Source organism: Musa acuminata, chromosome BXJ2-11 (genome assembly GCF_036884655.1).
Source record: "Musa acuminata AAA Group cultivar baxijiao chromosome BXJ2-11, Cavendish_Baxijiao_AAA, whole genome shotgun sequence".
NCBI lineage: Eukaryota > Viridiplantae > Streptophyta > Magnoliopsida > Zingiberales > Musaceae > Musa > Musa acuminata.
This window is the reverse complement of record NC_088348.1, coordinates 27,348,539-27,470,000: the sequence shown is the minus strand read 5'-3', so window position 1 is coordinate 27,470,000 and position 121,462 is coordinate 27,348,539. Positions and strand designations below refer to the sequence as shown.

The window sequence follows — 121,462 nt, the reverse complement described above, 5'->3', positions numbered from 1 at the left end:
GCCCAGTCTCGCTCGGAGACTGAGCCCTGGGCGGTTGCACCTCTTGGCTGGGGCGGTTGCACCGCCCAGTCTCGCTGGGAGACATAGCCTGGGCGGTGCTACCTCCCTGCCTGGGCGGTTGCACCTCCCACAGCAACCTGGGTCCGAATGGGTTAAACCATTCGACCCAACTTGAGTTCTTCAGGGGCCCAATTGCCCCAAGATTAAGCTAATGGGATCACCTCCCATTTCTAACTTAATCAAAGTGCTAACTACGATTATTTCCTAAGACATATTCTGCAGCTTGCTTCGGTGCGTCACTCGTTTCTTCCGGCGAGTTTCCGGCGAACTTCCGTCGATCATCCGATGAACCCTCAGTGATGCTCCTGCGGACTTCCGGCAAACTCCTGGACTGCGACGATCCACTTGGCAAGTTCCGACGAGCTCCTTTGGCAAGCTTCTGGACTTCTCGGATTTGTTCCCGCAGAACCTCCGACGACTGTCCGAACTTCCGTCGAGCTCTCGAACTCCCAACGTGATCATTGTCATGACTCCCGCGCAACTCCTGCTGCATGTCTTACTTTCATCGTAGTTAATCCTGCACACTTATCTCAACACACTGATTAGACAAACAATTGTCAATTGACTTCATCATCAAAATCCGAGATTCAACAATCTCCCCCTTTTTGATGATGACAATCAATTGATAATGGAGTTAACCTTAACTCCCTCTGTCAATATGCCATACTTCTTGAATTTAAAAACTTTATAAATTCAGGAGACATATTCCCATTATGATTCCTATCATAATGTATCTCTTTGAAGATGATGTCAAGGCTTGACATACATTTACAAATTTAACAAGTCTGAATGATTGTAATTGTAGCAAATCATCATATTGTAAGATATCGATATGTAAAGCTGTGAAGCAAGATTTTGATATCATTACATGATGTACACATTTCATCACATGGTAAGATGTCAGTTCGTACGATGCAATTTTTTGTTTGATATCTTGATACAAGGCATATGGCAATCATATTTTTCTTGGTGATGCAAGTATGGCCTAATCATAGCATCAGTGATAGCAACCATATCATCAAACATATCAGCATCAGTGATCATATCATCATTAGTGATAGCAAACATATCAATTCATATATTAGCAAACATATCAATTCATATATTTCTCCCCCTTTATCATCAACAAAAAGCATGGTAGCATTCGCAAAAAGCATGGTAGATGTGATTCGCAAAAAGGCTTGACATGCATTGAATATCTCTTCTCCTTGTTATGTTATAGTTCGTTGCTTGAAGGAGGAAACTCATTTTTCAAAAGGTTTTCATAAGAGTGTACAGGAAAATCCTATTTCAAACCGAAAATAAGATGAACTTCTTACATGCATTCGGATATGAGTAAGCTACTGATTTTCAAAAACATTTGTCACATAATTTTCAACATGTTATTTGATCAAGTGATACCAAGGCATGTAATAGTAATCAATAACGTCCGAAAAATAATTTTAACTAGTTTAAGTATTCGGACACATCAACATTCCTAATTCTCTTCTTATGAGATCAAATTGTTCTTCACTTAGTGGTTTTGTAAAGATATCAGCTAGTTGATGTTTCGTATCAAAGTCATATTGCTGACTTATCAACTACATTGGTATGTCACTTTATATTTATCAAGGCATAAGGTTTACAAAACATTTAGTTTTAATGTAAAATCCGAGATAAACAACAAGAGGTGTTTGTGACTTTGCATATGCTTAAAGAGTAACACATGGAGTTTACAACATAGCAGGTAATCATATTAAAGACAAAATCCTTCATGATGAGTAACATAAGGAGTTTTCAACATGCCATATCAAAGATAAAGTCCATGAGGAGTTTACAACAACAGCGGATGATAGTATTCATACAAGCTCATTCATGAGGTGGAAGATTAAAGTGCCTAAATAAAGAATCAAATTGTCGATGTATTTGCTGCAGCTCAGTTAGGATTTGATCTTGTCGATGTTCAAGTCGTTCTTGTCTTTGTTCGAATCGATCCATCCGAATCCCGATGTCTTCGACAGATGACGTGTGAGTTTGCTCCAATAGATGTGTTTCCTCAAAGGGACAGATCGGAGGAGATTGGGTACCCCTAAAGACAGGTGTTTCCGGTTCTGGTTCAGGTTGAGGGGGATCAGTTCTTCTTGGCATTCTAACCCAGTTACCGTTTCTATAAAAACATCTCAGTCGGTGAAGTAGATTTTTATTAATTATGCTGAATCTATCTACTTTTATTACTTCTTCTTCCGGTGGTATTAGAATATCATAGGCTTTCATTATTCTAGTTATCATACCACCATATGGGAGCATCATGTCTTTCTTAGATAGTTCTAACATGTTTTGTTGGATTAGATAACCAAGGCAGATGTCATGTCCTTTCATGATCATATACATAGTTCCTAATTCTAATTGGCTTACTTCATCATGATGATATTGTTTAGGAAGAATGATGCTAGTTAGGATGTGATGAAGTACCTTAGTGTTTAGAGGCAGTAAATGTTCACAACTTTTAGGAACAAATTCTAAGTTCGGATTAGCAAAAATTGTTTGTAGGGCATCAACATATGTTGTTCCAACATTTTCATCATCCCATGCTCCTCTAAAGTAAAGTCCTCTACTTTTCATGGGAATGCCTATCATGTCGCAAATGAATCTATCCGTAATCGAAATATGTTGTCCTAAGAGATAGGTGGACATCCTTTCTTCTTCATCCACTAGTATGTTGTTGTAAAACAATCTTACTAGTCTTGGATAGATGGGTTCATTAATTTGTAGGATAGGGAGTAGATCTAAGTTTGCAAACCACTGGATTGTTTCTAAGTCTCTTAGCTCACTTAAATCTACGTATTTTCCCTTGTTAACATTCCTAAGTTCAAAAGAGGAAAATTTTTCAGCATGGTATTTTGAGTCGAAAAGGGTGGAATCAAAATCTTCTACTAATCTCCTCTTTCCCTTGTCCCTTGAGGATCTTCTAGATCCCATAACTACTGCTGTTTAGAATAATAGTGATGAGCAAAAGCAAATGAATCAAGAAACAGAGTTTTAGAGATTACCTTAATGAGATCTTCAAGAGAGGGAACTTCAAGAGAGGGAAGGAATGTTGATGCTTTGCTTCGAAATGAAGAGTATTTGGGATGCTAAGATGAGGGAAATGGGGATGGAGAAGACTTAGGAGAGTAGAGGAAGGAAGGAAATGAGTTGGGGTCGGTTTCACCGCCGGCCCTAGCTTGAGTTATAAAGAGGGCAGAGTTGCGGGCGGTTGCACCTCTGGCTGGAGCGGTGCAACCACTTGCAACCCAAGACAGCTGGAGGTGCTGGGGCGGTGCCACCGCCTGGTGAGCACTTGATCTGAAATTTTTTCGTCTTGAGGAGAGTTTTCATTCAACTTCTCCTACGTAAGAATTTTCATTTTAAGATAGGGACTTTGGTACGATCAAGGTAGATTTTTAACGTGCACATTTCCAATGTCGTACACAAATTTGTGATAGTTTCTTCAAGTTGATAAGTCTTGCAAGATCATGACAGAGTTAGTCATTTCATGATACGAGTTAAGTTGGAAGGTTATGAAAGGATGAAATTGATGGGTTCGAAAATCCAGGGATATGTGAATTTCAGAATCATACGTTTCTAATTCTTGAAAAGTTAAACAGGATTGTATCTAGGTCGTATTTGTGATTTTACCCTTGTTGTTGTTTCCGAAGGTGACATAGCCTTCGTCTTTGCTAGTGAGCTTAGAGAGTTGAGATGGATCTCTGGTCATATGCCTTGAGCATCCACTATCATGGTATCATCTCTTGCTCCTAGCTGATGGTGTGGGTTTCTACAAGAAAGGATAATTTTTAGGTACCCATTTGCTTTTGGGTGCCTCAAAGATAGATCTACATTGTTTATCATGTTGCATAGAGTTTATCATGGTTCCTTTAGGAACCCAAATCAATTTGTTTGGACTAATTTTCTTGAATGAACAATAATGTGTCTTGTGTCCAATTTTGCAACAAAAGTTGCATTTTGCTTGGTGTTGAACATGTAAGATGGAGCCTTTTATAAAGGTGGTTGGATTTAGGTGAGGACTTCTCACAAATCCAATTCCACTTCTTTTTGGAACGTGACCCTTGTTTGCAAGGATCATGTTCAATGACTTGCTACCAACCTCGAATTTCTTCAAGGTGTCCTTGAGTAGCAGGTTTTCTTTTTGGAAAGTTTCTAAATCATGACATTTGATACATGAATTTAAACTATCATGATGTTCAACTTTTAACTTGTCAAAATCACAAGTAAGACTATCATGCACCTTTTTCAGCAATTTGTATTTTCTACTGATACTCTTGCATTCATCAAATAAGTCATTGAAAGCATTTAATAATTCATCGAAAGATAAATCAGCATTTAATGAATTCGTTACCTCCTCTCCGATGGCCATTAAGGCGTAATGAGCAACTTGCTCGGTGTTGGACTCCTCTTCCTCAGATGTGCTTGAATCATCCCATGTTGCTTTGAGCGCCTTCTTCTTTGTTGTTCTCTTTTTGGCTTGGGGACAATCACTCTTATAGTGTCCCGGCTTTTTGCACTCATAGCAAATAACTTGATCCTTCTTGGGTTCAAGTTTATTTTTAGTATCATTCTTAAACTTGTTTCTTTTAATGAATTTTTTAAATTTTCTTGTTAGAAGTGCCAAGTCATCGTCACAGTCCTCATCACTTGAGTTTTCTCTCAAGTGATCTTCCAAAGTTCTAAGTGCCATATCCTTCCTGTTCTTTGGAAGGATGTCTTCTTGCTCTTCATGAGCTTTGCAAGTCATCTCGTAGGTCATTAATGACCCAATTAGTTCTTCAAGAGGGAAGTTATTTAAATCTTTTGCCTCTTGAATAGCAGTGACTTTAGGATCCCAACTCTTAGGAAGAGATCTTAGTATCTTATTTATGAGCTCAAAATCCGAAAAACTTTTTCCGAGTCCTTTTAGACCGTTGACAACATCCGTGAAGCGGGTAAACATGTCGCCAATAGTCTCACTCGGTTTCATCCGAAAAAGTTCAAAAGAGTGTAACAAAAGATTGATTTTTGACTCTTTCACTCTACTTGTGCCTTCATGAGTCACTTCGAGTGTGTGCCAAATATCAAATGCAATTTCACAAATCGAAACACAATTAAATTCGTTTTTGTCAAGTGCGCAAAATAAGGCATTCATAGCCTTTGCATTAAGAGCGAAAGCCTTCTTCTCCGAATCGTTCCAATCGATCATTGGAAGAGAAGACTTTGAAAAACCATTCTCAACAAGATTCCAGAATTCAACGTCCATAGAAATAAGGAAGATCCTCATTCGGGTCTTCCAATAGGTGTAGTCCGTCCCATTAAACATGGGTGGACGTGTAATGGAATGGCCCTCTTGGTTTCCGGCGTAAGCCATCTCTCTTGGATTTTAATCCGTTTGAGAGTTAACCGGGCTCTGATACCAATTGTTAGGATCGAGAGCACTAAGAGGGGGGGGGGGGGGTGAATTAGTGCAGTGGAAATCTTTCAGCGATTAAAAACGAAAGCTGCGTTCGTTTGATAAAAACTATTTTGATGCAAAAGCCGATTCTAAGATTACTTATGATTGAGTACAGTTTACGTCTAAACACAGTTTGCGTCTAAGCGCAGTTTACGCAGTTTGCGTCTAAATGCAGTTTGCGTCTAAACACAGTTTGCGTCTAAATGCAGATTGCGTCTAAGCGCAGTTTGCATCTAAGTGCAGTTTGCGTCTTAGGCTCAGATTGCGTCTAAGCGCAGTTTGCGTCTAAGCGCAGATTACGTCAAAGCTCAGATTGCGTCTAAGCGCAGTTTGCGTCTAAACACAATTTTACGTCAAAACGTAGATTCGGAAAGATCTGAACTTAGACACTCGTTCGTAAAAGCGCAAAAGTCAGTTTGCAGTTATAAATGGAATCAAAACGTAGACGTAAACTACAGAGGAACTCGTTCATAAAAGCGCAGAAGACAATTTGCAGTTATAAATAGAATCAAAACGTAAGTGTAAATCGTAATGTAGAGATCGTACGAAAACACCGATTTACGTCTGAATGCAGATTCGGAAAGAACAGAACTTAGAAACTTCTTCGTAAAAGCACAGAGAGCAGTAGCTATGTAGGAGGTTTGCAGTAATGATAAAGTGCTCAAAATGAAAGCAAACCAGAGATTTAGAGTGGTTCGGTCAGTCTTGACCTACTCCACTTTTGGCTTCCTCCGCCGACGAGGTCACCGACGTCAACTAGAGGCCTTCCTTCAATAGGCGAAGGCCAACTGCCCTTTTACAGTTTCACTCCTTTTGACGGGCTCAGGAGACAACCCTTACAGAACCTTTCTCTCCTCTCTTTACAACTCAAGACTTGAAGAACAGAAAGAGGAGAACTTTTGGACTTAACACAAATTTGAGCTCTTAGAATCACAGAAAATATCAGGAATTCAGTGTGGTTATGTATCTTTTCAGTGCTGAACGGGTGGGGTATTTATAGGCCCCAACCCAGTTCAAATTTGGAGCTCAAAACGATCAAATCCCGGAATTCCGGGATCAGGCGGTTGCACCTCCTGACTGGAGAGGTTGCACCGCCTGGCAGAGCTCGAAGACTGAGCCTCTGGGCGGTGCTACCTCTGTTAGGGGCGGTTGCACCTCTCTGCCAGGCGTAGTCCAAGGGGATAGTGGTCTCCGAAACGAAGAGAGATGTTGCTCTAATGGGACAGTTATCCAGGAGGGATAAGTCCCGGCTCTCCAGAGGGAGAATCATGTGAGACATACCTCACATGTTGAGGAAGAGTACCTCAACAAACAACAACTCCACGAAGCTCGATGGACTGAGCAAGCGGCGAGGAGTCGTCGCATGATCTCGCTTGAGAGAATGCATTGGTGGATGCATTGCGAGATCAAGTGGGGGAGCGACCCAAAGCAACTTAAATGAAGGCATACTTGGAGTCAATGTGGAGATCGGACTCAAGGGAGGGCTGACCCGTGGAATGGTGGGCGCGAGGGCCACCATCGACTCAATGCAAAAACGAGGAGCGGAGCAACTTGGGTGTAACTTGGCGAAGTACCCAAGCCGCATAAAGGGAGCCAGCATAGAAGTTGGAACATGGAGCAGAGGCACAGTGCTTTCCGTAGACAGAGGTCAAGGACATGAACTCTTGCAGAGGCAAGAGTAGGATCATGTTATTCTATGGGTCCTTCATTCTAACGGAGCGGACTCATCTTGCATGGTGCCAAAGACGAAGGGAGCTTCTGGGCACATGCACCTTATCTTGGAGGAGCATTTGATGGAGGAACTAAGGCGACTCAATTTGCGAAGGCGAAGTTGGGATTCAGAAGGCCTTAGCACGAGGCAAGAGGACGCAGAGGCGGGTACTCTTGAAGAATATGCCACAGTGTTGCCATTCAAGTTGCCATGAAGGAAGCAGTGCGTAGCGGAGATTGTGTTGGTAGGGGCAGAGGCCCAGGATCCAGACAATGGTGCACAAATTATAGTGAAGTCGGTGTACTTCGGGAGCTACTAGGCGACAGACTGTCCTAGAGCGGTGCTTCATCTAGGTGTGACCCAAGAGTGGGTGGATGAAGGTCGATTGCCAAAGGAGCGAACAAAATCGAAGGTGGAAGAGACCCTGCGATGTGTTGGCAGAGGCCACACATGGAGGGTTCACAATTCAAGTTTATTCCACAAGGATCAGAATGCAATGGAGATGTCACCAGGAGGCGACATGGTGCAGCGGATCGTGGTGGAATAGTTCGTGGCAATGCGATACACACGACTTTGTCCCGTGAGGGACTAGATCATACGGAGGTATGATCAGGAGCTATTGGAAGCTCCACTTCGGTGAACAACACGACGGCAAGAAGGGCTATGGATTCAAGGAGTGAAGGTCATGGTACCGCAGAGGCGGGTCTTCCAGGCATGCATCGAATTTTACATCGAATGAAAACCTTGGTCATCAGCATATGGGGGTTGTGTTCCACTAAGGGAAAAGTTCGAATGCAAGTACTAGTGAGTCCCATGGGAGGGACTTGATCATGCAGAGGTATGATCGAAGCAGCTGGAGAGTTAGACTGCTCCAGAGCTCATATTCGCTTAAGGGAGCCCGACAAGTCAGAGGACAAGGCCGAGTAAGCGAACGTTGCTACCAAGGAAGCTAAGGAGAACAGAATCGGTGCACACCCTACAACGTGATGGTAGAGGCCATGCATGGGAGTTGCAGTCTGTCTTTCCATCGACCAAACGGACTGCTTGGAGAACACAGAGGTATTGAAGCAGGGGGTCGAAAGGGGCGAGGAAGCGACGACGAGTCCAGAGGGACTTAGCTACCCAAAATCAAGCAATCAGTTAGAATGGAGGTGGACTCGAAGGAGTGTCACGGAGGCATATTTACTGATTATGAAAGAAAAGGGATGTAGATGCGAGGCGACGGATAGTAGTGTCATGGGCATGGCAGTGCCATGGTACCGCAGAGGCGGGACTTCCGTGAAGGTCATTGATCCCTTGCTCTTATGGAGGGAGAGCGCTTGGTCGTGAAAGGGGCCGAGGAGGTGGAGAATGTAGAGGCAATCTCCAAGTACCGAGACAAGGCTGAAGGGCAGAGGCCGAAGAACTTCGTACGACCGGTGTCAATGTGCTTCTCATCAAGATAGCCGAAAGTGAAGGACTTCGGGTCATGCAAGAGTGCATAACCAAGGAACGAAGCAGGCAGTACGCGATGCTATACCTTTGCTACTCAGTGGAGTAGGCGGCAGGGTTGATGGAGAAGACGGTACAATCCCAGATGCGACCAAACCTATGAGAGAATTACTCCAAGTCGGGGTGAAAACTTCCTGCATTCCAGAAGTTCAATGGAATTGAGAAGGTGAATCACAGTAACTAACTCAACGCAAGAAGTGCAAACACTTCAAGTGCTTCAGAAGTGTGAGTAAAGAGCATGCGAAGGCTAGTAACCAGCTCGATGCATGGAGTACAACCTCGAGGAGGCAGGCGAAGTCAAGTAACCTTTTGCCTTCTCAACTCTTAAGAGAATGGGCGAAACCGAGTACCCCAATTCTCTTATCTATCCAGCAGAAGAGCTCTGCACAAGTTCAAAGACCCTTCGAAGATAATGGAAGACAATAGTTGTCAAATCCTCACCAATGGTGATCAGTGCTACTGTGAGTAGATTGTCCGCTTCATTTCCCAACGAAATGCCAATCGAAAGCGGAAGTGATGCGAACCTACTTGGATGTGACAACTAAGTGAAAGAAGAGCCAATGAGCAAATTTTGTGGAGGAAGGACCCAAAACTTCAGAAGTTTGCGAGACGATGCTCGTTAAAGCTCCAACAAGCATCCACCCAGTTCAAGCAGCATGAGGAATTTGAGAGACTGGCACAGTAAGGATGGTCTTTTCCTTCATCTGGGGGATCTGCAGGAATCAACAAGGATCAACACAACTCAGCCAACCCCACACCAGAGTCAGAGTCATTGGTGAGTTGAAGCAGCATGGCGGATCAAATGTTCGACTACTCAAAAACAACAGCGGAGAGCAGTAAGGAGCCAAGAGGCGCATTGTAGCTAGAGCGGAAGATTGAAGACTTAACAAAGGCGAGGAGTTGCAGTGTCGACAAAGGCTTCAACGAGGACGTCGAAGGAATAAGTGGGGGAGAATGTCATGGACAAACTTCGAAACAAGATGTTTGATGTAATGCTTATGTATGTCCGTGTCTTTTGGCATGTTCATGCCTTGTACAGCATGTAGAGGGGCGGCCGAAGGCTTAATAGTCCCATTTTAGTTGGGTTGGTGGCCTCTTTAGGCTTGTAAATAAAGGTTGTGTCATGTGGACACGTGCGAGAGATTTTTGGTCTGTAATGGACCATTTTACCCTTTGTTGTGCCACTGTTCAGAGCTTGTAAAGTCAGTTTATAATTTGCATTGTCTATGAAGTATTTTTCGGAGATGTTTGCTTGTGGATCCCGATTGAGGCGTTCTCTCTAACTCGTTCTCTCTTTTGTTGGTCCTAAGGGACAATGGGAGGCTTCGGGGAGGCTGACCTTTGCGGACGGACACGCAAGGGTGCCGCACGACTTAGGCAAAACTAGCTAAGTCCGTGACAGCTTAGCGACTTTGTCCTATGAAAGGCCGAGGTAAGCGACCCAACTCACTCTTGAGGCAAGCTAGCTCCGAGCTGGGAAGGATTTTACGAGGTAGCGATAATGGTCCGAGACGGTACTTATCGCTTGGCGACATAGGAAGGACGATTAGTGCCGAGGACATGACACATATCAAATTTAGAGAAGATTTACGTCTGAAAAGTCTGTCGGGCAAGAGCCCTATCGATAAAAGAAAGAAGGAAGGACGTGCGAAAGTGGCAAAGGGAGTTTCATTAATAAATTTTTTTTTACATTGCCCAATCGGTCGTGGCATACAAGACAAAATGGCAGTGAGTGACCATCAAAAAAGAAAGAGAAAGGAAAGGGGGATGCAGCCTAGGCCCTGGGAAGCTCCGCACTGTCATCGAAAGGAACTTCCCCGGGCATCTCAACGTCATCATCCTCGGGAAGACATGAGAAGGGATCCACATCAAAATGCAGGTCAGGAAACCGAGCCCGAAACCGTGACATGGTGACTTGGTATCTGTACTCATACGAGACCTACCCCGACCTTTGCAGCCCCAGCTAAAATCCATGGGACTCCTTGTATTCTTCAATCAGTTTTTGGTTCTTTGCAGGGGCCGCTTGGGTTTCCTCCGCGAGAGCCTCCTTAGCCTTCTTCGTCGACGTGCGAGCCTCTTCCAGGCTCCAGAATAGGTCCAACAGTTCGCCCTCCATCAAGTGAACCCGTTCATGAGACTCCTTCAGCTGCTCCCGAAGACTCGCCTATTGTTGGCCAGCACCATTGAGCTCCAGCTTCAGCCATGCAACCTCCCCCTCCAAGTCGGCGGCCCTCTGCTTGGCCATCGCCACCGCCTCCGGCACCGCCCTCGCTTTCAATTCTTCGATTTGGCCACGGAGCTCAGCATTCTTATCCCCTAGACTGCTGATTATCCGACTAACGTCCTGAACACAATCTACAAGCACTATGTAGTAATGTAGGTTCTGCATAAAGAAATGATCAGGTGTAAGCAAAGAAGGCCGAACGAGGACCGAGAGGGAAGAGGATATCCATACTCAACCAAAGACTTGACAGCCTTCTCGATCAACACCTCAGAAGGTGTTACGGTAAGTAACTTTTTTAGCTGTGGCCTTGGGGCCGTCGCGGCTCGGTTCGGGGGTCCGGATGTCGGGGATCTCGGGCGGCGTCCCTCGGGGTCTCTCGGCGCCAATCTGTTACAGGAGGTCGGTTCGGCAGGTCGGGTCGGCGGTTCGGGTCGAGAGGCAGCTCCGTCGCAGCTTCGGGAAGAGGCGACACTGTCTCGCACCTGCACACAGGTCGGGCCGGGAGCTCGGCCCGACCCCTCCGACGATCAAGTTAGAGAAAGATGTGGAGGGGATTGTGGATGAGGGAGAAGAAGAGCCTCTGAGTGTTTTGTGTCTGAGTGAGTTCCTCCTTTTTTATTCTCTTTAGAGTTTGGGGGTATTTATAGATGAAGTTTGATGTTACTGATAAGACCCTAAAGTCTTATCGTAAAAAGAAGAAGGGAAGGGGATGATCACTTCGAGGGGATCGGCCTCCTTGATCGCTTCGAGGGGATCGGCCCTCCTTGATCGCTTCGAGGGGATCGGCCTCCAAAGGTTTGTCAAAAGACAAAATAGTATTTTTCATAGATAAGCGAAAAGAAGCAGTTACATCTCTATTTATAGAGTTCCGACTTTAGCTAAACTAAACAGACTTAATAAATATGCAGAAAATAAAAGGAAAGCACAGAAAATAAAAGGAAAAATAAAAGGATCCTAACAATCCCGCCTCCTTCAATTCAGCCTTGTCCTCAAGGCTGAGCAGCATCAAATTCTGGAAACTTCTCCTTTAGCATGTTGTAGGACTCCCAAGTTGGTATCTTCCTTTGGTAAGTTGGCCCATTGCACCAGCACTTCAGTTACAGGATGTCTGCGGTACATGACAACTCGTCGATCAAGTATGACCTGTGGTTGAGCTTGAACTTCCCCAGTAGTAGAAGTGTCTGGCAAGTGGCACTGAACTATTGCATCGTCACCCAATTTCCTTTTAAGGCATGCAACATGAAAGACTGGATGTAGTTTAGAGCTAGTAGGCAAATCCAAGCGGTAGGCCACTGGTCCAATGCGTTCTAATACCTTATAAGGCCCAAAAAACCGAGGAGATAGCTTCATGAAAGATCGGACCTTTATGGAAGTTTGTTTGTAAGGTTGAAGACGAAGGAAAACCCAATCACCTACAGTAAATTCTCGTTCACTTCGGTGTTTATCAGCTTGTTTCATTCTTGCTTGTGCGGTTGTGAGGTTATCCTTTAAAAGCTGAATAATCTTATTTCTATCTATCAATTCCTTGTCCACTTGATCAACTTTAGAAGAACCAGGTACATACTTTGTAATTGTAGGTGGGGGTTGGCCATAAACTGCTTCAAATGGAGTCATTTTAATAGAAGAATGGTAAGAGGTATTATACCACCACTCTGCCCAGGGAAGCCATTTGACCCATTCCTTCGGTTTATCGCTAGTAAAACATCGGAGGTAATTTTCGAGGCACCTGTTTACCACTTCAGTTTGCCCATCTGTTTGTGGATGATAAGCAGTGCTCATATTCAGCTGAGTACCTTGTAAACGAAAAAGTTCTGTCCAGAAGGAGCTAGTAAAAATCTTGTCTCTGTCACTAACAATTGAACGGGGACTCCCATGCAATTTAGCTATGTTGTCCACAAAAGTACGAGCAACACTTGCAGCAGTATAAGGATGTCGTAAAGCACAGAAATGAGCATACTTTGTAAGTCTATCCACGACTACAAGTATAGTACTCTTTCCTTGAGATGATGGGAGACTGTCAATGAAATCCATAGATATGTCGGTCCAAGTAGCATCAGGAATAGGGAGGGGCTGTAGTAAGCCTGGGGTGGCTATTGTCTCACTTTTGTGACGTTGGCAAACATCACATTCAGCAACAAATTTCTTGATAAAATTTTTCACACCTTTCCAGTAAAAAAGTTGTCGAACTCGCTTATAAGTGCGAAGAAATCCTGAGTGACCAGCAATTGGTGATGAATGGAACTCCTTCAGAATTATTGCTTGGCAAGAAGAATGTGGGGCAACTACTATTCGGCCTTTATAGCGCAAGTCCACCGAATCCCAACTATAATTTGAGATAGAACCTGGGGCTTCTTCTAAGTTTTTAATGATGTTTTGGATCTCAGGATTATTTGACCATTCCTTTCTGATAACTTCCAAAGTCTCGCAAATAGGAATAGAAATAGCTACTAGTTCAGCTTGTTCTGGAAGGCGTGAGAGGGCATCGGCTACTAGATTCTCACTCCCCTTTTTATAAATGATCTCATAATCGAATCCCAGTAGCTTTGTGACCCATTTCTGTTGCTCTGGAGAAGAAATCTTTTGCTCTAGAAAATATTTGAGGCTTTTGTGATCAGTGCGTATTTGAAACCGTCGACCAATTAGGTAGGGTCTCCACTTTGTGACTGCATGTATTATAGCTAGCATCTCCTTGTCATAAATAGATAAACTCAAATGGGAAGGGGAAAGAGCCTTACTAGCATAAGCGATAGGCCGACCTTCCTGCATTAATACAGCCCCTATTCCAGCTCCAGAAGCATCAGATTCAATTACAAACATCTTATTAAAATCGGGCAAAGCCAGCACGGGTGTAGTAGACATTGCAGTTTTCAAGAATTGAAATGCCTGAGTTGCCTCTTCTGACCATCTGAATGCATTTTTCTTTAGAAGTGACGTCAAGGGGGCACTAATTTTGCCATAATTCTTCACAAACTTTCGATAATAGCCGGTTAATCCCAAGAACCCCCTTAAAGCTTTGATTGACTTTGGAATTGGCCAATCTGTCATCACTTGGATTTTTGAAGGATCAACTGCAACTCCCTTTTGAGATATGATATGGCCAAGGTACTCAACCTCAGGTTGCCCAAAACTGCACTTGGATTTCTTAACAAAAAGACCATGCTCATGAAGAATATTAAAGACAGTTCGTAAATGTAATAAATGACTTTCTAAGGAATGACTGTATATTAAAATATCATCAAAGAAAACCAAAACAAACTTACAGAGATGAGCCCGAAATATATCATTCATTAAACTCTGGAAGGTAGAGGGCGCATTGGTTAACCCAAAAGGCATTACTAGAAACTCATAATGGCCATTATGTGTCCTGAAGGCAGTTTTCTGAACATCCTCTTCATGTACTCTGATTTGATGATAGCCTGATCGTAGGTCCAATTTAGTGAAGACCTGAGCTCCTCCTAATTCGTCCAATAGTTCATCCACTACTGGAATAGGATATTTATCTTTCACTGTAATGTTGTTAAGTGCTCGATAGTCGACACACATCCGCCATGAGCCATCCTTCTTTCTGACTAGTAAGACTGGGGAAGAAGATGGGCTAACACTAGCTCGTATAACTCCTGTTTTGAGCATCTCCGTGACAATCCTCTCTATCTTTGCCTTTTGGAAATGTGGATATCTATACGGTCGGACATTAGTTGGTGCCTTCTCGGGTAATAGTGGAATCCGATGATCATGACATCTAAGAGGTGGAAGTCCGTGTGGCTCTGCAAATATATCTGCAAACTCTGTTAGCAATGATTCAATATTTCCAGCCGGAATGTTCACTATCATTTCCTTTTCAATGTTATGCAATTGCACCAAAAATCCGGTGTGTGTCTTCCGAAGGACCCGCTCCATCCGATGGCTCGTGATAGTTGTAACCTTACCCCCACGTCTTCCTTTGAGAGTCACCTGTCTTCGATTAATAAAGAACTTCATAATCAATTTAGAAAAATTCCAGGAGACATCACCTAGGGTTGATAGCCATTCAATTCCGAGCACCACTTCATAGTCTTCCAAGGGTAATAAAAAGAAATCCACAAATAATTCTTGACCTTGCAAAATTAGTTTTATCTTTGAGCACTTGCTGTCACAGGTTAAAATCCGTCCATCAACGACCTTGACTTCAAATTTGTCACAACATTCAATGTGGTAAGCTAATCGGGCTGCAATTTTTCTATCCATAAAATTATTAGTGCTACCCGTATCAATCAAAACAGTGACAGACTGGTGTTTAAGAGTTCCCCCAATTTTCATAGTTTGTGGATTAGAGTAGCCAGTCAATGCATGCACTGTATGTGTGACGGCTTCAACATCATCATTAATTTCCACTTCTTCATGATCGGAATCTGATACTTCTACTTCCGGTTCCTCCTCGATCGGTTCAATCATCAAAAGTCTTCCTTGTTTGCATCGATGCTCCTTACTCCACTTTTCATCGCAATGCCAGCACAAACCCTTCGCTAACCTTTCTTTGAGTTCTTCTCGGGTTAGTCTGCTAGTGTTATAGTTTCGACTTGGAGTAGATGAGGTAGGTTGCCTGCTAATCACCTGTTTATTGGCACCTCTATTTCGACGATATTCCACACTGATTTTTTCTTCATGTAGGCGTGCAAATGAAATCGCAGCCATCATAGTGCGAGGTTGACGAGCCTTAACCTCACACCGGATCTCGGGAATAAGCCCTTCAATAAATGTACCCAGAAGTTGTCGTTCTGACCAATCTCTAGCTTGGTTGGACAATCTTTCAAATCTACTCTGATATTCCAACACTGTAGAAGTCTGACGAATTTTGGCGAGTTGGCCATCAACATTCTCATATTCGGACGGGCCAAAACGAACAAGAAGTCCTCTTTTAAACTGCTCCCACGAAGGAATTCCATGGCAAGTTTCGTACCAATCATACCATTGGATTGCATCTCCATCGAGCTGGATTGAGGCCACTTCTACCTTAGATTCTTCTGGAGTTCTGTGAAAACGAAAAAAAATTTCCGCCCTAGAGATCCAACTGGTCGGATCCCCATCTTCCCATCGTGGAAATTCTACCCTGATACGTGGGTAGTGTGTGTCACCATCCTGGGGACCTTTTCCTGTATCTCTCGATCTGTTTAGCGTAGAACTTGAGCTTCCATCTTGTTGAAACCCGCTAAAGTGCTCTAACAAGCTCTTTTTGAAATCATGAAGAGTTTCTTGTAGCCGATTTTCAATTCTGGTTTCCGACGCTTCCATTTGTGCCTTCATTGAGTTATCGGTAGCCATTGCGTACGATTGTAAGTCGGTAATCCCCTGTTCTTGTTTCTGATGTTTAGTCAAGGGCATCTGCACAGTATCCGGGCAATAGCAGCGACAGTGGCGACAGCCGGCAGCAGCAAGGGAACCCACGCGACTGTGGCGCGACTGAAACAAGGCCAGAGCAAGTGTGCTCTGTTTCGGTTAGATGCACAGCAAGGTGAAGCGCCGGCAGCTGGGAGACGAGCGGCGGTCGTCGCACGGTGGCCCACAGCGGTGATGGGTCGGCTGGGCGGCAACGGCACTCGAGGGAAAGAGGAGTGCTGGAGGAGGCGCGGCTGGAAACAAGGGCAGCAGCGGTGAGTTGCCCTGTTTCGGTCGCCGTGAAGAGGAGGGGGGCAACCGGCGGCTGCGACCCGGGGTCACGGTGGCAGAGAAGTTAGGGCAGCGTCGCCGAGAGTCTCAACGACGAAGGGGTGGTCCGTTGGCAGGGAGACGGCGCCAGCGATCCTTCTCGCTCGAGCGAGACGGGAAAGCGAGGATGAGAGGTCGCCGGCTGGGGGGCAGCGGCGGCGTTGGTCGATCGGCTGGGACGCAGCGCCGGCGGTGGAAAGGAGGCAGCAAGGAAGGGCGCGGCCTGCCGGAGAGCAGGGGCGGCGGTGGGCTGGCCGCAAGCAGAGGAAGCAGGGATGCGTGGCTACGGCTGCTTTCTCTCTTCCTTTCCTTCTAATTTTTTTTTTTTTTTAGTTACGTTGCAGCGGGAACGTGCCAAGGATCGCTGCTCTGATACCAATTGATAAGACCCTAAAGTCTTATCGTAAAAAGAAGAAGGGAAGGGGATGATCACTTCGAGGGGATCGGCCTCCTTGATCGCTTCGAGGGGATCGGCCCTCCTTGATCGCTTCGAGGGGATCGGCCTCCAAAGGTTTATCAAAAGATAAAATAGTATTTTTCATAGATAAGCGAAAAGAAGCAGTTACATCTCTATTTATAGAGTTCCGACTTTAGCTAAACTAAACAGACTTAATAAATATGCAGAAAATAAAAGGAAAGCACAGAAAATAAAAGGAAAAATAAAAGGATCCTAACAGTTACCTGACGTGGTTGTCTGCAGGGCAGGACTGCACCTTCGGTGGCATCTGACATTGCCACTAGGGTTGCGTGGGAGGCCGAGCTGCCGCAGGGTATGGCGAGCCTCGGGCAGTGTGTCACTCAGGGGGTTGCTGTCATAGCATGTCACATCGCCATTTTTACCCCTATCAGAAGGTGAACCATACAACCGTCTGGCAATATCGGGGAAAAGGGCACCCCGAGCATAAGTCGTAGAGGTCACGTCGTCCATCTAAACTCAGCTCTCGAGGGTCAATCCTGACCAACGCATCACGATAGGGTCGAACGCTTCCCCCTTGGGCATCTCCCCCATAAAAAGAGCCTGGAAAGGTCCTTGGAGCAAGCTCGGGTGCGACAGAGATCACGCACCATGGCAGGACGGGCTGCTTTGGCCGACCCCACCTTCCCGATGCGCTCCTTGCCCTGCAAGCTCCCAGTAGTCTCCCTGGGGGCAGGACCACTGGATTGCCCCCCGGGCTATCGTCAGCTTTGGCGGCGGACATTTGAGCCACGACATACTCAGGCATATTTGGTGTCTTGGTTTTCGGCTTCTTACGCTGGCAGTCAGGCTCCGGGCTCCCCAGCCGACCCGAATCTCCTACGGGTTGTGCGGTGGAAGGATTAGACTAAGGAGCCATTGAGGCATGGGGCATCCCTCGCAGGTGCCCAAGATTCACCATATCTATCCAAGAAATCAAAAAGTGTTAGTAACGTCAAACAACGCCAAGACGACTAGTAAAAGGGGATTGGCCCAAGCCATACCCCAGGGCATCGGAATAAGGCCAACCTTGACCAACCACTCCTCGGTCATGTCCCTAATGGCCCATGAGGTAGCGAGAATCCCCTTCAAGTGCCCTAGCTGCTCGTACTCATCGTTAGACAACCCGGGGCAATTGTTGTTGATCACTCGAGTTGACCATATGAGGCTAAACCCCCACCCCCGATGACAGATAACAAAAAAGTAGTGGCTCTTCCACCCTTTATTGTTGGAAGGCACCCCACTCACCCTAAATCCACCGTGAGAGGATAGAAAGTAGCCGCCCGACCCCTTAGAAAGATGGAAGTAGGACAGGAAAAGAAAGCGGGTTGGGGTGATAGCCGCTCCTCAGCACTCCCTGAGGAAGGCCACTATATACCTCCACGAGTTCGGGGCCATCTATGATGGCGAGATCCTCCACCAAGAGAGGCAAGCCTTGATCACCGAGTGTAAGGGAAACCTAAGCCCGACCTCAAGGGCATCAAGAGTTAGTCTGAACCCACCCGAGAATGGGTCGTAGGCCTGTTGCTCGGACCAAGGGATGTGTAACTCATATTTGCTCGAGATACTATAACGATCGTTGACACGACCGAGTAACTCCGCAGTCACGACAGAATCGAAATCGTGCAGGGATTTCATGACCTCCAGGGCCCGAACAATTTTTTCGCTCACGGGACATGTCCCACCCAATGACAGACCACTATTCAAAGTTGACGTTGCAGCCTCGGACCCCGACCTACCGGAAGAAGAAGAAGAAGAAGAAGAAGAAGAAGAAGAAGAAGAGGAGGAAGTGGACATCTTGACTGACCTGAGGCATTTACTGCCCAAGGAGAAAAGGAGGGAACGGGAACTTGGAGCACAGGAATGGACTTCGCCAAGCGAATAGAGAGAGTGGGAAGGGGGTTTTATAGGGCAAAGCCCCACCAACCGAGGCGACCTTTCGCCTCCCCCTAGAAGGGCAGTAGTCCCTTTCCTCGCCATAATGACCCCTAAAGAAGCATAAGTCCCGAGGCAAGCATCTTCGCCATGGCGAGAAATTTCCTGCCATGGCAGAAATTTCCCGCCAGTACAGAAGCTTGCCGCCAGGGCAAAAGCTTCTCGCTAGGGTAGAAATTTCCCGCTAGGGCAGAAACCCTCCGTTGGCATGGAAGTTTCCCACCAAAACTAACGAGGCGAGAAGATTCCTGTCTGATTCATTTCGACCGAGGGCAAAGCAGAGCCGCTCGCCCACACCAGTCACACAGTGCCTGAACTGTGTTGCCCTGTCATATCAGTCATACAGTGCCTGAGTCATGCTGCTCGACCACATCAGTTGTACAGTGCGCGAACCGTGCTACTCGATCACATCATTCATACTGTGCCCGAATCGTGCTGCTCGATCACATCAGTCATATAGTGCCTAAATTATGCTGCTCGGTCACATCAGTCATACAGTGCCCGAATCGGACTGCTCGGTCACATCAGTCATACAGTGCCCAAATCGTAACGCTCGGACACGTCAGTCATACAGTGGCTCGACCATGTCAGTCATATAGTGCCCGAGTCATGCCGCTCGACCACGTTAGTCATACAGTGCCTGAACCATGTTGCTCGATCACATTAGTCATATAGTGCTCGAACCGTGCTGCTCGGTCACATCGGTCATACAGTGCTTGAATCGTGCTGCTCGATCACTTCGGTCATACAGTGCTTGAATCGTGCTGCTCGGTCGCATCAGTCATACAGTGCCCGAATCGTGCTGCTCGATCACATCAGTCATACAGTGCCTGAATCATGCCGCTCGATCACATTAATCATACAATGCCCGAATCGGAGTGCTTGGTCACATCAGTCATACAATGCCCAAATCGTGTCGCTCGACCACGTCAGTCATATAGTGCCCGAGTCATGCCGCTCGACCACATTAGTCAGACATTACCCGAACCATGCTACTTGGTCACATTAGTCATATGGTGCCTGAACCATGCTACTCGGTCACATCGGTCATACAGTGCCCAAATCGTGCCGCTCGGTCATGTCAATCTTCAGTACGCGAGCCATCCAACTCGGTCACACCGGCATATAGCGCCCAGGCCTTGCTTCTCGGTTATGTTGGCCTTCAATAACCTGAGTCGTGACACTCAACTGCATCAATCCTTCAGTATCCAAGCCAAGATGCCCACCGATTTTGGCCGAATCACTACACCCAGCATCGAGCAACGTGACTCGCCTAGTCAAAATCCTGACAATCTTTCCCGATAGACCCTGTCTAAGGCCGATCTTCGCTCCCAGAGGTCCATGGCAAACCACCTGCTGTACCACTAGTCATTACACGGGCAGGCCTAACTTATGAGATCACACCGTGCCATACACTAGGTCCCTCGGGGTGCGACCCGACATAAGTCGCTCTCTGAGGGGGGGAGAGAATGATAGGGCGCATTTTGGTAACCTGCCCTCCAACCACTATTCATAACCACATAGCATCGATGTCAATATACCGGACCACACCCCTCGGTCAACACCGTTCTGTAAAGGTCAGATGGCACCGACCAAGTATAGCGTCATCTCGCAAAGATTAGGACAGTGCTGATTGAGTACTGTGTCGTCCCGCAAAGGTCGGACGACACCGACCGAGTACAGTGCCATCCTGCAAAGATTGGGTCAACATTGACCAAGTACAGCGCCATCCTACAAAGATTGGAATGACGTCGACCGAGTACCGTGTCGTCCTACAAAGATCGGGTCGGCACCGACCAAGTACAGCGATGTCCCGTAAAGATTGGGACGGCACTGACCGAGTACCGTGTCATCCCGCGAAAGTCGGGACGACGCCACTTGGGCATAGTGCCGTCCCACAAAAGTTGGGATGGCGTCGACAAAGTACAGCATTGTCCCACGAAGATCGGGGCGACGTCGACCAAGTGCAGTACCGTCTCGTAAAGGTCGGGATGACACCAAGTACGACGCCACCGCTCAAACGTCGTGACACCGAGGATGCCCAACATCCGCCTTAAGATTAAGTCCGCCACTCGGTGGGTCAATAACCATAAATATGGTAGGTACGAATGGTCTCCTAGCGGAGGGATAAAAACCAGTGACAAAGGCGATTCTTAGCTCATTTTCCACCCAATTCTAACAAAATATTTGGAGAGGTCGAAGTCGGGAGCCCCCTTCCCGACCCTAACTGTGTGTAGGGACAAGTGATAGAGAGGGAGGTGACCAACCAAGGGGAGTTTCCAGACCTTGAAGCCAAAACCCAAGCCCGACCTCACCGGACGACGATCTTCGTCGCTCGTGCGCCGACGTGGATGATCTTACGCACCCGGGACTGAATCAAGCCGTGCTGACTCCCTCTGCCACAGCATAGGTATGTTACGAGACACATTAAACATATATATTTGATTTATCAATTAACTTAAGTATTAGAGGAGGTATTGTCCGATATAGTTTTGTATGATTCAAAGGAGTTTATCTTGGCATCAAAGTGAAAAAAAAAAATCAGGTTGACTTAAAAAAAAAATGATCATCATTTTTAAAGGAGTACTGATTTATAAAAATAAAAATATGAAAGGAGTTATTGAAAACTAATAGCTGTAAGGTTAAAAAAGAAAATAAACAATTGATCAGGATATATATATATATATATATATATATATATATGTATATATATATATGTATATATATATGTATATATATATATGTATATATATATGTATATATATACATGTATATATATATATACATATATACATATATATATGTATATATATATGTGTATATATATGTGTGTGTCTATATATATATATGTATATATATATATATATATATATATATATATATATATATATATATATATATATATATATGTTTGCATATATGTATGTATATATATATGTATATGTATATATATATATATATGTGTTTATATGTATGTATATATATAATATAATATAATATAATATAATATAATATAATATAATATGATATAATAATGTCGAAGGGTGTTGATGCAAAATAAAAGGACATTTTTAACGAAAAAAAAAGTACAAGACCTACATGTAAATATTCCTGCCCCTTCAGTTAAATAGACAGAACGGCAAGAAGGCCCCTTTGGAGAGATTTCTAGGAGGCAAGCGGTGGCAGTGGTGCCGGCTGCAACGGCGACAATGGCAGCGTCGGGTGCTGGTGGCGATCAGGACGAGTTCTACCTGCGTTACTACGTGGGCCACAAGGGCAAGTTCGGGCACGAGTTCTTGGAGTTCGAGTTCCGCCCCGACGGCAAGCTCCGCTACGCCAACAATTCCAACTACAAGAACGACACCATGATCCGCAAGGAGGTCTTCGTCTCCCCCGCCGTACTCCGAGAGTGCCGCCGCATCATCGCCGACAGCGAGGTTCCCCCCTCACCCCTTTCGATTAGGGTTTCGATTTCTAGGGTTTATTTTGGATTTGTTCCTTTTGTGATGATGCTAGCCCTTTGTGCGGTTGGTTTTGCTGCAGATCATGAGGGAGGACGACAATAACTGGCCGCCCCCGGATCGGGTCGGCCGGCAGGAGCTGGAGATCGTGATGAACAACGAGCATATCTCCTTCACCACTTCCAAGATCGGGTCCCTCGTCGACGTCCAGGGTAGCCAGGATCCCGAGGGCCTTCGCGTCTTCTATTATCTTGTTCAGGTTTGTGATGTTTCAATTATTGTTCCTTTTGGATTGTTTGTTCTTTCCGGTTCCTACTTGTTGCCCAATGAAGAGCGGGCTTGAAGGTACAATGCGAATGGGAGGGGTAGGAGAGGCTTAATGAAATGTGTGTGCATGTAGAATAATAGAAAGGATCTTAGTTGATGAATGTTCTCTTAGCTGTTCAATTTCTCTCCTTTTCTTTTAAAGCTTTGTTATTCTTCTGCCCTTCAAATTTTTTTCAGCGAAAATGTAAAAGCTTTAACATGATGTACATAATCTCCGATGATATCAGAGTTCAAAAATGTTGTCTTCAATAAGCTATGCGCTTTTCCTAGTCATATTAGTCCTTTTTCACCCAAGCAAAATTAACAAGTCAATAAACTATGTGGTTTTATCCTCTATTGATATGATTGACTTGCACAATGTCTTCCTGATCTCCAATGATTTGCACTTCAGAATCTGCACCAGGATTTGAGAGTCCGGTTCATCGTGAATCCTTTTCAGATAAATGTTCTCATAGCTGTTTGAATCTTTTTCCTTTTTTTGAATTCTCATTATTACCTGACCTTCATACTATTTCCTTAAAAAATGTAAAACTTTTATGGTTACTCAACTGAAGTATGTATTAATCATTGATGGAATCTCAGTTCAAAATATGAAGACTCTTTATAGGATAATTAGCAGTCAATGTCAGATCGGTCCTATTTACCCTAGTCAAATTAGTGGGTCAATAAGCTATGTCTTTTGCTTTTTGATAGACATGACTGACTTTTACGATTCAAAAATACTTTTGTATCTCCAAGGAATTTTGTGACTTCAGAATTTGCACCAAGATCTGTAAGCTTCAGCAGCTCCTACTTAAGAGTATGTGCTTGGCTTCCAAAACACCAACATTTTGAGCTCTTAATATTCTCTCTAGACAGAGATCGGTATGATAGGTGATGATAGATGTCATGATGTAGTTTGCCTGATGTTGAGTCTAAGCCATGATGATTCATGGGTGAAAAAAATGAAAGAACTTGGTGTTGAGATGTGGTGGAGGTCGACAGTGATCAGGATTATGCTATATACACTTGTTGTGTGTGCACTATCATTTAGATAGAAGCCCATTGTATATCCCATTTTGTTTTTGGTTCCAGCAAAGTACTATTAGTTTTACTATGCCTTTTATAAATCTGATTTTGCTATAGGTCCCTTAGTTGTGTAAGGCTTTCCATCCATCTTAAAAACAAGAGTAAACTTCAATTTTTCATCTTCTGCTGTATAACCATTGTGTTTAAGGTATTTGTCCGTCAAACAAGTTTTTTATTACCTTCCCAGACATATTTATGCTTGTTAATTTGACGTTATTTTTTCTAATTCTGATGTGAAATTATCATGTTCAGATTTAGACAGATTTTTCTGGTAAACTGGTATCAATTGGTTCTGTTTCATGAACTTTCAGTTACTGCTCTCTAAAGGTAGCTTTGCTTCATTCTCCAGTCATAAGAAAATATCTCAGGCCATGTGATCAGCTTTTTAAATGTAGTTTTTGTAGATTTTTTTTAAAATCAATTTTTTTAGGTATTCACTCTTAATGAGTTGCAATGGTTTATACTTTTTCCCCTCACACTAAGGGTTTGCAGATTGAATTTACTTTTTCAACATGCTGTACATATTCTAAGCTTAAGACTTGTTGATTATTATGCATACTTCTCATCCTTTCTACTACTTGATAAAAATTTTGATGTCAATGAACTAAAATATTTCATTGACAATGGTGTAGAGTGTCTAATTGTGTATTACGATTTATCTTTTCTTTCTTTTGTATCTCTTTTTTGCTTTTTAAACACTGTTTGCTATTTTCATTGATTGGGCTTATAGTGAAGAAAAAATTGGTGATGACTGAATATTTTCTCTTTTATATAGTGGCCATTTTGGAAAGAACTTTATTATTGACTATCTTGTTGTAGAGAATTATGAAATGGATACACTTCTGGATGATACTGAATAGCTAATTAGTATATGCAATAGATTCCACGAAATTCTTGGGATTCTTTTTGTAATAAAACATAGTTGATGTTAGTAACATCTTTCACTGGCAGCTCATAATAGGTGCCTAGGATTTTTTTGTGCTTTCGTATTTCTACTCCTTTGTTAGGAAAAAAGAAGCTTGATTGTGTGATGGCTGGGGATATGATCAGTCACAAGTTCTTCTGATGTATGTGGATTATAGCTCAGATTTATTCAGGCTCTTCATAAATTCTATCGTCTCTTTGGATACATCTAATAAAATTGGAATGATACAAAGAAGATTAGCATGACCCTTGCTCAAGGATGACACACACAAATTGAGAAATGTTTCTCCATAAATTCTATTTACCTTTTCTATTCTCTCTGAAGTTTTGAACTCAAAATCCAAGACATGACATTGAAGCTTGTAGACTGGTTGCATACACAGGCAAGATTAACCTGATAAAAAATTATCAATCGCAAGGATAGTATTGGTACAAGATAATGATTTTAATGTTGTATATTATGTTCCTATGATTGGTATTTTGCTTAATCTGATTGGATTTCTGGGGATGTCAGTCCTTATGTAAGATGTTTGGATAAATTTCCTTTGTATCCAGCTTTTGTAGTTGGCTAGTTAGACGAAATAAAAGCCATCTTGGAGTTTGAGTTGTCATGGAATGGGTTCTCAATGCCATTAATTTTTGGCCACTGTATCATTAGCATTATTGAAAATAAATTCTTTAGGTTTAAATAGGTACCAATAAGTTTCTAGAACAGAAAGATGTGCTTTTGTTTGTGATCAAAACATTAACTTTATCCTCTACATGAGCATGGTTGTTTTATGAAACTTTCTCACTTTCATGGTGGCTCAGTGTTAGTTCAATTTGTTGGGGCCGATTTGGAGTAAAATAATTGGTATATTGCCATGGTTTAGCTCATTTTACCTTTTGTTTCATTATGTATACTCTTCAGGAGTCTACTTAAGACGCTACTTAGTTCAGAAAATTTAACTCTAGGACTTGACTATATTTCATATGGATCATAATAGCTTTAGTCGATTATGAGGATGCAGCTTTAACTTATCATATATTAAACTTCTACATGCAAAACCTTTTGTAAATGTGTTTAGCTTGTCTGTTTCTCCTTAAGGCATGGATCTATTTCTGCCTTTGAGGTAGTTTTCTTTTGTTTCCTTGAAAAATCTTGTTCGCTGATTGTGGTTTGTTGAAATTTTAAACCACTAAGCAGTGATCTTTGGAGGAGGAATCTAAAAATTGAACTTTGTTGAATATGGACTATGAGCAGGTTGATGGTTTTGCCTTGCCTTCTCTTTCTTTCTCATGTATTAGTAGGCTTACTGTCTAGTGTTTGAGTAACATTAAGTTCACGACAAGTTGTAGTTCTGAACAATTACATCTGAGGTTTCTTTCCTTTGCTCATCACAAGTTTAATAATTCTGGAATTGACTACCTCATTATACTTTGGCTTTGTACTAGCAATGGCACAGGTAACATCTCTATGTTGTTTACTGGATGAGTCTAGGCCACCAAAATTCTTTTGTGGCTTTCTTTTGTCAACATATTATGTTGAGGAATATACTCTGTCTTTACTGTATAACCGGGACAATAAATTGTAGCTCCAAAGAAATAGAACTGAATTTATGTTCTCACATCAAAGAAGCTCAGATTCCACAGATTACAACTTCTCTATGAAGCAATAATAGCATATATGTTCTAGTTCTAATATATATTTATGCTCATGTAATATGGTGACAACTTCACAAGTCATTACATATTTGAAAGTTTATATTCAGTTCTTCACCCTTGTTAAAAAACTCACCAATCATGTTCTGGAAGTTGTTGATGGTTAAAGTTTTTAGATGAAATTCATACAGAACTTGAGAAAGTTGATGTAGCTGATCATGCGGCAGTTTAGTGGTCTTGTACGATTCTCTGATTAATTTCCACCAAAAGAAATAGGTTAAGTTGTTTGGTTCCATCTGCTATTTTGCGGAATTGAGTGCACCAATAGAAATCTTATTTACGCATTTCTTTGTCCAGGGATGCTGGTGTTGTATTTCTAACTCTTTTTTCAGCTCATTGTTCTAGGGATTGTAGAATGTTACGTCGAGCAGTATATTCGAGATATCTCATCCTGTATTTGGTTTTTGTCGCGATTAATAAGTTTTTATTTTGCTTGTTGCAGGATCTCAAATGCTTTGTGTTTTCCTTGATTTCTTTGCACTTCAAGATTAAGCCTATTCAGTCATAAAGTTAAATCTCCGCATTTCTGCTTCTCTAGACTTGGATCTATGCTCCCTGTCAGACTTGAGTTTTGAGGCACACTGTTGATGAAACCTTATCTAACCAACAACCCTTGATGTGAGACATTGACCTGTAACGCCTTATTGATTCTGTTGGTTGTACTCTTCATATATGTTGTATTTTGAAAAACTTGGTTGTGTGAGTTCATGAAGCTTTTTTCCAATTCGAAGCTCTCTCTTATCATTGTTTGTAGGATGCGGTTTTATCAATTCAGATATAAATAAACTATTTTTATTGAATTAAGAATAATAGCATACAAAATTGAGTTTTATATCAACTATAATGTTTTTAAATGAAATTATAATATTTGTTATTTATATAAAAATATTATAGTCGAGGAACAATGACTCAAATTATAATACAAATTTTAACTATGATTTTAAATATATATTTTTATATCGAGTTGGGAATCAAAACATATAAAACCCTTCATTTTTATGCTAGTTGATAATATTTCTAAAGAAGGTTACAGAGAACTTTAACAAACATATGCTGTAAGTATGTATGAAACTATTATAATTAAATCGATTTAACTTATGGAACCCATTCGATGTGAATGACGAGTGGGTATCTATTTGAAAAAATGTTCAATAGAAGGGGTTTTCTCAATAATTCACCCATAATTTTATTATTCAAAGTCGAAAATTGTTATAAAAAATAATTATATAAGTTTATATTTACGTATATGCTAAAATTAAGTTTAGGAGTATATAAATTAAATTATGCCATATTAGATAATTTTGATCAAATATTCATTATTTCCTATTTCACGACATAGTAACGTGCGGAAATCGAGCACGAGACGTGAAACACGTTCGACACAGCCTTGCGAATCTGGATTCCATGAACCGCTCCAACCCGACATGTCGTACCCGAGACACGAGTCTCTTCACGGACCAGGGCTATATGGTAATTTAGAATATCCACTATATGAGACCACCAAGACGCCTTCTCCCCGAGCTCTCAAATCTCCTCCAGGCAACCTTCGCCCCAAAAGCGCTTCTCCGCGCCGAGGCACCAATATATCAACTGTGTTCGAGTCGAAGCTCGAATCTGCCATCGACTGTATTCAGGAGGTGGAGGAATCCCTTTGATTTGGCTCCCTTTTTCTTTTATCCACTCAGATTATGATTAGGTTTCGGTTGTGGTTCAGGGGAAACCCTAGGGTTTTCCCTGTCGGCTTGTCGATCCTCTTCTTTTTCTTGCTTGCTTTCCTTTCTCTTTTCTCTAATTCTTACCTCCTCCTTCCCGCCCTCTGCCCTTTTCATCTGATTGCTTGGTATGAGCTTGAGATTGTGACTCAGCTTGCATTGACCACTTTTGTGACGACTTCTTAGGTTCAGCGTGATTGGATTGTGAACGATGGAGAACGATGTTCCGCTGCAGGTAACCAGCTGATTATTAACTTTGTTTTTGCTATGTATTTTAATTTTGCATCTCCTTCTTCTTTGACGGGTTCTTATGTCATTATATGCTCAAGTTTTATTTGTGAATCTTGTGAACAGGAATTTTAGATATAACAGTGACAAAGAGCTACATGACAGTGATGGCAAAGCTATTTCGACTTTTGGACGTGATTCGTGTACTTTTTGTACAATAATTGTTCGTTTGGTTCAGTCATGATATGGGTGTCATTATCTCTGACTGTGAGATATTAAAAAGAAACTGTTTTTTGTTAATTGGTAGTACCACGACATCCTCAAGCATGCCTTGGTGGGTTTCTTGTGACTAATTTGCACTCAGAGAGGTGAGGGATGGAGTTAAACTATATAAAATGGATTTATGACAGTCCAAAAGTATGATTTTTCTATTCCTCGGTTGACTTTTATGAATATCTAAGTATGATCCGCCACATGTGAAATTGGTTGCTGGATAGATGACCTGGTGATGAAATTAAATGATAGTTATTAAGGGGAGGGCTATTGTTTGGAATTTGCTTTGTATTATAGGTAGATAGGTCCTTCTGCAATGGTGTAAAATATATATCCTTACCAGCCACATAAATCTCTTCCGCAAATCGTGACCCTGACTGTTTATGTTAAAAACAGTGTGTTTTGTTGGTGAATAAGTAGAAATCAAAACTATTGTACTGTGAGATGAGCATGCAAACTTTAAATGTATCCAAAGTTATCAATATGTACTGGAGTAGGATGGAGAAACAGCGCATTCTAGAAAAGGAATGGCACACGTAGAACTAGTTACGAGTTTGACATGCTCATGGAAGAGAACCTTTGTAAGATGTCAGTGCTATTCCTGGAGTAGAATTTGGCCTGATCAGAAAGACTTTATAGCAATTATCATCTTTCGTTAGATATTTGATGCCAGTGATTTCAATAGGCGCTTGGGCGAGGCGAGGCCCGAGCGCCTCGCTTCATGTCCAGGCGGCACGCTTCAAAGAGGCGTCGCCTGGGCGCTCACCCGAAGCGCTCGACGCTTGGGCTCGGGCGAGCGCCCGGGTTAAACCAGGCGACCCTAGTGCTTTATTTGGTTCAATCGAACCAACTAAAGTACCAATATCAGCCTCCCAGCATCCCTCTCGCGACTTCCCCAACCCTAACCTTGCTCGCGATTTTGCTGCCGACATTTCCTCTCCGTTGTCGTTGCTCTCCGCTGCCACTGCCATTGTCGTTGCTCACCGCTGCCACTGTCGTTGCTCGCCGCTCCCGTTGTTGTTGTTTGCTGCTACCGCTGTTGCTGCTCTCAGTCAGCAGCATCGGTCTTACTCTTACGTTGCACTCTCGTTACCGTTGCCGCTGCCACTATCGTTGCTCGCTGTTGTTGTCGCTGCTTGCCAGTGTTGTTGCTTCCCGCTACCACTGCTCGTCGCTCGTCGCCGCTGTCTTACTCTTACTCACATCGACTCAATAGTATACTGTTAACAGTATATTAACAGTATACTAGTAATAGTATTTTTTATTTATTAGATTAATAATATATTATTTTAATTTTAATACTGCTATTTTTATTTATTTGAAATTATTGTTACTGATTTGAATTTTAAGATTTTTTGTTAATGTGATATTGTGATTTTGCAAGATTTTCTTAATTTAATATCATATTTTTATTTAAATAATTATATTTATTAATTATATTATATTTTTTATATTTTAGAATCTCGTTTCGTTCGGGCGAGCGTCTAGCGCCTCGGGTGTTTTTTGACCTTGGTGTCTTTTGACGCTTAGAGCTTTTTAAATCACTGATTTGGCATAAATAGCATTGACTATTGTTGGAGCTATTAATTTTTTAAGGAACTTATTCTGGAAAAAAAATGAATGTTTGCTGTTTGTGGAGTATAATCTAATGACGCTTTTCATTGCAATACATTTTAGAGTAATTCCATGAGATTGAGCACTCATTACCTTTAGCACATGATATGCTGACCAATGCCTATTTCTGGTCCAGGAGATCATGTTGGAATTTCGTGCAGGTAAGATGGTCCTCGATGGTACAAGGGTGGTACCAGATACCAGGAAAGGGCTTGTTCGTATAGGAAGGGTATGCCTTGTTCTTGAACCAGTTATTTAAGCAATTTTGTTTGAGATCCAACTATATGAGGTTACACTATATGTTTTCATCTTTATCTTTCCTAAAGTCAATTTGTAATTTTTTGTGAAATTTCATCATTAGAGTGAGGAGGGATTAGTTCACTTCCAGTGGATTGATCGAACCCAGAACGTCGTTGAAGATGTATCCTTCTGAAACACATAGCAAGACATTTTAACAGCTACTCAATTGTTGATTACATAATGCGCATAATATAATTACATCTCTGGTTTTCTTTTTTTAGTAGCATCTGTTTGACATTTTAGCCGTGTCTTTTCAGTTTCCTTTTTGAACAGGCTATGCTGGGATTCCTCTGGCCTCCTTTGTGTTAATTACTTTTTTTTTTTTTCTGGTAATGGTTGTTTTTAATGTGCTAGCTGTCTCCTGTTGATTCTATCCTTTCGTGATTGACTAGAATTTGCATAGGTGTTATCTAGCTTTCTGTTTGGTTAGCTGCTGGCTTTTATCATCTCTTCATGTTCCACTTTCTAAAGAACTTTTTGAGCATTGCTGTCATAGATTTTCTTGACCAGATAACAGGATCAGATCATCTTCCCAGATGAAGCTGTTTTTGAGAAGGTTCTTATTTCATGCCACCTAGTAATGCCTTTTGGTTTTATTTTTGCGGGACCTAAATGATTCCCCTGGGTATCAATGTCTTTCAGGTGTCTCAATCCTCTGAAAGGGTGTATATTTTGAAGTTTAGACATGATAATAGGAAGAGCTTCTTTTGGATGCAGGTTAGCTGACTTGAATACTGTGAGCATTTGAGAATTTCTTTTATCATTTACATCAAGCCTTTGGATTTTCATCCAAGGTTTCAAGTACTAGTCTGATACTGGTTTTGGCAACTGGTTTGTACCTGTACAGCGGGTGATATCGACCTGTACTCACCGCTATTACTAAAAAAATTAAAGAAAATAAATACCAATTAGTACCGGCCTACACGAAACCTTGTTCTGAACTATTTTGTACCAATGAATCTTAGGAGCCAAGAGCTGATGAGGACTCACAAATATTCACCTCCGTCAATTGCTACATTAACCAACCTTTAGGTATGTCAAAATCCTTGAGGCACACGTTTGTGATGTTTTGTTTTTCTGATTTATTGTTTTCTAAAGTATGACTCTTTATCAGATCTAATGGGAGAAGATGAGGCTGAAGCTTCAGTTCCACCTCAGATGTCTGACATGTCTGACAATACAGTGGAGGATGATTTTTCATCCAGGTGTGCATACATTTAGTATCATTCTGATGCATAATTATGTAGTCAACTACTTTTAACATACTTTGTCTGTAGAAAAATTTAATATCCTCTGCTTTATTTTTTTGTGTAAAACAATTTTCTTTCATAGTAATTTCTGTGATTACTGTTACTATTTAATGTGAGCTAGAAAATCATTATTATTTTATGTTGAAGGGATAGCAGCAAATAGGACAAATTGGGGTTCAAAGTCATTTAATAACTAAAAGTAGATGCTTCCAACACAAATTAGTACCTAACAAATTTTGAAATATCTGATTACAGGAGTAGGGGATAAACCTCAATACTATATATAGCGTAGTAAAAAGCAGTTGAAATCAAAGTTCTAGATTTTGGGCCCATCCACTTGGTATCATTCTGCAAAACTGGTTCCTATTTGTTTGTTTGTTTCTTTTCTTGTAGGAATTATTGCATGTAAACTCTAATTGCGGTTGGACATTCTGCAAATTTTTACATCATATGTGCCCCTAAAAACATTGAACACCGCTGACAAGGTACATCTGGGTATTTTCTATGTTATGTGCTTAGATGTTTTTCTATCAATTTTGCAATAGTAATATGAAACTAATTTTTTTAATATATATATATATATATATATATATATGTATATATGTATGTATATATGTATATATACATACATATATATACATGTGTGTATATGTACATTTTATGTGATTACCCCTTTAGTTTCAAAAAGCATTTTATGTTTCCATGAGAAAGAACTGTGGTATTAAGGGTAGTCCATAAAAGGCAATCATCGCCTTTGGCATGATCGTTGACTAGCCGAGATACTAATTGATTACCATCTTTAATCTTGCCACGCCGAATGGATTTTTTAATTGCTCATGCATAAGTGGAGCATTGTAAAATTGTTATTTGTTGATGGCTTGATAGCTTCCTTTTGAAGACTCCTTTGGGATCTTTTCATGTGTAAGTGAGATCCTTTCAATTAATTCACTGTCAATTGCCTTACAATTTCAAACTTATCATGTCCTGATAATTCAAGTAATTTATTTGTTTTAATTAATTATTGGCACTATAAACTTTTTTTTCCTTCGTCTTTGGCTAGCTGGCGTAGTAACTGCGGTAGACTTGTGAAAATTTGTCTCTTCATTTTTTCACAACTGTCTCCTTTATGGCTCAACGTGCTTCTCAATTGGTTGAACAGAAGTAAAGGTTGACCTTCTTTCTTGTTGTATTGCTGGGCAATGGTTGGTGTATAAAAACTGAAAGTTACATCCAAATCACCAATCAGAACAGAGATGGTTACACATAGATGATTGTTAGGAACTGTAGTGGTTGATAAGTCACTGTTTCCTTCTTTGGAACTTGATAATATATAATTTAGTTCTTGGATAAACTGATCAGTTGTCTCTTCCTGTAATTCACTTTTGCACAGGGATGAAAATAGAGAATTCGAGGTTCTGATGAAGTCATAACACAGAACTGAGGCATGAAACATGAGGCCATATAAGTTAGTTAATAGAGGTCTGTTCAACTACCATAACAATACATTAGTGAATATGGAGGAGGATGCAATTACCTTTTCCCACCTTATCTGGCTGTTAGACAATTCTAGCAATTTGCAATGGAGTAGACCCATAATATGATTTTGCACATTTGTTGAACCACTTGGCATACCTGTGGTAGGTCTTAATTTATAGTTCTCCGCATTATGATGCATTTAAAGATAGGAATCTTGGGGATCTTATCCTTCTATTGTAGATAACATTTAATTTATATGCTTATGGTTTTTGATAATTTTGGTTGGTTATAATGCTGATTGGAGAAAGAGCAAGTGATTTAAGGTACTTATACAACTTACTGTAGGACCTTGGGCATTTCCCTTGAGCTGTTTGTTGGCATGAGTTGTGATGGTAGAGAGAAGGGAAAGGTCAACCTTTGCATGAGCTCAAACTGAAATGTAATGTCAGAGGTAAAATAGACAGGGGGAGGTCATAACAGATTGAGGGAACGTTTAAGTCCAAATCTCATACATGATGGAATTCATGTTCATTAAGTTGGAAATAACATGTGATCATCTGTAGGGTAGTTGACTAACAAGTCTTACCAACATGTGGGATTTGGTAAAGAAATTCTGTTTATGTGCCTGTCTTGTCACTTGCGTATTCCATTGGATGCCGTGTATTTTGTTGTTCTGCTGCTCATACTGCTGTCTAGTAAGTGAATGTGTATTTGTTTGGATCATATTATATTGGAATTCTCAAACCAAGTCCATTTGGAATCATGCTTAATTAGCATAAAATAAATACTTCACTTATTATATTTGCTTGTACTTAATATCTTCATAAACTCATTCCCTTATTTTAAAAGATGTTCATGATCTAACTTATTTGACAATAAAAAGAATTTTCACTCCAGTGGAGTAGAGGTAAAAGTTGACCCACTTGTTTTAGTTTCTCCTTGAGATAGAATGTAACTCTTCCAAAAGACCTTTTTTCCCTTCAGTATATCCTACAAATATATCCCAGTGTTTAAGTTTTAGTATTTTGATTCTTAATATTCAAACAATTTTAAGCAAATTAGCGCAAGGAAAAAAATAACAATGCACATTAATTTATTTAAGTTTTCATTATTCTGAAACATGTTTGATTGAAGAAGCAAGTTTTGCTCTCTAAATTGTACTAAGTGGAGCTTTTTTTTTTTTTTTTGAATTTCTCACTTAAAAAGTCATTCATAACTTTACACAACCAGAGGCCAATTAGTTGCGCTAGCATCTACACATTCTTTACAATATCATGTCTTCTAGTAGTTCCAACTTTCTATTTAAGCCTCTTTCTGGGTCATTGATGTTTTTCTTTTATCATGTATGTTTAGAGCTGGAAACCTGGTTGATCAAAACATAGCTGGTGAATTAGGTGGAGAAGTAACCTCCTCTGCCAGACCTGTGCAGTTGGCAGACCTGCAGAGGATTTTAAGAAGCATTCAGCCAGCAGGTATCATTAAGTGTTTAAGTTCTAGTTGAGGAATCTTAATGGGGACCAGACCCTTTAGCTTTTCTGCCTTGTTATTATAACTTATTGTCCTTTGTTTGTGTTCTAGATGCTATTGAAGATCCTGATGCAGGTAAATTTTAATCATGGTTCAATGTTTATTTTGTACAGTTACTTTCTGTAATGCTGCTAAAATCATGAATTTTAGGGTTGGGATTGGGTGACATTTTAAAGCCCGATTTGGTCTTGCCTCTAATAGAAACATTGCCAATTGAACAACAGTTGGCACAATACTTGCCTGAGGTACATGCTAATAACTACAATATGTAAAAGTAGTGCTTTCTTGCCTGTTGCACTCCATGATACTTTTATTATTATTAGGGTTCCTGGAGTCCTGCTGATCTCATGGAACTGTTGCAGAGTCCACAATTCCGTCAACAAGTAGACACATTTACTCATGTAAGAAATTGCCTCCATTTGGAAAATATGACTTTTGCCTAGTTTCAAAAAACGTTGCACTTTTGAATGTCAAACAGGTGCTTCGAACAGGACAGATAGATCTGTCGCAGTTTGGAATCAACCCGAGTAAATGTAAGTTTCTTTGTTCAACTTGATGACCATTCTTCTGCTTGGAGATTATGTTCCCTGTTGCCTTTATCGATCAAGCTCTTGTGTGCCTCACTTGTTGGAAATGTTAATTCTTTTGATCTTGTGCATAAATCAAGTGTCTTTTAGATTTTCTGTTCTTACTAAATTTATGGTAATAGAAATTTGCACACTGAAAATATACTTCAACATGGTTATGAAACATCACTGCATGTTGCTGCAAGTATATAGTTGCGCTGGTGCAATATTACTTGGCCTGGCCTTTTCAGTGCATTATTGTTTGCTGCGAAACCTTCTGTTCTGAAGTGACCAAGCTAATCAGCAACCTTTCAGCACATACAATAGTCTTGATGATGAGAAAATAAAACCATGAAGTGCACTCAGCATCTGCACCTTCAACTTGTAACCCGAATAGCTAAAATCATGTTGGTAGTCCATTTAGATAAGATTTCTATTATGATTTGCTTTGTTTTTGTTGTTGTTGCGATGCTTGAAGTGAAAGCTGAAGTTAAAAGGTTTTGCAGACAAATTCACCGTCCTGTCTTTCCTCGAGGCTCTCGAAGACTCGGTGGCAAAATCATCGGAGGCTGCAGGGTCCAACTCGGCGCAAGATGAGAGCAAGGATTCCCAGTCGCAAAGGTGTGGTAGAGGTGACGCCATGGACGAAAGCTGACAGCACCAGTTGCTGGTGATGGGCAACATGTTTCTTATGTTTAGCTAGAATCTGGGCAATTTTGCTTTGTTTAAGTGGGAAATGCATGTGAAAATTGGATTGTTCATGATGATTGTAACATTTTTCTTTAAAAAAAACATTGATTTAGTTGCATTCAACAATAAACTGTCATTTATAAAGCATTTTATATTATGCATGCCAATGAGCTTGTAAATATTGATCCTTGTGCAGTTGTCCAAAGTAAGAAGCGAATGGAGATGGAAGTAAGCTGCAGCATACACAAAAACAACATCCGACGTAGGCGATCTCGTAAGCCTTCCATACAGTTACAGGATGGCAATATCCATAGACGCCCAACTGTTTCGAGTATTTTTCGTCCACAGCAAACAAATTAAAATTGGTTTGATCATTGAAAGGGGTTTGTCAAATATACTTCTAATGAAGTCTTGAAATTGAAATGTGACCTTTGTGCCTTTTGACAGAAGGAAGATACGAGTGCTTTATATATTACAACATCAATCTTATATGTACATTAAAATTTATGTTGAACTCTCTTTCCACACGATAAAACTAGATTAATTTGACTGCATATCGGATGCGTCATGAGCATCTCTACCTCACGAGAACATCTTGACAAAAGGATGCCTCACCAGATTGGGCTTTCACAATATTATAGGCAAAACGAATAAACCTCACAAGAACATCTCGACAAAGAGATTCCTCACCGGATTGGGCATGAATGCTCGATCTCACCAGATTGGGCATAGAAAGTGCGACCTCACCGGATCAAGCAAAAAATATTTACCTTCAATTACCAAAAAAAGAAAAGAAAAAAAGAAAAGGCTAAAACCCAAACCAACTTGATGCAATTTACCGATCCAAATCAATCAGTGCACAAATTAAAGGAAAAATTAAAAATAACCAGCCTAGATTTAAGGAACAGTATTTTTTTTCTTTAAAAAGTTAAAACTTTCCTACCAGAAGTCACTTTTACAATATCAATCATAATAATAATAACAATAATAATAAAATTATAAGTCTCGATTATTTCATATTAACTATATGAGTTTTTTTTTATGTTATTAAATTTTTTTTAAGTAAAAATAAATTGATTAAGTGTGAAGTTTATACAAATAACTTTTTCTATCACTAAAGCTTGATATCTCATTCAGTAGTTTAGGATAGTGGACCCCACCTCAAAGGTAGAATGGTCTCACTCCACAAACTCATCTCCAAGAGTAATCAAACAAAGAGGTAGTTATGACTACACATATCATAGACTATAATTCCTAACTGTAGCCAATAAATAAAGTATAGTTATGACTACACATGCTGTAGACTATGACGCATAACTATAGCCAACAAATAAAATGTAATGTTCAGATATGTCAAGACTGCTTGTGGGTACAATACATTATTAAAACAGATAACTACGGGATACATACAATTCTTCAACATCATTCCCAAGATCTTTAACTAATAGCAAAATTGAATATGATAAAAATATCATTCTCTCTTCGTGTAAAGTGCTCAATTTTGAGATCGTGCTCCATACATGATCTTGAGTCTCTAATAATCTCTGTCAAAAGCTGAGCATTGTTTGTGTGTCGATGCTTAAAGATTTTGTTACATCTCTTCTTCCACATCCACTAAATAACGTATTTGAAAGTAACCTTTGCTAATTGAGGCCATTTTCTTAAGAAACATTATATGAGTTCGCATAATTCATGATGCAAGTTTGGCTACGGTAGCCTATTGAGTTCAAATCGTCGAATAATCTCCTTCCATATCCATTTAGTATAGTTACAAGCAAAATAGAAGTGGTCAATAGTTTCTTCCCGTTGCATACAAAGGGAGCATCGATTAACAAGATAAATACCTCTTCTTTTTATATTGTCTATTGTAGGTAGTTTGTCAAGAAGGGTCTGCCATGTGCATAAGGAATGTCTTTGTGATCCCGATCGATCCCATGTCCAACTACTTGGGATCCACTTATTGTTCCTTTGCTTGATCTGATTCCATGCTGATATAGTACTAAATTTATCATTATCATGAGACCAAATAAGCATATCAGAAGAGTTGTTCATGATTGAAATAGCTGTGATAGTCGGCCAAAGTGATAACATTTCAGGAGAAATAGGATTAGGGAGACACCATGTACCGTTAGTAATGAACTCAGAAACCTTCCAATCTTTGGGAGCTCTAAGATCTTTTTGTATTATGTTACCATATAATTGAAATATATTCTTCCCATTCACCCAAGAATCGTACCATATATCAGTACTGGTTCCGGAAGAGATTGCATAGGAAATGTGTTTGATTAGCCAATTCCTTACCTTTAAAATTCCTTTCTAAGCTGCAGAGTGATACGTTTTTGCTAAAACTTCCCAAATTGATTCCTTAGAAAATTACCTAGTAAGAACCCATTGTAACTATAAGGAACATTTGTTTTGTAAAATATTCCACAATTTCTATACCAAACATGCTTTATTCCAATCTCCAGTATTTCTCAAGTTTAACCCTCCTTCATATTTTGGTTTGCAGATGTTGTCCCAATTTACCATATGCATTGTTTTACCATTTATGTCATTCTAGAAGAAGTTCATAAATAACCTTTCAATATCTTGGAGAAGTCTAACAAGCAGAAGAAATGCATTAGACCAATAAATAGAGTAAGCGTACAATACCGAATGGATGAGTTCAAATGGTCTTGCTTTTGAAATAAGCCTATTTTTCCAAGAGGAAATTCTATTCTTTATTTTTTGTAGGATAGGCTGATAGTGGATTTTGTGAATACCAGTGAATATGAGTGAAAGACCTAGATAAGGAACTGACAGAATTCCCTCACTAACCCCCAGAGTGTGTGTAATAAAATCCTTATCCTCAATGCAATGACCCATATAGACTTTACTTTTTACATGATTTAACTGAAGGCCAGAAACTATACCAAATCATTCAGAATAGTAGTCAGGTTCCTCACTGAAGTTGAATCATTCTGAAGAAAGATAAAAATATCATCTACAAAAGTTATATGATATATGAATAGAACCAGGATGAGGTACCTTAATGTTGCCATCGGAGACTTCTTATTCTAACATACAGCTGAGTCCTTTCATTGCAATAGTAAAGAGATATGGAGAGAGTGGATCACCTTGTCGGATGTCATTCGTGCTCCCAAAAAAGCCAATAGGTGAGCCATTGAAGAGTATAAAAAACTTTGGAGTTTCCAAGCAACATTGAATCCAATTAACCCATTACCTAGGGAAGTTCATACCAAGGAGCATCTTATAGATAAAGTTCCTATTAACTGAATCAAAGGCTTTTCATAAATCAGCTTTAAAACATATTTTCGTCCCTCTTGCTTCCGAGTGTAGATCTTTGACCAAAGTCATTAGCAAGAAGAATATTATAATATATACTTCTTTCTTTGATGAAAGCAGCATGATTAGGACTAATGATCTTGTGTATTACCCTTTGCATTCTATCTATCAATACTTTGGAGATGATCTTATAAATAAAGTTACATAATGATATGAGTCGATCGTTCTCTAGTGAATCAGCCCCTGTATTCTTACGAATTAAAAAAATAAAAGTGTAATTCATCTATTTAAGAATATGACCCGAAGAAAAAAAATGTTGGTAAGCTTTAATCACATCATTACCAATAATAGACCATGTAATTTGGTAAAATTCAGTTGGAAATCCGTTCGGACCAGGGCTTTTGTGCTTCGATGACTTAAAGACAACTCTTATAATTTCGTCATCTGTAATTGGGGCATTGAGGATTGAAATGACACCCGAATCAAACTTTCTAGTTAGCTCCACATGAATGTTATTAGGTTGCACTGCTTGATTGAGTAAGGAATAAAAAAATTGCTCAATGTGTGCTTTAACCTCATCTAAATTCTCAATAAGATTATCATATTTGTCTCATTTTCTGATGTGGTTAATAACCCTTTGAGTAGCAATGGAAGTATATAAAAACTTAGTATTGGAATCCCCTAGAGTAAGCCAATGCTATCGAGACTTCTGCTTTACAAAACTTTTCTCTTGCTTTAAGGCTTGCATGAAGTTATTTCTAGCTTCTGTCTTTTTATAGATAAGATTCTCATCATGGGGCTGAAGTTGCAGCTCATGTTGCATTGCTATTATTTCCTTTATGCAAAATTGAACCCATGTGGTAATATTGCTAAAGACGTTTGCATTCTACTCCTTAAGTGTTGCTTTATAGGTTTTGAGCTTTTGACATAAGATGTAAGGGGGGGAACTATGCACATTAAGATTCCAAGCTGATCTGATAACATCAAGGAAGTGAGGATGAGTACTCCACATGTTAAAGAATCTAAAAGGTTTCTTACCTTTGGGTGTTGCTTTGTCTGCGTATATATACATTAAAGAATGATAAAAAAATAATGGAGCATCATACTCAAGAAGTGAATCAGGGTAAACTGTTAACCATTCTTGATTAATCAGATACCTGTTAAGTCGAGCTATTATTTTTCTGTTAGCAACACCTTGATTACTCCACGAAAGTCACTTACCCACATATTTCATATCAATCAATGCGGTAGTAACTATGTAATTATTAAAACTTTGAAGTTGGCTTTCTGAAAGCTGTCTACCCCCCACTTTTTTATTTGTGTACCGAACAAAATTAAAGTCACCAAGAACAATCTAATGTACATTAAGATAGTCATTTGCAATGTTAGTCAGATCAGTCCATAGAATATTTCTTTCTTGCATATTGTTTGAAGCATATATACTAGTGAAATTGAATTGACAACCATTCTTTTGGTCCTCCACCTTAAGATGAATGAATTGATTAGTAGCAGAAATAAACCAAGCATTAATAGAGTTAGGATGTCATAAGACCTATATTTTACCAAAAGTTTCATGAGAGTCATTGGTAAACAGTTCTACGTCCAGCCATATTAAATTCTTTTGAGCATGAATGTGCGATTGTTTAATTTTAGTTTTCACAAGAATAATAATATCATATGCGGCAGACTTGATTATTCTATTGAGCTCTCGATATTTTTCAGGCTTATTAAGTCCACGAACATTCCAGCAGGTTATCTTCAATAGAACAAATGGAAAATGAAATAAGGTATTCATCCTACGACTTTGGATGGACAATATCATCCTTTTTCTTATCTTTAGATTTTACATTTTCCTCCCGCACAATATCCTTACCTTTGAAGGCTTTATTCCTATATTTATCCACTTCATCCGCAACTTTAAGGCTTTGTTGCTGAGGCATATGACGTGGCCAGTGGACCTTAGTGATCGGTTTCGAAGTTTGCTGATAAGCTTCATTTGCATAGCTAAAAGATAAGCAACTCTGACATCGTTGTGGCCTCTAAGAATATGAGACATGTACCTTACAAGTGTTCCCATCAAGATCACGATAAAAGACCTCATTAGGAAGATCTTCGTTGGAAGAAACTAGTACACATGCTCGTGCAAATGTTAATCTCATCTGCGCAGCTGTTGCTTTGTCGTTGTAGAGTGGTTGTTTTAGAGTGCTACATAACTTTGTAATAAAACGTCAACTCTAAAGATGTAGAGAAAGACCTTGAAAGGATACCCATAAGGGAATAGATTGTAGGCTGTCTAACTACAAATGAACATCAGAAGACCAACGTTGTAGAATCATTGGATGGTCGCGAATAGTCCAAAACCCTTCAAGGACCTGCTATAAATCTTCTTCAGAGTATAGTTTGCAAACAAAGAAACCGTTCTCCAGCATATGAAGATCAAATGGCGATGTTCCCCATCTAGTTTTGATAAATAAGGATAGTGGGAAATAGGATGTTTTGAGACTTGCCACATAGCCAACAATCACCATAGACCATGTCTTAATCAGCTCTACGGAATCAGCAATCTCGTACACAATAATCTTCTTATCAGCCTGAACTTCCATAGCAAAGAAATCTAAGCTGAGATATGGACTTCCAACCGGAGTCTTGAAGAGGCTTATCCAAGGCTGAGGGTCACTGGAAATGAGAGCAGGAGGCCGCGATCTAGAACACGACTTGCTTCGATGCTGCTTCATTGAAGAAGCATCTCGCCAGAAAGAAGATAGCAGAGGAGCAACTTAAGAGGTAAGGGCATAGAGCCTTGCCATCGAATCTACCCTCCCGCCACCATCGCCAGCCCCAGGGACCATCGTTGTCGTGTCCCTACAGCGTTGAAGCAACCGATCTATCGCTGGAAGGGAGACGGTGGACTTGGCTATAGTCGTCGCCTCTTCCCTCACCTTGCCGCCGCACCTAGGGAGAAGCAGCTGCTGCAGGAGATGACTGTCACTCGCCCTAGGGGTATGTAGTCGCTATAGGATTTTGATCCCTCCTCTGGTCGCTCAGAATTGCACATCAACGATCTCCTTCCAGATCTAGGGAGAAGCAACCGCCACCAGCCAAGGAGAAATAGCCGCCATCAACTTAGGAAGAAGTAGCGTTGCCTCCTCCCTCGCCCTAGGGAGATGCAGCCGTAGTCACTCGCCCTAAGGAGAAGGAGCCGCTACAGGAGTCTGATCCCTTCTCTAGTTGTCACTACAGTATCGTCGCCCTTGGGAGAAGGAGTCGCTACAGGAGTCTGATCCCTCCTCTGGTCATCGTTATAGTATCGTCGCCCTAGGTAGAAGCAGCCGCTACAGGAGTTTGATCCTTCAACTTGTCGTCGCTATAGTACCGTCACCACTATAGTACCGTTGCCCTTAGAAATATGTTTATGTCATTAAATATTGAAATCAATTAAGATCCATATTCATGAGATCTAATATAATTTTACCTTGATTATCAATGACATTATCCTTTACCTTTTTTATCTTGATTTGAGATCGACATTAGTAATATTAGTGTCCATATCAATCACTAAGCTTTAACAAACTATGATCAAGTAGAATCACTCTACCCAACCCAAGCCCAATCTTCGCATGAACTTACTTGAGTTAGACTATACCCAACTTGATTAGAATATATTTTGATTGACTTTGTCTAACTTGATCATAATTAGGCCTAGCTTAATGAGACTAGATGTGCAAAATCAATGAACCTTCATGAGTGACCTTAGCCTAATCAACCTTAGGTTATGATATTGTGCATGACTAGTTTGTAAGTTATTTTTTGAAAGAAGTATTATTATATGTGCCTCCTTAATGTTTCAAATCTTTTACCTAAGTACCACTTATCCACTTATAATAAAATTGAATTAGTAAATTTGTAAAAGATACACTTACACTTAAAAGCATGACTTGACCTTCCAAAATTCTTTTTAGTGCAATATGATATATCCGCTCATCACCAAAAAAAAAAAATCAAAATACTTAATATAATTAAAATATTCCTTCTGAATGTGATATATCCATCAGCAGCTAAACAATTCTTAAAGCGTATGAGATGATCACGTTATCTTTGTTTTTTTGCATAAGGTGCATCTACCTCCGATGATAAGTATTTAAAGTACCATACTAAATTAGATTATCCTCTTTATATATAATATATCCTTCTATAACAAAAAAAAAATTCCTTCGCCTGTGATAATACTCTTTACATGTCATATTTTCACAAGAAATAAAAAACCTCTAAAATATCAGATGCAATCAAATCATCCTCTTTATACCTAACGTGTTTAGTTAAGGAATATATAAAGCATTTGACATAATCAAAGCATTATTTTTTATGATTATTTGAATTTCTTTATTTTTTTTAGATTTGATGATATAAAAAAAAATTTAGATCAATTTAGTCATATTGATGTAATTTAAAATTACTATAATCAAACATCAACGACGGGTTTGAATCATAATTTATTAAAAAAAGTATGAAATGGACTCCCTAAACTAAAAATGTTCTTTTTTCCTTGCCCTGTCTATATAGTAGCCAATTAGTAGTGGATCTCAAATTGACACCGACGCTAATCAAACCGGACTCGGACTCGGACTCGGACTCAATGTGGTTCTGAACTAAATCTGATCGAACACCTCCGGGTCTAGTTTGGCCCGATCGCAACCGTGACTTCTTCAGCCGTTCATCATCCTTGATGGCCGCCCGACCGTGGAGATCTGTCCTCAAAGCGCGAGAAATATCTCCCACTCGTCGACTATCCACCCACAATGATCTCATGATAGATGCAATAGGTTGAGTAGGACCCACAAAACTACCCAACGGGGTCATGTTTCGGGTTTGCATACCGATGTGGAGAAAGTATCGCTGAAGCCATATTTTCCATATTTAAGGGACGAATTATTAGCAGAAAGCGGTAAGGAAAGGCATCTTCGAATCAGGGTTTGTAATCGAGGCGATTTCTTCGTGTTCCTTCTGCTGTCCTGCTTCCCGAGGTTGGGGCTCTCTGCAGGTCTCACCGACCATTGTGTTCTTTATGGTTGCATGTGTTCTTTGGTCGCTACATGTTGAATTGACGCTCGGAGAGGCTTGTTCGTCTCCAGATTTGCTTTTTTTTGGCTCGATCTGGGAACGATGAGGCCCGTGTTCTGTGGGAATCTCGACCACGATGCTCGCCAGTCGGAACTGGATCGGCTGTTCTCCAAGTATGGAAGGGTGGATCGCATAGACATGAAGTCAGGTAAAGCTTGCACATACTTTTCGTTTACTTTTAAGAGGGCTTTTTATCACAGCAGCTTACTAGATGATTAAGTTAGGGCTTTGGGTTGATATGTGGTTGCACAACGTGGGTGTGTTATTTGCGGTTCATTTATGAGCAACATCGTACTTTGCCTAGATGTTTTTGTTTCTTTTTTGCATGATGTAATAATTCTTCTTGCTCTCCTTTCTTGGGGGTTATATGTTTCCAGTTAATAGCGAGTTGTTGTAACCTAATAGCATGGAAGGTTATTGCAAAATCAGTAGAAGAACAGGTTGAAAGCGAATAGTTGGGATCGTGGTGCGTATTCTAGAGAACGGAATTTCAAGTTGTCCATGTAATGTCCTTGTGAAAGTTGGGAAGTCTTTTTTCCTGGGAAATAGTTATCATTTTGCTATCATATACACGCAAGTTTGGATATGTGCTGATGAAGACCCAAATCTTATTGTTTAATTTATTGCTTATGACATACATGATTTAGATGCATCTGAGCCTTTCCCGCTTTGAAAGTTGAGATTTAAGTTTATGGCTTTGATTTCATGTGACCTTTTTCTGGTATTCATTAAGTTAGATTTTATGATGTGCCATTATGAAAGTTTAAAGTTCTGTTCTTTGCAGTGTTCTTAAACAAGTAAGAAAATCACATGTTAATACTGTTTAGTCATGGAACTTGTGTGTTTTTTGGTATCCTGCAGAATTGATGTCACTTGAATTCTTGTTTGACTTGGCAATTAATTACTTTTTTTAAGTAATTGCATAACTTTTACATAAATATTGTGACACAGAGTCCCTTTTGAATATGGGAAACAATTATTGTTTCTGCAATCTCTAATTAGATTGTCATTTCTTGTATCAAGCAAATAGCTGGAAATGCTCCTTTTCTTTCTTACGTATGCATTTAAAAAATATGAAGTATTAGTTCACCAATAATCCTATTTTAACATCAAATTCTGAAGAGATTAGCATTTTTTTTGTGGTGTAGCACAGTTTTGTGGTTGGTCCTGACAAGACCAGGCCTGCAATTTTTGTACAAGAAAGTCCGTATTTAAAAGTTTGCTTTGACGCAGGAACTACTAAGGGAAGCTGAGCTCTTCGTGGGCTCTCCTACCTCATTGAAACCCTTCCATGATGAACGAAACCTTCCTGCCAGAATCCAGAGATTCATGAGCTTCTTACATTCACTATGGAATTCTTCATTTTCTTCACAAAATATCAGTTTCTCTGACATGCACCACCTAAGTCGCTATTGCCCAATTATGAATATTGAGGACTTGTGTCATCATGCCATGCCTACCGACTGTATACCATGCCTTGCCTTCCATGAACTGAACGCTTGCTCTGTTTATGGTGAAACATGTTCAGCAATGTCTTCTAACATTGGATTTAACGTATACGACATCATGTTTTAGTTGCCATTATAGAAGAGCTCCCTTTTCACATTCTATTTGTTCATCAGGCCTACAGATAATTGCAGGTGTAGTATATTTCTGTTTTTATTATGAACAAAGAACCTAATTACTTCATGGCAAGAGCAAAATGGAAATAATCCGGAGCTCTGTTTATGCTTCTCGTGTTCTTATTTTAGTTCATGTTGCAGGATATGCTTTTGTTTATTTTGAGGATGAGCGTGATGCTGGAGATGCCATACGGGGTCTTGATGGTATACCTTTTGGTTATAGCAGACGCAGGCTTTCAGTGGAGTGGTCAAGGGTATTGTTTTGTTTGATAGCCTTTATTGGAAAATGCATGTGTAGATGGTTTATTTTTTATAAAGTTGATTGTTTCATTCACTGTTTGATTCATTGCTGCTTTTTTCTTTGTCTGCTTATCTATATCTTGATTTAATTGTTTGTCTTATGTGTATTATTTCAGCAAGGAGATCGAGGACCGAGATATCACGATGGTTCTAGGTCAACGGGAAACACGAGGCCCACCAAAACTTTGTTCGTTATCAATTTTGATCCCATTCGCACAAGAGTGCGGGACATTGAAAGTCATTTTGAACCATATGGAAATATTACAAATGTCCGGATCAGAAGGAACTTTGCATTTGTCCAGTTTGAGACCCAGGAGGAAGCCACAACAGCTCTTGAAAGCACCAATATGAGGTTGTTCTTGCTGTCAAGCTATCTTCTTATAACCTTTTTCAATTTTAATTTCTTACACTAGCGGAATGAGGATTTGATGGTCATGATTTTGGTTTTAGTAGCATATATTTATCTTAATATAAGGCTTAATCTATCTTAATATAAGGTATCTAAGCTGCTCTCTTGCTTGTGCTGAGACCTGCATATAATTCTATTCTTCTAAGAACTTGGAACATACCATGATAACATTATGGCCTATGAACTCATCAGTGCTCAAAATGTGTCCTTTTTACTTATTTTGAACATGACATGGAACTGCATGAAGTATATCATATTAGATCCTTTATTTCTTAATGTAATCCTTTCTCCTTGATTTTTCCTGATTTTTGAACTTATTTTTTTTTATTCCTGATTTTGATTTCTTTTTTTTATAGAGTTTATTTTTAGTTTCCTCCAATTGTCAAAGTGATCCTCTTTCTTAATCATTTTCTTTTTTTTTTCCTCAATTTGTGGAGCTCTTCTATTGCAAATGTGCATACCTGCATGGAGAAGATCAAATTGTTGAATAATATTAATGATAGTGTTTCAAGGTTCATTTTGATGGTTAAAAAATGTGATTATTCTCTATATTTGCCTGGTGTTTTGCTTTATTAATGCAATCGCTATTCGTTGCTGAATTCATGTTTTAATTGTGTAGAGATCATGTGATCATACTGTTGGTATGCATAGGCTATTTGAATTTTCTTTCTCTTATTTTGGCTGTTTGATTTAACTGAGTGTGCGTAGGGATCATATGATGGTACTGTGAGTATGCATACGCTATAAATCATGTGATTTAACTGTTTCAAGGAACTTTTTCTTATTTTGGCTATTTGATTTTGCAGCAAGATATTAGATAGGGTGGTGTCAGTTGAGTATGCCTTTCGGGATGATGACGATCGTGATGAGATGCATGGCAGCCCTAGAAGAGGTGGTCATGGGAGACGGGATGATAGCCCTTGTGGGCATTCTGGCAGCCCAGGCTACAACAGAGGCAGCCCTAGTCCTGATTATGGCCGTGCAAGGAGTCCCGTTTACACTAAAGACAGTGGTTTCACTTATGATAGGAGCCGAAGGCCTGATTATGGTCGTCATCGAAGGTGAGGAAAACATGCATGTTTGACTATTACAGAAAAAATCTTTTATATATGCATTTGGCCTGTTAAATGATGGGACTAGGGGGTGTAGGCTTAGTTAGACGCACCTCATTTCAGTTAGCCAGCTATGGTGTGCATGAATAGGGTTTGTTTCTTTATTGGATTGAGGTGAAAGACAATCAAATGCACGAATTCTGGTGCAGCATTTGAATACCTGTTACCAGTATGTGGTCTTAGGTCAAGGGACTGGTTTATTTTAAGTTGATAATTATGTTTCACTGACAAAATGCCGTTTGACGAAGTTATTTTGTTTTCCAGTATGTTCAGCTCGTTCATCGTCCAGATTTTTTTATACATTTGCTTTGTTACTGAACCTGTGTTGTCTTTCTTGTCGACAGTCGATCTCCTGCTCGAAGGTCCTGAACCCAAGGCTTTGCTTCTTGTATGGCAAATACCATTACATGTTCATATTTAGATGGTGATTTCCTGTTCTTAGATCTTTTGCTCTAGAATATTACTTCTTTCGGAAGAACTGTTTTATGATATGTAACACAGGCTATTTTATGATATGTAGATTTACATAAAAGTGGCTATGCCTATTACATGTTACGTGAACTTAAATTAGTTACAGTATATTTCAGCTAGTAACTCGTATGGTTCTTTCGATGTTGCCGTCGATGGCTACATTTATTAGTTGTGTGCGCTGTGCTGTTTTTGTTAGAGGGTGGTCAGAGGGATATACAAAGATTGATTCATTGCTGCGTCGTTTATTAACATGCTGTGGAATTGTGCCTTGGTGAGACCATAGCCGAGGGTTAAATCCAATCTTTATTTATAAGGAAAATTTTAACCCAAAAACATTTTTGATCGACGGCGGGAAATCAGGTCTTTGCCTTAAGTCACCCGTGCCCTTTTCGTTGTTTGACGTGTAGTATGGCGGTGCCGAGATCGGTTCTTTGAATCTTCCCAGATTTCTTCCCTTCGGCCTTTCTCTGGCTACCGACCATCATCTCTAGCCATCGGTGGTGCATCCCCCGGCGTGGCGTCGGCAACGGATCCGCTGGAGTGCCCGGCGACCGCTCGCCCTCGCGGAGACGGCGATGGATCCGTCTTCTTTCGGAGTCAGCAGGCTGGGAACAAGACGCACACGTGAGGCCCGTGGTCCCGATCGCCACCTCGAGCTGTGGGCGACGACCTTGCAAGTGGTAAATGGTAAAGCGTTCTTCCTGATCGATCCGATTCCCCTTTTTTTCTTGGCTTTTCGGACGGTGTGCGCTTCTTGAGTTCTGCTCCTTGCGTTGATTCATTCTTCTTGGGTTTCCTGGCATTCGGTTGTGCTTCGTCCGTCGTGATGGTGAGTTTGCGTTCTTCCCGATTGATCAGATTCCCTTTCTTCTGGGGTTCTGCTTATTGCGATGATTCGTTCATTTTGGGTTTCTTGGCGAATGGTTGTGCTTCGTCCCTTGTAATCATGATCATGGCAGTTTGAGTTCTTCCTGATCGATCCGATTCCTTTTCTTCTTGCCTTTGCGGATGGTGTGCGCTTCTTGCGTTGATTCGTTCTTCTTGGGTTTCCTGGCATTCGGATGTGCTTCGTCGCTCGTGATCATGGCAGTTTGCGTTCTTTCTGATCGATCCGATTCCATTTCTTCTTGTCTTTTCATTTCTCGCTGTTTTTTGCTACGGATGGAGTTCTGTTTTCGTTTCGAGGTAATAAACGAACGAATCGGAACAAGAAATTGGTACAAAAACACTGCTTGAAAAGGGGAGAATAAATGAGAAATTGATTCGATTGTTCATTCCTCTGCCATTAAATCAAAAGATAGGTATAGGGTAATCTTGCTAGGTTTGGCTGCCCCAGGAAGCTTTTTTAGTGTAATTAACCACCGCATAACGTTTTTTAGTGTAATTATGAAAGAATCCAATGCTGCAAGATGCTTGTGTAAATTAGTTCGTGTCAAGATACATGTATGATTGTTCTTACTCATGAAATCGTTGTGTTTTTTGAAATTTAGAATATCTTCATTTATTATACCCATCTTTTAAAGAAATGTTTCTGTATTTTGTTAAACAATTAAAGTGCTCTGTTCAATTATTTTATCATACATACATACATACAAACTATCTAGGAATGAATTTAGCAAACATTAGGTTGGGGCACAAATGCTCTGTTCTGATTCCAGTGTCAAGATACATGTATTATTGTTTTTTTATTATTTTAAAGTTTAAGACTACTTTGATTCATTATTTCCATGTGTTCCTGCGGCTTGTCAGACGATTCAAGTAGCTTGATTCAGTTGAACAAATGGTGGAAAGGGTGAAGAGTAGTCCAGTATGAGGCGATATCATTTCTTTCTTGGCAGTTCACATTGGTGGTTAACAAAGAACAGCCTGCTTATTTTATTAAAGGAATAATGTTAATTAAATGGGTTGAGCCTGGCCATGAGGAGCCATGATTAACACCACTGTAATGGTGGGTGGTACTAGCAAGAGATAGTTTGTCTTTCACTATTTTTTTCAATATTCACCAACACATACATGCTGCGAGTATGACAGGCTATATAGGTAGACTTGAATTTAAATTGTGACTTGGATGCTTGTGGTCGACCCACCATATTTCTTGGGTAGAACAATGGATATATATAGGGCAGTAGTTACTCACAATCTTCAAACTTGTGATGATACTAGTTTTTGGAAGGTTTGTCTGTCCCGGTAACCTTTACACATGGCTTAACATAGTTATTTAATCATCATATACTTTAGTGTAATTATGAAAGAATCCCATGCTGCAAGACGCTTGTATAAATGACTTTCGGTGTCGAGATACACGTATGATTCTTCTTACTCATGAAATTGTTGTGCTTTTTGAAATCCTTCTTCTAAAGATATATTTCTACAATACAAAAAATATTTCTGCAATACATATATATATGTATATATATATATATGTATATATATATATATGTATATATATATATACACACTAATTCTCTGTCTAGTTTATATAAACATATATATAAACTAATAAAGTTGTCAATGCTCTGTGTAGCCATTGATCATCTATCTGTGGTATGCAGCATGCAGCCCCAATTAAAATGGTCATTGTGAATGCAGCATTCATTCCAGCAGGGAGAAAACAGTTGCATTGGCTTTCTAGAAGGAAATGCTGGTCCACAATAAGGAGGCTTTCTCGCACTCGCTTGAACCTCCTCAGATGAGGTATGGTAAAACCTCCTCAAATGGCGACACTAGCTGTTGATAGGAACCAGGATGAAAGGAAACATTTATAACAGAACTACAGAGGACGATATTACATTCACTATAAAAACACTAAGTTTCTCATTATACTACAAAACCGTGGTGGGATCAGGAAACTATGATTAACCAGTCTTATTTATCGGGAATTATTGCATGCTCTAATTCACAGAAATCAGATAAGTAAAAAGTAACCAAGACGACAATGGCAACATAGCTTTGGAATAAATTTTTTAATTCATGAATAAAAAAAAGAGTAACTAAATTCAACATAATTTAATTGAGCAGGACCGTATTTAGTATTTTGAATTGAATGCAGCTGAACAAATGAAGATATTTGAGGATGATAAGAAACCCATAAGGAACAACAAGAAATAGTATGAATGTTGACAGCTAAGCCTCCTGAAAATGAAAATGATGCTTATTTGAACCATGGAACAATTGATGACATGTTTGAACCATTCATTTGGTTACAGAACTATTTGGAAGCATGCCAGAAAAAAAGATTAGGCAATTGGAATTTGGTAAAGTAGTTCAGCAAAAGAACGAGAAAAGGTGAGCGCTGCTACTTCAGCACCTCACCTCAAGTGGAAAGTGCAGCAACACACACACATACACACACGTCTTTTTGATAATACAGACACATGTCTGACAGCTAATTTGTAGGCAAAACAAAAACGAAAAAAATGAAGATGTTTAGGCAGTTAGGACTCAAAGCTGTGCCCTGTAAATGATCGGAGTAACAGCTAACATGTCGTCAACCCACAAAGCAAAAAAAAAAAAAAAAGCAAAAACAAGCAAATATTAAGCATAGTCAAACCAGCCAAAGATCATGCACCTCAGGTGGATCACTGCCACTTTCCATCATGATTTGACAAAAAAGGTCCTCATGTCTCAACTTCTTCAGAATATTCAATTTTGACGACGAAATATGTACACTTTGAAAGTTGGAGCATATATTCTCCAAATGTTCCATCCTATTTTGCAAATGAAATGGATAAATCACATCCCACACATTATAAAAATCATGGATTGAGGTGCCATTTTTACTTTAATCCATTATAAAAATCATGGATGCACTTCCCACAAATTATAAATATACCATAAGTGCACCAAAACCACATGGCATTTTGCATATAATTTCTCATGCCAAAACAGGCAGCATGCAGCATGCTAACCCTTAATGTAAGCCGTAACCAAGTCTTGATAAGGTTTAGAAAATTAAATATCTGCACACATTCAAATAACTATAAAATTAAGGCCACTTGTTGTGCAAATAAAAACCCGATTTGAACCAACTTCCAGCCAAACTGATATTAAGTAGTACAATAACACCAATTAACTAAAATGTTTGGATATTTTAGTTAAGAAGCAAAACATAACATTCACATCAACCTCAAGAGCAAAATGGTATAATATAAAGTTACACACTCCAGGTGTTAATACTCGATGGCCAATTCAAAAATCAACAACAAATTATCCAAAAGAGCTTCAGCATGTTTTGATATGGGATGATTAATTTGCAAATTTTTTCTTGATAAAGGATCAGATCATTCTAGCAAGAATATGGAATTTTTATGACTTATGAGTGGCTTCAAATGAGAGCTTCATCAGTGCAAAGGGAATAGCTATGCATAAGAAGATGAAATTACATTACATATAAAAGGAATCAAGGTGACACACCTGCTCTGCAACAGCATATAGAATTGCAAAAACGCATTGCAGACAGCAACAAACAGCAATACCAATCACACAAGCCAGAGACAACAGAGAACAACAAAGAACACATCAAATGCTAAAAAGACTATGTACACCCTGCAACGTAAGAAACATTTAAACTTAAAACATTGCCAGAAGTGCAAGATATGATACAAACTTAAACATATCTGCCAAAAAAGGGCAAGATATGATAGAATCAAGAATCAAGCAAGGTATCAATGATAAAAAATGGAAAAAAACAATATACAAACTTAAACTATCTTCTATCCCTGTAGGACATGAATATTAAGACAGAAAAGAAATGTACGAAGCTACATAAGAATCAACTAATTCATTTATATCATAAACACGATCTTTGTCCTTTCAAGAACTGTGGTATCCAAAGCCAAAGAAAAATTGTTTTATGCATACAAGAACTAAAGCTAAATCGTAGCATACTGCAAAATGCAGAGCTAGACTCTAGACACGCCTTTTCAGCAATCTTAAATTTGACTATATCCCAAAGTCAGAATTTGACTTTTGAACATGATTTTTTTTTTGACAATTAAAAGTTAGTCTATCAAGTTATAAAATTGCCTAAACCACTATTTCTGCCCTTTCCATTTCGAATATGACCGAGTATTTATATAAGTCATACACAAGGGAAATTGCTACTTGAACAACTGATCTCTGACACAACTGAGCTAGCGACTACATAGAGCCATTAAGTATCTCACATCCTTCTCATGTCGGCCAAATGCGGAAACTACCTCAATTTCTTGATTGTTCTGTCTTGCTATGCCTGCACCTTTAAAGAAGCAAAAGAACCTAGACGGTAGATTTAACTACTAGGAGTATATATGACTAGAAGAAGGTGAATGAAGAAGATGAGATCAAGCAAAGCTTTTAAAGATTTTGGTGCATCCTGAAGATCTTGACTACCTTGTATTTCTTATAGGACAAATTATTTTTTTTTAATTTCTGTAATATTTCAGATCCAAATTTAATGTAATAGATAATTGAGTTTGTGCTTGCGCTTGAGTTTGATTTCAGTTATGAATTTGCTTAGAATAGTTTGGCTAGCTCACTTTTCAAGTTTATTCATGTTGATTGATCTTAAACTCTATTTTAGGCAATCAGCTGGTTATTTGTAAATTTATATAGCCATTTGTTTTCATTAAAGAGGTATCACTAATAAAAGAAAATTATATGTTCGAAAGAGGAGGGGGATTGTAGGTTCTCTTTCTATACACTTTTCTGCCCCTTTTCCTTCCCTTCTTTCTGGTCTCTTCCTTTCAATGTTCTATTCTTTCTGCCACAAACATGAAACCATCAGAAGCAACCAGCAAGGTGTTGTCTTCCTGCTAGATAATTTGCTAGAATAAACAACCACCAGCAGATTTGTCTTCACACAAGATTGTTAGATTAGATCATCACTAGAGCCATCTTTTGAAACTTTTTTCAATTAATCTTTAAAGAGATCAAATTCTAATCTACTCAGACACTGAATCAAATCAGATTGGTTATGGTGGATCAAGATAAGGAAAAGACACTGGCATCTAAAGACATTCTTTTCTAGACAAAGACTTGGAGAATGAATGTTCTACCCCAACTGATATTGCACAGAAAAGCTTATCTTTATACATACAGTCTGCTTCCTTCTCTTGAAGCTTTGGTGTTTATTGATATTGATCTGCCGAAAGTGATAATAATTAAACATGAGTAAAAATGATACCAAAAGAAAACCTTACAGTGGTGTTATGATTCTTTATGCCGTAGCTTGGGAAGGGGCATGGCTTGGTTCGGTCCCGATAGTGTAAGGTCGTTCGTGTGGTTACTCGAAAGAAAGGCTTCACGGAGAAGGGATGAAGAATCATGGTCGTCGTCTCCTAGAATGTTTTTTGGCGAATCTGCGAGTGGCTTCTGGTCCTGAATCGCTGTGCAACAGGTCAACGCCGAAGATTGAAGTTCTAGCTTGAGCCCTCTGAAGCTTAAGTCAGTTTTTGTAGATAGTGAATCCACTCCCCTGGCATCTACTTGGGAGTGGTTTTTATACCTTTCGTAGGGAGTCAGCTCCCCCTATGCTTGCTGGCATCCGCCGACATTTCCGACGAGCGGTTTGTCTGTTCCGAGGCCATCCTCTCGACCCCATGCCTTGCGGGGTTATATCATCGCTGGCAAGCATCGCTTGATTCCGAACGGCGTGGATTTGCTGCGTGTCGCTTCGAAGCGAGGCAGCATCGCTTCTGAGCTGAGCTGCGTCGCTTCATGACGCAACTGTTCCTGAATCAATCTGTGTCGTTTCGCACTGCTTTGAGATATGTGCGTTACTTTGACTGGAGTGGCACCACGTGTGATCTGAGGTGGTTGCCAGTTGGGTGGTGCCAAAATATCCTTTATCAAGTGGTATAAACAAAATGTTCTTTATGATAAAAGACCATGTGATGTTGTCAAATCAAATAATGCATATGTCCTGAACAATCTCTCCAGCGTACAGCTAAACTAAATCTAACACACTAAAAGAAAGCCCATTAAAATCATGAAAGAAGGTAAGAAAACCAACTGATATCTAATGATTATTTCTCCAAGTACAAATAGACAGGCCAATCGGTCACATAGCTCAAGATAATTGCTGACATGAGAATTTGTTCAAGAATCATGGATATCTGTTCAAGAAACATGGTAATTTGTTCAAGAATCACAGTATTTGTTCAAAATATCACAAAATTTTTCAAGAATCATGGTATTTCTTCAACAATCACAATATTTGTTCAACAATGACGGTGAACAGTGATTCTATATGCATGTGAATAACAAGAAGGCGTACAGTTGTGCTGTTTTGTCAACATTGCAAAGGAAGGCAGATGACTGTAAATTAAGTAGGCACATGATGCGTTCAAAAGCCAAAAGAAAACTAGCGAACCGTAATAATAATTCTACACGAGTGTTCATAGCAAGAACTTGCAATATTTTGTTACCATTCTGAGGGAAGATTAGTGACAGAAGATCGCAGTTAGGCTTTAGCATTCGGAAGGAGAATTAGTGAAAGCTAACATTCAGAATCCTTACCTGGTACTATCTTCATCTTGGTACTTTTCCGCAGCTTCTCCCACCTCCCTTGGTCAATTCGAGCCTGAGCTCCTTCCACTTCCACCCTCTTCCTCGTCAAGAACATCTCCCTCAGGGTCTCATCCCGCCTCAAGATCGAGACCCCAACAGCAACGCCCAAGAACGCCAGGGGCTTCGAGTAGGCGCAGTCGCTGCGTCTCCCGCACCATCATCTACGGCCCCCCGCTTCATGCGCCGGCTGCTCTCCATCCCATCCCGAAACCCTAATCGCGCGATCCCTTCGCTTCCGGTCATCGCGATCTCCGAATCAAGATCCTAACCTTGAAACCCCAGGCGAAAGAAAGCAACGAGAGCTTTCGGCTTCAATGAGGAAGGAAGGGAAAAGACCGCTCAGGCTTCGATGAGGCCTCTCATGGTTCTCGATCGCGAGCGACGGTTGGGATGCAGTGAACGCGAGGCGGGACAGGTATTAACATATGGGTCCTGAGTGGGCCGGCCCAATAAGAGTAGGCCCGATGCTATGATGAGACCACTAACAACACCACGTCTCTCCTTGCATCCCAAACATGCTTGATTACAAATGATTCACATAGTACACACAAATGTATGACATTGATAGGGAACTTTTACATAACTGTATAAGGAACTCTTGCAACCGTGGAATCGATACAACAATGTACACGTTAACTACAAGAGACTCAGCCCCGTCGTTTGATATGGATGAGCAAAATCCAGTTGAGAAGCCAGCCAACCCACCCACCGCTAGCCATCTCTCCCACTAGTACCACCTGATAGATGAAACATTCGCAAGCAGAACTCAGGCATTGATCTCCGAATTGCACTGATGCTCTCGGTGGCAGCTTCTTCGACCCCAGAACATACCTGAGCAGCTCGCATCAGCCCTTTGCTCTTCCATTTTTTCCAGCTCATCTGAGGTGATATGCGAAGAGTGGGCCGACTGTGCTTGAACTTCTCCCTGGGATCCATTCGATGGGCACGGGTCGTCATCGCAGTTGCAGGAGGGGATGACACCCGAGGTAAATGGGGCGCAAGTAAGAGGGCAGATGATCTCTGACGATACAGCAGCCACCCGATTCCTGCGGACCTCCGATCTGCACGCCACAGGAACATCAAGAGCACGAGGGTGTAGAATGCAGGGGTTGCAGAGGCTGAGTGCTAGGTTGGGTTTGAAGCCTTTCGCAGGGGTACTGGGCAGTTTGACGAAAGAGACTATGCCATGCCGGCAGAAAGGGCATGGAATTGAACCAGGTGGGCCCACAATTTCGGATGGAGTGTTGCTTGTCGAGCAAAGATAGAGTGCGCACTGTATGCAGAGCTCATGGCCACAGCCTGAAAACAAAGTTAAAAGGAAAGTAATATGATTAGATAACATATAATTACTTTCTGGTTAACCAAGAGCAATAAAAGCACAAGGGCTTCTTATATGTGCTAATGGGAGAACCTAGTTTCCTATCAATTTCAGAAATAACATTTTCGATATCAACCGAGGCCCAAACAATTAATCCACATAAAGGAACAAATAAAGTCTCCTGGATGTCACTTATCATGATCAGGTACCTCAATAGCTCAAAAGCTTGTTAAGAGTGAGCCTAAATAAACACATATGGCCTACTTGATTTAGTGTCAACACCACATAAAATAATTATGCTACCCATTCAAGTGCAAGACCATTATGGTGTCACTCACAATTTAGTACATATATTTGGCCAGTGTATTTGTCATGCTCTAGTTGATCAAGTCAGGGAATACCAATATATTCCTGTCAACTACGTTTCTTCAGCAACAGAATCTACAAGTACAGGTGTGCAATTACTTTATATTTATTTTCCTTTTTAATTTTCTCTATACAGGATTAGTTATATCTAAAAAAAATTAATGGTGAAAAAAGATCCATGTAGCCATCATCAAATAAATGAAACAATACAGCTTATTGTTGTGTATATCTAAAATCAATTCTGAGAAATTGGGTGGCTATTGCACCTTGTAATAGAACTTACAGTTATCTCTTACAGTTATCTCTGAGAAATTGGGTGGCTATTGCACCTTGTAATTGGGTGGCTATTAAACCCCATGATAGAGGTTCAATGATACAAAGTAGAGAACTGGATACTCATTGTGTTAATGTACATATGATTTGTATCATGCAAATTGCAAATTTATTTATTTATTTGAACTCTCTCAATGGTTTCCTTAGTTATCTCTTCATTCTTTCTGAAATCATCAATCTTTCAGACTTGACACAAAATTCAGAATACTAAGATGCTGTTAGTTAATTATCTGCTCAATTTACTAATATCTGTTACATACTAAGCATTTGCAAAGCATGTGCAAGAAAAGTATATATATAGGGGTAGTGGAAATCTCTGAAGATCCATGCACCCCAAAGAACAAAAGAATGACGGAAATAAAAATCAAGATCAGTTGCTACAAGCCATCACATAGCCCACAATGGAAAAAAAGGACATAAATTCTTTGAACTCAAGCATTTTATTCTTCAACATGAAAAGTCTCAAGTGCCTATTTTGAAGTGTCATTGTCATGGTCAACTTCTTTTATCATCTTAAACCTACCAATCATTGGCTTCGGTTCTAAAATAAAGTAAGAATAAAGTGTGCCTCTATAGAGCGGTCATGTTTGTAATGCCTACATTAGGCTATGTCCATCCATGTTCATTGACCAACAATTAATTTCTGTTTGACCCTGCTTAAGCTATATGGGGAATAAGTGTGGATCTGGCTCACCTTCTGAAGCAACACTGCAGGCTCTTTCAAGGCATACAGCACAGAGATCAATATCATCAACGGCAATTAAAGACTGTAACCCAGACTCCCTGCAAATAACATGTGAATTATACTAAATTACATCGCTAGATAGGTGGGATAATTACAACCAACAAATAAGAACACAGGTTTTAGCTCTTAGATAATCCAGCAGAAAGCAAGAACCCTTAAATCATGGGAATCAAACATATAACGGGAGGTATTCCTAATTACAATTGGGATTGAGAAGCCAATCCAACCAAATACATGAAACAGTATATTTCACTATATAAATTTCTGGTATTAATAAAAATAACAGCTGTAACATGTAATTATTTTAAGTGGATATATATTGAGCATAAAAGTTTCAACTTGGTAGAGTGATCCCTACTACACTTTGGGATGAATTTATATGTCTCTTTTCTTTTGGTTTTTTTTTCTTCCTGATTTTAAGAGATATTTCACATATTGGATACTTGACATATAATCTTGATCAGATGAAAACACTCGGCTAATCTTCTTTTTTTTTTTCAACTGCTCATGAAAGTTTTTTCATGTAAAATTTCCTCATAGTTAGGTTACATTGAAAAGGACAATAATTTGAAGTGTTCCATGTGCAATCTTATTGTCTTACAGAACCTAACATATATAGTCTATGCAATCTGCTAGGCACATGAAACAAAAATTTTCAATCATCTGATCGCTTTATTCAAACAATAATGGCTCCAGTAAAACCACAAAAGCTATCACGTATCTTTGAAAGTATCAAGAATCTTATAAGAACCTTTCCTTTATTGTGATAGCTAACTTGTGATCCTTCTACCACTAGAAGTGCCAAATTGGTGCTTCAAGAATGCCTTTGAAAGGAAAACAGAAAATTCAAGACCTTTAAGCATATGTCACTCTTCCTTTAGCTAGAAAGAAAAAACTATTTATCTTGGCATAAATTACGCCTGCTGTTATGATGTATATAAGATAAGGAAGAACTGATGCCACATGAAAAAGAGATGGTAGCATTATTAAATGTGGTTGGAAAGAGAACTTTCGGCACTGACAGTATATGAAATAATATTTCTCCCAGAACACCCAAAATGTTATAATAAAAAACTTGTCGTTAGTTACAACAGTCTTAAGAGACATGCTACTTTCTATATGACACATAATCAAGTAAACAGAAACAGATAATCTTGCAGTACCTTGCTATGTTCAGTATGCTCATAAGTGGCAAGGAAAGATAATTTGAGAGTGGAAACACAGGTAAAGACAATTCAGAATTGGGATTCAGTAATGACTCCAAGCAACGACGTCGCCATATCCTTGCGACATCATATGGAAGCCATCTGAAAAAGAAGAGGTAATGACCTTTTTGATGAAAATTAATTAAGGAGAAATTTGTGATCAAGTGAACCAACAGGAGCGATTAAATTTAGTGGGAAAGGAAAGAAAAGTTACCCGTTGCAGTTCAATGTCAACCTGCTGGCACCTCTGGCAAGAAGCATCTGCCAAGGAAATGGAGTCACGTTAATAACTGGTAAATTCTAACAACATAAGAAAAATAGCCACAGGCACACATCCAGGGAGTATAATAAGGACAGGATAGTGTAAGTATTGCCTGGCAACATTTCAAATTCCCTCCACAAGCTGCATAATGCAAAGGAGTGCTTCCAGCTCCTGCTTCATCCAAGAAAGTTAAAAGAAACTACACCAGAGTATAGCTTTAGCAAGTAACAGGTTATCACTTGCAAGAGCAAAACATACCTATCAAGTTTGCAGACGTGCCATATTGAAATGTAACTGCTGAGACATTGGCACCTAAATCGAGTAAGAGTTGCACACAATCGAAATAGCCATTCAGGGCTGCCATGTGCAGAGCCGTGATACCTCCATCAGCAGGCTTGTTTATAAACTTTGTCAGCGCACTGCAACAATAAATTCAAAATAGAAAAATAATGAAAAATAAATGCCATGGAGTGCTTATTTATTTCATAACCATTGACAACACACAACTGATCGTGTTTTCGGTCCAAAGAAGAATCCGAGCTGCTTTCGCTGCCCGCACCACCAATCACTTCATAGGGAGCACTCGGAATGAAATCTGCAACCAACAGCCTAATGCACCGCACATGTCCCCCCACGGCTGCAAAGTGCAGCGCCGTCCTACCGCTCAAATAGTCCACTCTTGTCACCTTCAGAATGCGGGAAAACGATTCATTCAACTTGTAAATTCTGACTTCCACAGCCAGAAAAGATTCAACTTGCTTCCGTATGAAAATGGAAATCACAAAGAAAAATATAATTTGAACGCATGCGCACACACATACAACGCTTCTGAAGATGAGCAAAGTCTGCACCACCTCCCAGTGTCCGTAGCGGCACGCTTGCATCAACGCTGTCTTTAAATCCAATTTCGTTCAGCAGAAATATAAAAGGTGAATCCCTCGAAGATCTACCCCAACAAAAAGGGCACAAAAAATAAAAGGGATCAAAAGAGAAGGCGAAAAGAAGAGGGTCGCGTACTTGGCCGCAATAGTTTCTCAGATTCACGTCGGCCCCGTTCTCCAGCAGCAGCGTGACGATCTAATCGGAAGCCCCCGACATAAGCAAGCCAACAGAAAAATAACAGAACAAGAACATCGAAATCTTGGATCTCGCATCGAAGAAAGGCGGAGAAAGGGAATCCTCACCTCGTTGTGGCCCTTGGCAGCGGCGAAGTGGAGGGGGGAGTTGAGGCCGCGGAACGTGGAGTACTTGGCGAGGCTGGGATTGAACTCCAGAAGCATCCGCGCCTCCACCAGGTCGCCGTCCCTCGCGGCCGACACCAGCCGCTCCCCTGACGCCGAGCAGCCCAGCGAGTTCCCCATCGACCCCGCTCCACCGTATCCCAGCCGCCGGCACCGGGGTCAGGCGGCGCGCCCCCCTCTCGCGATCGGCTCCGCGGACAACCCGCTTTTCTTCCCTCCCCTTTGGGCGCAATCGTCCTCCCCGACCAAACAAATAGGGGTTTGTGCCTTTGGCTAATGTTTGTTTCTCATAATTTCATATATATCCCCCTTCCACTTTCATATTATCATGTGTTTACCCCTGCGACTCAAAATCTCATGAAGACTGATCCTATTAGAATGAAAACCTTTAAAAGAAAATCCATTAAAGATATTATGATTACATGACTTTTAGGTTATTTTTTATGTGTGTTTAATTTTTTAAATTAATTAATTTAAACTAAATATGGTGATTACTGCTGAGGAGTTTCTTAAGATGGATTAGGAGGAAGAAATAGGAATTGAGTGTGTGGAGGGCATTTGTGATTTGAGGTGAGGACAAGCACTCCAAAGGTGTTTGGGGCCCATGTAGTGACAAGGTGCTATGAATTTTGGAGATCAAAAAGAGTTGAATGAAGGAAAAGATTTATGTTTTTTATGTGAGATAAAAAGGAAGGGGAAATAACATAGAACATAAATGGAATCCAACCTATACCTTACCAAATTATTTATTGTGACTTCAATTTCAATTATTTCAGTGTTATCCTAATCTTGTGGCTTCGATCCTCCCACCCACTCTTTTATCTTTGTATGTTGTCTATTCATGTAAGAAAAGGCTTACTAGATTTAGAGAAAACTATTTTCCTTTTTCCTGGGTAAAATAAATGTTATATATGTATATATCCGACTATATATAATCATATTAAGTGTAACAGAGATTGTCAAGTTGTAATTATTTTTTTATATTTATTCAGACACGTAAACCTAAAATTATGTTTATTTAACATAATAATTAATGTATTATATATATATATATATATATATATATATATTCACTGTGTCATTTCTAAAAAATAAAACCCAAATATTTAATGGATTTATAAATGCAGTAGATGGGAAAATAATTGTAGATTCTTGAAGGTGACTTGCCTCGAAATATACCAATGAATTATGTGCCAGTGGGCCAATTCTTTTGTCAGGGGAGTGCAAACTTTTCAAGCAACTTGAAAGAGAAGATGAACAACAGCAATGGTGACACTGACAAAAAGCACTGGAATGATTGATCTCAGGCTCTGAACTTGAACATCCTTTCTTACCCAAAAAATACTTGTTAACACTAATAGGTTAAAGATTGATAACAACTTTGGAGTTTGCAGGAAGCAGAAGCTATTGGGGGCCATAGAGGCCAAATGTCCTCACTGTAGTCTTACTGACAAAAGAGTTGGAAGCGTGGAGGAGCAGGCAATGGAAACAAAAAGACAAGGCCGCCTTTCCCAGGTGATGAAGGTACTGTGAAGCTGTGACAAGTCATCTGGAATTGTCAAGTTCGACACTCTACACTGCCATTGATTGCTGACCTCCTGCGTAATAATCTTCGCATAGCTGCCATCCCAAGATAAAAAAGAACATCTCATTTATCCTTCAAATTAGCTCTGTTTGTAGAGGTACACCGAAATGTTGTTGAAAAGAAATCAATGATAACATTATTGAATTCATACATGGGACTTACCCTATATCCTGGCAAACAGATGAATAAGTTGGAGCCACCAAGCAGTCCAAAAATCTAGGTTAAGTGGTCCTGATTGGGCTGACCTTTTTGATGCAGTAAGGAGAAGATGGGAGTCAGATTTGTGGGCTTAAAAGTCACAGGATCTCATGGATGTAGTTGAAGCTCTTTAGGCAACGCCTGAGCTGATTATGTACCACCTCATACAAGAAACAAAATGCAGACAATATATGTCTTCTCTTTGAACACAAACTAAACTCCTGTTCTCATAAGTGCAAGCTGAAAATTCAAACTGTTTCAGCTAATTACTCTGGAAAAGACAAGCTGGATACTGTTGGTAAAACCAACATTTAGAATTATTTGCTATTACACATCGAACACATTTTCAACGGTTACTTGATATTAGCTGGTGGTTGCATCGACCCTTCACTACTACATCATCAGGATGAGAACCTCAATAGGATCACATACATGAGAGCAACACAACAGTGGGATTTGGTGATCAGATTAAATCATGAAATTTTTTTTTGCTTTCATCCAAGATGAATGCTTCTTGTGTAAATCAATGCAGCCAAAGACTTTGATGAGTGTTAAAACATGAATTTGGCTGTCTGTGGATAATTTTCTTCCTCCAAGTATATACAACAACATAACGATTACCAACGCAGGTCCCTGCTCTGCAAGTACATGTAGATGCCCCAAAATTAATCATGGACTTGATGTCAAAATGCAAAAAAAGGAGGAAAAAAAAACATCATCTTTCATTCACATCAGGTGCAAATCTAAAGCCTCCCACCTACGAAATCACCATTCAGCTTCAAAGTTTCCTTGCTGCCCTGAGTATGCTTTCTTGTTTAATCAAATTGGCTCTCATCAACATGGACCTTACGTCTCTCTCGAATTCCACACCAGTTTGTAGGACACGCTGGAAGGTAGCATTTCTTTGATCAGCATGCCTTGCGTAAAGAATTTTGTTGTGAGAATCTATTCGAGCCTGCAATCAATTATGAGACAGCAGGGTTATTTTACCTGAGAGGTGTCATGCAACAAAAGGAAAACTTTGGATGCCTTCCAACAAGTGACGAAAATAATGTTTGCAAGCATTTTTGTTTTACACTTTGGCTCAACCAAAAGAAAGAAAAAGAGAACTTACTTGAATTTTGTCATCAGTGATTAAAGCTTCAAGTTCTTTCTCTAACCCAGCAACACTAGTTTTGAAGGCACCGGCCATTGTGTGTAAATCAACAGAAATGAACGGATGCGTATACTGAATGATGGCTTTGTGCCGAATATCAGTGTAAAGTGTTTCGACATGATCATGCAAATGGATATCCAGCAGTAGATTCGGTTTGAGGTTCTCAAGATACTCCAAGCATGAGGCATAGCGACTGAAATGCAACATCCTTTTTAGAATGAGTACCAAAATCCTTAATCCAAAACTAGTATTCTAGCACTTAAAAAGACATATGTAGACAATCTACAAAATCTTAAGACTAATTTGCTACAAGTTAACTTGCAGCAGTGTTAAGGTAAGGTAAGTTTAAGCAAACATTATCAAGACATTCTACAGGTACAAAATATAATGGATCATTTTTTTGGATTCAACATGTTTCAGAACTTAGATTAGTTTGAATCTTTGAAAAATAACAATTACGCAATGATAACTAAAAAATAGTTCAACTAAGAATTTACTTTAAGAATGATTCATCGACCAATCAGATAGATAAACGTCAAGGGAGATAAAGGAAAAAATTTCGATTAAAATTAATTCACTGATAAATCAGACAGACAAAGGTCATGGGAGCAACATAAGGTTATAATTTAGATTAGGATTGATTTGTCAATTAATCAGACATCAACGAAGTTACTAAAAGTTGGTGTTTCCTCTCTAACAAAAAGAAAAAAAGGGTTGATCAAACTTCCTGTGTCTCAGCTGTTGTCTACTTCACCTCCGAAAACATACAATTGCTACCGTAATCTTGAAAGAGGTGTGCACATGGTAGCAAGATGTGATGTAACTACCCAATTCTTCATTCGTGAAAGAGGTGCAGTGACTTGTTTGAGAACACACCATTCGGTTCAAGTTACACTATGCATTACAAGATCATAGAATGGTGTTATCAAGTGTATGCTCCCAACTTACAGAAGGACCAATTGACATAAGCAAATATCATTACCTGCTAGATAGATTTGCCTTGCACAAGATAAAGAATAATCACGTTGCATAAAGTGTCCCAGTCTCAGGTTGCATAAACTCTTTTAGTCTTGGGATTCAATGATTTTACCATTCTATAAAGTTGAAAACATCATATAAATTGATCTTTAGCTTATTCTTCTTTCTTTCATTGAAATGTTTTCAGTTAGCATACAATGCAAATGTTTGTTCAGCAAGTCAAAAAATGTTGTATTAAAGACACAAGTGGATTCAGATCCTAAAATAAAAAAGCACGTGGTCAAATTAGAAAAACAAATGGATACATGGTTTGGGATTTGGGAAAAAGTGCAACACCCACTAAACTGTCACACTGTTAAAATTCTTGAGACACTGTGATGCATCAATTATACCAAATGTGAGATTTGCAGACTGAATAGAAGACTCCAATGAAAAATATAGAACAATAACAGTAACCAAAATGTTGTCAAATGAAAAGCATTTCAGAACTGAGAGATTATGAGGTAATAACAACCTCTGTTGTCAAGTGAAAAGCATTTAGGCCAATGTCAGTATTACTTGTAGAGAGGTTTGCTTGATTCAAAAATAACAAAGAATCCTATCTTTGAAGGGCCTAAAGGTAATAAAACTTTATACTTTTATTGAGATTGTTCTTTCTTAAAGTCTGGTTGAGTACTAGAAAAGAAGGAAGATGCACGGTTCAGGATTAATGTTTGAAGCCGAAAATGAGCTAAAACAGAATTTTCCAGAAATTCAATGAATGCTAACTTGGTCACAGAATTTGGATCAGGAAGAGCCATCAGATATGACACCATTCTTCTTTATTTTAAACAACCTCTGTAAGTAAAATGTCTTTGGGGCTTCATCTACATATTTCTTGAAGGTTTAGCCATTAAGGTTGATAAGTTGAATTTATGAAGAGTTAATGTTTTGGGCTTGTCAGCTGTTTATCTCCTCCTCTACTTGTTCCTCTTCTCCTCATCTTCTCCTCTACTCTCATTTTATCTGTCCTCTTCTAATCTTTCCTCCCTATCTAATAAACTACACTGCATCTGTTGTGTCAATAACATGAACCTCTCAACGACCTTACTGGAACATGATCTGTTCTATAGGCTTGCACAACAATTTCCTTGAGTTCTAACATGAACCTCTCCACCAAAAAATTAAACTGTAGAAAAGGATCGACTTGCCTCTGTCCAGTCTCCATTAGTTTGACTTCATAATAAGATTGCTTCTACATATAAAGTATCTATAGGCAACCAATTTGCAACAAATTCCAACTGTCCTTTGGTGCTCAGAACAACAAATTTTAGTACAATTAGGTACACAACTTTCAAATCCTAAAGGAGATTGTTTTCTGGGTCCCATTTCAAAAACAGAATTTCTCAGTCAATCTATCACCAACATAAGCTCTCTGCTTGGTGCCTTTTCCTTACCTATCAGACAACCAAATTGCATTCAGTTAGGCTTCCTTTTCTAAATGGACCACACATTTAATACCCCAATGTTGCAAGGTTATAAAAAGCAGAAGCAGCATTCCAATTGGTTCAATCACCACATAGGCATATGTGGTATGTGTTAGCATGCACCAATGTATAAGCATATAAGCATACTCTCTCTCATAAAGTATATAGAAATACTTCATATTTAAAAAATAAATATAAAATTAACTTCAAGGTATCCACATTTTCCATTTCTCATAATCAACATGTCATCTCATTCTCCCTAGTTATATTTTATGTCAAATTATCAAGAATGACAAAATCAAACAATATCACCACAACAAAGAAATCAAAACCTTTGATACTATTACCAATTTACTAAAATTATAATAGCACATTTGCTGAAGTCAGTGACTGGAGTGCTATGATCCACCTTTAAGTTATAATTAAACCTAATAAAAGGTACTTAACTGATGGACTCAGTTCCCTATATAGGTAGACTTGAGTAATAGGGTCAGCGGAATAAGTCAGTCACAAATACTAAAACTTAGTTTGAAAAGGAGTGGAAAAAATAGGCATCCCAATTGAGTTCTCATAATTTAAAGAAGAATTAATGAAACTATGAGCATCAAGATGGAATACAGTAAAAGAATTTAAGTTGCCTTATTATGAAATGCTATGGTTTATAATAGAAGATATTTCAAAAATGTAGAAGTTCTATCTCACCTTGCATAGAAGTCATTAATAAGTTCTCTAACTTCAGGCACCAACTCTAAAAAATTTCTGAAGTTAATGTTGTCAATGACTTTGTTCTGGCAAAGAAAAGAATAGTAGTTAGTATACATTGAGTGGAACTCCAAGGTGGGAGAAAAGATTACTGGCATAAAAGAGACCTTTAGCTCTGTCCGATCAAAAGAAGCAAGTGCACAAAGTCCTCCATATGTAGCAACATCTTGTTGTGCTATCACATCTGTATAATTGTTACCCAGTTCAGGTCCTGTTTCCAAAAACTGCCAAATTTGATAAAGCCATCAATTAGCATGTCTTTCAGAGAAATCAAAATGTACCTAACAAGCAATAAATTCCTTGAAATTGTGCTAACAGCGAATGAACAGTATGTGATTACAAACAAAAAACACAATGTTAGATTTTAAATCCTAGGTACGGTGGTTACAAACACCATTCATCCCCAGATGTTGAAGAAAATTGCGCTAGTGGCTTCAGAAAAGAAAAAAGGAAGACACATCACAAAAGCAAGGCATAGCTAAGTCCAGTGCGCAAGGATCCTATTGATATAGGATCTGAAGATAATTGATAGATGCAGCCTTATCCCTCCAAGAAGAGAGGCTACTTCAAGCATATTTTAGAACATGCAACACAAACAATTAAACTTTATCATCACATGAAAGTTCATTAAAGTGGTGGGAAAAAGCAAAAACTATTCACACTGACAACAAACCCACGTATCATTAAATATGATTTTTTTTTCAGAAGAAATGGAACATCTTAACCGGATATATAAAATTTCAGCAAGAAGTAGAAAATGCAAATGGGTACAGAGAAACTTACTTTCTAGAACAAGTATTACCATTGACAATCTCTGCATATTTTTAACTATTAAATTGAAATACTCAACCAAATAAAATGATTTTGAAATCAAATCTAAACACAGTTTATTACTACTTGTATAGTGCGTCCATAATATCAATAATCACATCTGCACTCTACAGGCATTAAAAGTAGGAATAAGGATAATAAAATATATCAAACCAACAATCTTCAGAAATCCCAAACATCAGGAAAATTACCAAGGACCGTACTATAACAGACATATCTTACTGCCATGGGCCCTAACTGAATTAGCTTACCTGACTCATTAAAAAAGTGACATTAATCAAGGCATAATAACATTCAATAAACTAACCTTACGAGCGGCGAGCTTATATTTTTTTGTTTCCATGTAAGCCAACCCAGCAGCACATCGTAGTTTTGAATGGGTTATAGGGTCCACCTGCTCTGGTGCTTGCTCTGCTTTGCTTACATAATTGGATACATGCATGAATTGGCCCAACTCAATGCTGACCAGGATAACATTTAAACACATCTGGCTTATGTGTTTTGAACTAGTGCAGTAGTCACGAGTGCGGACATAATTCTTGAAGGCATCACCAAGTTGACCATGGGCATAGAAAAAATCTGCCAAATCATTGAAACCCATTCTGATGCTTTCTTTGATCAAATTTGTCTGCACATAAATGTTTAAGAAATAATTGACAATTAGTGATGGCACAAAAGCAAGAGATAATGAAGTGCCACATAGTTTTTTATGAGGCAAGCATCATCCAAGAAATTTCAACAATATATTGATCAAATGATGAACTTGCTTTACTCAACTAAAATGACAAATAGAAAAAGAAAAAAAGAAACAGAGAACTGCCTTCATAAGAACATACTTGTACATGTTACAGAAGAAACCAAAAGTAACCAATCCTTCTAAGGGTCATGTAAAATTAAATAATAGCAAAAGCTAAGGACAATCTTTATGTGTAAAATTAAGTAGAGCACAATGATTATGATCGAGTATTAAATATACTTGTACATGTTATATTTATAGTTCAACCAATCTTTCAAGTGGATAGTGGCGATAATGCTCGCCTCAGTGCACTACAAATGTTACATGTGGAAAAGCGTAGTATACCAATCACGTTTAATCTCAATAAATATCCTAAAGAAAACACTAACGACAAGGTTAACCACCCTTTAGATCACTGCATAGAGGTAAAAGGCACTGACATTATAATCCCCGGTACAAGGATTCTGAAGCGTGTGGAGATATCACGAGCTATCAATAGGAAATCACAAACAATGCATCGGGAAGTATAATCAACTAGAAGTCTACAAGAATCAGGAGAAAAGGAGGAAGGCATACGGCACCTTATAGGAATTGAGCTCGTTCTCGAGCTTCTCCTTGCGCGCCTCGGCGCGGCGATCGACCATGTCCACCCACGTCTGGTCGAGGGCATACAGCGGACCGAGCCGGCCGCCGATCTTGGCAATGACCTCCCGGTAGAGGTGCGAATCCTCCCCCTTCTTGATCTCGTCGTGGGCCATGCGGAGGGCCTCCAGCTGCATCCCCTCGTTGCCGCACCGCTCGGCGATGAAGAGCAACCGCGACACCCTGGTCCGACCTGTGTAGAGCGCAACGTAAGCCTCCAAGTCCATCTGCTCACCGCCGCCTGCGGCCGCCTTGCCTGAACTCGCCGGCGGCCGGCGCGGATCGTCCACGGCGCCGCCGTTGGAGCACATAGATTCGTCGCCTATTGGAGCCACGACGACGCCCTCGTCGCCGCCGTCCATGGCCCGTGCCTTCGCTTCCCCTTCTCAGATCCGAGGCGTAAGGGATCGCTTCGCAAAACCCTAGCAGCCTCGATGTGGGCCGCTATGGATGGATGGACGATGAGAACACCATTGTCGTCAGCATCGAAATATACGACGATTTTTTGTTTGGGTTTATTTTATTCTTTTTAAAGACATATTATTATGTTTCTCCTTTTTTTCTCGTATTATTTGTCTTATTCAACTCTTATGTTCATATTATTTCCTACGATATCTCCTTATTATAAAATTTAAAATTAGAGAAATAAGTATAAATTAAAAATATTGGAGCCGAGGCAATGGCATTAACTACATGTCTTAATTAAGGAAGTAGGTCACTGGCCATGGACAAAGGTGTAATTTCGCTTAAAGAATATCTAATCGAAGTGTAGGAAACCATTAATAGCGACAGGCCTTTTCTTTTTTCCTTTTCTTTAATTTTAATAAAGTCTAATAATAAGAAATTTGTGGGAAAATATATACGCAGAATTTACGGGTAAAAACCAAAATGCCTGCGTAGGGGTATTTTAGTCATCTTGTGGCGGGTCCCTCCACCGCCCCATTCTTATCGACTTTGTCGGAATCGCCGTCCCCGGGTTCAATCTTCCCCCAAAAAGATATCTTATCCTGGTGTCTCACCCCCGGGCAACGCACAAAAGTCTTGATTTACGTGAGTTTTCCCCTCTCAATTGGTGCTTTGGCCGCGGCAGCTGGGCTTGCGAGCTTGGAATCGGTCGGATTTGGTCCAAAGTTTGTGGCCTCTTGCTGCGGGGCTGCTGGTGGTGGTGCTGTGGGCCGCCGGGGCGATGGGGGCCGGGGCTTCGAGTGTTATGGGGCTGGAAGGGGAGGCGGGAGGCCAACAGACGGGGCTAGGCGACCTCCCGGAGAGCTGCGTCGCGGCGGTGATCGTCCACCTCGACCCGCCGGAGATCTGCCGGGCGGCGCGGCTCAGCCGGACGTTCTGGAGGGCGGCCTCGGCGGACTTGGTGTGGGAGACGAAGCTCCCGAGCAACTACCGGCGTCTGTTGGCATTGGCCTCGGATGAGAAGAACCCCCACAAAAAGAGCTGTCTGGAGATATATGCCCGGTTGTGCCGGCCGAATCGTTTCGATGGGGGCACTAAGGTAGGTCTTCTTTGGATTCTGCTGATAAGATTGAAGAAACTTAGGTCATTAGGTTATGTCGATGCTTGATTACTTGGTTTTGTAGACAACAATGAAATCTTCTTCGCATTGATGGTGTGTAGTTCTTGGAATATTTAAATTTTTGCTTGTCTTGATTGTTGGGTTTTGGTGTTTGATTTTTTTGGTTGCAAGACAAAAATCGAATGTTTTTTCTTTATTGCTGGAGGAACAAGAGAGACTTAAAGGGCTTTTTATAAGAGACACTATCGAATCTTGGAGATGACTATTGGGGGGTCTCCGCTTGCTTATTTTAGCTTTCGTCTAATTTTAGGTTTCTGTTTTGTTGACTGTAGGAATTTTGGCTGGAGAAGACCAGCGGTGGAATTTGTATGTTGATTTCCTCAAAAGCCTTGTTGATTACAGGGATTGACGATCGGAGATACTGGAATTACATCCCTACAGAGGAGTCTAGGTATCACCTCATTGGATGTCAAATGACCAATAGCTTATTTGATTTCTAAAGGGCACCAATAACATACATAATATGTTGATCTTAAATTTGATAGTTTTTCAATTAATAAGGAACAAAGGTAATTGATCTGAGAAATCATCTGATAATATCATGTAAACATGGAAGTTAGGCTATCCTTATTTGATCTTTTGGCCTAGTGCTCTCGACACTAAGCTTAGTTCTCTCTTGAAAGATTCATGGTTTATGCTAGATTTTCTTACAAATGTGAATGTTCATGGGCAGCAAGTATCCCTATCTTTTGATGCATTTAAAAACTACTTCCCCCCAGCTTTACATTTGTGCATTTACCTTTTGACTTATCTAGAACTGTAATGTCAGATCAGTGCAGTGATTGTCCTTCGAGCACTCTTTATGAGATTAGGTTCAATTGGTTTCTTGTAAATCTTTTCAAGTTCTTATATCTGTTGTTTTACATCTAGTCTTTTTTGTTCCTTACCAGTCTTTCACGTAGCAGTTTCTTGCTAGGGAAAGAAGATGGCTTTCAATATGTAGTCTTGTTTGGAATCCTGTAGACATCAGTCCCTGCAAGCTCCTAAATTGAAATTCAGGTATATCTGGCAAGAAATAATATTTTTCGCTGGGTAATTCTTTTAGACTGCTTAAAGCTCTTGCTGGGTAATCACAACCTAGGATTAATCTATTATAGCCTCCCTGATGTGATCTATGGGTGCCTTTAAAGCTCTTGCTTGCTCTTGAGTTTCTTTGGTACATTTCATGTGTCTTTCCTTTGACACAGAAATGTTTCATAGATTTTTTTAACTATAATTTTTTTGACATGATCTATAGGTGCCTTAAAACCTCTTATTCTTAAGTTTGTATTGAACATTTTATGTGGCTTCTCTCTCTGTTTAACCCTGATATTTTTGGCTTTGTAGTTCATCCCCTCATTTATGTTTATGACAATGAACTGAATTAACACAAGAAGAATACTGATGGATAGTATTGCACACCGAAGAGTGTTCTTATATACCTTAAATTGAAATTGTTGAACACTCATTTCAAACTACAGTTTAAAGTTCCACTAGAAATTGTCATAACTCGTAAAAGGAAACATTGTAACAGCTACATGAAAGGCTATTTCAGTGGTTTCTAATATTAGAATATTCTATACGGAAATGGACTGTTATAACATTCTAGTTGAAAAACACTGACTTCAATTTCCGAAACTGCTGTCAATTTAGCCATCTAGCAGGTTTAAATTGAGAAATTATTTGGTTTGGAGATTTATGATGAAGTTAAAGACGATGGTAAGCTGAATATATGCATACATGATAGAAATGAGCACCTACTCAAGCATTTTGCTCTGCAGATTCCACACAGTTGCATACCTTCAGCAAACTTGGTGGTTCGAGGTGGATGGGGAAATTGATTTCTGCTTCCCAGCTGGTTCCTACAGCCTATTCTTCCGGCTCCATTTAGGACGCACTACCAAGCGGCTTGGTCGTCGGATCTGCATCACTGAACACATACATGGGTGGGACATAAAGCCGGTGAGGTTTCAACTTTCAACATCGGATGGCCATCATTTTCGATCCAAGTGCTATCTAGAGAAGCCTGGGACCTGGATCCTTTGCCATGCAGGCGATTTTGTTGTAGAGAACTCTGACGTGTCCACCAACCTCAAGTTCTCAATGAAACAAATCGATTGCACGCATACCAAAGGTGGTCTTTGTGTCGACTCTGTCTTAATATATCCCAAGGGGTTTAGAGGGGGAAACGTCTTCACCACTGACACCATGACATAGATTGAAACATCATCATACTGTGATTTGCTCTCTTGTATGCCTTCTGGAGTCTTGAGTGTGCAGATAATGTATATACTAGTTGCATATTTGAGTGGAAAGCAGGAGCTGTGTTGTCTTCATGGACTGTCAGTAGTTTCTCAAAATGTAGTCTTTGAGTTGGAAATATTCCAATAGACTGTGGGATGAAACTAGAATCAATGTGACTTTGGTGTGAAGATGTGGATCCTGTAATTTGGCTTAATTTTTATGATAATTTTTTGAAATCAATTGTGATATTATCATTTTATATTGAACAAGAATTCGGTGTACATTGTAATCAGATTTCTTTTGAGTTCTTTTCTGTAATCTGTTTAAAAGGGGCTTGAGTGCATTTTAATTGGTGATGAAAATGAATTCAGATTCAAGCAAGAATCCCTAAGCATTTATATATAATGTATGTGGTAAATTTTCCGAAAAGGTTTTTTTTTTTTGTGAGATTTCGCTGGAAGTGTTTTTCATTTTCAGAATTTTCTAATAGTGTTTTTTCCTACCTAATTTCTAGAATACCTGTGACACAGTGAATTAGGTCAAAAAAAATGGTATACAACTAAGAATGAGATATAAATTTTTTTTATAATTTTAATTATAGAAAGGGATTCATTTATCATTTAAAAAGGAGAGTTTAAATCATAATTTAGTAAATAAAAAATTATATATATTAGTCAAAATTAGTGATTTCATATTTATGTATCTAACTTCAAGTTTGGCATATTTAACATGCATATTTGTCTTAGTTACTGTGAGCTAACATTTAGTTGAAACTTCACTTTCTATTAGCATTCTCTAAAAAATTATTATGTTTAAAAATATCAAAGGCATTTTATATATTGTGTATATTTATATACTTCGTTAACTCACATAAATTAATACTTATCATGATTATACATGATTAATCAGGATTCTGGATGACTCTTAACGATGGTGGCATATGTAGAGAATCTTAAGAATCCAAATGACATATGTAGAGAATATATATATACAAATATATATATATATATACAAATATATATATATATACAAATATATATTTATATTTATATATATATATATATATATATATATATATATATCATATACACACACACACACACACACACATATATATATATATATATATATATATATATATATATATATCCAAAAATAACAAAAATGTAAAATATGAGATAAAAGTTCATCAAGAATTTGTTGTGCTTCCTGCAGGATTTATTCCTATTGATGGATCTCATCATCCGGAGCAAGGATAAAGATGATGATGATGATGATTAATAATATGATATTTATATTGTTAAGGGGTGTTTCATTCTTCAGTTATGAAAGCACATGCATTTTCTTTCTGAAATTTAAATTAGAGTTGCATTAATATTCAAAGATCATAATATGTTAGGCTACTCTTTTTCTTACTCCAATTTGTATTCTAATACTAAAATCTGAAATTAAAAAATAAATATTAGTTGTTCAACATTTAGCTGTCCATTTAATTTTTATGAATGCAAGATTACAAATAAGAAATGTGTACTTCTAGAGGCATCAAATTTGAGGTGGATTCATTGACATTGTTGTTACATCTCGTCCCTTTCGGTTGCTTATCTTTATTCTTTCTTCATTCCTTTCACTTTAGCTTTCTCTATCAATTCTACGATCTCCAAAACTAGATGAGAAAAACTTGTCAGAGGAGAAAACTTGTCAGATTACTACCATAATCTATGATAATGGCAACTCGAAAACATGAAGATGAGGAAATGGTTGGGGTGTGATCACACTAAAGAAAAGGAGAGAGAGAGAGACAGAGAGAGAGAGATGGTTCAATTTTACTATAGTAAAGTTCTATACTAATCTTCGAAGGATATTTGTATATGAAATATAGATCGTAAGCGAATTAAGATTAGTCTCGCATTACAAAAGATCGGTAGAAATGTGCATTGCTTTTGCTTCCATCATTCCCACTGGAGATTTAAGACTGAACAAGAGCTTGTGGGAACACTGGAAAGTTTGGATGCTTCCCTCCTCTTTCTTCCTTTGTGACTCATCTCTTCCAATGGCGATGTCGGTGCGTTGCTGCGCGGACCACAAGTTCTCACATCCACAGGTAATGAGGACTCACTCCGAGACGGCGGCCTCACTCAGCACAATCAGCGCCGGTCGTCCGATTGCAATGGCTAAACGTAATGGGAATTGATAGAACGATCAAACATGACCGGAGCGAACATTTTTCCCACGGAAGGAAAGAAGTCTGCCGTCGATGCGTATATGACATCATGACATGATTCTACTGTGAGGAGAGTGATGTGATCCTCCTCGGTCGCTCAAGGTAAAATTGCATATATATATATATATATATATATATATATATATATATATATATAGAAGGTGAGGATAGGAAAGAGATAATATGCTTTGGGTATGTAAAGAGAGTTTTTACATTTTACATAATAATGTGAACTCTTAATTGATCAAACCACCAAGAAAGATTTTTCAAATTCAAATGAAGACATAAAATATTCCATTTTGATTTGATGGTGACATGATAATTAAATAATAAAATTAATTTTAAATTTGGAATTGGTGCATTTCCTTATGTTCAGATAGGAAAAGATATCAGTGGTAGACTTACAACGCTGCTTGACCAACCTAATTCATTCTTGATTTATATTAAGATCGATATCGGGTGGGACTCTCTTTATGATCCTTCTATGCTCAAGGCAAGATCGATATGTCACGTTTTGATTGGAGATAAATATTTTTTCTATCAAAACTAAAGTTATTAATAATAGATTCTATTCCTACAATAAATTAGTTAGTGTTGAAAGGATTTTTTTGTTTTTCTTAAGCTAAGCGCTATGTTTTCACATCATTAGTTGGAACGGAAAGTAAAAAACTACCCTCTTGACGAGGCTAGTAATTATGATAAGACTCGGCTGACGTCAATCGACGTCTCACGTCTCGATCGACGTGATTGCACTTAGTCGAACGAACCGGAACATCGGCCGAGGCGCATTAACGCCTACTCAGGCTCGGTTCTTCACGCCACGTCAACGCCCATGTCAGACGCTACCAGCCTGCCTCCTACAGATGGGCACATCAAACAACAGTAAGCTTCCCTATAAATACCCTATCGTTCATCAGAGAGAAGGGGGGAGGAGGAAAAAGACAGACACACAAAAACACCTCTTCATCTGAAACCCCCTCCACATCTGCTAACTTGATCGTCGGAGGGGTCGGGCCGAGCACCCCGGCCTGACCTTTGTGCAAGTGCGAAGCCGAAAGGCCCCGCGGGGCGAGCGGGCGAGGAGTTCCTGCCCGGAGGAAGCGGCTACACCGTCCCGATCGGACACCGCACCGGGCCCGAGGGACGCCCCAGGGAGATCCCCGTCGTCCGGACCTGAACCGAGCCGCGTCGGCCCCGAGGCCACGGCTCAAAGTTGTTTACACCAACATATTGGCGCTAGAAGGAGGGCCCGAGATGCCGGGTGATCACTCGAGCGGCTCAGATGAGCCCATGGCTGAGAGGTCACACCCGACCGAAGCCTCGGGGGAACATCCCCCGCACGGAGACTATCGTGACGAACACCCCGCCACGATCTCCGAACAATATGCGAATATTCAACGACCCGGGCTTGTCGCCGCCCGACGATGCCCCAACCGACTCAACGCCCGTGTCACCCGAGGCCTTTCAGGACCTCGCCCGTCAAGTCCGAGCTATGATGGAAATGGTGCAAACCATTATCCCGCTCGTTTCTCATCCGGCGCACCCGCCCGCGATCGAACCACGACGACAACGCAAGGCGCCCGTTCGGGCCCACATGACACTATCGGAGCCCCCCACTTCGCCTCGGGTCCGATCGGCCCCGCTTAGGGATCCAGTGATGACAAACCCGAGCGGTCGCCCGGAACCCGAGGTACTCTCTTCGGACTCCCTGCGGGCCCAGTTGAGCTTCGTCAGCCAGCGACTCGACGAGGTGCAGGAAGAGGTTCGCAGGTCCAAAGGAGAGCTCGGGGAGGACGCACACCGAGGGTCTCCCTTCACACCTGAGATACGGGATCTAACAGTTCCCCCGGACTTCCAGCTCCCCTCTTTGGATGCTTACGATGGCTCCACCGACCTAGCGGACCATGTAGCTGCTTTTCGCGCCCAAATGGCGCTATACGGAACCTCTGATGCCCTGATGTGCAGAGCGTTTCCTACCACTCTGAGAGGGCCGGCCCACGCATGGTATGGCGGCTTGAAGACCGAAACGATCGCTACCTTCGACCAACTCGTCAAGGACTTCGAGCTCCACTTCGTGGCCTATGCACGGTCGAAACCGTCCGTGGCACTGCTCATCAGACTCAAACAGAGGGAGGACGAGCCCATCTCACATTTTGTGGATCGCTTTGCCACACAAATCCGGGGTTTGCTGGACACTCATCCCTCTCTGTTAGTGCAGGCGTTTATAATGGGTCTACGACCTTCCAGATTCCACTAGTCCCTCGTGGAGCGACCCCCCACCACGATACCAGAGATGCTCCAGTGGGCTAACCGGTACATCGCGGCGGAGGCCTGGGCGGCTGTAAGGAGAAGGGACGACGTTCGACAGCGGGCTCCATAGAAGGGGTCAGGCACCCGCGATGGCTATCCGATGTAGTCCTCGTGAAAAGAAATCTAAGCCTTGCCTCAGTCTCTTCCGAGCGAAGGTTCAGTATCTACCTGACTACCTCCCGGCTCACGGTTAGCCTCGGCCTAAACCCTTCTGAATCTACACGGCTCGGTCGTAGACTGTAGAGCCCCCCTCAGGGTGGCCTCTCGGCCCGAGCCACACCCCTCGACCATGTTGCCCGAGACCATGCCTGCGCGACCTGTCCGCCTGTGTCGTGCTCCTCGGTCGCATGATGCCCGAGACCACACCTGCGTTGCCTGCCCGCCTGCGTCGTGCTCCTCGGCCGCATGATGCCCGAGACACACCTGCGTGGCCAGCCCGCCTACGTCGTGCTCCTCGAGACACACCTGCGCGGCCAGCCCGCCTGCGTCGTGCTCCTTGGCTCCACGCTCCCGAGACACACCTGTGCGGCCAGCCCGCCTGCGTCGTGCTCCTCGGCTCCATGCTCCCCCAGATTGCGCCCTCGCGGCCAGCCCGTCTGAAAGCTAAAGCCATGCCTCGGACTCCCGTTACAATGACCGACGCATAGCTTCTTTCCGGGGGGGAATATGATGAGGATAGTAATTATGATAAGACTCGACTGATGTCAACCGACGCCTCATGCCTCGATCGGCGTGACTGCACTCGATCGAATGAACCAGAACACTGGCCGAGGCGCATTAACGCCTACTCATGCTCGGTTCTTCACGCCATGTCAACGCCCATGTCAGACGCTACCAGCCTGCCTCCTGCAGGTGGGCACATCAAACAACAGTAAGTTTCCCTATAAATACCCTCTCGTTCATCATAGAGAAGGGGGGGAGGAGGAAAAAGACAGACACACAAAAACATCTCTTCATCTGAAACCCCCTCCACATCTGCTAACTTGATCATCGGAGGGGTCGGGCCGAGCACCCTGGCCCGACCTTTGTGTAGGTGCGAAGCCGAAAGGCCCCGCGGGGCGAGCGGGTAAGGAGTTCCTGCCCGGAGGAAGCGGCTACACCGTCCCGATCGGACGTCGCACCGGACCACCTTAGCGGATCCAAGGGACGCCCCAGGGAGATCCCCGTCGTCCGAACCCGAATCGAGCCGCGTCGGCCCCGAGGCCACGGCTCAAAGTTGTTTACACCAATACCTCTCAAACAAAAAAGTCCTAATTCTATACATGAAAGACACTATGTCCCTAAGCCAATAGAGAAATGAAAATGACATAAGATTGAAATATGAACAGGGAGTGGTAGGAAATTGGAAGGATGAGTTCTCCTGCTCATCGGCTGTCATGTTCATCAGCATGGACATCAAAGATACTTAGTGGAACAAAGATGAGTGATGCCCTACTTTCCATGGTCTAATCATGCCGTATAGCGTTTGCTTTCCCTCAAACTACGGTACCTTTGCGTCCGTCTCATAAGGTGGATCAGAGTGGATACGTATGAGCATCATCGAATCGTGATACTCGTGAGGGTTCGAATGGAAAATTTGTGGTGGAGGACGAGATCGAGGGCCCCGACATTAAATGGTCACCATCTGTGTCGGCCGGAGGAGATCACAGCGATCCAAAGCAGCCTCCGTCGGCCACGACTTTTGGAGCGCGACACGTACGCCGGCGCACGATGCCTGCATGCTCCCGCCTCTTCCCAGCTGCACCCATGCCGTGATCGCTCCGCTCCTCCTTTGAACCTCCAAACCCGCTTCTTCCCTCCCAGGTTTCACCTGCTGCACGCCTCCTTTACGCTGGTATCCAAAAGCACTCGAAGCAAGTGCTCCTCCTTTACGCTGGTATCCAAAAGCACTCGATGCATGCACGTCGGGGGAACCAAAGGCTGCACGAAAAAGTACATAGCAGTGTTTCAAGTACAGTCTCGGAGACGAGCAAGATCCGGTCCTTTCATCTTATAATACAGTGATCTTTTACTGGTGTTGGGAAGAAACTTGAGAAAGCGGAACTCTTTATGTATCAAAATGGGTTCCTCATCAAAATACCAACTTGGTATCCAAATATAAATATCAACCAGCACAGCATAAACAATAGAGTAAATAATCAATAGAGTAAATAATCAATCACACAGTGAGACCAAATCTTTTAACGTGAAAAATCCAATGCGGGAAAAATCACGGGACCGTTGATAACGTGTTTACAGTAGGTCTTCTCTAGAATAACTAGAGGATCAGAATAACATCAAGATCATAGATCTTGGCTCAAAAAAAGCATATTTTCATCATGTAGGATGAATCTCCTCAAAAGAGAATTTTAGGTCTCACAAAATGGATATCACAGGAAAATACCTTAGAGAGGGTAAACTATAGATCAACACCGTTAGGATTGTAGAGTTTGCTACAAGGATTCTCAACGTTTGGCCACCGATCGTCAAGCAGAAAACTTAGAAACCTAATCTTTCTCTCTCTATTTCTCTCTCCACACGCTGCACGCTTTCACTGTACGCGCACACACTGCTCTCACACCAATTTTACCCTTTCTCTCTTGAATTCTTTGATTTGAGCTTATGGCCCAAATTTGTATGCCCAATTTGTCCAAACCCACGTATGGGTTGGACCCAACGTATAGAAGAAGAAGAGAGACAATGCCACGTCCTTGTGTCATTTGCCAGCTTCCCGGTGTATGGGGGTTGCAGACGAGAAGACAAACCATTAGGTTTCTTTATCTTACATGAAACCCACTTCTTCTTCCGCCTGGCTTCTGAGTTGTTCCAGGATTGAAGTCAAAGCCTCGATCGACATCTCCACACATGGACAACTCCAACGTTTGTTCCACGATATTTGCACCTTCATCTCGGAATTCAACATACTAACAGTGCGTGGTCACACTCTCACCAGATGAAAGCTTTGTTTTAGTGGTTTGAACTCTCCAGCGATTGTGGGTTTGACTTTTCTGTTGCATGCAAATCTAATGCACAGCAAAACTAAGCAGAAGACCACAGAAGAACCATCTTTCTTCCATGTTCCCATACGAACTTGCAGCTCGTCAACCTGCATCTTTCGGTGGAATGAGTACTTGTGATGCAGCTCAACGTAGGCATTTAATTTCCAGAAACAATAATGACATTGGCATCAAAAAATCAATCTTGATATTAGTAGGGTCATCACCAAGCATTATTAGTCTAAGATGCTTGTGATTCACATGGTGTTGGATGTGGCTAAAGGAGTGGGAAACCGAAGAAGGTATAGAATGACATTAGTCCAAGATGAATGTGATGCGTATGTGTTGGAAACTAATCGTCATTCGTTTGACTTGTCATCAACATGAAGAATGGAAATAGGTAATGCAATTTGGCCTCCTCCACTCCACACCCTTATATTTAGACGCCCAATGCTCGTCCTCTTCTTATTGCTTCGCTTGGTCAGTGTTCCAACAAAAGTCTGAGATGTATTTGTTTGGAGTGAGGGAGCCAATGAGATAGCGAGCGGGCCGCGCGTGCGCAGAGCCTCGTAAACCCTTACCCCTTCTCCTCCTCCTCCTTGTCCTTATAATACAAGTTCGATCGCCATGCGTAAGCCTGCTGCACCAAGCCAATGCGACCACCACGATGACCGCCATGGCCTCCTCACTGTCCCCTTCCTCGTGCAGAAGCCCCCCTTGAAGAGCCCAGCGGAGGTGGTAGCGCTGCCGCCAGTCCTAACGCTGAGGCCTCTCGGCTCAGCATCCTTGGCCTTTGTTGAAGCCAAGTCCATCCTGAGCCTCGCGCTGCCCATAGCCTTCACCGGCCTGCTGCTTTACTGTCGTTCCTTGGTCTCCATGCTCTTCCTCGGCCGGCTCGGCGACTTCGCCATTGCCGGTGGCTCCCTGGCCATCGGGTTCGCCAACATCACCGGCTACTCCGTCCTCTCCGGCCTCGCCATGGGCATGGAGCCCATTTGCGGCCAGGCCTTCGGCGCGCGCCGCTCCCACCTCCTCGGGCCGGCCCTTCACCGCACCGTTCTCCTCCTCCTCTCCGCCTCCATCCCCATCGCCCTCCTATGGTACTACATCCGCCCTCTCCTCCTCCTCGTCTGCCAGGACATGGCTCTCGTCGCCGCCGCCAGCTCCTACCTCCGTGCCTGCCTTCCTGACCTCATCCTCCAGTCTTTTCTTCACCCTCTCCGCATTTATCTCAGAGCTCAGTCCATCACGCTCCCGCTGACCATGTCAGCCGGGCTAGCCGTCGTCCTCCACCTGCCCATCAACTACCTCTTGGTATCTGTTCTCCGCCTCGGCATCGGCGGCGTCGCCTTGGCCTCCGTTTGGTTTCACTTCAACGTCGTTCTCTTCCTCCTTGGCTACATCTATTTCTCCAACCTCCGCCGGACCACGGGAGGACTAAGCTTCAGCTCCGAGTGCTTCAAAGGATGGAGGCCGCTTCTAAACGTCGCTGTCCCCAGCTGCATCTCGGTGTGCTTGGAGTGGTGGTGGTACGAGATCATGATCATCTTGTGCGGTCTCCTCGTCAACCCAGCGGCCACCGTCGCTTCCATGGGTATTCTGATACAGACCACCTCACTCATCTACATTTTCCCGACCTCGCTCAGCTTTGCCGTGTCGACTCGGGTCGGCAACGAGCTCGGCGAGAACCGGCCCGACCGAGCTCGTCGAGCTACCACCGTCGGACTGTCATGCAGCGTCGCGCTCGGCCTCGCCGCGTTCGGGTTCGCCGTCTCGGTGCGCCACGTGTGGGCCAGGATGTTCGCCCGTGACTCCGCCATCTTCGAGCTCACCGCGTCGGCGTTACCGGTCCTGGGCCTGTGCGAGCTCGGGAACTGCCCGCAGACCACCGGGTGCGGGGTGCTGAGAGGAAGCGCGCGTCCCAAGCTCGGCGCCAACATAAACCTGGCCTCCTTCTACGTAGTCGGCATGCCGGTGGCGGTCGGGCTGGCCTTCTGGACGCCGCTCGACTTCAAGGGTCTGTGGCTGGGGTTACTGTCGGCGCAGGCCACCTGCGTCGTGCTCATGCTCGTCGCCATCCACAGAACCGACTGGGACACGCAGGCCGAGCGGGCGCAGCAGCTCACTGGGGGACAGGAAGCCAACAAAAATGGATCGCCAAAGATCGAGCAACCAGTTCCTCATTATGAAGTATAATTCTTCCTCCTCCTTTCTCGGATTCTGGCTTCTTTAACCACGAATATGTATGTCTACAGCAACAAGGAATCGAACATGTTCTCAAATCATTTCTTTCCGGTTGCAATATACTGTATCTTATCCTTATACATTACAAGATATGAAGTGCATCCTTATACATTAGACGAAACCGAACTCAAGATTTCATGTGATTTGGTGCTAAAAGAACACACACACACACGCACTTATTTCTCTCTCTGTCTCTCCCCCCTCCTTATATCACTGCTTGCATGCCTCAGTTTTTATTCTTCTTTTTTCTGAAAAGAAAAATATAATTTTGCTTCAGAAAAATACAGAAGATGCCATTAGCACCAAAAAATAAATGGCAATAAATCATCACATTTACAGCTCCTCATATGTATAGCTAGTAAATTGATCATGATTTGCTTGCACTCCATTGACCAAATTACTGGCCCACACTTTTTGATAGAATTGTTCCCATGTCAAACATATTTAAAATGAGGTAGAACTGAGATTATTACTCATGATTTGAGTTTAAGTATTTTGGATAAGGAGTGAAGCTTATCAAATTGATGATTTAATCATATCGATCATAACGAATCTAATTCGAAAAACACTACCTCGTACGGTAGGTATGAGGTTGGAGGTATACAAAGACGACATGAAGATGATGTTAATGGAGCTTACTAGGGTTTGATTCTAAGTTATGACTCAAACTTTAATATAAATATAATATCTTAAATAAGAATTGTTATGATATCCTAATTTAGTTGAATATTAGATGTAAAAAGATAATCGAGCCTATACAATCGTAACAAATGTATCGGAGCAAATACTATGTTGCATGATGAGAAATAAAACAAAAATTTCTTCTATGAATGATGAGAAATCGTAACTAATGATATCTTTGAATCTTAAGTTTGAAAGATCATAAAGTATGATATGATAACGAGTCGTTTTAAGAACTAGAACAAGTTTACTGATAATAATTTAAGGTTGGATATTTTAAACTTAATAAGTTTGATATATTTTAGTTAAACATAAAATATAATAAAAAACCAAAGAAAAAACTACTGGTTTTAATTATTATATATATATATATATATATATATATATATATATATATATTGATTGCAAATTTAATTATTATTTTGCATACTATCAGTGTCAAAAAGTCCAATTAACTTTCATGTCTTTCCTGTTTCATATTTGAAGCAAAGTCTTCCTCGAGCTTCAAGACAACACACACAGCCTTCATTTAGCTGTTTGATGAGGAAGACCATATGGCATGCCCATCATGTTGGCATGAAGGCTAAATGGATAGAAATTGGTCAAGATTAATTAGGGGTCAATAAAACTTATATATTTAATAGGATGAACATATAGAGCACAATAATTTAATTATAGTTTTTCTTAACGTTGGCTGTATTGCAATTTGCCATATGAATCAATTTTGCGACAGAAGACCTCTCTCCTATGTAAAAAAAAATTAGCATAAATCTTTTGTTTATCCTTTATAAAAATTCTATCTTTATAAAAATATTAATGAAATTCTAAAAGCATTTGAAGTATTTTCTTTCATGTTTCACTTTCGTTGAGATCTTAAAAAATATGTGATGTTTATAGAATAATCAAACTATAATTTTTTAAAAAAATTTCATTCATAAACAAGTCTTTTCATACTTGGTTTCTTTATTTTTAAGGACATTAGATCAAGAAATCCAAAACTATTTGTGAACCATAACAATCACATCTCACACAAGTATATGAATAATATTGATTAGTTCATTGCTTTGCTCTTTTATGTTAGAGTGTTAAGTAAATAAATCATATTCCATCACTTAAATCTGATAATAACACATAAATCTTTTGTACATCCTTTTACATAAATTTTAATTTTTTAATTTTTATAAAAAAATATTAATAAAATCCTAAAAGCATTTGAAGTATTTTTCTTGTATGAAGATCTTGAAATACATGTAATATTTATAAAATAATCAAATTATAATATTTAAATTATTTTCATTCATGAACAAGTCTTTTCATACTTGGGTTCTTTATCTCTAAAGATATTGACTCCAAAAATCCAAAACTATTTGGGAACTATAACAATCAAAACTCACAAAGTAAATGAACAATGTTAATTACATATTTAGGTGTTCATTGCTTTGCTCTATATGTTAGAGTGTAAGTGAATCAATCATATTCCATCACTTGTATCAAAAATCTTTTTTTTTAGTTATATACATACATGTGTGTGTGTGTGTTTGTTTGTTAAATATTTTTGAGTGAATCTTAATGATAAGTGAAGTTTGAACATAGTAATAAAATAATTTATGTCTTAAATTAGAAGGGGGATATATGTATATCTACTAACCTCAAACTTAGAAGGAGAAAATGTGAAAATTACTATGGCAATAATTATATATAGATGCATATTTACCTCAAACTAACATCTTAATGTTAATTACTATGACAAGAATTATATATAGATACATATCAGACTACCATGTTTCTTCACTTTTGTCAAGATCTTGAAATATATAATTTTTAATTTTTTTTCATTCATAAAGAAATCTTTTCATACTTGGATTTGGCTCAAGAAATCCAAAACTATTTGTGAACCATAGCAATCACAATTCACACAAGTAAATGAATACAATTAATTCCTTGTTTCGGTGTTCATTGTTTTGCTCTTTATGTTAGAGTGTAAGTAAATCGATCATATTCCATTACTTGAAAAAAAATGATAATATCACATGAATCTTTTGTATATCATTTCACATAAATTTATTTTTTTATATTTATAAAAATATTAATAAAATCCTAAAAGCATTTGAAGTATTTTTCTTCTATGTTTTTTTCACCCTTGTCAAGATATTGAAATACATATGATATTTATAGAATAATCAAATTATAATTATAATTTTTTTCATTCATAAACAAATCTTTTAGTACTTGGGTTCTTTATCTTTAAGAATATGGACTCCAGAAATCAAAACTGTTTAGCTGAACCATAACAATCAAAACTCACATAAGTAAATGAACAATGGTCATTACTTGTTTAGGTGTTTGTGCTCTTTATGTTAAGAGTGTAAATGAATCAATCATATTCCATCACTTATTTCCAAAATCTTATTTGAGTTATATATATATATATATATATATATATATATATATATATATATAATATTGTTCTTCGTTGTTATGAGAAAATAAACATGGGAACTTAATTACCTGATTATTAATATCTTTTAGTCTCAATAAGTATATATGATAATTTATTTATTGTCGGTTCGTTGAAAGGGAATGATTGGTCCGTTTCAGTCAAATCTCCGTCAACGAGACTAATCAGGATTTAGGGGCCACTAATCGCATTTCCCGTTCCACGATTAGACAAAAGCGGCACTTCGTCTCACCGCATCATCGGATTACACGTTCGTCTACCTGTCTCATGGTTGGATTTATATAGTGGGCCCGCGCTTGCGTCGCTTCGCTGTGCTACGCAATGGTAACGGAGTCTAACGGGTTAACGAGCGATCGGCCGAGTGGCATGCATACACGCGTCGCTCTAGTACTGGACGGTGTTTCTTTTGTGGAAGCTGTTTCCTTGCTCCGCCTGCACACCGGATCTCCTCCTCCCCAATCACCTGGGGCTTTTAGCCGAAGCAAACAGCCGCCACGCTTCCTCCGTGCCGAGGAGAAGGGAGAAGCGCTCTCTCTCTCTCTCTCGCTCTCGCGCGCGCGCTCGCCTCTCTCTTCCAAGTCAACCGTTCTTGCCTCTTCGGGCTTTCTGCTTTCCATTCTCCGCCTCCAAAATCCGATCGCACGTCTTCAATCATCCATCCCCTTCGTTACCGCCGCCTCGGGGTTCCTTTTACCATGATTTTTCGGCTTTTTAATGCTGTGTTTCTTCTACCTTTGGAATGCTGATTTCACTAGGGCTTTCCTCCGCAATGCAGCCCTTTCTACCAATCTGGATTAATGAGGATTGTTTTACTGTCTTTTGGATGTTTAGGATTCCGTTTATGTGGTGAAGTCGCTCCCAAGTCAAGTCCTTTCTTTCTCTCCTGCGTGGTGATCGCTAGGTCGTTGGGTTTCTTGTGATCCTTTTTCGTGGTAGGGCGACGATCGAATGGACCAGGTGAGCCGCCGCTGTGCTGCTGTAGATGAAGAAGGTCTTGATGGCTTTCTCTAGTGGTAAAAATGAGGGGTTTTGGTCGCAGTATGAGAAGGTGGAGAAGATTGGAGAGGGGACCTACGGGGTGGTGTACAAGGCCCGGGATCGTCTCACCAATGAGACGATAGCTCTGAAGAAGATCCGGCTGGAAAACGAGGACGAGGGGGTTCCAAGCACTGCCATCAGAGAGATCTCTCTGCTGAAGGAAATGCAGCACAACAACATTGTCAGGTCGCTCTTTGCCTTGCTGATTTATCTGCTGGCTGCCTTGTTGATCTTATTTTGCTATCTCATCATGACATTGCTGTAACTTTGCTTACTTTTTCCCTTTGTATGTGCTTCCATTAGCAATTCTGCATATGTTCGAAAGGACTAATTTATTTAGGATTTTATATTTTTGTATTTACCAAAGTACTTAGACTCATGGAACTAACTAATAGCCTGATGTTTTAATTATGAACTATGTGGGCTCATGTAGAACTAAATGGATCATGTATCCAATTGCTATCTAGGGTGTCATTCTGTTAGGTCATAGACTCTGAGGCCCTGTACATGTCATCATTGAATAGATATCTTAAGTTCCTGCCTAACTGATCTCGAATACAAAGTTGTCGTCAAAGGTAATGCACAAAGGTAAGGTTTGCAAGTACAATTGGGTTCAAGGTTAGCTAGAGGATTTAGGATTCTCATCGGTTTGTATCTGCTTGCCCAGACAGATTTCACTGTGGCATTAGGCTTTTCTAAGATATAGCAAATCATCCAAGATCAGCCTAAAATCATCTAGGATAGCTGAGATGCTTCGATTGTGAGATTAGTTAATCTATATGCTGCTAATATCCTGATCCAGATTAGTTCAATTCGATTGTGATTAACTGGATTAGGATCGATCAATTCCACGAAACATGTACCAGCTGCTCAGCGTAGATATGTTTCTCAAAAGTAGCTTTGAGTCTTTGTGGGCACATGATTAGCAAAGAATTTGATTTTTTCTGTAAAATTAAGGAGTTGCATTATTTGCTTCTAATTGTGTCATTATCAATGATGTACTTTCACTTGCTTAAAATTTTTGTGCGAGTAACTTGCTATGTGCTCAATTATACAAACTAATAACTAAGGTCAGTTGGTCTTTTAAATTCCAATTGGTAAACAGTCCTTTTTGCTACCTTGCAAGTTTTGACCTCACGTTAATTTTTTTACACCTCTGTTTTACTTTGGTTTTGTTGGATTGAACAAATTCCTTTAGCCATAAGCATGATATGAAGTTCTGAAGGACTGTATAATGGTTAAATATAAATCTTCCTATATAAATTCTCAGTATATTTTCTTGTTTTTTCTTTTGTTGCTTCTTCTTGCTTGTCATTATGATGATAGACAATTTTTCATAATTGTTCCTAATATCAAATTAAAAAGCTAAAGTTTTGGTGATTTTGACCATTCTTTGACAACAGATTGCAGGATGTAGTCCACAGCGAGAAAAGGATTTATTTAGTCTTCGAGTATCTTGACTTAGACTTGAAGAAGCACATGGATTCTTGCCCGGAACTTGCTAAAGATCCACGATTAGTCAAAGTGAGCTAGTCTTTCTCAGTAGAGTATGTTAGTTTATGCTTCATATCGCCTATTAGATAACATGCTTTCAAATAGCTCTCACAATGGACATTGGTTGTAGAAGGAAGAACTTGGTAAAGGTTAGCTAAATGTAGTTTTGCAAAAAAAAAAAAAAAAGCTCGAACTTTTTTATTATTTTCCTCGATTAATAATGTCTTTTGTATTCCATACCATTTTTGATTCATAAATATAAATAATTGTGAATGCAGAAAAGAATGTTGACTTTATCTTTGTTGAAAGTTCATAACTTGCTGCCATTTTGAACATAAATAATCCTTTTGGGAGCTTCTCTTATTGAAAATTCTGGTAGTTCTATTAAAGCCGATCCATGCTTTTGAGTTACAATGCAGAAAAAAGGTCATTTTCACAAGTTTAAATGCAAATAGAGGTTGGTTCTTCTTGGTATGTTGTATATACAGGATATTAGAAATATGATCTTGATTTATGGTAGCTATTATCTTGGAGGCTTATTTCTTGCTGTTTCTTGTACCTGCAGACATATTTGCATCAGATACTTCGCGGCATTGCCTATTGTCATTCTCATAGGATTCTTCATCGGGATCTGAAGCCTCAAAATCTTTTGATTGATCGGCGAACTAATGCATTGAAGCTTGCAGACTTTGGGCTTGCTAGAGCTTTCGGTATTCCTGTTAGGACATTTACACATGAGGTGCTACTATGCAATAATTTTATTATCACACTTGAATAAACACTCAAAGTTATGTATATAAATTATTTACGTGTCAGTTACAATTTTTTCTGAAGAAATGAAACTCACTTCACATCAAATTTGATCTTTTAGCATAATATGTGTTGCCATTTCTTCAAAGCTATTTGTAGTTCTGTTTGATGTGGTACTTGTTGCTTGATGGCTGTCTTACGGAGTTTAGTTTCTTCTTTGCAACATTTTTATAGTTGTTTATACTAAATTGGATAATATGTAGACTAAAAAAGATTTATCTAGTGCTGCCAGTACCCCTTATCTTAATTGACTGTTGGCACAGTACATACCACAGGCACAACATAGCAAATTGCCATGCTGACATATGGGTGCTAGCTGCTTGATAGAGATACTGAGTGATCTGTTCCCTGGACTTCCTTTGAGGTCAATGAGGTACTGTGAAGTGCTTCTGAGCATGGTGCGGCATTAACGACTGCAAAGATTTTCTCGAGCCTTAAGGGCATGCACCAACCTGTCTTAAACAGATAATTTGAACCAGCTTTTTCCTTATAGCCAATTCAGTCCAGCTCAGGCAGGTTGAAACCTAAGACCACGGGAAACGATTATTAATTTTTTTAGTGTGAACTGGTACTAGATCCCTCTTATGGATCTTAGAACCTTGTGCCAGCTCAAGTAGTTTCAGTCTATGCTCAACTTGCTGAAACTTAAACTCTTGTGCTAAAGACTAAAATTCTCGTCTGTCTCATCTGTGATTTTGTCTATTGCTTCAGGTAGTAACACTCTGGTATAGAGCACCAGAAATCCTCCTTGGATCCAGGCATTATTCTACACCTGTGGACGTGTGGTCAATAGGCTGTATTTTTGCTGAAATGGTGAATCGGCGACCATTGTTCCCTGGAGACTCTGAGATTGATGAATTATTTAAGATATTCAGGTATTTGTTGTTTCATGAATCCTGAAAATTACTTTTCTTATATCGCACCTAAACTTTGTAGGCTATTTTATTTTTTATAGAGTGTTGGGTACCCCTAATGAAGACACTTGGCCTGGAGTTACTTCCTTACCAGACTTCAAATCTGCTTTCCCCAAGTGGCTTTCCAAGGTATGAATGAAGGATATGCTTATTTGATTTCATATGTTGGTCTTAGGAAGGCTGGATAAATGAAACAGATTATAAGGAGCTATTTGAACACCTACAGCATTTCCCCAAACCCATTATTGTTAGGATAAATGAGAAAAAAAAAAGTGGTTGTAGCATGACAATATAACAAGTCATAATGTCCTGATAATGTCCCAACTATTAGAGATCTGCTACATGGATTTGTTTTATCATTAAGCTATATACAAGATAATATTCCTTATTAAATCAAGAGTATTTAAATATCTATTATAGTTTTTAGAAAAGTTTTTGTAGATTTTTTTCTAATTATTACACCAGTAATACAAATTAGCTCACCTCGTATTATCACGTCTATGTCTCCTTTGAGGATCTCCTTATCATCTTCCAAAGTTTTTCCTCATCTTATTTTTTATTACCACTACATCTAGTTGTTCATTTATTAAAACATTTTTTCTTAGATCTTTCCTGGTGAATCCATACATGTAGCTTAATATTTTCGTTTCAACAATACAAAGTTCTTAAACATGTCAAACTGACCTAATAACTATCTTATAAAATTTTACTTTAAAAGAAAATAATTTGATAATTATACAGAACTCCCTAAGCTTCTCTCAGCTTCAACCATCAAGCTTTTTACTCTATAGACAAAATCAGCATCATCTCTTTATTTTGTTAAATAATAGATCTAAGATTTTTAATAATTCTTTTACTTATAGAAGGTTCTCCATCCATCCTAACTACTTATACTTTTTTCTCTTAATCTTACTAAGTTTATATATTATATATCTTCAGTTTTAGTCCTTAATTATCATCCATTCCTAATTTCATTGTGTGACTTATTACCATAATTCTTCTATAATTAGATCAGTTGGATATCACCCTTATCCTTATAAATTGATAATTAAAATTCTTCCTTCATTCATCACACATTTGTCTAATTTTCAAGATTTTGTTAATTGTTATAAAAACTAATCAACTAAATTATTTCTTTATCTTTTAAACTTTTCAAAATCAAATAGAAACATTGTCGGGTCTTATGTTCTTATCTACTTTTGCCATTTTCAAAATCTCCTTTCTCTATTGCGTTAATTTTGTGAACAATCCAAGATCGCTAGACCTACCAATATTGTTTATCTTTAAAACTAAGGCATTTATGGAATGTTTATAAAATAAAAAAATCTTTCATCTTTCTAAATTTGTGTATCATTAAGTAATTTTTTTTTGTCTCTATTCTTTATACACTTAACATTCCCTAAATTTATACTTTTTATTTCTCAAACTATAACAATCTGAGAAATATTCTTTTCCTAGCCTTAGTTCCTAACTTATCAAAAAAGTTACCATAAACTTTATATTTTGCCAAACTTAAAGTGTTCCCTTCTTGTGTCTTTGTTTCAGTTGCTATATATTCTAAAATTTTTCTCATTCTTATAATTTTGTTCATTATTAAAGTATATCATCACGATTTGACCTATCGGATAATTTACCTATTAACTTCATTGAGCCTGCACTACTGGCCTCAAATGTTTAGGCCAAAATTAACAATATTACACCCCTTATATGTCAATTTCTCTAGTATTAAAATTAACACATTTATTAACTTTTGATGTGAGACTAAACGCGATGATACAATCTCCCCACTTAAGGCTTTGATGTTCTCGTCAAAGCCTAATGTAGTCCAATTACACCATAGTATAGTGTTTGTGAGGCATAGCCCGGTGGTGACGCCACGTCGTGACATACGCTCTAGTCTCGTTCATGACCAATCCTTTCTTACTTGAGCATCTTATCGTGCCCCAAGACTAGGTCAACTCTAATACAAATAAATTGTCATGATCTGGCCTGATGGAATAACTAATTAATTCATTGAGCTTGAACCATTATGAAAGCTTAAGTAGAAGTTAATAGTAGTACACCCATCAGGCTCTTATAAATCAATCTTAGCTTTTATCCGGTTTCAATTTTGGACTAAACGGGGTGTTACAATTTGAACTCAATGAGGTGTTATCTTGTATTTTTAACATACTTGTTTGTGTGATAAATGATTCTTTCCCCCTTTCTAATATGGAGCTCATTATTCAATTTGCATCTGTGGCACAATTCAATGCTATGGCAGCTTTTATTTTACTTGCTTTGGTCTGTTCTTGAAGGCCTATAATTGGATTTGTGCTGTGCAGGACCTGGTGACAGTAGTTCCAAATCTTGCAGCTGCAGGAGTTGATCTTCTTTCTGTAAGTCCTGCCAATTTTGATATTTGCATACCTAAAAGATCCCTTGCTTTTTTAATGTGAAGTTCAGGACAAGCTCAAATTATTTTGTTACATAAATAATACCTTGTGAAGTAAAGACCATATACATGATTGCAAGTCACTGTGAGGCATGACCAACATTGTGAATTTTCTCCACTTGAATCTTAGTAAATGATAGCATGCAGCATTATGTGTCCAGATTTGCTAATTCAACCTCAGTTGTCTTTGATTCTGATAGCTAATATTGCTTATCCTTTTAATGGTTGGAACACTCGAGACAAATTTTTAGCTGTTAAATGATAAAACATAGATACTTTGTTTTTGTGGAACTAATTTGTATCTAATTAATAGCAAATCCTGACCATATCCTGGTTAATGTTCTTTGTTGCTAATTGTCCAATTAACATCTTGGTCACCAGAAAATGCTATGCTTAGACCCAAGTAAAAGAATCACAGCTCGACAAGCTCTGGAGCATGAGTATTTCAAGGATCTTGGACTGGTGCCATGAGTAATGTCCTCATGACTCATGGCAAATTATCAGCTAGGGCAACAAAATTCTGCAGCTCATCTTTATATCTCTGCTACCTCTGCTACCCATCATGGTTGCCTTCAAAATCATCAGATGTTCCCTACTAGGATCGTCAACATTCACATCTTGACATGATCTCAGTTTGGTACAAAGAAGCCCCATTCATAGTTCACCTATATTACTTAGTATAACAATTTATGACAAGTTTTGTATTTGTATGTGCTCTCTCTCTCTCTCTCTCTCTCTCTCTCTCTCTCTCTTGTTTTGCACCTATTTCTTGTTTGTTATTGACCTCTTTAGAGAGAATTAAGTATCACGTGTATGCTTGAAATATTTTCCTTGCTGTTCTGTTTGCAGAAATATTATTTCTGGTATTCATGCTACAAGAGATGATGCTTTCCATTGTGTGAGAAAAGAAAAAAATGCTGAATTTTTAGTTCTGATTGCACTGAACTAATAAACGTCATATATTGCATTTTGTCATGGCTCGATTTATTTAGGGGGGAGGCACAATGTTGTGTTGAGCTGCTGGCATTTTTCACTGTGTTTAAAGCTGTAAAACATAGTCTGATGAGAATTCTCTCCCATTATGACCTTGACTTGCATGAGAAATGCTGCTTTTGATCTTTAAATGCTGCAACCAAAACAGATCATTTAGTGCTCCAGATATGTCCGAGATAGATCTCTCTGAGGAGCTTCTTGATCCAAGAAAGGTTACAGATCATTTAGCATGCTCAAGATGTGTCCGAGATAGATCTCTCTGAGGAGCTTCTTGATCCAAGAAAGGCATGATGTTGTCCTCCTTTCCCTAATCGATGACTAGAATGGTAAGACTAAATTCCTAGTATACTAGTATTGTCTCGGTCACGGCTCCGAATGGTATCGGACCTATATTATCCTATATCGAGAGGCATAAACCCTATATCGGACATTACCGGGCGTATAGCATCGAACATTATCGAGCATGCTGGGTGGTACAAGATTTTTGTACTGGATGATATTTCAATTTATCCTGATATACATAGTGGTAAAATATGGGGCATATAAATATGGTCCATGGGGCATATAAATATGGTCCATGGCATACATATCGTATTGAGCGGCATTCTTCAACTTAAAAGGCCATTTCCAATGATACTTAACAGGACTGAGACCAAGTGCTCCCCTTTCTTGTTCTCGTTGCATCATACAGAAGTATTGGCAGTCTATCCTACAATTCCATTGTTTCCACTGAACACAACCATCTTGCTTATACCATGGACTGTCAACAAGCACACCATCAGATAGAAACTGGCAGTGCTGAATTCAGCTGGTTCCAATAGATCCTGTCTTTTCACATTCTCAAGCATCCAAAGGAATGCCAACGAGTCCTGTGCTATATAATTTCTTCTTGGGGCATTCTATACTCATTTGTTTGATTAAAAGAGAGATTAAAAAAGGCTTCCCGACATCTACACACTGAAAGATACAAAAAAGAGTGCTGGCCCTGCTACCAATGAACCAATGGTTACTCAGCCAAGATTCCTGTACAGCAACAAAGCTATGAGATTCCAATGGTCTAAAGATGAACTTTCTCATTCGAAAAATAGGGCTAAAGATGAACTGATATTTCACTTCTCAAATAGGGACTCACAAACGATCCACATAATCCTATATTGTCATCTATGCTCGGAGTATAATCGCCTATTGTCGTCTGAGTAATCATGATTTATAGTTGATTCTGGATTGACTCAAGATGAGAGAGAAGGATAAAATTGGCACCATAAACACCATTTCTCACACTCGAACAAATGATTGTAACTTATACAACAAAAGATTAGATGGTGCAGCTATTGGTTCTCGTATCATGAAATCATGATACCGGCATCTTGTTCGTCGACCATTTCCACACCTTCAGTTCACCCGTGCCATCTCCAGTAAAAAATAGGTCACTAGGTCCAACTTCCATTGCTCTCACCTCTTTCTTGGAGAATATCTTACCCCGCTCGATGCATATATATATATATATGCATGTATACTTACGAAGGAAGGTCATAGATATGAATGCTTTTGTCGGTGCAAGAACATAGCAAGACTGGTTTGGCTTGAGCATCATGCATGCCACATAGAACAAGCACACCCTGGGAACAAAAATGGCATTCGTTAGTAACACGGGTGAGTAGATTAGGTTAAAAATTCCTATCTTCCTACAGAAGCATGTTGCACAAACATAATCAGGTGTCGGCTTGCAACAACTCCACCAACATGTGATGTGCAATGCGAAGGACAAGAATCCAATATCTAAAGCTACTGCTGAAGTGAACATTCTCATATAACAGAAGAGGTGCTGCTCATGCCGAGTAACAACTGGCCAGCGTGGTGTGCATCTAAAGGGTGAGAGGTGGGGACTGGGCAGTGTGCTTCTTGATGCACGCCACGTTGTCGCTACTGCAGGTTTAAGACAGGCACCAAGTCATGGCATGCACCAATTCTGAAAGAATACATGTGATTTCTGTCGGTTCAAAGTGCTTACAATAGCAATGCAAAAAGGCTGATCTGTCATTAGAAGAGATAATACAATTCCATGCAAACAATACAGAATCATGGGCATATAACCACTTTACATAATTCCTAAAAAAGATAACTACACAAGAACATAATTTGTGATGAAGAATCAAAATTATATTAGAGTCACAGAATACCCTAAATAAGTAAGCACACAATATACTTTATTCCAATTTAAATATATTTCTAGAACGACAAAAGAAACATCCTAACAATTACAAACTGACTGCGCTATACAAATTCTTCAACTGAATGGCCATTATAAGAGAAATAATCTGCAAAACATCGATTTTAAAAGTACAAGCCATGTATTGAAGCACACATTAAAAGGATCACATATTCTGAAACCTACATCCATATCTTAGTGATGTCATTACGTATTGCAAGAGAAATTAGCTTCATGGCTTCATAATTTCTGTTTGCCGGACCGTTTTAATTAACAAAAGCTTCACCAATGTCAGAGAAGAAGGTACTAGAGAAAAAAGCTACAGAAGCAGTTGTTATGTTGTGATATGAAATTTAACTTTCGAATCAATACAGGACACTAGTGCTCCAATGGAATTCATAAATGCAAAGATGTAAACTATGAGTGAATATTTAACCACAGTTTGTTATAGAACAGGTGTGTACATGTTCCTTGTTGTGAATGTATTTTACTTCCAGGTTTCCGCTTTCTGTAGCAGCCCAAACCTGTACAAAGGAATGGCATGAGGGAACTAGGTCAGTTATCCTGTTAATTGAGCATTCTGAGTGTCAAATTAAATCATGAAGTCTTATGGTTACAACAATAAGATACTGACCTTAATTGTTTGGTCCAAAGAAGAAGATAGCAAAAATTGATCCCAACAAAGTAATGATGTAACAACGGACGTATGGTCATTGAGGGTCTGAAGACATTGTAAAGTTGCAAGATCCCAGACCTAAAAATATAATTTCCAGATATTCAGAATTCTACTTTAGCCAAAATTTTACGGGACCAAAGAAAAACAAGGCTAAACAACAAGAATGCATCTCATGTTAATTTTAGGGATAGCATCTCACTTTTCAGTATACATCTAAGTCGATTGGGAAAATCCATTACATGTTTAGGAGATAAATTTGGAGCTTTGAGAATGAAATTTAATTCTTAGCAATGATTTTTTCACAAATTTTAAAAAAATTATGCAGCCTTGGTTTGGAAAATAAGGCTGAAGTTCATTGGAACACTTTTCACATGAATGACTCAAGCTTAACAACATCAGATGTTTTTGAAAAACTTCAATGCCGGATGGGGCTGGTTTTATTTTGTGCTGACCAAATGGCAGTCCCTTCATTGCAGGAGCTAGATGGAGATATATTGTCACACAGCATTAGAGGTCATTACATGAAGGGCTAAGATAGGTTGTGCAGAATGACGTAAAGAAATTAATGAATGACCCAGAAACTACAAACTTGAATAGTTGGAGGATGAAAACATTATATTTGACATTTTTTCACGTTCAAAAGATTAAAAGTTATTCTTTTTTTCCTTTACAATGTTGGATGAACCAAGCTGCATATTTGTCGGATAATCACGGGTGGGCTTCATGTGCACTATACATGGATGGATTTCTATACCAGCAGGCAAGGATCTATTCTGAGCTTCAGAACCACAGGGCTTGTTCTATTCATTGTTGGCTCTAGTTAATCTAGTTTTCCATTTTAAATGAACAATAAACCCCATTTACGAAAAAAATTAAATTAAGAATATCTTCAAATAAAGCTCAAATCAAGAAAGCAATGCAGTGTGGAAAAATCCTAACCCTGTGTATGTTTGTGAATTATGGCAGACCAAATGACACACATGGGTAGATGAAAGGAGTGAGGCAGGCTTAAGATTTCCCAAATTGACTTAGAAATTTTCATATGTATAAGAACTGGTTACATATTCAAATTTGACCTGCTCTGTGGTTTGTTTGTATCAATACGTATTGCAAAGAGAAACACAGATGAGTTAATTGTCTTGATTTCTCTTTAACTTGGGCTGTATTCAAACCTGAACTAAATTATGGTGTATTTGTATATAGTTAGATGTGGCAAAGAAAGGACTTACCTAAATTTATTTTGAACTTAAACTAAGATATTACCAGTTATAACTTTTTGTGGTAACTCAAGAGCTAACATATGGAAACAAACAAAAACATTATTTTTTTTTAAACTAATGCAGTTTGCAAGGGAAAATAAAAGGACTGTTCCAGACTTACTGCACAGGAAGACTGACATTAAGTTCATGAAAGAATAGGTCTTATTTACTAAGGTGCTCAAAAACTATTTTGGAAGGAGCATCATGAAATTAAGGTGCCTTCACTTTATTGAGATAATTCATAAAAAAATAATTGTTGTGGTGTTATTTAACGGGATTCATCAAGCTCAATTTACCAGCTATCTGTTTTGAGTGGTACATGAAACAAGTCAGCCTTTGCACTAGGATTCTTACTTTTATTGTGTGATCCATGGAACCAGAGTACAGCCTCATGACTCCCACAACTAAAGAAACCACCGCAAGTCGATGGCCATTAAGAGAAGCAGCAGGTTCAAAGCAGTTCCCAGCAACATTGAACTTCCATGCCAATATATGTGCATCCTGTAAAATTAGAGAGAATAGGATTTTTTTTTTCCAGACAAATTCAGAAACTGAGCCCACAGACCCAAATAGAGAAAAGAACACAATGGATTCTTAGAAACCAAGCAGAACAGTAGCAACAAAAAGAAATCCTACCTGTGTACCGGCAAACAGCATATCGTTGCCAACAACCAAAGCATAAACTTGTCCGATAGGTCCATCAAGGTTTTGATCTGTTGCGGTTTGTGTGTTCCATGCCTAAATCATCATCGAACAAAATCCAGTATAGTTACTGCAGAAATTACCTACAAGGTGTCGTAGGGCCAATAACCTTGAAAATACTAACCTTGACGGCATTTGGAACTCCAATAAATATCCAAGCACCTTCACTGATCATACATCCAACCTCACCTCCAACATTGAAAACTCCCGTGCACTACGATCGAATGTAACAGTCAGAAACTATAACATTCTAGTTCCAAAATGGTAAGAATATTGAGAGCATCATTACTTGTCCAGTCTGAGAATCCCAAACCCGAACAGATTCGTCCTTGCTGCCAGAGTAGAGCTTGCCGGACTCTGAAGACAGTGCAATACCAGTAACGACCTTACAGAAAAACTCACTCGTTCAACCACCAAATCAGAATACCAATAGAGTAGAAGCACATGAAATAAAGCTGTGCAGAATGAACTACATTCTGATGCCCTTGAAGCGGGGCCAAGAGGGAGAAGCTGTCACCGATGAACCACGAATGCAAGAACCTGCATTTATCCCCATAGCTGCAATTCCCACCGATGAAGTAACTGCAGATCTTGTCGGAAGCCTTGCGGCCCGCTCGGCCCTTTCCCCAACCGGAGATTGAGGCACCGACCGCACCAGAAATTCCCCGCACGAGGCCCTGGTGATTGCCCCGCCTGGAGGTGGCGCCATCAGCGGACATGGGCTGCGGAAGCTCGCTGTGGAGGAAGCGACAGGGGTGGCGATTGCATCGTCCCGCTTGCCAGTCGAAGCAGACCTTGTTGACCCTGTCGGGCGCACCCTGCGACGATCCTGCTCGCTGGAAAGACCTTTTGTTTCCGTACCGATCGGCCGGTTCGATGTCCATTGATCGATCCGGGAAGCGGTGGTGGGACTCAGTGCGAAAACCTAGAGTAGAAAAGGTGGAATCGGCGTCAAACGATCGATCCAAGAACGGGTGGTTCGGTTCAGCACGAAGCCTCGGGAAGATGACCACGAAGAAGAAGAAGAAGAAGAGATGATTCGATTCAATGTCCAGCAAACGACCCAAGAAACGGCGACGCCGAGACAACTGAAGGCCGGGAAGACGATCAAGAGATGTTGGAAGACGGGTAGCAATGATGATGAAGAAGAAATGGGAGAGTGGCACCTCGTTCGGTAGGTATCGCTAAAAAGCCTTAGAGCTTGCTGGGATAGGAAGAGGAGAGGAATTCAGAGAAGCGGCCTTCCTTCCTTGCGTTCCTAGGATGACGTCTTCCTTTTGGCCGCCTCCTTCCACCTTTGGCTTCTTTCTCCTCCGCCCCGACGACCGACCGCGTCGCCGGACTTGTATAGCTTGGCTTCTTCGCGAGGGCTCGTGCGAGACCCGACGCAAGCAATTAGCTCGGTTTCGTATGGCCGACTCTTCTTCGTCCACGAGTCAGTCGGTCGAACGTAACCCAAAAAGCATCGATTCGTGCTAATGGCGGCCCAAATCGAAAGTTCATATTGGCGCGTCGGTCTATATTGGAATAAAATTTAACCGGCAAAACTATATTTATACACCTTCAAAATTAATTATTATTTTTTCATATTTATTTTGGTAAGTTTAAATTATACATATTCTTTTTGGGTTGATGAAAGTCATGAGTAGGAGGGACCACCTCCATAATGCCTCACTAGTATTTTTTGGAATGTATTTTTGTGGCTAGATAATTTTTTTTTAAATATAAAAATGTCATATGTTTGTGGGGAAGATAATAATAATAATAATTATTATTATTATTATTAGACTAAATTGTTTTAATTATTTTTTGAAGTAATACAGTTTTTATTTTGGAGAAGAAACAAACCTAAGGGGCTGTGTTGTGTATTCTCTCCGCATGCAAACGAGGTATAAAAAGGTATTATTATTATGGATAATGCATCGAGTCTCTCTCACCTATCAGGTTTATTCCACTTGTCTTCTTACATTAATTACTCGCAATCCATTTTCAAGTTGATAAGTGGAAGTGACATGTGGGCAACCCAAGGATATGCCACCCAATGGACTCGGACATCGAATAGCTGCTTACAAGGATGCTTATTCATCTTGATGCATCATCACCTAAGAATACTTGACATCGGCATGATGAGCTATCTTATTGTAATCGTGATGTTCAATTGGTTCAACGTATGTGCATGCAATCAAATAATAATTGATGATTAAATGTAAACGTCTCATAAATTAACTCCCTATTTTAGCTTAGGGGTTACCCAAGTTTAATATTAGTTTATATTTTTATCAATCTTCCAAAACTTTTAACTCTATATGCTTAATCATCCAAGAGTCTTTGTCCGGTACACTGTCATGAGGTTGATATAAGATGATCGTGCTAGAACTTTGTAAGATCACAAAGATAATATTGGTCTTTTGATATCATGGTTTTGACAAGTGTCACAAGAATTAATTTATTTCTTAATCTTTTAATATTTTATACTTAGACATTTATTCGATGCTCTAAGAAAAAAATCCTTGACTAATCAATCTTCTATTAATATTATTCTCGTTGACACGAAGGATATCATTAATCATTCATCACCTAAAATATGTTTTTCATATAGCGTCCAAACTAAAAGAAAAAGACAAAAATTATCCTTCTCTAGACGACAAAAGGGTCCAAGGCAAATGACTGCAAGCTATCTCACCATTATCATCTATGTAGAGAAAAATGTTAATGAGAGGTTGTTAAAGGTGATTGAGAGTTACTTTATCATAGAATATTTCATAAAATATTCTACCCATTTTATGATAAGCTCATTTTTAGCATATTGTAAATGGGGGATCACTTTTGACCGCTTGCGACTACACACACCTATCTCATAGAACTAATTTGGGTATCGAATGGATCGGGTTGGGAAACATTTTTTGATCTTGGTCTTTATGTAGGTGGTATCTCAGGGGGGCTCAGTGTTTTCACCTCAATGACATCTTGGACAATCTTATGCATAAGGGTCTAGACCATGTCGGACTAGCCAGGATGTCATTGACATTTTTCATCATATTTTTGAAGCTAGGAGGGCTCCATGTTATAAGAACGTCTATCCCTTCATCCCCTTAACGAATGCTCAAGCAAAGAGGTTTTGTCCCGACTCATGGTATTTCAACCTAAGTAGGCAATAGCTATCCTCTTTGTACATCGATGCATCCACTTCAACACAAACACTAATGCAGTATTAATGCTTATTCAAAGACTTAGAATCTCTCATGCAAGCCAATCATGTGAATGATAGCACGTGTGACATAATATGCACTCTTTTTACTTATTATTTATTTAATATTTTTTCACTTTATATTACCTATTACAAATATTGTGTGTGATGTATATGGAGATCCAATACCTAATATTATTGGAGATCCATTAGAGTTAAGTTTATAGGAGTTCTTTATAAATAGGAGGGAATCAAAAAGTCATAGGCTAAACATCTTTTAGTTGTTACCTTTTATTCTCTTCTCTCCTTCTCCTCCTTAATCAATAGACCCTATTTGGGACATGTGGAGATTTGGGCAACGATTTGAGCAATGCCTTCGTAGGCCCTGTCATGTGGATCGTCGCTACAGAGGAAGACAATTGACCTCCTTCATCTTCTCCAATAGATCTATAGGTCTTCAAGGATATGCAATTTTCCTATGTGACACATATCTTTCTTATACGTGTAGTTTTTTATTTTGTGGATTTTGGGCATTAATCTTTACACGATGATGAAACATTTTTATGGAAATATAAGAATTTTCTTTCTGTTCTTCCGTTGAGCATATGATATCGCCCCAAATTTTCTAACATCTCACCCATAGGGATAACCTCGAGTTATCTACTCACCCCTATCAAGGTATTTTTAATCCTCACTTAATAAGTACAAATGCTAATATACCTAATATAGGTCATCACTCTGCTTTTGCCCTAGTTGGTCTAACAAGCAGTGCCAGTAACTTAGTATTGTTAGGAAACCTAGACAGAATATCATATGCATAATGGAAGAATAAATAAAATAAAATCTCAGATTTCTCAAAGAAAATGGTTCTCATTGTCGTGCGAAAATTGGTGCGTAAAATAAAACGTAAAATCAAAACCACATGTATCAAGTGAGATTTGTTATCTGGGAAGATCGCATATCCCTGTAAAATCTCAGATCTATATGAATGGATGAAAGAGGCCAACTATCCGCCTCTTTAGTAGTAATTCACATAGTAGCTGCATGATCTTCCTCTCTACGTGCACCATGTAATCAAGAAGGGGTTAGACCTTCTTGCTTTTGACACTAAAATGGGTCTAGCCTATGCCCCTTTAGTTCTCTCCTATTTTTAGAGATCTCTATTAACTTAACCCTATGGAGCATGCCATATTGGGTGTTCGATCTCCATCCAACTATTCAAGCCTATTGGATTATTAGATCTCTACCTAATAATCTTTCATTGGCTCTTATTGGACCTTATCCACAAGATTCAACAATTAAAGAGTTTATTGGATATCCAATAAGATATAGGCTTCAATGGATATCTCATATTTAAACCTCTGTTCGTTGCAATATATACCATATGTGTATGACCCTCTAAGCCCAATATCAAGCTGGCCATGAGTCATACTTGTTAGAACTCTTTCTGACTCAGTGAATTATCTCTTATAATAATTCACTAGACTCGTTGACTATGAACGTACTATGCCACTATGCCATAGTCCCTAGACGATACAAAAGAATCTAATCAATTAGACATGTCTGTCATTAGTTATTGTGTATCTATAGTCTCTCATCTATCTAATATCCTAAAGACCATATATTGGACATAGTACTGTCAACCCCATTCGGAATCTACTTGAGTCTTGCTCTAATCAGATTCTCTTATAGAACTATTTTTCTCTCAATCTAAATGACCATAGCTAGGGATTTATCTAAGTAAGAACATATGAGATATTTCTCTAATGACACCAAGAGCGGATGATCCTTTATTGATACTCAATAGCCCTCGTAAGGTTGACTATCACTCCCAATGATTGGTTGTGCTAGATCTGAAACTTCTGAACATATAAGTCTGGTATTAAAGAGTAGAGTACTCATATAGAGAATCCTTGTTGTCTCAAGTCTAAGGACAAGATACATAATTGAGACTATAGAATCGTTGTCTAACAATGAGGTATTATTAGTTATCCAGCATTCTGTGAGCGGATCAATTTGTGAACTCATTCTCCAATGAACACTTGCATTATATCTCTAGTGTCCCCATACTAGCAACTATGAGACTACTGCCTCCATCATATGAACGGGTATATAACACACCAGTTTGTCCAGTTATCTCGATGTCCCTCTCGAGTATTCTATGACCGAGATTATTTAGAGTTTGTGTCTAAAGGTGAATCAATCTTATTATCGTGATCTCATCACAATCTAATTCTTATTGCATAGATCCATGGACATCATAATATATACAATATAAGATATAAAGTGAATAATAATAATAATAATAATAATAATAATAATATAATAATAATAATAATAATAATAATAATAATAATAATAATAATAATAATAATTATTATTATTATTATATAATGTGTCACAATGTCATCACCATCACTCATGTGATTGACTTGTATGACACATATGACTAGCAAGTACCAATCCTTGGCTCCACCACCATCGGCACCTATTAAGATTCTCCGACCCCACATGTTGTCAACATCACATGAGCATCTGAGTCTACCTTGACTATGGAATTCATTGGATTACAACACCCTCAGTTTGCCTCCTTTGAATTCGAGGCTTAGTCAGTAGACTCGATAGAGGATTCTCTACGGATCCAACTAAGATAGATGGATCGATATTTGGAGGAGATGTGATAAGAGCTCCAATTGTCAAAAGAGGAAGCATTGGTCAACCCCAACTCGGGTCAATTGTTATTTACCTAGAAAATTCAAGATGAACCAATTCTAATGAATTTTTATCTCTCGTCCTTAGAAGCATTTAATAGTAGTGCTAATTCAATGGAGCATATTATGACTTTCCACATCCAGAATCATTATATGACACATCGGATGCCCTAATATGCTGCACCTACCTAACCATGTTAAGAGGCCCAATGTAAGAATGGTACTCCTTCGCCTAACTAGTGAGTGAGTTTGAACTTTACTTTCTTATAAACATACACCCTCAACATTCAATGGTAATACTCCTTAAAGTCAAGCAGGAAGAGGAAACATTCACATACTTCATCGCATGATTTGCCAATGATGAGATATAAGGTATAGTAGATACTTATCCATCACTCATAATACATACCTTCATAATAGTAAGAGTACTAGCGACTATACTTAAGATACTTAAAAGGACCAATTAATATATCATCACCGAGATAATAGTCATAGGCCAACGTAAGGAGTCACCTAAGAGATCGAAGCAAGAGCGACCACAATTAGCCCCTGTTATTGCAAATAACTTTTTTAACCGTGACCTCGGGGTCGACCCGGCTGGTTCAGGGCTCCGAATGATTGGGACCAGATGTGGCTCCCCTTGGGGCGTTGTGGTAGCTAAGGTAGATCTGGCTGGAAAGTTCCGTGGCGCCGAAAGGAATCCAGCAGCGGCCGAATACCTGCACACAGGTCGGGTCGGTAGCTCGGCCCGACCCCTCCGACGATCAAGTCAAAGAAAGATGTGGAGGGGATTGTGGAGGAGGCAGAGGAAGAGCCTCTGAGTGTTTTTGTGTCTCAGTCCCCCCCTTTTTAGAGTTTGGGGGTATTTATAGATGAAGTTCGATGTTACCTGACGTTGTTGTCTGCAGGGCAGGGTCGTACCTCTGATGGCGTCTGTCGTTGTCGCGGGCGTTGCGTGAAAGACCGAATTGCCGCAGGGTATGGGGGGTGTCAGTCAGCGCCTTCCCCCGTCTTGGCCGGCCATGAGGGGTCAGCCCAGGAGGTCGTTCGGGCGTCCGCGGGTGTGGGTGTGCGTCGCGTCGTTGTTAATACTCATTCTGGGGCAGTGTGCCGCGCAGGGTGTCCGACGTGGGGGTGTATTACGTCAAATCCGGGGTGTTATGTCAAATCAGTTTTTACCCCTATCATATGCCCCACCCGAAAGGAGCTATGCGTCGGTTTTGCACGTGGGGAGTCCGATGCATGGCTTCCTGCCTCAAGCGGGCTGTTCATGCGTCTGAGGGGCGTGCTGCGGACGGGTCGGTCGCGCGAACGCCTTTCGAGCAGCACAAGGCGGAGGGCGGAGGAGCACAGCACAGGCGGGGTGACCGCGCGGGTGTGATCTCGGGAGGCGTTGAGCCGAGGGCCGAGGAGCACAACGCAGGCGGGGTGACCGCGCAGGTGTGATCTCGGGAGGCGTCGAGCCGAGGGCCGAGGAGCACAACGCAGGCGGGGTGACCGCGCAGGTGTGATCTCGGGAGGCGTAAAGCCGAGGGCCGAGGAGCACAACGCAGGCGGGGTGACCGCGCAGGTGTGATCTCGGGAGGCGTCGAGCCGAGGGCCGAGGAGCACAACGCAGGCGGGGTGACCGCGCAGGTGTGATCTCGGGAGGCGTCGAGCTGAGGGCCGAGGAGCACAACGCAGGCGGGGTGACCGCGCAGGTGTGATCTCGGGAGGCGTAAAGCCGAGGGCCGAGGAGCACAACGCAGGCGGGGTGACCGCGCAGGTGTGATCTCGGGAGGCGTAAAGCCGAGGGCCGAGGAGCACAACACAGGCGGGGTGACCGCGCAGGTGTGATCTCGGGAGGGATTGACCGAGGTGCTTGTTGCAGGCAGGCGGCGTCCTCGGGCGTGATACGGCTGGGGTGATACTTGGTTCTTTGACCAGCGATTGGTCGTTTGACCGTGCGCGGGTGCGGGTGGCCGGGTCGCTTTTTCCTAGGGGAAGATCAAAGGGCCACCCCCTTTCGAGAGTCGCTGTTTTTCGAGGTTGACATGATTGGTGACTCCGTGCTTTGCACTGCGCAGCGATTAAATGCTGCGCCGGTCGTAGTTATGGCGACACGACGTTTGCGCCTTCGTAGTGCGTCTGAGGAGAGGAAAAGTCACTGTTCCGGCGGGAAGCTGGCTATAAGGAGCGCTCCGTTGGCCCCTTTCACCTCCTGGTGCCTGCATTAGTTTCGACCCCTTCCTTGGGTGACCTAGCCCAGCACTTCTTCAGTCGTCTTACCCTTTTGAAAGCTCGGTAAGGAATGGCTTCTCTTCCTTCGTTCTCTCCTCCTTCGCCTCCTCTTCCTGGTGCCATTGGCGAGGAGGCGGTGTCGGCGAGCTCCCGCTCCTCGTCCGAGGAAAGGGCCACCAAAGCCCTCGAATCGCTGATGTGGCCGCACGACCTCGACTCCACCGTGAGCGAGTTGTCGCTTGGCCTCCTTCGGGATCGTTACGGTATCCCAGCGGAATTCATGCTTATTGCCCTGGAGCCGGGGCAGCGGGCGTATGATCCCATACCTAGGGGCTTTGCCCTAACCGTAGATGCCTTCGAGGCCGGACTACGCCTTCCATTCCATCCAGTCATAACTTCCTGCGTCTCGTGGTGGCGCATCTCCCCTTCTCATATGGCGCCGAACTCTTGGCGCTATCTGGTGGCGTTCCTTGGGGAATGTCACTATGCAAAAATCACCCCGAGCCGGTCTCTTTTTCTTTCCTGCTTCCGCCTGTCCAGAGGGTCGGGGGGCTATTACTTGTCCGCTCGACCGGGTTTTCGAGTCAGCGGGGCTCCTTCCAGCAACAAGGGGTGGAAGGAGCGTTTTTTCTACGTATGCCATCCGGAGAGTTGGAACTTCGGGCTTCGGTGGGCGGCGCGCGCGGTCGATAATACCGCCCCGGTCTTGGATGAGGGGGAGCTTCAGGCTCTTCGAAGGTTGAAGGAGATTCTCCCGTCTTCCGGTGTCATCCGAAAGATGACCGAGGCGTGGTTGGTCGAGGCGGGCTTGAGCCCGGTACCTCGAGGTATGCCTAGAGAAGGGGGTGGCGGTAGGTCTTCCTGTTTTTATTTTTCCCTTTTGGAATACTAACCGGTGTCGGTGTGTTTGTGCAGAGATGGTGAACCTTGCTGTAGTGCGCGGAGGACGCGTTCCGTCGGCCGTGTCGCCCCGGCGTTAGATCGGCTCGAGCGTTGGCACGCGTGAGGCACCGGTGGAGCTCGAGGACGGCCGTCCTCGGAAGAAGGCAAGGGTTGTCGTTTCGAAGAAACCGACTCCCCCGAGGGCTCAGGAGAGTGGGGGGGCGGTGGAGTCGGGCTCGCGCGACCGGCGAGGAGACCGAGGCCGGGGCGAGGCCGGGCCGAGCAAGGAGGCGGCGGGGAAGGCGCCCAAGGAGCCTTCGATTCGGGACTTGTGTCGTCTGCCCGCGGGGCCGCCGAACGATTTCTACCAAGCGCGCCTGATGGACGAGCTTTCAGAAGGCCAACCTTCTGATCGGTTGGTAGCCCGCTGGGGGGGGGGGGGGCTAATCCGCGGGACCCGGGTGTGGGCCGATGGGGAGACCGCAGCCGCATTCATCCGAGGGGGGCTGCACCCTGACCTGGCTCGTGAAATGTATACCTTGCCATCGGATGCCTTGCTCGGTAGATCCGTGAAGTCGCTGCTGTGGGTAAGTGTTCCGCTGTTGGCTTCCGACCTATGGCGCGTCCGCGGGTTGTTCTGACTTTCTTTTCGCAGGGCCAGCACTACGCGATGGCGTTGGCAGATCGCGTTCGCGACGCAGGCCGGGCCCTAGGCATTTTGTGCGACCGCAATGTCGAGCTACGTAGGCAGCTCGAGGAGGTTCGCGCAGGGGCGGCTCCGGAGGCGGTCGCGGCAGCCGAGCAGCGCTCCTCGGAGCTCGAAGCAGAGGTGACGCGCCTCCGGACTGAGGCAGGGGCGACCGACCAACGTATGTCGGCGCTGGAGGATGAGGTCCTTCGCTTGAGGTCCGAGGCGAAGGCGGTTGAGGAGGAGAAAGACAACCTTCGGGGGCTCCTGGAGGGGGCACAGTCTGAGGCTTGTCGAGCTCGAGACGAGGTGGTCGCCCTGGCCCAGCGGTTGGAGTGGGCCTTAGCTGACGCGAAGGGGGCTTCGGAAGCCCTGGTGGCCGAGCGGGAGCGGCGGCCAGAGAAAGAGAAGGAAGTAATCGAAGCCTACAAACAATCCCCTGGCTTCCAGCTCGGGCTGGTTCGGTCAAGGCAGGTACCTACGAGTACGGGTACCAGATTGCACTGGGCCGGTTCCAAAAGAGCCATCCCGGGTTGGGGGCGAGGTGGATCCTTTTACCTCGCACCCCGAGGATTTGGATGTAGATATGCCGGAGGAGGTTCCTTTCGACGATAGCGTCGGGGGCCCCGATGGTTTAGGGTAATCTTGAGTTCGGCTCGGCCGAGCTGCTTTTGCGTCCTATAATTTTGGTAGTCTTCGGGTCTGGTCGCAGTTGTAATTCCGCGCTTCATAAATAAAGAAATCTTCTCCCAGCATGTCTTTCTGTTTCGAAAGTAGAGCCTAGTGATTTTAGTCGAGTTTTGGAAGCCGCTTCGGAAGAGAAACCATTTTTCTTGGCCAAAGAACTTCCGCCTAGGAGGAGATTTCAGACAAAAAACCTTTTAAGGTTCTAGACGTTCCATGGCCTTGGCAAAGAGGAGCCGTCCATTGTCGTGAGATGATAAGTACCCGGTCGGACTACCCCGGCGACCCGATAAGGTCCCTCCCACTTGGGGGCCAGCTTCCCCCTCGTTCGAGTCGGGTCGCTGACCTCGGCCTTTCATAGGACTAGATCGCCTAACCTGATCGGTCGAGGTCGCACCTTTTTGTTGTAGATCCTCGCGACGGCCCTCTGATGAGAGAGGGCCTTTAGGTGCGCGTCGGCGCGTCGCTCCTCGAGTATATCGAGGCTGGCGCGAAGCCCTTCGTCCGAGGCTTCCCCGTCGTAGTTCCTTGTCCGGAGGGTGGTGACAGCCAACTCGGGCGGCAGGACAGCTTCGGTCCCGAATGTCAAGCTGTACGGGGACTCTCCGGTAGCGGCCTTGGGGGTGGTGCGCAGCGACCACAGCACGCTGGGGAGCTCGTCCGTCCAGGCCGATCGGGCCGCAGATACTCTTCTTTTAAGTTCGTCCAAGATGGATCGGTTGGTTGCCACTGCCAGCTCGTTCGTCTGAAGATGGGCCACCGAACTAAACCTCAGCTGGATGCCATGACCGGCACAGAACTCCCGGAATCTTTTGCCGGCAAACTGAGGTCCGTTGTTCGTGATAATGGCCTTGGGCAGCCTGAACCGGGTCACCAGGTTTTTCCACACGAACTTCTCCATTTGGTGTTCCGTGATCGTCGCCAGCGGCTCGGCCTCGACCCACTTCGTGAAATAGTCTACTCCCACGATTATAGACTTCCGTTGTCCGGAGGCCGGTGGGAAGGGTCCGAGCAGATCCAAACCCCACTGCGCGAATGGCCACGCACAGTCGATGGGGCTGAGCGGAAGCGCGGGCTGTCGGGGCGTGCGGGCATGTCGCTGGCATGGGCTGCACCGCTGTACGTAAGCTTTTGCGTCCCGGCACATGGTCGGCTAGTAGTAGCCTTGGCGGAGTATTTTGTGCGCCTAGGTTCGCCCGCCGATGTGCTCGCCACAGATCCCCTCATGGGTTTCGGCCAGGACCATCTGGGCTTCATCTGGTTCCAAGCATCGCAGGAGGGGATAGGTGAAGGACCGTTTGTAGAGGCGGCCACACTCCTCGGCGTACCATGCGTGCGTACGATGCAGGCGCCGAGCTGCAACTTCGTCGGGGGGAAGAGTTCCATCCCGCTTGAAACACAGCATCTCTTGCACCCACGTGATCGGCGCGCTGCCTGGGGTCGTAGTTGCTACCTCGATGGCACGGACAGGGAGCTCCTCCATCTCTGGCCATGCTTCGGGGGTTGGTCTCGACGCCAGCTTAGCCAGCGCGTCGGCTCGTTCGTTTTCCTTCCTCGGAACATTAGATAGTGTAAAATAGCGAAACTTGGCGGTTAGGTCCTTTACCCGAGCCAGGTATTTCGCCATGGTTATGTCCCGAGCTTCATATCTGCCGTTGAGCTATTCGGCCACGAGTTGCGAATCGGTGAGGACGTGTATCGCAGCCACCTGCATCTCGAGGGCCAGCCTTAGTCCGGCTAGGAGCGCCTCGTACTCCGCCTCGTTGTTGGTGGCTTTAAACCCGAAGCGGAGGGAGCGCTCGAACGAGCGTCCGTCAGGGGCGAGGAGAACCAGTCCTGAGCGGAGGGAGCGCTCGAACGGCCAGGTGCTGCATCATTTGTTCGAAGGCCTCCTCGCATTCTGATGTCCACAGGAAGTTCTTCGGGCTTTTAAGGGCCTTGAAGAATGGGAGGCAGCGATCGCCCGATCGGGCGAGGAAGCGAGGCAGTGCGACGAGTCTTCCGTTAAGTCGCTGCAGGTCTTTAATCGTCCGGGGAGATTGCATGTTGATTATTGCTTGGACCTTCTCCGGGTTGGCGTCTATTCCTCTCTCGTGCACGATGAACCCACGAAACTTCCAGGAGGTAACGCCGAAGGCGCACTTTGTGGGGTTGAGTCGCATGCCTTATTTGCGCAGCGTGGCGAAGGCCTCGGCCAAGTCGGCAAGGTGCGTTCCAGCCTCTTGGCTTTTCACGATCATGTTGTCTACGTAGACTTCCATGTTCCTCCCGATCTGGTGGGTGAACATCTTGTTCACCGTTCTTTGGTATGTGGCCCCAGCATTTTTCAGTCCGAATGGCACGACTTTGTAGAAGTATACCCCTTGATCGGTGAGGAAGGCCGTGTGCTCCCTGTCCTCGGGCGCCATCCTGATCTGGTTATATCTTGAGTAGGCATCCATAAAAGAGAGTCGCGTGTGGTCGGCCGTCGCGTCGACCAGTTGGTCGACCTTCGGGAGGAGGTAACAGTCTTTAGGGCATGCATTGTTGAGACTGGTGTAGTCGACGCACATCCTTCAGCTTCCATTGTGTTTCTTCACGAGGACTACATTGGACAGCCATTGAGGATATTTGGCTTCTTCTACGAAGCCTGCGGCTAAGAGCCGGTCCACCTCTTATCGTATTGCGCGTTGTCGGTCAGGGGCCTGGCGCCGGGGCTTTTGTTTCACTGGGTGAGCGTCAGGCGGGATGTTGAGATGATGCTCCGCGACCTTTGGGTCGACGCCCGTCATGTCTGATGGGGACCAGGCGAAGACGTCGGCATTTTCCCGTAGGAGACCGACGAGCTGCTCTCGTTCCCGCTTGGGCAGCTTCGATCCGATCTTGACCGTTTGGTTCGGCCGAGCTTCTCGTAGAGGAATGTTAATAGTGGATCCCCTCGGCTCGGGATGAGGAGACAGTTCCTTCGCTTCGCGCGGATCTTCCAGGGGCGCCTCGGTCCTGGCTCTCTTGCCTAACGAGACGGAGGTGAGGTAGCACCGCCTGGATTCCCGGGGGCTTCCCGCGACTTCCCCGACTCCGGCACAAGTTGGGAACTTGATGATCTGGTAGTAGGTCGAGACGGCGGCTCTGACCTTGTTGAGGGATGGCCGACCAAGTATGACATTGTAAGCTGTGGGAAGGTTGACCACCAAGAAAGTGGTCATCACTGTCTTCGACCTCGGCGGGGTCCCCAGAGTTAAGGGCAAAGTAATAGCCCCCAGGGGTGATATTGAATCTCCCGTGAAACCGGTGAGCGCCGAGTGCATCGGGCTCAGATTCTCCCTGGCCAAGCCCAGCTTCTGGAAGGCGTCGAAGTAGAGTATGTCGGCCGAGCTCCCCATGTCGACCATGATCCTCCTCATCTGTGCGTTGGCTACCCTGGCCGATATCACCAAGGCATCGTCGTGGTCGGGCTGCTCGGCAGCCCCGGTTGGGAAGGTAATCTCGGGTTCGGGCTCACGTCCCAAGGCTTCGTCGGGGGCGGCTCGGGCATATGCCTTCCTGCCCGACATGGAGCCTCCCCCTGATGCGGGTCCCCCGGCTATCACATCAATGTGCCGATCGACGGGGCCCTCCGGGCGAGGTGACTGCTCTTTATTCGGCCGGAGGTACTGGCCGAGGTGACCTCTGAGGATGAGCTCCTCGATTTGCCTCTTTAGCTCGTAGCACTGCTCAGTGTCGTGCCCGTGCTGCCGATGAAATCGGCAATACCTTGATCGGTCTGCGAGCTCCCGCGGGTTCTTCATTGGGCGGGGGTCCTTGAGCAGCCCCTTCCCCTTCTCATGTAGGAATATTTCAATTCGGGATGAGTTCAGGGCGGGAAGAGGGGGCCTTGGGTCAGGTCTATCCAACTTTCGCCGGGAGGCGGAGGGTTGCTGCTGTCGGGGCGGCTCCGATTTGACCTTTTTGTGTTCCTCCCGCTTTCCAGCCATCCAAGTCTCCGCGGCGACAAACTGACCGGCACGCTGGAGCATCTCGGGGACCGCGGTGGGGGGCCGCTCCACGAGCGACCAGAAGAACCTGGAGGGCCGTAGGCCCGTCATGAATGCTTGTATCAGGAGAGAGGGGTGAGCATCCGACAATCCACGGATTTGTGTCGTAAATCGGTTCACGAAATGGGAGAGGGGCTCGTCCTCATTCTGGTTGAGCCCGAGGAGTAATGCCATGGACGGCTTTGGTCGGGCGTACGCCAGGAAGTTAAGCTCGAAATCCTTGGCAAGCTGATCGAGGGAGGCAATGGTCCCTGGCTTCAGGCCGTTGTACCATGTGCGGGCTGGCCCCCGCAGAGTTGTCGGGAACGCCCTGCACATCAAGGCGTCAGATGTCCCATACAACGCCATCTGGGCGCGGAAAGCGGCCACGTGGTCCATTGGGTCAACGGCGCCATCATACGCGTCCAGCGAGGGGAGGCGGAAGTGTGGCGAGATCGCCTGCTCTTGTATCTCGGGGGTGAACGGGGATCCCTGCTGCCCGTCCGCCCCGAGCTCACCTTTTGACTTTCGGACTTCCTGTTGCACTTCGTCGAGTCTTTGACTGACGAGGCGCAACTGAGCTCGAAGGGCGTTCGTCGAGTCGGCGGTCAGGGCCTCGGGCTCGGGGCGGCTCGCCGTGTCTTCCGCTTCTCGGCTCTCGGGCCGAGCCTCGGGGTTTTGGGGTGAGGCGGGGAGCTCAGGAAGTGGTGTGTGAGTCCGGACAGGGGTCTCCCGTTGCTGCGAAGGTTGGGTCGGATGCGAAGGGGTCCGCTGGGAGACGATCGGGATGATGGTTTGAACCATGTTTGTCAGGGCTCGGACTTGGTGGGCGAGGTCGTGAAAGGCCTCGGGTGACACCGGCGACGGGCCAGCGGGCGCATCGCCGGGAGGCGATAGGCTTGGGTCATTAAACAGTTGCCAGTAGCATTCCGACACCGCTGCGGGGCGTTCATCGTGGGTTTCGTCATGTGGGGGATGTTCCCCCGAGGCGGGGAGCCCAGGAGTTGAGGATCCGCCGAGGTGGATTCGCTGATCGCCTGACATTCGGACCGGCCCTCCTTCTAGCGCCAATCTGTTATTGCAAATAACTTTTTTAACCGTGACCTCGGGGTCGACCCGGCTGGTTCAGGGCTCCGAATGACTGGGACCAGATGTGGCTCCCCTTGGGGCGTTGTGGTAGCTGAGGTAGATCTGGCTGGAAAGTTCCGCGGCGCCGAAAGGAATCCAGCAGCGGCCGAATACCTGCACACAGGTCGGGTCGGTAGCTCGGCCCAACCCCTCCGACGATCAAGTCAGAGAAAGATGTGGAGGGGATTGTGGAGGAGGCAGAGGAAGAGCCTCTGAGTGTTTTTGTGTCTCAGTCCCCCCCTTTTTAGAGTTTGGGGGTATTTATAGATGAAGTTCGATGTTACCTGACGTTGCTGTCTGCAGGGCAGGGTCGTACCTCTGATGGCGTCTGTCGTTGTCGCGGGCGTTGCGTGAAAGACCGAGCTGCCGCAGGGTATGGGGGGTGTCAGTCAGCGCCTTCCCCCGTCTTGGCCGGCCATGAGGGGTCAGCCCAGGAGGTCGTTCGGGCGTCCGCGGGTGTGGGTGTGCGTCGCGTCGTTGTTAATACTCGTTCTGGGGCAGTGTGCCGCGCAGGGTGTCCGACGTGGGGGTGTATTACGTCAAATCCGGGGTGTTATGTCAAATCAATTTTTACCCCTATCAGCCCCGATCTCAATATCATGAACTTACTTGGTTTTGTCCGTGACATCAAGTCCAACACAATAGAAGAGAAATGAATGACTCAAGTTACCATACTCAAGGTTTGAGTTGACCCCTCTAAATATGACTAGAGTTGACGTTTTCCTCAAATGAGGAGGGGCTCTTAAAGAACTCTCACATAATGAAAACCTCATTAACAAAAAGAGACAAGTCCAAGTATTACCATTTTTACCGAGATTATAGTGATGACACTAAAGATTATCGTGATTTGAAAAAGCAAATTAAAGAGATCATACGATGAGGATATCTTAGGCAATTCATTCAAAAACATTAAGAACCATCACCTCGACCTTATGGGCTAGTGGAGAAGTAGATTGATGTCATTATTGGTAGACCAACCTCGAGGGAGGATAGCTTCTCAGATTTTATAGCTTATGCCCGAGCTATCATTGAAAAGTGCCCAAGGATGAAGGGTGACCCGAAGATAACCTTTAAGGAGAAAGAGGTAGAGTACCTCGACTTGAATCATGATAATGCCTTCATGATCTCCATGAGGATGATTAATGCTTGGGTGAATAGAGTTATGATTAACACAGATAGCTCTATTGATATTCTCTACTTTGATGCTCTTCAAAAACTTAAGCTGCCAACTAATGACTTTACTATAATAACTTCTTTACTTTGTGACCCCATCTCGTCTCTCGAGACTATGAACCTGCATATTATATTCGAAGATGAGTTTTGCTCTAAAATAATATTGATCAAGATTAATGGATATCCCCTTGATATATAACATGATCATAAGATAGCTTACACTGAACATACATAAGGAAATGGTGTAGAATTACCATAAAGTAATGAAGTTCCAAACAAAAGTTGGCATCGGTGGTGCATAGGAGATGCCTCGGGTCCATAGTTAGCATAAGTAGCTCCAAGGTGCCTTCGACTTGACTAAATCTCAAGGGTCCATAGGTGGTGTCTCGAGTTAAGCTTTCTTCGATAGGGAGATCGTCGTCAGGTAACACTAGAGTGATTCTATTGGGTTACTTCTCAGTTCTTCGATACTAGACCAATTGAGGCAAAAGCAAAACGATGGTCTCTATCATATCTATAAGCATTTGTATACCGAGTAAGGTTTAAGAATACCTAAATAGGGATAAGGAAATGACCTAAGATCGTCCCTAAAGGTGAGAGACTCGGGTCATTGAAATATGCACTAGTATTATATTGGAGAAAATATTGTGAATAATTGTTATCTTAATAAATATATTTTTTAAATATTTGTTTCATAAATTAAGTAGATAGATAAATATATCATGTTCAAAAAGATGTTTTGGCTACACATGTATTCTTTTGTCTTTATCACTTTTTTTTTCCATCCATGAATGCATTGCAAGAAAGAGTGCTGTATGTGCGAGTATAGCGGTTGAATCATGTAGTGGTAAAAAGTTCTGCTCACAATGGAAATCTAGGTTTGAGTGTTTGGATCCGCTTGGATGGGAGAGTGAATCATGCTACAATTTGGTGTTAGAAAAAAAAAGAAAAAATGAATTTGTTTGACATTCTTGTGTTCAGCATCAACCACCAAGCCACTAACAGTCTATTGCCCATATTGTCACGGTAAATGTGACAAGGGTCTCATATATAAGTCAACCACATCCCACTGCGTCCTTGATGAGACATGCCGAGCAACACCTGACTTGCCCCTTCACCATGTCCATGGAGCTCTAGATTGTTGCTCGGGTGAGGAAATAGGTGGAGTAAATGCCGACCTGCCATCTCGCATGTTTTGTCTTACCAACTTGTTATGGGTCTTGTTCTTATTTCATGATGTCCAACAACTTTGTAGAGATGGAGGTCAAACATAACATAGATGAAAGAGAGGGAATCATCTCCAAAGGTGAATCCCAAGCTTTGACATGCATGCCTAGGTAGGCCTGAACAATAATGTGCTAGTTTGTTTTCTATAATACTTTCGTTAATGTCGTTGAGTGTTTCTTTACGATCGCTTAGAAAGAAAATGTTATTGAGTGTTACATAATTCTTCAAGTGTGAATCATTAATAAAGTATAGCTTAAAAAATTATTTGAATGATATTATTTTTGTAGTCGAAGATGGGCATACCATTCTCTATTATTTTCTTTCCAACTAGTCGAAAAAGTCTAGTCCACGAGAGCATAGGAAGTAGTATATTTGTTTGCATCATAAAAATAGCCATATGCTTTGTAGGTTCAAAACCATATTTTGGATTCTAGCCACGTTACGACTCACGCCACATCATACCTCTGCCAAGTCAACACAACGAGTGCTATCCCGCGCTGAGCCGAGACCCATACAGGAAGGCACTCCCTCGGTGAGTCTCGTCCTGGAAAGCTCAAGACGGCACCTTGCGACGTCGTTCCGTGCATATCGGGTGGCAATTGCACAACGGTACCATCTCATCACTCGGGGGATCGACCATCATGCTAAATTCACGTATGATCGATCCTCACACAACAATATAAAAGCCCTAGACCGACATCTGGTCAAGGGATGGGGATAAAAAGATGAAAAAAAGGTGACTACTAACTTAATCTATGAGGGGCCACAATCAGGAACCCCCCGACGAGGGCCTTTGTGCAGGAGCTCGGCCACACCCAGAGGCGTGGCCGTCCCAGTTGAGAGACGCCTCACCAAAAGACGACGTCATTGTCTCGACCTCCTAATACAGTCGGCCTCAACACTTCTGCCAACCAATCGAGAGACGTTTTCCCAGAAGACAACGTCGATAGCCCGACCCTTGATCCAGCCATCTCCAACACTTCTTTCGATCGATCGAGAACTCTAGACATCGATTCGTGGACCAAGCCGTGCTGACTCCTAATCCGCGGCACATCAGTTCACTAACAGGTTTAAAGATTTAATAAAAATCTCTTAGTTTTAGAGATGAAAGTGAGAGAAAATAAATTTCTCCTTGGTGAAAGGAGCCTGGTTTAGGAGATCCACTTGATTATATACTTTACGAAGTTGGATATTGTACCCCGTATTATCGTTTTTATAGTTATTCATGGAGAGAAAATTAGATTATTATGACTTGGAATTCACTGTGATGCTTAGGAGCTTTACGATGTGGTTTATAAGCTATCGGATTCTATGTCTTTGCCAACTATGTTAATTATGGAAGAAGGTGGATGATAGTATGCATCATCCCATCAAAATTTGAACTCATTGTTGGAAAATATAATCCATGATCATTGAAGAATTAAGCAATGGTGATGCATATTCGAGATTGACCCCGGTGCTCTTGGGCCTTGACTCAAGGTCGAGGCTATAGTAAAGGTCGAAAAAGAGGTCTTTTCACCTACATGTTCTTGTAAGACATTTTGTGTTTAATTTTTCAATAATATTTTTTTATAAGGCCCTCTTTACAAATTTGATATCATGATAGTTATGCTTGTCATGCTAATCCGATTTTTGATTATTGTCATGCTTGGAAGAGGGAAAAAAGTTCTTCTTGGGAGGATGCGATATGAGAGTTACGATTGGACAAGAAAAAATTCCTCTCGAGAGTAGAAAAATGCTCAATCTTATTTTAGATAATTGGGTGTAAATCAACCTATTTTTTACGAGTAAGATGGATCTATAAAAGGTTTTAATGTTCGGATTTAATTTATTGGTTCATAATAAAAACATATATTACATTTAGAGATTACGTAATATATAATATTAGTTTATAACCATCACGTATTAGATGATGGTCTAATGAGAGAATGTTTTTTACAAAAAATATCATGATGATGTGCCATGTCTAGATAATTATTCTCTTTGAATTGATTGAGTTTTCGAATCTGATTAGGTAATTATTAATGGTTGAACATGTATAAATATTAATATATCTTCTAACTCAACTTAATTAATGTGAAGTGTAGTTAGAAGTAAGAGAAACAACAAGATTTCCTTCCCAAACAATTACTCCGATCCTTCCTTTTTTTCTGTCTAAGATAAACTGAAATAAATTCTTAAAAAATTGCCAAACAGAACAAATGCCTGCCACTTCTTTAATTGCTTCATGAAAATGTGATGTTAATTAAGATAATTAAAATAAATAATTAAAAAACTATATTATATCTGATAGGAAAAACAATGACATAGACATCGCACTGCTAACTCACTTAGGTCACCACTTTGAACCGACATGCATGCAAGGGCTTGCGCCATCCTCGTGGTCGTCGATCGGAGCAATAACCCTAGGGAAGTTGCACAAGTCAACTATTGAAACACACTGACCAAACCCATCCTCTCAGTTGCCCTATTGATCGTATCATCGATCGCTAGAGACCCGTCACCCTCAGCCATGATTTTGGAAGGACTCGCATGCTTAATCGCAAGGAGTATTAATCCTTGACGTGGCCCAACTCTCCTCCTCAAGTGCGCCCTTGCCTTGACAAACAACATGCCCCCAATCGTCCTTCCATGACACAATCAGGGAGTTGTATTTACTAGCTATTGATATAAAAATGAGCCCCAACAACACCAGAGGTTGGCCACTCTCCACCCATAAATCAGGTATAAATGCTAGCCTCTAAAACCAAACGAGGCAAGTAGGCTCATTTTAAACTCTTTTGAGCTCTATAAAACCCTCTTTACTCGTTCTATTAACTTAAGTATCAAAGGGGTTAGGTTGAGATATGTCTCAATACCGACCGTTTGTGCATGACTCTAATACATCTAAGGAGTACCTAAGGGTGATAAGGAGCATTTTCAACCAAAGCCTAGGCGTTTCTTGGGACAACCTTGAGTTTTCTTCAATATACGAGCCACATCTCGTGATGATTATGGGTCAATCATCGCGAGCGAACGACACCTTCGGAGTCCACCTGTCACCTTAGTCTTCCATCCAAATCGCACCCATGCAATCAGACATCTCGAATAGCTTTGTGCCTTCGAGATAAAACCAAATCATGCTAGCTCTCCGGTCGATAGCACCAATCAATAGCACCAAGACAATAACAATATCAATTACATATAGGGAAAAACTTAAAATATATTAAAAATAAAAATAAAAAATTCGGTGGATGAGAAAAACAAATGAATCGAACAATCCTAAATTTAGGATGATTATACTTTGTACATAAATGCTGCATAACCTTCCTAACTTTATTATCCCAATCCTGAGCATGCAAAGTAACGTTCTTTTCCCTTTTCACGCTTTGTTTACAGTGCCATTTGTTTTGGTGCGATCCGACGAAACAAAGGGAACTCTCTCTCTCTCTCACTCTGTCTCTGTTTTGGCGGGGTTCGATCCGTGCTTTGCTTTCCTGCGGAGGACCGCCGTACGACCACTGAACAGGGTTACCTACCTGTCCTACGATTGGAGGTTCGCGGCTCCACAAGCGGGCCCCTCCCAACCCCCGCCACGGATGTTAGGCGATAAAAGAAAAGGATGGGAAATTTCGATCTGCGGACGGCGGGAAGGATGGTCCGGCCCGTTTCTACCACGTGTCCTACAACTACGTGGTGGTCCCCTCTTCCAGCTGTCCCCAGCTGGCCACGCGGGGGTGGCGGAGGGGTGGGGACACTCAGGCATGGGTAACCGTCCGATGGGGAGACGTGAAAGGATACCTGGCTGTCCTCACCGCCGTGTCATGGAGGTAAGCGAGACGATTGGAGAATCTGTGGGGCCCGCATGTCTCAGGGAAGGTGAAAGCAGGTGGAAGGGCAGGCGATGACGCCGGTGGTCTCTGACGACCCAAGATTCAAAACCAGCCCAATTTACCATCCCCCAAAAGTGGGGTGCGGGTTCCCTTGCACTACATGACCCGGTCCCACATCTACCTCCAAACAGGAAAAAGAAATAGAAAAGCACCCAACGAGCGCTCGAAACGTTGCTCCACCGTTTGCGGGACCCACCTCCGTCGTCACCCGCTTGCCTCGACCCATCGCGTGATCCCTTTGGCGTGGGAACCACGCCGGCTCGGCCCGCGTGCTCACACCAACGCCCCTCACGCACCCACGAGAGGAGTCGCCTGAGTCATGGGGCCCGAGAGTTTGGCCGCCAACCCACATCACCACCCACGTGGGAACCACTCCGCCATGCCGAAGAGCCGCCCCACCGAGGGTTAATTCCTCGACTTTTTTTAGGTCCTCAATGGACCCCACATCGCTTAGTGGCGAAACCCCGCCCACAGCTAAGTGAGAAGGGGACGCCGAGTCATGGGCCCCACGCTTGGCGCATCACTTCGGTGTGTTATGTAAGATGAGAACAGATGTATTTTAAGAATATCGAGTTCGAGGACGTTTACCAGTGAATTCGAAACTCGGTTTTCTACCTGGCTTTGATTGGGGAATGTGTGGAACCC

General features: G+C 41.5%; 9 protein-coding genes and 1 non-coding gene across 20 annotated transcripts; 7 read left to right on the top strand and 3 right to left on the bottom strand.

The window, feature by feature from the left end:
• The first annotated feature begins 22,153 nt into the window (after positions 1–22,153).
• On the top strand, positions 22,154–27,226 carry LOC135626568 (protein mago nashi homolog). Its single transcript, XM_065131982.1, has 3 exons — positions 22,154–22,458; positions 22,565–22,741; positions 26,945–27,226. Exons 1-3 carry the CDS (start codon positions 22,231–22,233, stop codon positions 27,008–27,010), a joined length of 471 nt encoding a protein of 156 aa, XP_064988054.1. The 5' UTR covers positions 22,154–22,230; the 3' UTR covers positions 27,011–27,226.
• LOC135628053 (U6 spliceosomal RNA) lies at positions 24,994–25,096 on the top strand. The gene has a single exon (XR_010492777.1). It is a non-coding gene; the product is annotated as a U6 spliceosomal RNA (small nuclear RNA).
• A 762-nt stretch (positions 27,227–27,988) lies between the features above and the next one.
• Positions 27,989–36,305, top strand: LOC135626567 (26S proteasome regulatory subunit RPN13-like). The gene is made up of 14 exons (XM_065131981.1): positions 27,989–28,139; positions 28,401–28,449; positions 30,466–30,558; positions 30,691–30,750; positions 31,147–31,185; positions 31,272–31,346; positions 31,595–31,661; positions 31,744–31,834; positions 34,709–34,827; positions 34,934–34,957; positions 35,033–35,127; positions 35,206–35,283; positions 35,361–35,415; positions 35,955–36,305. Exons 2-14 carry the CDS (start codon positions 28,426–28,428, stop codon positions 36,101–36,103), a joined length of 969 nt encoding a protein of 322 aa, XP_064988053.1. The 5' UTR covers positions 27,989–28,139; positions 28,401–28,425; the 3' UTR covers positions 36,104–36,305.
• An 8,017-nt stretch (positions 36,306–44,322) lies between these two features.
• LOC135626566 (serine/arginine-rich splicing factor RS31-like) lies at positions 44,323–48,532 on the top strand. 4 transcript variants are annotated; one of them, XM_065131977.1, is made up of 7 exons: positions 44,381–44,461; positions 44,553–44,689; positions 45,775–46,181; positions 46,305–46,417; positions 46,580–46,815; positions 47,679–47,933; positions 48,329–48,532. In XM_065131977.1, exons 3-7 carry the CDS (start codon positions 46,052–46,054, stop codon positions 48,351–48,353), a joined length of 759 nt encoding a protein of 252 aa, XP_064988049.1. In that variant the 5' UTR covers positions 44,381–44,461; positions 44,553–44,689; positions 45,775–46,051; the 3' UTR covers positions 48,354–48,532. The 4 variants fall into 4 exon arrangements, with proteins under 4 accessions (XP_064988051.1, XP_064988052.1, XP_064988049.1 ...); XM_065131979.1 differs by lacking the exon at positions 45,775–46,181 and having other exon boundaries at positions 44,323–44,461; XM_065131980.1 differs by lacking the exon at positions 45,775–46,181 and having other exon boundaries at positions 44,371–44,444.
• Positions 48,533–56,542: 8,010 nt separating this feature from the next.
• Positions 56,543–61,740, bottom strand: LOC135626565 (probable E3 ubiquitin-protein ligase XBOS33). The gene is made up of 10 exons (XM_065131976.1): positions 61,417–61,740; positions 61,250–61,309; positions 61,054–61,125; positions 60,740–60,918; positions 60,491–60,651; positions 60,345–60,403; positions 60,185–60,231; positions 59,929–60,072; positions 58,715–58,803; positions 56,543–57,302 (listed from the first exon to the last, which is right to left on the bottom strand). The coding sequence occupies exons 1-10, from the start codon at positions 61,591–61,593 to the stop codon at positions 56,770–56,772; spliced, it is 1,521 nt and encodes a 506-aa protein (XP_064988048.1). The 5' UTR covers positions 61,594–61,740; the 3' UTR covers positions 56,543–56,769.
• Positions 61,741–63,805: 2,065 nt separating this feature from the next.
• On the bottom strand, positions 63,806–70,320 carry LOC135626564 (COP9 signalosome complex subunit 1-like). Of its 2 annotated transcripts, XM_065131975.1 has the most exons (7): positions 69,767–70,320; positions 68,757–69,077; positions 67,726–67,842; positions 67,559–67,644; positions 64,371–64,605; positions 64,014–64,211; positions 63,806–63,894 (listed from the first exon to the last, which is right to left on the bottom strand). In XM_065131975.1, exons 1-6 carry the CDS (start codon positions 70,187–70,189, stop codon positions 64,035–64,037), a joined length of 1,359 nt encoding a protein of 452 aa, XP_064988047.1. In that variant the 5' UTR covers positions 70,190–70,320; the 3' UTR covers positions 63,806–63,894; positions 64,014–64,034. The 2 variants fall into 2 exon arrangements, with proteins under 2 accessions (XP_064988047.1, XP_064988046.1); XM_065131974.1 differs by having other exon boundaries at positions 63,806–64,211.
• A 484-nt stretch (positions 70,321–70,804) lies between these two features.
• On the top strand, positions 70,805–73,875 carry LOC135626563 (F-box protein PP2-A13-like). 3 transcript variants are annotated; one of them, XM_065131972.1, is made up of 4 exons: positions 70,805–71,331; positions 71,685–71,803; positions 72,303–72,411; positions 73,173–73,875. In XM_065131972.1, exons 1-3 carry the CDS (start codon positions 71,014–71,016, stop codon positions 72,373–72,375), a joined length of 510 nt encoding a protein of 169 aa, XP_064988044.1. In that variant the 5' UTR covers positions 70,805–71,013; the 3' UTR covers positions 72,376–72,411; positions 73,173–73,875. The 3 variants fall into 3 exon arrangements, with proteins under 3 accessions (XP_064988044.1, XP_064988045.1, XP_064988043.1); XM_065131973.1 differs by having other exon boundaries at positions 72,318–72,411; positions 73,173–73,309; XM_065131971.1 differs by lacking the exon at positions 72,303–72,411 and having other exon boundaries at positions 70,808–71,331.
• A 7,770-nt stretch (positions 73,876–81,645) lies between these two features.
• LOC135627279 (protein DETOXIFICATION 49-like) lies at positions 81,646–83,528 on the top strand. The gene has a single exon (XM_065133312.1). The coding sequence runs from the start codon at positions 81,769–81,771 to the stop codon at positions 83,335–83,337; it is 1,569 nt and encodes a 522-aa protein (XP_064989384.1). The 5' UTR covers positions 81,646–81,768; the 3' UTR covers positions 83,338–83,528.
• Positions 83,529–86,951: 3,423 nt separating this feature from the next.
• LOC103971709 (cell division control protein 2 homolog) lies at positions 86,952–94,092 on the top strand. Of its 2 annotated transcripts, none has more exons than XM_009385801.3 (9): positions 86,952–87,207; positions 87,356–87,481; positions 87,564–87,748; positions 88,966–89,086; positions 89,622–89,795; positions 90,578–90,741; positions 90,822–90,909; positions 93,105–93,158; positions 93,596–94,092. In XM_009385801.3, exons 2-9 carry the CDS (start codon positions 87,473–87,475, stop codon positions 93,683–93,685), a joined length of 885 nt encoding a protein of 294 aa, XP_009384076.2. In that variant the 5' UTR covers positions 86,952–87,207; positions 87,356–87,472; the 3' UTR covers positions 93,686–94,092. The 2 variants fall into 2 exon arrangements, with proteins under 2 accessions (XP_009384076.2, XP_064988041.1); XM_065131969.1 differs by having other exon boundaries at positions 87,025–87,163; positions 93,596–93,931.
• Positions 94,093–95,575: 1,483 nt separating this feature from the next.
• On the bottom strand, positions 95,576–100,483 carry LOC135583970 (zinc finger CCCH domain-containing protein 17-like). 4 transcript variants are annotated; one of them, XM_065133375.1, is made up of 9 exons: positions 100,220–100,481; positions 99,527–100,141; positions 99,343–99,438; positions 99,178–99,267; positions 98,988–99,089; positions 98,706–98,852; positions 97,051–97,170; positions 96,881–96,940; positions 95,576–95,826 (listed from the first exon to the last, which is right to left on the bottom strand). In XM_065133375.1, the coding sequence occupies exons 2-9, from the start codon at positions 99,935–99,937 to the stop codon at positions 95,725–95,727; spliced, it is 1,128 nt and encodes a 375-aa protein (XP_064989447.1). In that variant the 5' UTR covers positions 99,938–100,141; positions 100,220–100,481; the 3' UTR covers positions 95,576–95,724. The 4 variants fall into 4 exon arrangements, with proteins under 4 accessions (XP_064989447.1, XP_064989450.1, XP_064989448.1 ...); XM_065133376.1 differs by lacking the exon at positions 95,576–95,826 and adding an exon at positions 95,845–96,176; XM_065133377.1 differs by lacking the exon at positions 95,576–95,826 and adding an exon at positions 95,845–96,133.
• Positions 100,484–121,462: the final 20,979 nt, after the last annotated feature.

What these genes read in the sequence shown, in the direction of transcription:
- LOC135626568 (XM_065131982.1), top strand. Translation starts at nt 22,231, where the DNA reads ATGGCAGCGTCGGGTGCTGGTGGCGATCAGGACGAGTTCTACCTGCGT. An exon ending in GCATCATCGCCGACAGCGAG is followed by an intron (nt 22,459 to 22,564) that starts GTTCCCCCCTCA and finishes GTTTTGCTGCAG; the next exon opens with ATCATGAGGGAGGACGACAA. An exon ending in TCTTCTATTATCTTGTTCAG is followed by an intron (nt 22,742 to 26,944) that starts GTTTGTGATGTT and finishes TGCTTGTTGCAG; the next exon opens with GATCTCAAATGCTTTGTGTT.
- LOC135626567 (XM_065131981.1), top strand. Translation starts at nt 28,426, where the DNA reads ATGGAGAACGATGTTCCGCTGCAG. An exon ending in GGCTTGTTCGTATAGGAAGG is followed by an intron (nt 30,559 to 30,690) that starts GTATGCCTTGTT and finishes TTTCATCATTAG; the next exon opens with AGTGAGGAGGGATTAGTTCA. An exon ending in TGGAATCAACCCGAGTAAAT is followed by an intron (nt 35,416 to 35,954) that starts GTAAGTTTCTTT and finishes AAGGTTTTGCAG; the next exon opens with ACAAATTCACCGTCCTGTCT.
- LOC135626566 (XM_065131977.1), top strand. Translation starts at nt 46,052, where the DNA reads ATGGTGAAACATGTTCAGCAATGTCTTCTAACATTGGATTTAACGTAT. An exon ending in TTTCAGTGGAGTGGTCAAGG is followed by an intron (nt 46,418 to 46,579) that starts GTATTGTTTTGT and finishes GTATTATTTCAG; the next exon opens with CAAGGAGATCGAGGACCGAG. An exon ending in CTTGAAAGCACCAATATGAG is followed by an intron (nt 46,816 to 47,678) that starts GTTGTTCTTGCT and finishes TTGATTTTGCAG; the next exon opens with CAAGATATTAGATAGGGTGG.
- LOC135626565 (XM_065131976.1), bottom strand. Translation starts at nt 61,593, where the DNA reads ATGGGGAACTCGCTGGGCTGCTCGGCGTCAGGGGAGCGGCTGGTGTCG. An exon ending in TTGGACCGAAAACACGATCA is followed by an intron (nt 60,652 to 60,739) that starts GTTGTGTGTTGT and finishes TTATTGTTGCAG; the next exon opens with TGCGCTGACAAAGTTTATAA. An exon ending in CTGCAGTGTTGCTTCAGAAG is followed by an intron (nt 57,303 to 58,714) that starts GTGAGCCAGATC and finishes CTTTGTTTTCAG; the next exon opens with GCTGTGGCCATGAGCTCTGC.
- LOC135626564 (XM_065131974.1), bottom strand. Translation starts at nt 70,189, where the DNA reads ATGGACGGCGGCGACGAGGGCGTCGTCGTGGCTCCAATAGGCGACGAA. An exon ending in ACGAGCTCAATTCCTATAAG is followed by an intron (nt 69,078 to 69,766) that starts GTGCCGTATGCC and finishes ATTTATGTGCAG; the next exon opens with ACAAATTTGATCAAAGAAAG. An exon ending in ATTAATGACTTCTATGCAAG is followed by an intron (nt 64,606 to 67,558) that starts GTGAGATAGAAC and finishes GTTGCATTTCAG; the next exon opens with TCGCTATGCCTCATGCTTGG.
- LOC135626563 (XM_065131971.1), top strand. Translation starts at nt 71,014, where the DNA reads ATGGGGGCCGGGGCTTCGAGTGTTATGGGGCTGGAAGGGGAGGCGGGA. An exon ending in GTTTCGATGGGGGCACTAAG is followed by an intron (nt 71,332 to 71,684) that starts GTAGGTCTTCTT and finishes TGTTGACTGTAG; the next exon opens with GAATTTTGGCTGGAGAAGAC. An exon ending in ATCCCTACAGAGGAGTCTAG is followed by an intron (nt 71,804 to 73,172) that starts GTATCACCTCAT and finishes TTTGCTCTGCAG; the next exon opens with ATTCCACACAGTTGCATACC.
- LOC135627279 (XM_065133312.1), top strand. Translation starts at nt 81,769, where the DNA reads ATGCGTAAGCCTGCTGCACCAAGCCAATGCGACCACCACGATGACCGC.
- LOC103971709 (XM_009385801.3), top strand. An exon ending in AAGATCCACGATTAGTCAAA is followed by an intron (nt 89,087 to 89,621) that starts GTGAGCTAGTCT and finishes TTGTACCTGCAG; the next exon opens with ACATATTTGCATCAGATACT. An exon ending in TTAGGACATTTACACATGAG is followed by an intron (nt 89,796 to 90,577) that starts GTGCTACTATGC and finishes CTATTGCTTCAG; the next exon opens with GTAGTAACACTCTGGTATAG.
- LOC135583970 (XM_065133375.1), bottom strand. Translation starts at nt 99,937, where the DNA reads ATGGACATCGAACCGGCCGATCGGTACGGAAACAAAAGGTCTTTCCAG. An exon ending in GGGATTCTCAGACTGGACAA is followed by an intron (nt 99,268 to 99,342) that starts GTAATGATGCTC and finishes ATTCGATCGTAG; the next exon opens with TGCACGGGAGTTTTCAATGT. An exon ending in CCATGGATCACACAATAAAA is followed by an intron (nt 97,171 to 98,705) that starts GTAAGAATCCTA and finishes TTATATTTTTAG; the next exon opens with GTCTGGGATCTTGCAACTTT.